The following is a 128,084-nucleotide window of genomic DNA, read 5'->3' on the forward strand; positions in this document are numbered from 1 at the left end:
CAAAAGATTAAGGAACTTTGACTTTAACGTTCACTGGTGTTGCTAGATTTTAATCCTTTTGCACCTTTACCTGCAATGTAATCTCTACACTGCAGTTAAGATGAATCCAGAAGTTTGGGGCACCTGGGTGGCTCAGCTGGTAAGTGTCAGACTCTTGATTTTGGCTCAGGTCATGATCTCGTGGTTTGTGAGTTTCGAGCCCTGCATTGTGCTCTGCACTTACAGTGCAGAGCCCGTTTGGGATTCTGTCTTTCCCTCTTGCTCTGCTCCCCACCCACCCCTCTTTCTCTCAAAAATAAATAAATATGCTTAAAAACAAAAAAAAGGATGAATCAACAAGTTTGCTAATTTATAAAATAGTGAGTGTTTAGTAGTCTCCTACTACTTTGAATCCCAATCTCAGTAGTTAATCTCGGGCAATTTAAGTATTTAATAGATGAGTACTTTTTCCCCACGCCTCTTCATTTCCCTGGGAATCTGTGTCATGCTTATATGTCCCATTGAAGTGGGAATTGGTGGATGCTGGAATCATTACCAGGTTGAATAAAATCAGCTGTGACTTAAGAGATTCAAGCCAAAGTAGATCTTCTCTATTTTCAGGTAACCACCTCTACTTCTTACTTTATTGAGAGCAAACCTAGCCATGAAATGCCTTAGATATAGTGGAGCACACTAATAGCTTTCTTCTCAGAACTGACAAAAAGGAACAGTTTACTCTAGTAAGTTGTGATATCTAGAAACAGAAAACTCTTAGCCATGATCTGGCCAACACAACCAGAGCTAAGGGTAAAGTCCCACCAAAGGCACTATTTATGCCAGAGCTGGGATGTAGGAATTTGGATGGTATTAAAAACCTACTCTTTCATCCCATACCAGCAACCATGCTATACACAGTTGGTTCAGGAACTAACTTCTGATAACTATTGAAATGGTCAGACCAGAACATAATCTTAGGCCTTCCAGGGATCTTTTAAAAGAACTGAGCCACACCAAACTAACCTAAAAACAGCAATAAATATAAATGTACATAGATTTTTTAAAAAAACAAACTTATTTGGTACAAATGTTTTAGCAGTTCTACCATGCTTCTGATTTCATTTGGGCAGAGAATGTCCCTGCATTGTTTTGCAGAATATTAAACTCATATTTTGAGTATATGGATTTTTCTCCAATGAACTTCCCTTTCTCCCCTTATAGGCCTCTTCCCATGCCAGAGCCGTTTTCGGCCCAACTCAGGTGAAATTTTAGCTCTGGAGGGGCACATGTTATTCCACCCAGGGTGGACTTGGTGTTGTAGCCCCAGCAATGGCCATTCTTAATTTGGGGCAAGTCCAAAGAACCAGACTGTTTCCTAAAGTGTTGGAGGGTCATAAGGAGTCAAGTCCAGGTGACCAGTGTAACTCAGACCCCCAAGAACCCACAAGATCAGCCCTCAAGCAGTTCTGGATCATGCATCTTACACTGGCTCCCCTGAGTGGCAAACCAAATTCAACAATCAAATTCATCTCCCACTGTCACCTTCTCCTATACCTCTTGTCCTTGGGCCCAGTGTTCCTTCCTGAGTTTGGGTCAGTACTTACCTGGCTTCTGAGTGATTGAAAACTTCATGATTAACAGGACAATGCTGAATGTGTGCAGACAAGCCATCTCCAAGAGTAATATCATGCTGGTGCAATTTTGGAGGAGTGGGTTTTATCATGGAAGGAGTCAAGATGGAGGAGCCTGTTCACAGTTTTATACCAAAGATCACGTGGCACTTGTTGAAATCCTCCTAAACTAGTGCTTTACAGAAACTGGAGCAGATGGAAAGCATCACCATGAACACACTGAAGAAATCCCATGCCTGTGATTAACCTTACCTGTGCCTCACCCTTGCCTCTCACCTCACCTGTACCTCTCACCTCAGATCGGAAAGCTCTTTCACACATGGTACTCATTTGATCCCACAACAATTAAGGAACATCACGCTGGGATAACTGCCAAGTTATCCCATTACAGCAGAGAAAACACTACCTCTAGAAGGTTCCCACTTCGGCCATAAAGAAAGCCCTTCTCAGATTAGTCCTATTGTGCATCACCCGCCCCCCCCCCCCCATTGCCCATCTAGGCTTTTCTGTATGTATCTTTTTATACATAACTTATTCTTCCAATTCTTAAATACTTTGATTCATCATAATGTGCTACCCTCTTGCCTTCCTTACAAGCAGCCTTCCTGGTGCCACAGACATTAGTGAAACCTTCACCACAGAAATTTACTCATTCTCTCCCAAGGTCTCCATTGTCTAACCCAACCCAGTGCTGTCCAATAGAACATAACAAGGAAGCCACATACACAATTTAAAATTTTTCTGCTGGCGAAGATGTGGAGAAATGGGAACCTTCTTGCACTGTTGGTGGGAATGCAAACTGGTACAGCTACTCTGGAAAATGGTGTGGAGGTTCCTTAAAAAATTAAAAATAGAACTACCCTATGACCCAGCAATATCACTACAAGGAATTTATCCAAGGATACAGGAGTGCTGATTTATAGGGGCACATGTATCCCAATGTGTATAGCAGCGCTTTCAACAATAGCCAAACTATGGAAAGAGCCTAAATGTCCATCAACTGATAAATGGATAAAGAAGATGTAGCTTATATACACAATGGAATACTACTTGGCAACGAGAAAGAATGAAATCCTGCCATTTGCAGCAACGTGGATGGAACTGGAGGGTATTATGCTAAGTGAAATAAGTCAGTCAGAGAAAGAAGATATCATATGTTTTCACTCATATGTGGATCTTGAGAAACTTAACAGAAGACCATGGGGGAAGGGAAGGGGAAAAAATAGTTACAAAAGAGAGGGAGGGAGGCAAACCACAAGAGACTCTTAAATACAGAGAACACACTGAGGGTGGATGGGGGGGTAGGGGAGAGGAGAAAATGGGTGATAGGCATTGAGGAGGGCACTTGTTGGGATGAGCACTGGGTGTTGTATGTAAGTGATGAATCACGGGAATCTACCCCTAAAATCAAGAGCACAATGTATACACTGTATGTTAGCTAACTTGATTATAAATTATATTTTAAAAAATAAAAAAAATAAAATATTTCTAGTAACTGCATTTTTAAATGTGGTAAAATGTACATACCTTTCACATTTTAACCATATTTAAGTGTACAATTCAGAGGCATTAAGTATATTCACAATGCTGTGCAAATGTCACCACTCTCCATTTCCAGAACATTGTCATTATCCCAAACAGAAATTGCATACCCATTAAGCAATAATTCCTCAATACCTCCAGCCCCAGGTAACCTCTATTGTACTTTCTGCCTCTATGAATTTGCCTATTCTAAGTACCTCATATAAGAGGAATCAAACAATGTTTGTGCTTTTGTGACTGGCTTATTTCATCTATTTCACTGCCCAGGTTCATCTGTGTTGTAACACGTATTGAAATTTCATTCCTGGGGTGTCTTGGTGGCTCAGTCAATTAAATGTCTGATTCCCACACAGGTCATGATCTCACAGTTTGTGAGTTCCAGCTCTGCATTGATCTCTCTGCTGTCAGCACAGAGCCTGCTTTGAATCCTCTGTCTCCCTCTCTCTCTGCTCCTCCTCTGCTGGTGCTCGCACTCTCTCTCTCTCTCTCTCTCTCAAAAATAAATAAATATTTTTAAAATATTAAAAAGAAAAAGATTGTTAAATTTTTTTTCATTCCTTTTTAAGGCTGAATAATATTCATACATATATTGTTTTGTTTATGGATTCATCTGTTGGTAGATATTTAGGTTTGACCAACTTTTAACTGTTATCAATAATGCTGTTATGAACAGTGGTGTACAAGTATCTGTTTGAATCCCTGTTTTCAATCCTTTGGGTATATACCAAAATTAGTGAAACTAACTCTAAACGTATACTTTACTTAGACCAATATATCCAAAATAGGACCATTTCAACATGTAATCAGTAGAGAAAAATGAGATCTTTTATAATCTTCTTTTCTATGGGGTCAAAATCCAGTTCAGATGATAAATTTTCACCAAAATTCATCTGTATTTAGATTTCCCAAAATTTATAGTTGAAAAAGTAGATTTACATATCCATGTTGTTCCTGATATAGTTTAGGACATGCAAATTAATTAAAATTAAACAGAATTTAAAATTCAGTTCCTCAGTCACATTTCATTACCCTTCCATACTGAACAGGGCAGATCCAAACAATAGGGTAGAAACACTTCTCTCTGCCCCCTGCATCTGCTCCATCCAACCTTCTCAGCCTGCCTCCCACTCTTCCTCAGCATGTATTCTAGGTGGACAGATTCTGAGCTTTAATTTAAAAATTTTTAATGGTTATTTATTTTTGAGAGAGAGAGAGAGAGAGAGAATGACAGACAGAGCGTGAGTGAGGGAGGGGCAGAGAGAGAGGGAGACACAGAATCCGAAGCAGGTTCCAGGCTCTGAGCTGTCAGCACAGAGCCTGACACAGGGCTTGAACTCATGAACCATGAGATCATGACCTGAGCTGAAGTCAGAGGCTCAACTGACTGAGCCACCCAGGCACCCCCTGAGCATTAACTCAAGAAATATTTATTGAGCACTGACAATGTGCTAAGCATTGTGCTAACCACAGGACATGGTAAGAAATAAAACCATGTCTGCACAGAGCCCAAAACAGGTGGGGCCAGCAGATAAAAAACAAATCATTTCCCAAATAAATATATGTTATAAATTGTTATAAGCCCTATGAGGAAAAAATGGTTCCATGACAGTACAGGCAGATATCAAAGAGATAATCACACAAATAACAATATATTACAAATTTTGATAAGTGCACTGGCCAAAAAGATCTGATGAGAGTTATAACAGTGGGCTTTATTTAGAAGGGGAACTTCTCAGAGGAAGCAACTTGAAGCTGAGATGGAAGAACAGATGAGCTAGGGAAAGAGGTATAGACAGGGGACAGGGTAGTGAGGTGACCAGGCAGAGGGGACAGCATGTGTAAAAGGCCAGGGTAAGAAAAAGTCTCATCTCTGAGAAACAAGGAGATGAAGAGTATGGTACAAGTACAGACAGTGGTGTCCCAGGAGGATGGGCAGGTAAGCAGGACCCAGTTCATGCAGGGCTTCACATCATGGTAAGGATTTGGGATTTAGTACCAAGTGCAATGGGAACACTATTAGAGTGCTTAATGATATTGGGTTGGCTTTTTTTTTTTTTTTTTTTTTTTTTTTTTTTTTTTTTTAAGGCCATTCTGGCTGCTTGGTGAAGAAAGTCCTGACTCTTCAACTTGGAGCCTAAAGGGGCCTCCTTTCCTTCTGCATTTTGACCTACACTGCTTGGTAAAAACTCATCCATAATTCTTGCCTTGTATTTTAGCTATTGTCACTTTATGTGCTGCCTTCCTTTACTGTTATTCATACACTGGACTCAATAATACGCTTAAGCCAACTGTGATCCTTTCCAGCAGGCAGGAAGAGCTTCTCACTCATCTTTGTGTACCCACAGCATGCAGCATGGAGCAGATATACTCAGCCAATCTTTTAAATCAGATTGAGTTAAAAGTCTGATCATAGTTTGCTACTTTCTACCAACAAAAAGCATTCTGTGACCTAATTAGCTCTGTCTTTGATCCAACTTTTCTGTACTCTGCTTGTCACAAAGACTGAAGTCCCTGAACAAGACCTGGGCAGCCTTCCAGCATCCCCACTGGCAATACTTAATTACAAAAAGGAGTTTTGTTTCAGGTCAAGCTAGGGTTGCAAAAAGCATCGGCCCATATGTGACCCCGGTATTTCAGAACTTCAAGGAACTCTCCTTCCAGAACCCTTCAAAGTTCATAGAAAACTATGCACTTAACAGAGTTCTCAAGAAACACAAACCCATCTCCAAGAGGTGTTTGCACTTTGCTAGATGCACCATCTTTAGCTAAGGACTCTCAAAGCGTTGGATTCCTTTCCACTTTACACTTATTGTGGATTGAAACTTCATAACCTGGGGGAAGGAAATGTGGACAGGGACCAAACTCTAATTTACAAACTTGTGATCTTGGCCGGATTAATCTCTGAGCCTGTTCTGACATCTGAAAAGAGTGATAATACCTATTCCTACAGACTGGTTAGCAGAATTAAAAAGAGAAGTGAAAATATCTAGCCAGCAGTTTGCGATCAAACTGCTTTCTGTGCCTTTAAGTGTTTCTGGGGTGAGGGTGGGGGGCAGTGAGGGAGTGACCTTTGCCGACAATAGAAAAGCCGCTAGGTTTCCTCTTTTCCTTCCCGGTGAATAAGACGTTATGGAAGATAAATCAGACGGCGGCGGAGGGAGCGCATTTATGAAATAATCCAAGGGAAATATTTTCAATATCTCAATTTATGAGGATACAACAATTAAATACAATTTTAACCTCGACAGAAGCAGCCTTTTGTTATACCTCTCTCACGGCAGAGGACACACGTTAACGAAGTCTATACAGCACAAGGCTAATTCACAGATTATTAAAAAATGACCAAAAGATGAGTAACGATTTAAAGCTTCTCTCTAGAGGCTTTTCCCAGCACCAGCCTTGGGCTGAGCTGCCCAGACACATTTTTTTTTTTTTTTTGCTGCCTCATCTCCCCCTTTTATCCCGCCCACGTAGTTGCCCCCAGTCGCGCGTCTCCGGACTGAGAACGTAATACGCGCCCATCTGGAAGCTCTGGGCTGGATGTGAGGGGCGTGGGGACCCCTGGAGTCAAAGCCACTTTCCATTCTTCTCCCAAGGCCCGGGCCACCCTCCGATCTCTCCGATCTCGGCAGTCCGGACCGCACGACTCTCCGCTCCTTCGCTCAGCGCCTCCCCCACCCTAAGTCCCCGGCCGGGTCAGTGCTGGGACGAGGCCGGTCAATGCCCGGGAATAACCCAGCCCGGGCGCGAGCTCGGGGCGGGGCAGGGGCGAGAGCGCGCCTGGCGAGGCCCCGCCCTATCGCCAGATGCGGCGCCGTTGGTGCGCGGTGATTGGCGGGTGCGGCCGCGGGATGAATGGGGTGACCGCGGTGGGGGAGCGGGGCGGGGACGCGGAGAGCGCCGGGCGGGGGAGAGCGGTCGAGGGGCGCGAGCCGAAGGCGGCACCGCCCTTGCGCCGCGGGCGGCTAACGGTCCCCAAAGCGTGCGAGTGGAGGAGGGGACCCGCGGGGCGGGTTCTGGTCCCCGGGCTGGGCCTGCGAGTGGGGGCTCGGGAGCGATGGGGGCCCCAGAGGAGCTGCGGTTCTGACTAGGAGTGTGGGGGTGGGGAAAGGAGAAGCCGCGCCTGCCGCTCAGGCCACGGGCAAAGGGCGTCACCGCCCCTGAGAATCCCTCCCGGGTGCTCGAAGCACCTTGTGCAAAAGAGGGCCTCGCTCACCGGAGTAAGAGCTATGATTGGAATCCATGTCTGGACATCCCTGTCTGGACACGCAGCTTTTTTCCATTCCTACACCGGTACCCTTTTTTGACTTCATATTTTACATTCGGTCACTCAACAAGTATCTATTGTGTGCATACTTTATGCTTGGCACACCCCAGTAGGCAAGGTAGACTTGTTTCGCACATCCTGAAGTTTAAAGGCTAATTAGTAAGGTAGTGATAAAAATAACCAGAACAATTACGGATTGTGCAAAGTGCTAAGAACTAAGTATTGACTAGTGGCCAAGAAAGCCTAAATGAAAAGAGGTGACTCCTTTCACCCGGGGTAATAGGAAAGACCTATCTGAAAAGGCGACTTCTAAGTCGAGCAGTTTTAAGGAGAGAGCGTAGCCTTCCCAAAGGCCTTGCTGCTTCACTCCCTTTTTCTCATCTGCAACATCTGAATTTTCATGGCACTTTTTCTGCACTTCTTAAGATACATCACTTTTCACCAAGTATTGTGGTTTCGTTATCTCAATTCCTGGCACATACCAGGTCCCCAAAGAATATTCAGTAAATATATACTCAGCATCCACTGATTCCAGATATGCTGTGAGGTGAGGTGCCCAAAGTAATTTAAAAAGTGGACTGAGCATTCATAACTGCTTCCTGAATATTAATTTTGTATTTTTATACCTGTCCTGTACATCCACCGTGGCACCCTTTATCCTTGGCCTTTGGGATTTTTCTTGATTACTTAACCACAAATTTACCAGGCTTTCACACTTTCAGAGCTTAATTGGCTCATCCAATAAACTAATTAGGCCTATCTATTAGTGAATGAAAGTACAGTGGATCATTCTTCTTATAGAATGTGTTTGTTTTTCTGTTTGTGTTTTATTAGTAACCTGCAATGCCTTAACTCAAAGTAATAAATGAAAATTTAAAGCACTTGACTAGCCCCCTGCATTCAGAAGTGTTTACTGAGGTTGGGCTGGGAATGTAGGTCCCTTCACCGTAAGCCCTCTTCTTTGGCGCAGTCAGTACCTTGATTTGTTTCCAAAGTGGCCTGCCTTGATCTCTACCTCCTTCTACTGCAATTTGGCAACCTATTGCCATATGTGTAAATGTTTTTCTGAGATAGGAGAAAAACCATATTGGGAAAGGCAAATTTGTTGTAACTAAAATATTGACATAGTTATCAAAATACTAGGCATTCCTTGACTATTCTGACGTAGATAAACTTTACTGCAATTATTCTGTCTCTGATTCTGTTTTAAAAAGTAAAACTATTGATTTTCTTTGCATCAGTTATCTATTGCTTTGTAACAAATTATCCCAAAACAGTGGCTTAAAACAACATTCTTTTCTCTCAAAGTTTCTGTAGGTGAAGAATTTGGACATTGCTTACTCAGCTGGGTTTTATGTTTCAGGGTTTCTCACAGACTGCAGTCAAGATCTCCACTGGGCCTGTAGTCATCTTAAGGCTTTGATGAGGAGGCACTTCCAAGTTCACTCATGTGGTCATTGGCAGGATTCAGTTCCTTGTGTGCTGTCATACTGAGGACCTCTGTTCCTAGCCAGAAGCCATACTTAGTTTCTTGTCCTGTGAGCATCTCCAATGTGGCACCTTGCTTCACCAAAGTATGCAATCCAGGAGCACTGGGTGGCTCAGTCAGTCAAGTGTCTACCTTCGTCTCAGGTCACCATCTCATGGTTGGTGGGTTTGAGCCCAAGATGGGGCTCTGTGCTGACAGATCAGAGCCTGGAGTTTGCTTCAGATTCTGTCTCTCCCTCTCTCTCTGCCCCTTTCCCGCTCATGCTCACGTGTTCTCTCTCTCAAAAATAAATAAACATTTTTTTTTAAGTATGTAATCCAAAAAACTAGATAGAGAATGCCAGTAAGATAGCAGTCAATTCTTTTCTAACCTAATCGTGAAAGGCCATTCCATCATTTTTGCCATGTTCTTTCTGTCTCTTAGGAGTAAGTAAGTCACTAGGTCCAGTCCATGGGCATGAAGATCAGGTGCCAAAGATCTTTGGGAGTACTTTCAGAAGTTGCTAATCATATTATCAGAGCACATTAAACTGATGATAGAAACTTGGGACTCCAAAAAGTCTTTCCTGTGTAATGTGAAACAGCTTACCATGTCTCATTTGCTGTTTTTATTATCAAGAATGCAAATGGTCTTTTGAGAATCTAATTTAGTAAACATTTATTGAATGCCTGCTAAATATCTGGCATAGCACAAAACTAGAGGAACAAAGACGACACATGACACATTTTCTCACCTTGAGCTGGGGAAGAGAAGTATAAGCAAATAATCATAATGTTAATATTATAAGTCATCAAAAGAAAAAAAAGGCCTGCATAGAGTGCACTGATTATGGGGAGAATCGGAAAGAAACATTTTGTTCCAGGTCACATTCAAGGAAGTAGAAAGAATAGGAGAGGTGGAGAAATGAAAATGGTAAAAAATGAAAAGATTACATACACTTTAAGAACTATGTAGAAGTTGAGGCACCTGGGTGGCTCAGTTAGGTGAGGGTCTGGCTCTTGGTTTTGGTTCAGGCCATCTCGTGGTTTCATGAGGTCGAGCCCTGCATCAGGCTCTGTGCTGGCAGCTCAGAGCCTGCTTGGGATTCTCTCTCTCCCTCTCTCTCTGCCCCTCCTTCATTCACCCTGTCTCTGTCTCTCTCAAAATAAATAAATAAACTTTAAAAAAAAAGTTTAAGACTATGTAGAAGTTAATCTTACTGATCAGCAAAATGCAGAAGTAATGACATACTATTGTACCTTTTATTTCTAGACCTTAAATAGCTTAAAATTGCCTCAATGTTATGCATAGAGGGTATCTGACAGCTTTTTCAGTTTTATGCCTGAGTTTTATTCTATTGAGACACATCTGATAGATGCATATAGGGTATCTGACAGCTTTTTAAGTTTTATGCCTAAGTTTTATTCTATTGAGATACATCTGATAGAGTGCAGTGTGTCATTTAATCACTCGGATTAGAAGACAATCCTGCATGCTATTTAGCTGAAAGAGAATTGACTTAGTGAACCTAACATTAGGACATTCACATAAATTTGAAAAACAAAAATGTGCTTCACAATCAGATGCCAAGCAATAGTTTGCAAAAATAACTGAAGTGCAACACACACTTGTAGAATTTCATAACTTCACACACTTGCCACATTCACTCTTGGCAAACCGTGAATTTAAGATTGCAAAAAGAAATTGTACTACCAGTTTTGTGACATGTAAGAGCATGTCTAATATTGCAGATGCACACAAGCCAGGTCTTTTATAGCGCATATAACTAAAATATAACATGACCTAATTATGGAGAACTTGTTTCATAAATGATAGAAAAAGGCAAAGCATATGACTAATTATTGGAGAACTTGTTTCATAAATGATAGAAAAGAGCAAAGCATATTCCATTCTATATCACCAGCACCAAAATCATATAGTGCACTTTCAGAACACACTGCTTTACCAGAACACTCTGCTTTACTAGACATACTCCTTAACAACAGACACCATATGGCTATTCTTTGCCAGCTGCACATAGTTTTTGGCTAGAAGTTTGGTTATTGTCTGGTTTTGGCTACTCCCTAAAAATCTTTAGCTCTTTAATATGTTATAGAATTTTAAAAAATCAATTATGAAAGTTATCTGTTGATAGCCAGCAAAGTAAAAGACATATTGAGAATCTGTCCTGGTTTAAAATCTTTAACACAGTTAAGCCTTTGAAAAAGTTGAGAACTGAAACTTAAATTCAATCTTAATAATAAAAATAAATCTATAGTATGTCAGATAGTGATAAGTGCTTAAGGAGACAAATTAAGCAGAGTGAAAGAGTTCCAGAAAATGGGAGGCAGGGAGGGAGATGTTGCAAATTTAGAGAGTTTAAGGAGAATTCTCTAAAATGACATTTATAGAGATCAGAATGAAGCAAGAATATAAGCCTTGGAGATTTCTGGGTGACATTATTCTAGGCATGGCAGAAGAGTATGTGTAAAGGCCCTGAGGCAAGTCTAGTGCCAAGGAGGCTTTTGTGGGTGAAGACAAAGTAGCATTAGGTCAGAGAAATGGCCTGGTGCTAAGTCATGAAGGACCCGATAAGCCATTGTAAGGGTTTTGATTTGTACTCTTACTGAGAGGAAAGGTTGATTGATGGTAAGCAGACAAGTAACATGATTTGGCTTTGGTTTAAGAGGATCCCTCAGGCTGCCGGGTTGAAAATAGACTGTAGGAGGCAAAACCACAAGTAGAGGTCCAGGCTATTGCAAAATTCTGGGCATCAGTGTATAGTGACTCAAACCAGTGGTTGTGGTAAACATGGTGAAAAGTAGTAAGATTCTGGATATATTTTGAAAACCGAGTAGACAGAATTTTGCCAATGTGTGGACGTAGGATGTGAGAGAAAGAGAGGAGCTAAACAGAATGCTAAGGTGTTTGGCTTGAGAAAACGAATGAATGGAATTGTCATTTATAAAGGAAGGATAGACCATGGATTTGAGGAAAAAATCAAGGGTTCATTTTTTGTTATTTTCAGTTTGAGATGCCTTTTAGACACCAAAGAGGAGAAGTCATTAATAGGCAGTTATGTATGTAGGTCTAGAATTCAGGGAAAAATACATTTGGGAGAAACACATTTGGGAGTCAGCAGAGTATAGATAAAATCCAAAGCCATGAAAGAGGTGATAATAACACCTAGGAAGTAAATGTATATAGAGAGGACTGAGGATACAGACCCCTTTTGTTATCCACTCACTCCCGGATAGAGTACTAAAGAGTATAAAAAGAAGGGGAGAAGAAAGCTAGAGAATCCAGAAATAGTTCAAACTGTTCATTGACTCAACAGATATTTATGGACATACACTGTTTGCCAGAGGTTCTACTAGCCATTGGGAAAACAATATGGTAGACCAGACCTGGACAGTGCCTTCAAGTAGTTCACATCTGTCAAGATGAACATGCAAGGACAGGAATAGAGATAAACCCCAGTACAGTGAAGACGAGTAGCAGGAAAGTAACAATGGAAGTCTAGAAATTACTCCTTGTTCTGGGGAGGAAAGGAAACTGCCTTTAGTCTCTATCTGCTTCCCACAAAGACAAGCCAGGCCAATGGGAACCCAAGATAACAGAAAATACAAATTAGAAGATAAGAAAAAAAGTAAGATCATAAAGAATAGGGAGAAAGAAACAGTAGGAGCCATCAGAGACTTCATAGTGATGTCCTTAACATAAACTAGCTTATACTTGGCCTATATTTTAGTCAACTGTCAAACATCCACAGGCAAACATTACTCAAAAGTCAGATATTATGTTATACAAATATCCCCTAAATGATATAGTATTTCATCCTTACATGAAACACGTCTCATTCATCAGAATTGCATTCTAATGAAACTTTCAATTGTATTTCTTAATTCAACTACAGATGCTATAGTAACGGAACGTATTTTCCAGGATGTTAAATACTTTCTTTCTCAAGAGCAATATTGAAGTGACTTTCCCAGATGCTTGGAAGTGTGTGGTTGCAGGAGGTTTCAAACTGTTGATGAAAACTAAGAGCAGAAACTCTGCTACCAGAATTTAAAAATAAAGAAAAGCAGGAGGAGGAAGATTAAAAGGAATAAAATAATTCAGTAATCACTTCTTGGGGAGCTATCATATGGACATTGTAAAGGAAAAGGCAAGAGCTACGGTTTTCTTGTTTGTTTTTTTACTGCACCCTACGTGGGCTTACTTTGGATATGTTGGTTATAAGGACTGGGATGGCTCCAGCAGTGTCTAGAACCTGGATGGCCAAGAATCTGATTCTGACTCTAACTAAAACACCTTTCTTGAATGCTGGCATTGAATCCTAGGCATTCTTTTGATTTATTTTGAAAAAAAAAAAAAACCCACAGTTAAGTTGGGGATTCATTTCAGTTCTACTGCTTTCCTTGAAGCTTCATCCATGAATGTGATGGTGCTGCAATCTACAGTAATTCGTACTGTGGTCATGGTAGTTTACACTGTAGGGTGTAAGATGAGGTGTGGTTGTGGGGGGGGGGGTGGAAACTCTCCTGAAATCATATATGTATCCAGAACCCTAAGTCTCTGGCTGGAGGAAGAAAGAGAACATGACTTCACTCATTTAGGATTAAGAGGAATCAATAGTCGTGGGGCATGACTATGGGGGGGGGGGGTTGGAATTCTAGAACAGAAAATGGAAGCACCAGGGGGATGATGGTGAGGATGAGAGGGAGTAAGAATTCACTCATTCACTCACTCAAAACATATTTATTAAGCTTATATACCAGGGACTGTACTAAGATCAGCAGATAAACAATGAGCAAAATTCAACATGTTTCCCCTTCTAATGGAATTTACAACCTAAAGCAGTGATCTTTAAAGTGGGGGTACAAGCATCCCATGGATTGAGCAAGATGGTAGTCAGAAAGCAACATGCATAAAATAGTATCACTTTATATTTACCTTTACCTTAAAATAAGAAAAAAAGTTTAATATTTCATGTATGACTTGACAGTTACATGAGTCCATAATTTAAAAATAAACACAAATATTTTGGTAGTATAGGCTTAAAATACTTTATTGATAAGTGAGCACAATAAAAGCAACTGTAGTGTAAAACTTGAGATTTTTGGAATACTAAGTTAAATTTGAAACTTTTAAAACCTGGAAAGACAGGACTTGGATAGGGTAATAGAGAGCTGAACAAGTTCTGGCCTTGGGCTGATAGCAGAAGTGACGAACAGGGGTGCCTGCGTGGCTCAGTCAGTTGAGCATCAGACTTTGGTTCAGGTCATGATCTCATGGTTGGTGAGTGTGAGCCCCAAGACAGGCTCTGCTCTTTACTGACAGCTCAGAGCCTGCAGCCTACTTTGGATTCTGTGTCTCCCTCTCTCTCTGCCTCTTCCCCATCTAGTGCTCTCTTTTTCAAATAAATAAACATTTACTGACAGCTCAGAGCCTGGAGCCTGCTTCGGATTCTGTGTCTCCATCTCTCTCTCTGCCCCTCCCCTGCTCATGCTCTGTCTCTCCTGTCAAAAATAAGTAAACATTAAAAAAAAAAATAAATATTTAAAAACAAAAAGAAAAAGAGTGAAGAACAGAGGAGATTCCTTCACTAAACTCTTTGAGGCTTTTCACAGGTCCTTTATCAGAAATCTCTTAATCTGTGTATCTTGGTTTCCACTGTAGCATTTACCACTGCACAGTAGTTGTTTCCTGACTGTATCACTTTACAGGCACCAGGGGTCCTTGAAGTTTTTTATTCCTAAAAGCTAGGGTTGTATCTAACAAACTGAAACCATTCAGTGTTTATGGAGTTGAATGACAATTGACTATCAAAAATCTCAATTATTTGTGTATGTTTAAATTACCTAATTTGTATACAGTTTGTACACCTGTATTCTTAGTGCAATGGCCCAGTGCCTGGAACAACACAGCTGGCACAAGATAAACATTACATTGTAATTATGTAAAAGAATAAATTTGCCTACATTAACTGGTTGACTATGTTGAGACAATGGGCATGGATTAATAAGAGGGCACAAAGAGAGAGACATAATTTCTGGGGCTTGATATGGGGAAAGTATGGGATATTAGGATGATGAAGGCCCAAAGTTATCCAATATCAATGAAAAACAGCAAGGATCTTCTATTCGTGCCTTGACCACAACACACTGTCTTAAAAGTATTTACATTTGTCTAGCTGAAAAAGGCGTTGCTTACTTCACCTTTCCTCCTTTTAAACGCCTTTGGAATAATCTCTGGAGCAGACATAAAGTTGGCAGTGACCTCTAAGAAAAAGTATGAATCCTTAATAAAAATCACATTAAGTCTATCATAAGGGAGTGAAGCTGTAACATCAATTTTGAGTGCTTTTCGCTGTTGCCTTATCTTGTTCAACAGCAGACTTTCACTCCAGTGGTCTCCCGTATGCATTTAACCCTTTCAGCTAAAACCGAGGAGAACTGATCCCTTTCCACAATTGTAAAGGAGATGGCTCCGAGAGTGGGCTTCTGCGGTCCAAAACGCGGCAACTCAACCTTGCCCTGCCTGGCTTGGAGAGATTCAGAGTTCAGGGCATCAGGAACTTCACGGCAGCTATTGCGCAGGCTCTGCGTTCCGCGCAGCCTTGTTAGGAAGAAAAGGGATAAAACTGCCAGGACACATGTGAACCCGAGGGCACCAACCCCGGCCTTGGCTCCCCACTGCAACGGGTTCTGGAATTTACAATCACGAAAGTTCTATTGTCTCGCTATTGGCTCCAGGGCCGCATGACATCATAGCGCTTGATTCATCCCTCGGGCCCCGATTGGCTGGCCGCGCCATTGTGACGTCACGGTCAGCCCACGTTCTGATTGTAGATACCCGGCGCCTTCCTCTTCCCATCGCCGCGGTTCCTCGCTACCGGTGCCTCCCTCCCACATCTTCCTTCGCTCCGCTGGTCGCGGGCGCTCCTGGCCGCCGCGCCGCCTCTCAAAGCTACCGCTGCCCTCTCGGACTACGAGGTAAGCCGTCAGCTCCTGGAAACTTCGCCTGGGGCCGCCGCTCGGCCATGACACCGGCGCGAGAGCGCGGCCGGGACGCGACGGCTGCGAACCGCCGTTAGGACCAGACCCAGTGCCGAGTTACAGCCCCCCGCGCGGCCCGCGCTCCGCCCGCGTGGCGGAGAAGCCTGTCGGGCCCCAGCCCGGCTCCCCGGGCACGGACGGCGGGCGCGGGAGCTCCGGGCGGGCGCGAGGCGGCTCGCCGGCCGCCAGGGAGAAGCTGGGCGTCTCGGGAGTTCCCACCGCGCCGCAGTCTCACCTGTTCGGCGGAGGAAGCAGCAGGCCGGCGAGTTTGCACGCTGACAGGCGCCGCGGGGCCGCACGCTGTGCCCTGAGCGCAGGGATGGGTCTGTAAGCTCGGGTCCGCCCGCCCTGTCGGGACGAACTCGCGGATGGGAGGTCTAGGGAAGCGCCGTCTGGGAGAGCGAGTGCTTTTTTCGGGCAGAACAAAACCTGACTGAGTTCAGAGAGCCTCTGCGGGGTTGCGGGGCGGGTCGGCACCGAGAGCCGGGGCGCGCCCGCCCTCGCCCCACGCGGAGCTCTGGGAGGGCGGTGAGGGGATCCTCCGGCCTTTCCTTTTTTCCCTTCCTCTCCCCGCCTCTGCCTCCAGGAGGAAAGCCCGCTAGCCCGGGGCCACTCGGGTTTTATTAAAACCAGAGAACTGCAGCCCAGCGGTACTCCGGGAGGGATAAGGCCGACGGGGAAGCGGGGGGCGGGGACTCGAGGGCGACCTGGGCGGCCCTTTGGGGAATCCGGGCGCGGGAGCGGCGGACTGGAAGGGAGGCGCGCGGCGCGGGAGCGGCTCCGGGCCGGGGAAGCCTTAGGGTCGCGGCTGTTGGGGGTTGTAAGGAAAAGTGCCCTTGTACAGTCTCCACGCCAATAAGACCTGCCCCTCTCTGCCGCGTCTGCCCGCCTGCGTCCGGGTGGGGGAGGTCGTGCCTGGAGCAAGAGTTCTTTTAAACTGTCTCTTGCAACCGTTCCGTGCTCTTGCACTTTAAGGGTGTTGGTTTCCTCTTCTCACAACTGTAGTTAAGCTCATTTCCCGGCTTCTTGATTGCAGATTTGGAGAGCGTATTAGGCCAATTTTGGAGTGGGGGTAGGGGTCCTGTATGAAAGAATTCAGTGCTTGACTTATTAGCTGGGCTGGGAAACCAGGAGGTTCGGGCGAGGAGGTGTTGCGGCCAGCGAGCAGCCTTAATTCTTTAAGAACGGACCCTTGGCAGGAAGTGCTTTTTAGAGGTGTACGGAGGAGCTAATGTTGCTTGTTAGGTTTTGTAACGTGTTCCCCTAACCACTTAGGTAGATAACCTGTTGGTTTGCACTTGTTTTGCTTGCATGTCTCAGCCAACAACATTTGGTGCAGAATCTGCAGATACCGACGTAGCGAGTTTTGCATTCGATGGCTGTGGACAAACACTTTAACTTTACATCTTCGGTTAGGACACAAGTGAATCACTTTTTTAGTCAGCTCAGATGCTGCCTGGGATTCTCCCAGAAAGCCCCGCACTTGAAAGAGAAATGTAACTCATGTCCCTTTTAGGTTCTTACCCCCAAAGTTGTAACTTCTCATTGCCAGGAGTTTTTCCTGTATTGTTCTCTCTTTTTGCATTTTCTTTTCCATTTCTAACTGAAGACAAAAAGGAAAATGTTATTGATGGCTACAGATGGCTAATTTTACAGAATATAGAATTTTGCTGAAAAGTGAAAGTGGAAAGCGTATTAAAACTCGTCAGATTTTTCAAGAAAAGTACCTCATAACTTCAAACGCTGACCTCATTCCCTTGACTCAGTTTCCTTGTGTATACGTGGGTGTTTTCTGATGCAGAATTTTTTAAAAATTTTTTTAACGTTTATTCATTTTTTGATAGAGACAGAGCGTGAGTGGGGGAGGGGTGGAGAGAGAGGGAGACAGAATCTGAAGCAGGCTCCAGGCTCTGAACTGACAGCACAGAGCCAGACATGGGGCTCAAACTCACGGACAGTGAGATAGATCATGACCTGAGCTGAAGTCCGAAGCCCAACCGACTGAGCCACCCAGGTGCCCCTCTGATGCAGAATTTTTATGGATTTCAGGAGATGGATACAAATGAAAGCCTGTCTTGGGGTCCACCAAATAGTGGTTTAATAAATGCTTCCTTATTCTTGGGGAAGAGGAACTGAGATTTATAGGATGTGGCCAAGAATAAAGCTCAAGAATTTTAAATAAATGGGAAAATATTCAAAACTTCAGATTTTTTACACTTATTCCTGTATGCCTATGAAGTCACTTTTGAAAATGAGCTAAGTTATTCCCTTGGATCAGCAGAGCCTCTTTTTTTTTTTTTTTTTTTTTTTTTAATTCCCTGGTTAGAGACCTTAGTTTTGGGGATTGCAAGGATCTTTTTTTCACTACCTTTTCTTTTACTCTCAGCATAGTTATTGATTGTCCTCTTGCTTCTAGAGGTGAGTCTCAGTCCTTGGGCGTCTTATTTCCAACATGAATTATACAAATCAAGGCAAAACTGTTAACTTCGTTTCGGATAACTTTGGTGCTCAAGTAGATAATAGAGTGTGAGTGACAGTTTTAGTTTTTTATTTGGCCACATTCTTCCTCTCCCCTAAGAGATGTTGTTTTTTAATTTCTCATCTGAGCTACTAACTCTTCTGTTACTGATGGGATGATCTTTCCATTAGTTATCCATAAATATGTCTTTTTTGTGTGTGCGTTCAGTTTCAGGTATTGCTGATGTGAGCACCTTTCAATTAATAGTTGTTTGCCATATATAATTCTTATAACATCCTTATCCCCTGCCTCCTTTTTTTAATGAATTGAGACCTGGGGTCCCTGGGTTGCTCAGTCAGTTAAGAGCCCTACTTTTGATCTCAGCTCAGGTCATGGGTTCCAGCTCCGCATTGGACTCCGCTCAGGGTATGAAGCCTACTTTAAAAAAACAACAAAAAAAAATTGAGACCTGAGTCCTAGAGATGTCAAGTGACTTTTCCAAATTCACAAAGCTCTGTCTCCAGTATCGTACTGCTTCTTCTTCTATCCTTGTACTGCCAGGATTTGTTCAGTCAGCTGTGTGCCATTTGTGAAATCCTGTTACTCTGTAACTTAAAAACCTAAGGTAGTTAACCCAAGATTAACAGTTTGTCATCTTTCTGATCTACCTGAAATCTGTTCCCATCCTTTTTTTCCTTACTTAATGCACTTTTTACAAATCCATTGGCTTGTCAGTTAATTGAATGTGTAGTGTGTGTGTGTGTGTGTGTGTGTGTGTGTGTGTGTGTTGGGAGAGGTTTATATACGAAGTTTAATGACATCGTTCTGACTCCAAAGGTCTTCCTGCATTAGTTTACACTTTAATCCTTTCATACCCATACTGAATCTATACCTTGGACTGAAGAGGGTTCAGAAGCAGATTTCTGGGAGACTTGTGTAACTGTGTCTGGGTAAGCTTTCTGTGGCAGGGCAATCCACATGAGACATATCAGTGCCTACCACTGCAAGATTGGTTAGGATGCTTTCAGTACAGGAAACTGGAAACCCAACTTGGATGGGCTTAAATGACCACCTGAAAGGTCCTGAGGGCAAAACTTTCTATCAGTTTCTCTGTGGTCCTTTTAGGTGTCACGTCCACAGGCTGATTTTGCAAGATGACTGCCACCAACAGTTTGGACCCCCGTTAACATATTCTCATATGGGAACTTCACTTCCCACCACCTTCCAAAGAGGGCCCTTGGAGTTGAGGTGATTAACTTCAGCCTGGTCACTTGAACTAGTAACTAGAACAATGGAAATCTGATAACCTGGGGGCCCCATCTCAGAACTGAAGAAGTCGGTTTAAATCCCACCTCACCTGTTTGGCCGCTGCCATACCTTCAGTAAGGGCCAGTGTGGACATGGCGGAAGTCAGCCACTATGGGGACCGTAAAGGCCTCCAAGGATGCCAGTTCTAAAGAGATGAATAGATTAAAGTAAGTAGAACTGAATCAACATTTGAATGTAGCCTTACATTTCATAGAGGAATCTTACTGATTTGGAGAGAGAAGACAGGCATTCTAGGAAAGGAGGAGTTTGGAGAACAATGTGGAATCATTGGGCAAAAAGCAAGTAGCCCAGCCCAGCTGGCTGAAGTTGACAGTGCAGAAGCGGTAGAAAAAGTTAGAAAGGCAAGTTGTTGATGATAATAATAATGGCTATCTTTTATTGAGCTCTTATGTGTCAAACCCTGCAGTGGACACTTTATATGGATTTATCGCAATTACTACTTTTTATTAAAAAATTTTTTTTAATGTTTATTCATTTTTATTTAAACAACTTTTTTTAATGTTTATTTTTGAGAGAGAGAGACAGAGACAGAGTGTGAGCAGGGGAGGGACAGAGAGAGGGAGACACAGAATTCAAAGCAGGCTCCAGGCTCCAGGCTGTCAGCACAGAGCCTAATGCAGGGCTCCAACCCACGAACCATGAGATCATGACCTGAGCCAAAGTTGTACGTTTAACTGACTGAGCCACCCAGGCGCCCCTGTCTCAGTTACTATTAATTGGTACTGTGAGCATTCCCCATTTACAGGTAAAGAAATGGAGGCTCAGAGAAGTTTAGATACTTGGCCAAGGTCACAAAACATTCCAGCCCAGATCATCTTGATCCCCTAGCCTGCTCTCTCTCCTGAGGTAACAGTAACACTGAAGCTTTTGAACTGAGTGTTATGAATGCTGTACTCCAGGAATATGACTCTTATCAGAATGTGTAAGATGGATCGGCCTGGACAGAGGCTAAGAATGTAAAGAGGGGTTGGGAAGCTGTTAGAGGTAGCCTAGGAGAACAATAAAGCCCCACCGGGAACTACAGCCATGAGCACAGACTGGAGAGCACTAATCAATTGTACAAGATTATTTCTAGGTTAAGATCTATGAGACCTGGAGACCAGTTGGATTTGAGGGCCAACAAGACAAAGAACACTTGTAAGACTGGGTGGTAGAAGAAACATGGTGTTACAAAGAGAGAAGGAGGAAGCTTTGCAATCAGGTGTAATATCCAAACGGCCCAGACACGTATCTGGACAGGTTGCTTCTTCCCCCAGTCTTTGCAGCCACTTTTTTTTATTGCCCGTCTACAAGTATGTGTTTCCATGTTTCATCCGTTTTCAGACAGTTTTTCGTATTTTAACATATCTTGGTAGAGATGCAGCTTATAATCAGTGGCATCGTAAAATCACTGCAGGTACTTCTCCACATTTTATCCGACCGCCTCCCAACTTTTAATCAAGTGTCATTGGTGAGAAAAGGAAAATCCTGTATTGGTAAATCTTGTGCAGCCGATTGCTTGGCAGAGCCAGGAAGAAGAACCATGACTTCTGGGCTCCATCCATCAGCTGAGTTTCCTCAGTTTATATGACAGATATTAAAATCAGTGTTGCCTCATGATACAGGATTGTAGTAAAACATATGCATATTTCTTTATTACAACTGAAATAATTGGAGAAGATGGGAAGGCATAGTTTAAGTAGGGTGCCTCATCCTTGTATAGAACCTGGCTGCCATGATTCCTTGTCCTAATTTGCCACCAACCGTGAGCAGATCAACTCTGGGTATTGGTTTCTTTCTTTAAAAGATTAAACTGAGGTGCTTTCCAAGTCCCTTTCAGAACTAAAATTTTTTATTTTCACTTTTGCCAAGAGCAAACCCTTTGTTTCTGTTTGACTAGGAATAGAGAGGGAAAGTTGAAATCATTTAGGTCTTAGGCAACATCAGGATCAGTGATGGAAGTTAGCTGTTAACCATAACTACTGGACATGTTCTGGCCTAGCAAAGTGAATTATATTTAGGAAGATAACCTGACCTAATTTTGAGTTTGTGTAATAGAACCCCTCCTTCCCCTGACACACATCCCCAAGCCCTATTTGAACTCATAAATGTTATCATTTCCAAACTGTTTGGTTCCCACTGGGTTCCTGCTGGCATATTTTCTCAATGGGAACTTTTTTTTTTTTTTTTTTTTTTTTTGGTCTCATGTGTATTTCCTTTTAGAATTGTATGGTCCCTGGATATAAATTATTTGTACTTGATGAATGTTCAGAAAGACTAAATTCCCACCCTTCCTTCTCCCTAGCCCCTGCCAGTTGTATTTGAAGTAAAGTGGTATGTAACCTTTCTTAAATTAGACTTTTGTACCTTTTGTTTGATGTCTTTGCTGACAGGGATTTAGGAAATCTTTTATTTTTTAAAAAATATTTTTAGTCCTGGTACAGTCATGTTTTCTCTAGTTAGGAAAATAACCATTTTCTTGAAACGCCTGTGATTTCTAACTATAATCCTAATACTTGGTTAGAACCCTCCTGCTAGCACATTCTGGTTAAAGTTTCCATCTCTGTAAAGTTCTCCCTTTGCCCTTTCCTATCCCCATTGTCAGAGTTTCACCCAGTCAGAACAAATCTTTATAAGCCCATACTAAAAAGACCTAATTAAAGCCACGCTGGAGAATTGGCCATTCAGGTCTCTACTGAATCTGTTAATGCTAAACCCCAGAGTATCTATTCTCCTCTTGTCTTGGAATAGCAAATACTACCACAGAGTAATCGTTAGGAATTTCTCTTTCCCCAAAGAACAGTTCTCATGATACCAAATTCAATAATATTCATTTACTTCTCTGGGAGTTTGGCAGTGTGGTGTGCATCCTTAGGGGATAGTGTTCAGGGTACCTCTGCTTCGGCCTTTGGCAGAAGAAATAAATTACTGATATTTACAGAAGTTGTTGACACCTCCATCTGCTATATTTGTGAGCTGATATGCACCTCTGAAAATTTGAATTTTACTCCTTTCAGAACTTGTAGATATTTACTGTGGATCTGAGGTGCGTTTATAAGAGAAACTATCATTTTTTTTTAAGTAAGCAAAGCTGTAGGAAGCAGATTGAAGAAGGTGCCTTGTAGGTTAGCAGCCACACATCTGGATGGGGTTCCAACTCTGCCACTTAGGATTGGGTAGGCTATGGTAGGTAAGTCATTTCCTCTCTTTGAGACTCGTATGTAGAACTTGGAGGTGATAATACAGGTGCCTACTTTGGAAGGGTGTTCAAACCATCAATGTTAAACATGAAAGTTAAGTAGGGGACTGAATTTAATGATTATGGTAAAAAGATCTCTCTATTGTACAGAAGGTCCATTGAAGCATTGTTTATAATAACAAAAGATTGAAAGATACAATAAATGCCTTTCAGAAGAATAAATTACAGCTGGCCAATGGAATATACTTTGCAACTTGTAAAAAGAATGAACCTCTTCTGTATATACTGAATGTAGCTGCTCAGTAGCATATATTCAACACTTTTCTTCTTTTTTTTTAAATTTATTTATTGTTTAATTTACATCCAAGTTAGCATATGGTGCAACAGTGATTTCAGGAGTAGATTCCTTAATGCCACTTGCCCCATTTAGACCATTCCCCCTCACACAACCCCTCCAGCAACCCTCTATTCTTTCTCTCCCTGTTTTTATATTATATTTGCTTCCCTTCCCTTGTGTTCATGTTTTCTATCTTAAAGTCCTCATACGAGTGAAGTCATATGATATTTGTCTTTATCTAATTTCACTTAGCATAATACTCTCCAATTCCATCCACTTAGTTGCAAATGGCAAGATTTCATTCTTTTTGATTGCCAAGTAATACTCCGTTGTACATATATACCACATCTTTATTCACTCATCTGTCAATGGACATTTGGGCTCTTTCCATACTTTGGCTATTGTCGATAGTGCTGCTATAAACATTGGGGTGCATGTGCCCCTTCGAAACAGCATACCTGTGTCCTTTGGATAAATACCTAGTAGTGCAATTGCTGGGTCATAGGGAAATTCTATTTTTAATTTTTTGAAGAACCTCCATATGTTTTCCAGAGTGGCTGCACCAGTTTGCATTCCCACCAGTAGTGCAAAAGAGATCTCTTTCTCTGCATCCTCACCAACACCTGTTGTTGCCTGAGTTGTTAAGGGTAGCCATTCTGACACTTGTTGGCAGGTGTGAGGTGGTATCTCATTGTGGTTTTGATTTGTATTTCCCTGATGATGAGTGATGTTGAGCATTTTTTCATGTGTCTGTTCGCTATCTGGATGTCTTCTTTGGAGAAGTGTACTGGACACTTTTCTAAGGTGCTCTACATACATTGATTTATTTTGGCTTCACAAAACCCCACAAGGTAGGTACTCCAGTTTTACAGATGAGAAAATTAAGGCACAGAAAGGTTAAGTGACTTGTTCAAGGCTCCACAGCCAGTAGCTGGCAGAGCCAGGATTTGAACCCAGGCAGTCCAGCTGCAGTCACCTTAGCTACCCTGCTACGCTGTATGCTTATTAGACCCTAAGTAGTCATCTTTGCATTTGCAGTTCTACCCATAGAACTAGAAGAAACAAAGTTGAGCTTCTTCATCATTACGTTCTGAGAGGTTAACAGCATAACCAATATAGGACTTTTGACAGTAACTAAAGTTTTTAGAAAGAAAGCTAAAAGAATAATACTTATGATTAGTCCTGAAAAGAGTAACCTTTTGTTTATTCTGAGTCTTTTTTTCAAAATTCTGCACTGAAGCATTCTCTTCTTGGGTGTAATCAGAAGCATAGATCACAGAAGAGCTCTATAATTATTTGGTGTAAAAAAAAAAAAAATCAGTGATCAAAAGCCCAGTTGCCAGTAGGCTGAACCAGTGTGACTGGCCAAGGACATCCAGCATCAGTTTCCTTACCTGGCCTTCGTTCCACCTGGGTTTGATTTACAAGGTGTATAAGACCTGAGAGGTGTGAGCTGGGAGGGGAGGGCACCCAAATCCTCTAGAGGGCCTCTGTCTCCAGATTGTCTGATTTCCCTTGGACAGAGGTGTAAGTCATGTGTATTTTGAAAACATCTACTAGGTCATTCTGACACAGGCCCCGATAATGGCCACCTGTTCAGGCTCAAGATAGATACGTTTATCACCATCCTTAGTTCTCTTGGGATTATTAGACTCTTTTAGAACTTCATTTTCTTTCTGGGTTTGGGTCAGTAGATCTGACAACATTATGATGATTATGAGTACCACGGTTCCTCAAATAAGAGAATCACAAAATTCCCAGAGTGGCCTACATAGTAACATGAAATGTGACCAGGTGATAACTGTTGACTTTGGAGACACTCTTTAGAAGAGATGAATAAATGATTACTAGATTGTGTTTGCTTTTTAAAGTGCCACATTGTAGCAAGCTGGTTTTTTTTAAACATTTTAACTCTGCTTCTCCCCATTCACCTCCTTACCCAATAACCTTTGTAAAATGTTGGTGTTTAGATTCAGTTTAAACAAAGAAATGTGTTCTCATGTCACATGCCTTATGCATGTTACACAGGTTTGAATTTAAATCTTTCAAGACCTTTTCTCTTGGGGGTTGCATAACTTATCTTTGTTAATTATGTTTTTCCACCCTCTTTTAATTTCAGCTGAGGCTGTGATGCTGCCTTTGTGTATTTGTACAAATTAGCTTGAAGAACATGATAATTTATTTTGAATATTCAAGTAATCACATCACTTAAGAGACTGCAATCAGATAAGAATTATAAGTAGTTGCTCGTGGCAGAAAATGTTGCTTAAAGGCCCCCTCGTCTCCCAGTTATTTGCAATTGGCAGTCTCAGACGTTTAGGAATATGAAGCATTTCTCAGCCTCTTTAAGCTTAGTCTTTAAAGCAACCATTAGAGGCATGCAGAAGGTCTTGATGGCCATGATCTGCTTTGGCCATTGATTTTCTTGAATCATGCTTGTAGAGGAGATGGTGGTTGCTCTGTGAAGCAGGTTGGAGCTTCTCCAGATGAACCCCTTAAATACTGCACTCACTTCCTCTTCAGAGCAGCTCCTTTTTGTTGACTTGGCAAGGAGTGGTAGGTCTGGAATAGGCGCAGTGACCCCAAAGGAAGACGGCTGTGACTGCAGCGTGCCGTGAGATAGGTGCTTCTCACTGAGCATTGATAGAGATAGAGCCTCATGCTTCAGTTCATCATCTTTGAGAAACGGGACTGGCATATGTTAAAGGACTTCCCCAAATTCAAGATTTAGGTGAGTAGTTGCAAAGTATCTTTGGAAGACCGATCTCGGTGGGTGTTCTCCTTGTCCATAGACTTGAGTATCCACCCACTGTCCATTTTATTTCTAATCGCCGTCTGGGCTGCAGACTGAACCTCTCATCAGCTAGTTTTCACCTAGATGTCCTACTAACTGCTCTGTCCTGTTGGCCAGCATGGTGAAGAGCACTACCATCTACCAGTTTGCCCAAGCCTTCAAGCTGGCAGCAGTGTTTGAGTCCTATCTCATCAGCCATGTCCTTGCTTCTACTCCAGCTGTCAGTCACCAAGTATTGTCCATTCAGGCTCCTCTCTGTCCCTCTCCACGGCCCCTTTCCCTCCTAGGGCCCAACCTTTGCAGCGCGTGAGTTTTTGGATAACTGAACAACTACAGTTTCTCCCTGGCTCCTTCTGGTCTTCCCTGTGGTCCGGTTCCTACTCTGTTGCCACAGTGGTCTCCTGCCACGTTAATAGGATCATTTCACTTCATCCTAAAGATTTCATTTTCCCCCTCTTCTGGGCCATCCTTCATCCAACTTCATTTCCTGCCACTTTCCTCCCTGCACTTCTCACTCTGTACACACCACAGACTTCATTTCTCCAAATGTGCCTGGTCTAGGGGTGTCTGGGTGGCTCATTTGGTTAAGCGTCTGACTCTTGTTTTCAACTCAGGTCATGATCTCACAGTTCGTGGGTTCAAGCCCCACATTGGGCTCTGTGCTGGCAGTGTGGAGCCTGGCTCAGGATTCTCTTTCTCTTCCTCTCTCTCTCCCAAAATAAATAAACTTCAAAAAAATTTAAATAAAAGAAAAAATAGAACAAATGTCCCATTTCTACTCCACATAGGCTGTATTTGGATGCCTCCTCATCGATTGCTCCCCACCAAAAAAATGAACACAAGAGCAAAGTAAATTTAATGGCAAAAAAAAAGCCCTGTTTTTCATGAATTCTTCAAATCCTCACAGCATAGGGCTTTTGATCCTTTTGATGGAATCAAATGTTCTTGGTTCTGATACCAACCTTCATGTGCCTCAGTTTCCTCATTCTTAAAGTGAGAATAACTAGTGCTTTGCTTTTCTTTTTGCTCAGTGTCTGGCATGTTTATCTCTGTGTCCTCGGTACCTATATGCCATCAGCTATGTGGTAGCTGTCTAGAAATTATTTGCACGAATGAGTCTCTAAAGATGTAGCTTTCAAGGATCAGTTAAGTACAGTACAGCACAGTAATCTGTGCTAATGGCTGTGTGAAGATGAGTGTACCTGGGTAGCCTGAGAATACATAATTCATGAATGAGGATCCCACCTGGGCAGGAGACTCTGAAGGATGGGCTTCCCTGCCTGTAATGTTTCCATCCTCCCACTCTAAGCTGTGGGAGTAAAGCAGCAATAACCTCAGACCATACAAATTGCTAAATATCCACTCACCCAGGAGCAAAGGTGACACATGCTATTATTTTAAAGAGCTTTGCTTATTTGCATATTAACCTTGTTAAGCATTCAAGCAGAGCATGACAGTGATATACCACGCCAGTGGCACTGCGCCCAAGGAAGGAATAGTAAATTCTGGTGTCTTAGGCACCTGGCTATTCCATGAGAAAATAATGATGGAGACTGACATACTTTTCTAACCTTGTTTTGGTGGGCCACAACATCGATCTGAGGTTGAAGTAGACCATATAAGTTGGACAGAGCCTATCTGTGTTAGTAGCCCCATGGCCATTAGTTCATTGATCATTCACAGTCCCCATTGAGGATTTTTGTGTGCTACCCTCTGCTAAGGACCGTAAATCCTGTCGTAACACATGACCATACACCCACTGGCAAAGAGATTGTAGTTCAGAAGAGGTGAAGTATGTACTTGAGTCAACATAATTACTGGTATTGCAGATATGCCCTTTTTTTTTTTTTTTTTTTGCAGTAAGGTTTGGCTGTAAGTGATGAAGCTTCCAAAATAATAGTGGAGTCAACAGTGGGATCTTAAAATAAAATGGAAATTCATTATCTCCCATAAAAGGTTGCTGAGGCAGTCCAGGGCTGGTTTAACCTTCCATAGACTCACTTCTAGCTCACTGTGCATCAGGCCTAGGTTGTGATCCCTGTCTTCCAACTAGCAGGATGAAGGAAGAGACCAAAGGGACACAGGGGTCATCCAGGCCTTCTTTTATTTTATTATTATTTTTTAATATAACTTATTGTCAAGTTGGCTAACATACAGTGTGCCCTTGGTTTCGAGGGTAGATTCCCATGATTCATCGCTAACATACAACATCCAGTGCTCATCCCAACAAGTGCCCTCCTCAATGCCCATCACCCATCCCCCCCCCCCCCGCCCCCTCCAATCAACCCTTAGTTTGTTCTCTGTATTTAAGAGTCTCTTATGGTTTGCCTCCCTCCCTCTCTGTATTTTTTCCCCTTCCCTTCCCCCATGGTCTTCTGTTAAGTTTCTCAAGATCCACATATGCGTGAAAACATATGATGTCTGTCTTTCTCTGCCTGACTTATTTCACTTAGCATAATACCCTCCAGTTTCATCCATGTTGCTGCAAATGGCCAGATTTCATTCTTTCTCATTGCCAAGTAGTATTCCATTGTATATATGAACCACATCTTCTTTATCCATTCGTCAGTTGATGGACAATTAGGCTCTTTCCATAATTTGGCTGTTGTTGAAAGTGCTGCTATAAACATTGGGGTACATGTGCCCCTTGAATCAACACTCCTGTATCCCTTGGATAAATTCCTAGTAGTGCTGTTGCTGGATCATACGGTAATTCTCTTTTTAATTTTTTGAGGAACCTCCACACTGTTTTCCAGAGCGGCTGCAGCAGTTTGCATTCCCACCAACAGTGCAAGAGGTTTCCCATTTCTCCACATCCTTGCGAGCATCTGTTGTTTCTTGAGTTGTTAATTTTAGCAACTCTAACCAGTGTGAGGTGGTATCTCGGTGTGGTTTTGATTTGTATTGTGCCTTCTTTTAGAGAAGTTCCAAGAAACTGCCCCTGGATAATTTTGCTTGTTTCCTTGGCCAGAACTTCAGCATGTGGCCACGTGAAGCTGGCAAAGTCTCATTTGATCCTGGCCATAGGCAGCCAGAAGTCTGCTACTCTATATACAGAAATTAGGCAATAACGCTCAGTCTGTACCACAGGTGGTGGATGAGATTGACAGTCCTGCCCATGTGAAATTTAGATTCAGGAGAAGATACTGACAGATGAACAGATACGAGTACTGCAGTGATGGGGACTATGTGACTTCATGTGAATGAGAACAAACAGGAAGGACACCTAATTAATACGGGATCAGGAAAGCTTGCCTGGAGAAGCAGGAATCTGTCTGATGGAAAGAGGAAATAGGCCAAATATTCTAGCAAAGGCTCTGAAGAGAGAGGGGCAGGTGGCTAGGGAAGGGAGGAACATGTGAGGAACTGAAAAAATCAGTAAGGAAAACCAGGGGAGGAAGCAGAGGCCTGATCACATGAGCCCTGGGAACCACACTGAGGAGTTTGGACATTTTTCTGAAAACTTTTAACCGGTAGTGAGGAGGTGAGTAACCTAGAAAGATGTCTTTTGGGGGTGGGGAGCAGAATAAGCCTTGAGGCAGAGATGATCCATCAGGAGGGAGGGCATTACCAGAACAGTGGCTTTGGGGATAGAGAGAAGTGGATGGATACAACTCCTATCAGTTTCATGGAGTTTAAGAACTGGGAAAGAATTTAGAAATAACCATGGTCTGCTTTTTCACTTGAGAGATGATGAAAGCAAGGTTAAGCATTTAAATAGCTTCCTCAGGGTCACCCAGCTGGCTGTGGAGCAGCACCTGGAAGCTTTCTCTGCCTGAACGCGTTCCCTTAGGTCACTGCTTGATATGCCAGTTTGGCAGAACAGGGCATTGTGGGCATTCAGAGAAGGCAGAGTTAAAGAGAAGCTAAGCCACTCTGGAGCTGGGCCTTAAGAGATGAGAATAATGTGCACAGGAGAATGGACAGGGGCCTCTGGATAGAGCAGATTACCTGAGCCTGGGTGTGGAGCTCAACTGTGTTTGGTGCTCCTGGGTTCTGCAGTGTGAGTACAGCTCTAGAAAACTTCAAGGAAGTAGTAGAAGATAATGCTGCAGAAGTATTTTGAAATCATGGAAGCCTTTAATATAAGACTAAGTGGATTAGACTTAATTCCTTAAGCAACAGGGAGCCAGTTAACACTTAGTATCAGAGGACTTAATGTCATCTTGACAGCAGCGTCTGCATTTTGTTTAACTTTTGCTTGTCTGGGTGCTTTTGCGGGTGGTTGCGGTCAGCGGAACCGCGGCCCCCCGAAGATGGCTGCGTCCTAAGTCCCAGCACCTGTGAATATGTTAGGTTACAGGCAAAGGACAATTAAGGTTGCAGATGGAATTAAGATTGTTGATCAGCTGACTGAAATGGGGAAACCAGCCCGGATTATCCAGGTGAGCTCAGTGTAATCACAGGTGTCTTAAAATGTTGAAGAAGGAGGCAGGAGAGAACCAGACCAGTGGCAGCGCAGGGAGACTTGGCCCAGTGTTGCTTGCTTTGAAGGTGGATGTAAGGACTGGGAACCAAGAAATGCAGGTAGGAAGAGGACTCTCCTATGGAGGCTTCCGAAGAGTGCAGCCCTCCTGCCACCTCTGATTTTAGTCTGTTGAGACTCATTTGGGACTTCTGATCTCCTGAAATGTAAGAGGAAAATTGTGTTGTTTGGTTTTTTTTTTAATTTTTTTTTAACATTTATTTATTTTTGAGACAGAGAGAGAGAGACAGACAGAGAAAGACAGAGCATGAGTCAGGGAGGGGCAGAGAGAGAGGCAGACACAGAATCGGAAGCAGGCTCCCGGCTCCGAGCCATCAGCCCAGAGCCTGACACGGGGCTCGAACTCACGGAGTGCGAGATCATGACCTGAGCTGAAGTCGGACGCTTAACCGACTGAGCCACCCAGGTGCCCCAAAATTGTGTTGTTTGAAGCTGCTTACTTTGTGGCAGTGTGTTACAGTAGCCATAGAAAACTAAAACAGTGGTCGGTATTTGTTTACCTAGTGAATGAGAGCTGTGCTTTAAGAAAGATCAGTGGGACAGATTGACTTGTAACAGGGATTGGCAAGGAGGAGGTTCTGGGGGCCGAGTAGAAAACTGTTCTGGTAGAGAGGTGATGGGGTGAGACTGGAGGGGGAAGGGGTGGGGATGTGGGTGGGTGAAACTGCAGAACCTTTACAGGACTCAGACCCGAAGCCCTGGTGGCCCGGTATCCAGGGCAGGCGAGGAATGGAGCATACTTTGGGGGCTGGACTCTGGGGAAGGTTCTGGGGCTAGTAACAGAAATAGGGGAATCGGAAGAGAAGGTTATACAAGTATAATGAATTCAGTTTCTGGCTTACTGACTCTGAAGTTCAGGAGTACCACACATGTGTAGGTGGAGAGAGATCAGAGGCAAACTGGCCCTTGATGTCTGGGATTGGGATGCAGGAATGGGCGTCATTGGTTGTGCTTTTTATCTGTACTGTTTCTTGAAATTTCTCCAGTATAGAGACTTGGCAACCCTTTTTTAAAAATCCAGTTACATTATATTCCTTAAAATTAAGGAGTTTTTCCTAGTATTCTACCAAATTATTTTTGCTGCCATTCGAATTCCTTATACCCTGAAATTTTTTAATAAATACAATTAAGGTAATACTAAGTAAATGACCAATACATTTAAATAAGCCAAATAAAAATAAGTATCAATTTGCTGTTGAACTATATGTACACTTAGTTTAGATGTGGTTACATCTGGAAAGTTATGGTTTCCAAATTTCTTGTTTCTTCATAAAGTGCTTGGTTGTAATGATTGAAATTACAGCCTATTTCTGAGAAATGGGAGAGAAACCATCTCATGGCAACTATGTAGAATGTGTTGAGATTACAAAATTTTTTTCTGTGTATCACATTGCCTTCTGACCTGTCTGTCGTTGCTGTTTTATCTGTTTCATCAGTGTCCTTCCACTTGGTGGCATTTGCACCATGTAATCGAAGCTTAAAAGAGAGAAGAAAGATATTTCAATGAAGACTGTGCTGAATACAACTTAAGTTTTTTTAAGCCTATAATAGGAGGTATGACTAATAATGACTTCCATAAGCCACACGTGAAATCACTTTGATTTCAATGAGATACTTCTACTTCATTCTCCAGAAAAGGAAGTAAGATTGAAACAAGAGATCTCATTCATTGACCAACTAAACTTTCTGTTCTTTCTGCCCTTTGACTCGATTAAAATTTATGCATGCTAAATCGTGGGTTGTCATTTACATTAATCAGTATCTCTGTAAGACAGAGCTCCCGAAACATCCGGAGAGCAGGCACCAAGTGCACCACAGTTTGCAGCCCTGTTGAGAAGGAGGTGAGGGAGGAGGAAATGTTGATCCTGTGCTGCGTGCTTTAACAGTTCAGCTATACTCTCCACTGTAAACAAGGTTGTGTGGCTTTTCTCCCCCTTGAATTGAATTCTTGTTTCCCCTAATGAAACAGTCTGCTTGGCTTATAGGCCTTTTTCTGTAACATTTTCCAAACTAAGAAAGCAACTAGAGATAACATTTTGTAGAGAGAAACCTACAAATGACTGCTCTGTGGCTATGACCTGAAGGTGAATGCTCTGAGCTCTAGTTGAAAAGCATGATGGAGTCTTCATAACAGATGGGAGTATGTAATGTACTCCCAAGTAAGTGTTAAGCTTCACACAAGATTTGTTCTCTCATTGTCACTGCTCTTTTCAAATAAATATGCTTCAAACAGTGGAAGTCATGCTTGGAGAGGTGAAGTGTCACTCTCAGATTCTTATTTTAGAGGAGAAGGGAGTGCCATGTAATTTTCCCCTTCTTTCAGTCATATTCATTCTCTGTCTCTCTGTGCTGACCTGCTTTTTCTTCTTTCGGCTGGGACTCTGCTTTGCTTCTGGTAATTATATTCCTGTACAATACCAGGGCCGTGCCTACACCTGACACCCCATTTAGAGGAAGAAAGGAGGTGAGCCCACAGGCCAGCCAGTGATGCCGCCAGTAGATCGTGGTCATGCCACAGCCCGTGGGGGGAAGCTTTCTGTCTGAGGAGGCGGCATTTTGAAGTTTTGAAAAACCTCCTACTTGCTGGCTTGAACTGAATTGCTAAATGAGTCAAAGAAACCTGGGACCTGGTGAAAATTGGACAACTGAGGTGACAGCAGACAAAAGGAAAGTGTTTTTGTAAAAGGTGTTTTGCTGTGGCAAATCGAAGTCAGGAAAATGAATTTTTGACTTTCTAAGCTAGCATTTTCTCTTTTTATAAAAATGTATAAAGACATCAGCTTTTTATATAGTGGTTGATGAGTGAACATACTCTGTTTGCAGAACTGTCTGATGTGATTTAGCCACAGCAAATTTGGATCTCTCGCAATTTATGACTTAAAATTTTAGTTTTTGGTAAGAGTTTCCACAAGGAGTATCCTCATCTGAAAGGGAAGTTAGTATCACGCTTTGACTAAAGGAACTTTCAGAGTTTTTATGTCCACATAGTAACGTGAAAATCAGCTCATCCTGTTTGTGTTGGGTGTCTCAGCATACCATATTATGTATAATGTGATGAGCTGGTGGAGAACCAGTAAGAATTTAATTATCTCATGGAGTACTTTAAAATCTGTTTATTATAAGGTTTATTCATTATTGTTAGCCTCCTTTCACAATGACTACATTTTAAAAAAATTTTTTTTAATGTTTATTCATTGAGAGACAAAGCATGAGCAGAGGAGAGGCAGAGAGAGGGAGACACAGAACGGGCTCCAGGCTCTGAGTTGTCAGCACAGAGCCCAATGTGGGGCTCGAACCCACGAACCATGAGATCATGACCTGAGCTGAAGTCAGACACTCATCCGACTGTATAATGACTTCTTAAACTTTGTACTCCTAAGTTAAATTTAACCCCTACTAAAGTATAAAGACAAAATCTTTTTGAAGTGTATTTGGGATATTTGCCGCTAAATTTATATCTTTTTAGAAATAAAACCTTATAGAGAAGGAAAGATTCTGTATGCAATTCTTAATACATTAGCTCTCAAACTTTTGGTCTTAGGACCTACACTTTTAAATTTTTTTTTTCAACGTTTATTTATTTTTGAGGCAGAGAGAGACAGAGCATGAACAGGGGAGGGGCAGAGAGAGAGGAAGACATAGAATCTGAAACAGGCTGCAGGCTCTGAGCGGTCAGCACAGAGCCCGACGCGGGGCTCGAACTCACGGGCCGTGAGATCATGAACTGAGCCGAAGTCGGACACTCAACCGACCAAGCCACCCAGGTGCCCCAGGACCTACACTTTTAAAAAGTATTGAGAAGTCAGAGCTGTTGTTTATGTGGGTTATATTTTACTATTTACTCTATCCGAAATTATTCTTAGATTGTTTTTAAGTAACGATTTGAATAATACATCTAAAAATAATGAGCCCATTACATGAGAACCTAAAAAAACTATATTTTCATGAAAAATATATTTTCCAAAACAAGAAAATTAGTGCAAACAGGCGTTGTTTTGACATTTTTGCCAACATATTACATATCTGGCTTAAGGAAAGAGAGCTGGGTTCTTTTATCTGCTTCTACATTCAGTGTTTTGAGCTATCATACATCATGCAGTCTCTGAGACACTTTACAATGATGAGAGAGATGAGATTAAGCAAGTAATCTCTTGGTAATGTAACACAAATAGTTTTGGTCCTGTGGAACCCAAAAAAAGGGCCCAAGGACCCTTAGTGGTATCTGTGCTATACTTTGAGAACCTCTGTTCTAATCAGATCCTATTTATTTTATTTTAAATTTTTTAGCGCACAAGTGGGAGAGAGAGTGGGGGGCCGGGAGAGAGAGAGAAAGAGAGAAAATCTTAAGCAGGCTCTATGCTCTGCGTGGAGCCCAACACAGGGCTCATCCCACGGCCCTGGGATCATGACCTGAGCCAAAATCAAGAGTCGAATGCTCAACCGAGCCACCCAGGCACCCCTGTTTTATTTTTAAATAAGCACTACTTTTCTACTTTGCTATGAAAACATTTTTTTTCCCTTATTTCAGCACCGATTACCTCCTGTTTCTCTCTGCCTGAGTAAATTTCTTGATTTATGCCACAGGATCTCTAAATGTCATCTTCATATTTGAACATCATTAGGTAGACTCGTTTTGGTCATTTTATCAAATAAATGTGTGGGGTACCCTATTTAGGATAATATTTAAAAGTAAATCCATGTCCTCTAACAGTATTGGTCACTGTGTGGATGCTCATGAAACACTGTATTAGTTTTTTTAAATCCAAAGTAGAAAGGGGTAAATTCCAGGATTATAGTCTTGGGGCACCTGGGTGAGCATGCGACTTTGGCTCAGGTCTTGATCTCGTGGTTTGTGAGCTCCATCTCCACGTCAGGCTCGTCAGGCTCGCTGCTGTCAGCACGGAGCCTGGAGCCTGTTTCAGATCCTCTGTCCCCTCCCCCCGCCCCACCCCTCCCCTGCTTGCATTCTGTCTCTCAAAAATAAATAATGCTTAAAAAAGAAAAAGAGATTAAGGTCTCAATAGCATAAATAGAGCTTTGTAGATGTTCATTTTATTTTTTTATTTATCCTGTTTGCTATTTATGCATTATAGTATTTGGGCTTTCAGGTTGGCTGTCTTTTGGAATAGTTTTTAAAATAGGTGGTTTCTTTTTTTGTTCATGCCTATTTGATACTACTTTTTGTTGCTCTTGTTGTTAACTGTTGATTTTGGACAGTGCTTTTGCTTTAATAAAAAATTGCTGCATCATGTCCCACTTCTCCATCTTGTTCTGTTTACCCATTTAACCTTAATAATTTCATGTGTTAAAGGTTTCTCTAGCCTTTTTTGTGTAATGTCTGATCATGTAGAGCTCTAGTTTGGGGACTAGTAAACCCTACATGTGCCTCTCCTTTATTTTACTCTAGCGGATTCTTTCAAAGTGTTTATCTTCTCCAGTTCTATGTTGTCTACATCGGGTGCATATTGAGCTGCACTATTTCTATATACCAAGATTTTCTAAGGGATATATTTTGCACTGACCAATGTAATAGTCACTAATAGCCACAGGTAGTTATTGAGCACTTGAAATATCGCTAGGGCAACTGAGGAACTGAGTTTTTCCCTTAATTAATTTACATTCAGCCGCATGGGGCTCCTGTCCCTCTTATTGGGCAGTGCAGCTCCAGGGATGTCTGGATGTTTCTTTTTAATGACTCATGCCTGGCTCATTCCTGACCTCAGTTTCTTACAGGCTCATCTATTCATTTTTACAACCCTTTTTGTGTATCTTACCAATTTTAGAGCAGTTAAGTTTCACTATCTGTAGACTGCCTTATCACTGGAGAGGGAACTAGAGGGAGTATTGGAGCTGAAGAAATGGAGGCTGTTGATATTGGCTGCTTTTTATGAGGTGTTGAGATGCTTCTAGATGAGATTTAAGGGGAAAACAAAGTTAAGGGAAGGATTTTTAGGCTGGGAAGGCTTGAACAGATCTGTCAGCAGAAAAAGGGAATTTAAAGGTAAAAGGAAATGAAAGTTGGGGCACCTGGATGGCTTATTCGGTTAAACGTCCAACTGTTGATTTCGGCTCAAATCATGATCTCGGTTCATGGAATCAAGCCCTGCATCACGCTCTTGTGCTGACAGCACAGAGCCTGCTTGGTATTCTGTCTCCCTGTCTCTCTGCCCCTCACCCACTCTCACTCTTTCTCTTTCAAAATAAATAAACATGAAAAAAAATGAGAGTTGAATAAATTCTTGAAAGAGGCAGGAAAGGATCCAGATTGCAAGTAGGAGGAAGGAGAGCCACTCTTGATGAATTTGAAGGTAAAGAATGATTTTTTTTTTAAGTATTTGAATGTTTTTGAAATTCACATAATATTAACCATTTTAAAGTGGACAATTCAGTGGTGGTTAGTTGAACCACAATGTTGTGCTCCGTCACTTTTTTTTCTAATTTTTTTTTTTAATGTTTATTTTTGAAGGAGAGAGACAGAGTGGGGGCAGGGGAGGGACAGATAGAGAGGGAGACACAGAATGCAAGGCAGGCTGCAGGCTCTGAGCTGTCAGCACAGAGCCTGATGCAGGGCTCAAATTCATGATCTGCGAGATCATGACTTGAGCCAAAGTCAGAAGCTTAACTGACTGAGCCACCCAGGCGCTCCTATGCTCCATCACTTCTGATTTCAGAACATTGTTATCCACCCCCAAAGGAGACCCTGTGCCCCATAGTGGTCACTCTGTTCTCCCCGCCCTGCAGCCTCTGAGCAACTGCTTATCTTTTTATCTTTCTGGATTTGCCTGTTCTGCATATTTAAGTAGAATCCTACAGTATGTAACCTTTGTGGGTGGCTCAATCAGTTAAGCATCCGACTCTTGGCGGGGGGCAAAATCTTAACGATTGTGACATCGAGCCCCATGTTGGGCACTGCACTTGGCATGGAGCCTGCTTGGGATTCTCTCCCTCCATCTCCCTCTGCCCCTTCTCTGCTTGTGTGCTCTCAGTCATGCATGCTCTCTCTCAAAACAAAACAAAACAAAAACAAAAAACCCTTAAAAAAAAATGTGACTTTTTGTATCTGGCCTCTTTGATTTAGCATAATGTTTTTGAGGTTCATCCAGGTAGCAGCATGTAAAAAGTGACATGACTTAAAGAGAAGGAGTTTTGGGGTGCCTGGGTGGCTCAATCGGTTGAGCATCCGACTTCGGCTTAGGTCATGATCTTGCGGTTTGTGAGTTCCAGCCCCACGTCAGGCTTTGTGCTGACAGCTCAGAGCCTGGAGCCTGCTTTGGATTCTGTGTCTCCGTCTCTCTCTGCCCATCCCCTGTTTGTGCTCTGTCTCTCAAAAATAAGCAAATAAATGTAAAAAAAAATTTTTTTTTTACAAGAAGTGTTTAACGTTAAAAAAAAAAAAAAGGAGTTTTAAGGAGGTCATCTTGGCATCCCTGAGTCTCAGCAAAACCATCAGTTCATCCAGTTGGAGTTGATTAAGGCTCCACAGAGATAGATGAGGATCAAGAGCATTTATGGAGTGGCTGACCATGAGGTCCAGTCTGAGCAGAGAAATGCATTCCCAGGGGCCAGAGCAGGGGAGGTGGGGAGCCGAGGTCTGAATCTCCTGATGCTAATAACCAGGAGCAAAATTACTGCCATGGGGGAAATGGGAAGGAGTGGATAGGAAGGAACTTGCTTTAAGAGGGAACGGAATGTCCTGTTTCAAAATAGGGTAAATTTAGGGTCACAAGTTAGAGAATAGATGTGGAAATAGGAGCCCATGTAAAGTGGGGGTTAATGTCGTGTGTTCATCACTCAGGGGCCCCCCAGAACTGCTCACTGCGGCGAGTAGGTGGGCAGACCCAAGTTTCTAAGGAGGCAAGTCAGGTGGAAGGCCTCCCGGGTGGTGACGCAGAGCCTGCTGCTGTCAGGTCTGCTCACTCAGCTGGAAGCAGGGTGGTAGGAAGCGGACCTAGAGTTTCTTTGTGCTTCCTCTGATGAAGTCGAGTCAGCCGTTCTGGTTGGTGCTGAGATTAGTGATGGAGGCCAGTAGTGTTGACAGCAAGTCTACATTCCTGTCTACAGAAGAAAGTTTTAAGGACTTATGGCTTTACAGGACCTTCCCCCATTTTGTCCTGAGTCTGCTTTCCAGCCTCACGACCCAGCACACCACCCATTCCGCAGATAGACCATGGGTACCCCCTGTGTCTCAAGCACTGAGCTGTTGGGATCTGGTGTACCAGACCAGGCACAGCCCTCAAGCCTTAGATACTAATTAAATATTCATTTGCATTTGGGGTGGAGAGTAAACTGAAGGACCTAACCTAGCCTGGGGCTTTGAGGGAGGAGTCAGGGAAGATTTCTCTGGGGTAACTGATCTTTAACAGGAGGGTTGCAGACTAAATAAAGGGAAGTAAGAAGTGGTGCAGGCAGACAACGGCATTTCCATGCGCAGTATCTGCCAGAGTAAAGGCTGCAGTGGAGAAGAGAGAAGGACGCAGGTGTGGTTGGGGTGCAGAGTGAAGGAGGGGAGGGCAGAAGCTGAGCTGGAAGCCGGAGTGAGCCAGTGCATGAAGAGGGCACTCATAAGCTAAGTGAGCGATTGTACGTTACATCCAAGATCAAGGGACATAGTTGCATCCAAGATGGGGCAGGAGTAGCCTGATCAACTTTGCTGGTTTAAAAAGAATACTCTGGTGCATTGTGGAGATGGATGGGCAGGGACTGGGTGCCTGGAATCCCACTGGGGTCCATGTGAAAGACAATGGTGCCCTGGTCTGGAATTGTTGCACAGATGGGAAGCAGATGTGATAAAGATAGCAGGAGATGGTACCAGCAGGGGAGGAGATGACTCAAGTGCTCTGCTACCCTGCCCCTTCTTCCTACTGTATCTTTTCATATCTCCATACCCCTTTTGGTGCTGTGCCTTCAGCTTGAAGTACCCATCAACACTTGGCCTCCTGGGCCTTCCACCTTGTAAAACCCTTCATAACCTGGTCACATACCACCTGTGTGTAGGCTTCCCCTGTGTCCTGTTCAGAAGCAGTCTACTTCACAAATATTTGGGGGGCTGTCACATGTTTCAAAGTGCTTTAACTCGTTGCTGACTTGATCTTCTAGTGAAGGCGGAGTGTTGTCACCTGCATGTCAATTATTCAAGCTGCTTGATCAAGTTGAGGTAAAATCTGAAACATTCCTCAGGCCCGCCCAGTATTGTAGTTCTTCCCACAGTATGGCAGCCTGTTTATCCCTCCACCCCTTGGTATTTAGAATACCCTTCCCTCATTCCTTGTCCTCCCCACACCTACTAATCCTGTGTCAGGTCAAGCCATTGCTCTGGGCTCTCTTCATGTCCCAACACCAGATCTCTCTCTCTCTTCTTACCACAGCCCTCACCTCTTTGGCTCTCCTCTTACTGGTTGCTTTTGTGGTGTTGACTTTCCATGTATATGTAATCCCAGTTACGGTAGATAATTACAGACTCTTTCAAAGTTTTCTCCATCCAAAAGAGTACCTGTAAACAGTTGGCATGTGCAACTATTTACACATGACTTCTAGTCCTAGTAAATTCCCACAAGTGATAGATAAGATATGGGCACTTCAAAAAATCAGCATTTGGATATAAATGTCATACATTTGGCTTGTGACACGGTAATGGGTAGCCTAGAATTTGTGTTTCAGATGAATCATTAATGCCCAAATGATTCTACTTGCTGTTTCTTTCCATAAATTATTTTGTGCTGGGATAGAACATCTAAACATGTGAGAAGTTGGTCAGTAGTAAATTGAGTGGGAAACAAATGGAATTTTGGAAGAGAAGTTGGAAACTGACCTTCCTGAAAGAACTTAACTATGGGATAGGATTTTCACATTAGAAAGTAGACCTGGAGGGTGGGGCAAAATGGGGAGACTTTACCACAGTGCTCTCCTGCCTTTATTCAGGCTGTGTGGAATAGGGTTATCCGTGTCTGACAAAATCCTTGTCTTCAAGTGGATCTGTGCTCCCAGCCATTGAAGAGAGGCAGGATGTTACTTATGCAACATCCCCATGGGCCTGTTCTTTCATATGTGAAACCAACGCAAATACTTTTATTTTCTTTGTAGATAAATTTTGATTATTATTATTAAGAGGGAGAGTGAGCATGAACAGGGGCAGAGCAGAGAGACAGACAGACAGACAGAGAGAATCCCAAGCAGGCTCTAGGCTCCTACCTGTCAGCACACAGCCCAACAGGGGACTCAAACTCACGAATTGTGAGATTAGGACCTGAGTGGAAGTCAGACACTCACCCGACTGAGCCACCTAGGTTCCTCCCCCACTCATGCTCTGCCTCTCTCTCTCTCTCAAAAATAAACAAACATTAAAAAAAAAAAAAAATAAAGAGCTCAAGTTGTAGAAGCAGGCAGCCAGGGTTTGAATCCCATAAACCAGGCACAGGCTCAGTGGTAGTGTGCAGTAACTTCTAGTGTGTAAGCCTCCATTTTCTTTTCTGTAAAGTGAGGAAATAACCCTTTACAGGGTTACTGAGAAAATTAAATAGTGCATGTGAAATGTGTGATATGATGCTTAGCAGTACTAAGTGTTCAGTGTTAGTTACAATTATGATTATCATTGTTGTGTTTTCTATTTTTAATGATGTTACCATCCCCAAGCCAGGGACTCTCTAAAGGAAGAATATTATGGTTTCATAATGAAATCCTCTTAACTCATTAGTGAGGCATTACAATCTAGAATGATGGGAGATTTGTTTGATGCTGGAACAAATTAGGCCAGAGTTAATGCCATTTCATCCTATTAGACCTTGGATAGCTTATCCTAGGGCCTGCCTGACATTTTGCTGATCAAGTTTTCCTTTCATTGTGACTTAATTCTTGGATAGTGTGCCTCTTGTTGTCATGAGGATTTTTGTGACCCAAGTAGCAGGTGGTTCATTTCTAAATTGAAGCCGTTGGGTCTTAACGCCACTTATTTATTCTGGATGTGGTGACTGAGCTAAAAAGTGTGGGCAAGAAAGAGGACTCTTTGGGGTTTTTCATTTGCGTCCTGTGAAATGTGTACGAAATTCTCTGTGAGCAAGTCAAAATATTTTTCTAATTGCCTAATCAGTTCCTCCCTCATGGATTGAGAAAAATCAGACTGTTTCATGATACTTTATTGACAACACTAGTAATGACATAAACTGAATTTGGCTGTTTCTGCTACCGATTAGCAAAAAATGACCTATCTTCTGCAAAATGTTATGTACACAGTTAAAAAACCCAACTGGTAGTCTTCTTACTTTGAGTTATTAAATACATGAAACATTTGGGTGGGTTTTTTTGCTTCTTTTTAACATTTGCTTATTTTAAAGCTACCTTAATGACCCTCTCTTACTAGAATCAAATTTACTGTTGTTTATAGGGCTCCTTTGTGGTTGGGTTATAGATAAAATTTTTAAAAAGAATAGTCCATGTGCCTAGACAAAATAGAAACTCAACAAATGCTTTATGCTTTTTTTTTTTATTTTTTTTTTGAAATTTACATCCAAATTAGTTAGCATATAGTGCAACAATGATTTCAGGAGTAGATTCCTTAGTGCCCCTTACCCCATTTAGCCCATCCCCCTTCCCACAACCCCTCCAGTAACCCTCAGTTTGTTCTCCATTTTTATGTCTCTTCTGTTTTGTCCCCCTCCATGTTTTTGTATTTTTGTTTACCTTCCCTTATGTTCATCTGTTTTGTCTCTTAAAGTCCTCATATGAGTGAAGTCATATGATTTTTGTCTTTCTCTAATTTCACTTAGCATAATACCCTCTAGTTCCATCCATGTAGTTACAAATGGCAAGATTTCATTCTTTTTGATTGCCGAGTAATACTCCATTGTGTGTGTGTGTGTGTGTGTGTGTGTGTGTGTGTGTGTGTGTGTATACCACATCTTCTTTATCCATTCATCCATCGATGGACATTTGGGCTGTGTCCATACTTTGGCTATTGTGGATAGTGCTGCTATAAACATGGGGGTGCATGTGTCCCTTCGAAACAGCACACCTGTATCCCTTGGATAAATACCTAGTAGTGCAATTGCTGGGTCGTAAGGTACTTCTATTTTTAGTTTCTTGAGGAACCTCCATACTGTTTTCCAGAGTGGCTACACCAGCTTGCATTCCCATAACTATGCTTTTTAAAATCCATGCTTGCTGTAGCTACAGTTTAGCATGCAGAAATGTTCATTGCAGTGTTATTTTAAAAGAGTAAAACTTAGGGGTGCCTGGGTGGCTCAGTGGGTTAAACATCTGACTCTTGATTTCAGCTCAGATTGTGATCTCATGGTTTGGGAGTTTAAGCCCTGAGTCCCACGTTGGGCTCTAGGTTTACAGCATAGAGCCTGCTTGGGATACTCTTGTCTCTCTCTCTCTCTCTCTCCCCCTCCCCTGGTGGGGGGAGCACAGGCACATTCTCTCTTTGTTTCTCGCTCTCTCTTGCTCTCTCACAAAAATGAACAAACTTAAAAAAAAAAAAAGGTGGGGACCACCTGGGTGGTTCAGTTCATTAAGCAGCCAAATCTTGACTTTAGCTCAGGTCATGATCTCATGGATGATGAGTTTGAGCCCCATGTCGGGCTCTGGGCTCGCAATGCAGAACCTGCTTGGAATTCTCTCTCTCTGCCCCTCTCCCCACTTGTGTGCACTCTCTCTCTCTCAAAATAAATAAACGTTAGAAAAAAAGAATAGTAAAAATTGAAAACAGATTAAATGACTAATAATAGAGGAATAATTAAAGCATTTATAGAAGTCTTGTTCCAGAACTCAAATTAGGTTCCTGAGGAAAATGATTGCTACAGTGTTGAAATGCAAGATTATAAGTATGGGCTTTTTTATTTTCTACTTATTTAAAAAAAATTTTTTTAATGTTTATTTTGAGAGAGAGTGTGCTAGCAGGGGAGGGGCAGAGAGAGAGAGAGAGGGAGAGAGAGAGAGAGAGAGAGAGAGAGAGAGAGAGAGAGAGAAAGAATCCTAAGGAGGCTCCCTGGCAACACAGAGCCTGACACAGGGCTGGAACCCACTAACTGTGAGATCATGACCTGAGCCGAAATCAAGAGGCAGATGCTTAACCGACTGAACCACCCAGACACCCCAGAATGGGCTTTCTTAAAGTACAGAAAAAAGTAGAAGAAATAGATTCGTACTTTAAATATTTATATGTACATTATAGAATATTAGCATAGCTCCTTGCTAAATGTTTTACATGAATCATCTCATCTGAAAGTATGATTTTTATTGCTAGTTGAAGGGAATATCCCAGATGAGGAGACTGAGGCTTTCAGAAGTTAACTTGTCCACCATCACTCTAATAAATGGTAGAAGGGAAATATGGATTCTGCTACATTCTTCGTTGCTTTTACTTTTTTTTTTTAATTTTTAATGTTTATTTTTGAGAGAGAGGGAGAGACAGTGTGTGAGCAGGGGAAGGCAGAAAGTGAGGGAGACACAGAATCTGAAGCAGGCTCCAGGCTCTGAGCTGTCAGCACAGATCCTGATGCGGGGCTTGAACTCACGAACTGCGAGATCATGACCTGAGCTGAAGTCAGATGCTTAACTAACTGGGCCACCCAGGTGCCCCTGTTTTTACTTTAAAATGATACAAAACAAACAAACAAATAAACAAAAACCCTTTGCTTTTCCAAATTTCCTGCAGTAAATATCTCTTTTTTATTTTTATTGTAACATTGGAGGGGCAGTAGGTGTGGTAGTTAAGAGAGCAGGCCCTGGCGTTGGCCTGGATAAGTGGCTCAGCTGCTCTCTGCCTCAGTGTACTTATCTGTGCAAAGGGGATGTGTGAAAGAGTGATAGAAGAATTAAGTGAAATCATCCTTGGAAATTTATAGCAGAAAAACTACTGACTCATTGTAGGGACTGAGTATTAGTTGCTATTACAATCATTATGATCCTCAAAGAAATGGATTTGAAAATAAGAAAAAAATCACTTGAAATAGTGGGCTGGTTAGGTTCTCAGTGGTTATTAGCTTCGCATGGAGAGATGTTAATGTGATAGGAGAGTGGCTTGAGAAGCCAACTTGTAGCAGTGATTAGCAGACCATTTAGTAAAGGGAAATAGCAGCTTGCTAAAGAATTCAGCCTTGAGAAGTGTGTTGTAATTCATGTAGTAACATAGCAGGCTTAATGCCGTTTTTTTGGACAAGGGTGCATGAATCCCTAAATAAAGGTGTGGCGTAGGTCCCAGCATAAGCTTGAACTTCTTGTACTTAACATCATGAACTCAGTGCACAGCTCACCTTCTAAATGTCTTCCCTGGAAGGGAACATGTCAGTGTAGTGAATTTTCAGTAATTTGCACCCCAGTAATTCAACAGGCACATCTGAAACTGTATCATCGATCTGTGATTAATTAGACTAGTAGGAGAGCAGTACATTTCTAGATGGCCAGAACTTTCCCTGCTCCTTTCTTCCAGCCTGCTTGCCCCAGTGCTCCCTGACTCCTTTGAGTAGCAGCACCCCATCCAGGGTGCAGAGTGGGAAGCCAGAGCTTGGACTCCTTCTTCTCCCTCACCTGGCCCGCCCCTGGACATCTCTTCCCTCTGGCACCTGCATTCCCTCCCCGACATGGCCTTAGAGAGTCTTCTGTCCATGGCAGTAGTCTTCTAAGTGATGTGACCTTCATCTCCCCTTCTTTACAGCCTCCTGCACACCCCCACTCCTGCTCTCCCTCCCCAGCTTAAAACACTAGAGGCATTACCTGCTCTCCAGCATTTTTCACCCCTCTCCCCTCTATCCCATCCTCCACTGGCAAGCCTTAACCCAAGCATTACTCTGTGAAGCCTCACCTGACCCACTTGTCCCTACATAAAATTGTTCTTTTTTTACTCTCCCATTTCCCCCTGTACGTCCTTTGTCAAGGCACCTCTGTCACTTTATTACAGTTATTTATCACTTCTCTCTCCCTTGCTAGACTCTGACCTCTCTGGAGGCAGAGTTATTGTCTTGTGGATTTCTCTGTCGTGATGCATTCAGTGTATGTTTGATGGATGTTCGCTGCTGATAATAAAAGAGCTGCGATGAATTGAGGGACTGTGCATTGTGCCAGGTGTTTTATATAATCTCATTTAATTCTCCCAACAACCCCATGAGGTATAAGCATTATTTTGCACATGTTTATAGATCAGGAAACTGAGGTCTATACAAGGTAGCAGCTTTCCAAGCCTTTTATGTTACAGTGTTGTATCAGAGCACAGGATTATAATTCAGTTTATAAATATTACAGATTATATTTTCTTACAGAAATATTGAGACTCTGTAGTCGTACAGGTGCCATTTCACTATCAGTTAGGTGATGTAGGGCCAATCTGAAGATCTATCAACCGCTTACAGCTAGGGTTCTTAATTTGGTGACAGGGGGTCCCCTAGGATTTAGAAGACTCTAAATGGTAGTTTTATCATTTGGAGAGAGAGAGGAGGTCTCTTTTGCTTTAGTCAAATTTTTACAATTGGTGTGGGATCCCCAAAAGGTTAATAACTACTGATACAGCATTATTTCTATAGAAAATAGAATTTTCCAAAGACCAGAAGATTAGTTTATAAGTTAACATCTGGAACATAGCCTTTTCTTTCACCAAGATTATGTGTTTTGATAACTTAGATGAATGAAAATGACTCACCTCAGATATCAGGTGTTTTGTTGTTGTTGTTTTTTTAAGTATTTGTTTTTGGGGAACCTGGGTGGCTCAGTCAGTTAAGTGTCCCGACTCTTGATTTCAGCTCAGGTCATGATCTCGTGGTGGAATCGAGCCCTGTTTCAGGCTCTGTGCTGGGTGTGGCATTTGCTTAATATTCTCTCTCTCCCTCCTCTCCCTTTGCCTCTCCCCTGCTCTCACTGTCTCTCTCTCTAAAAAAAAAAAAAAAAAAAAAAAAAAAAAAAAAGCCCTAATGAGAATTACTGTTTTACAGTGTCTAAAGAAAACTAAGCTACCTAGGTGCCTTGTTAGATCTTAAATGGCAAGTTGCCTCTCTGGTGTGGACTGAATGTGTGTATCCCTCCCCACCAAATTCATACGTGGAAGTTTTAACACCACCCCCCAGCCTGTCACCCCATCCCTACCCCCAGTGATTTGGTATTTGGAGGTGAGGCCTTTGGGAGGTAATTAGGGTTAGGGGAGGTCATGAGGATGCCCATGATAGGATTAGTACCCTTCTAAGAAGAGACCAGAGTGCTGTGTCCCCCACTTTGTGAGGAGACTGTTGGAAGGTGCCTGGCTGTCTGCAAGCCAGGAGGGGAGCACTCAACAGGAACTTTATCTGCTGGCACCTTATTTTGGATGTCTCAGCCTCCAGAACTGTGAGAAATAAATGGCCGTTATTGAAACCACCCGTCTGTGGGATTTTATTATAGCAGCCTGAGCTAGAACCCTCTCCCTTCCCTTCTCCTAGATGGTGCCCTGTATTGTTCTTGTCTGTGAAAAAAAATCACTGGAAAAAACCGTAGTACATTTGTAAACATGTCACTGCTTCTGTAGTCACATTAATTTTCTTCAAGTAACTGTTTTCCTTTGATTCTTCATAGAAAATGTGATAGCTTTTCCAGATCAAAGCAGGATATTAAGTATCATTTTATATGTATCGCCCCCTCCCACCACCACCACTAACTAAATGTTCTTGCCTTTCAGAGATGGGGGGGGCTGTTGAACTGTTTTGCTGATTTGTGCTAAATTTGTGTTTTGAAGTGAACTGACAAACATGGATTCCAAAGCTAGATTTCTGAGCTTATGGGAAAGGACCATGTTCTCTTGTCTCTACCACCTACCGTAATCCCGTAAACATATCTAGTGTTCAGTAAAGGCACGTTGTTAGACAATGATATATGCCATTCTGCAACCTAAATTCTTTGCCTAAAATTTTCACCTGATCGACATCTCCCAGAAAGAATTTTTGATAAGTTCTGTGCACAAAATAGGTGTTTGTTTTTTCCTCCTTAACTATGTTCTTAATTTTCATTTGGGGACTTGTTAGTGTCTCTCTCTTGGTGTTCTGGCTGTAGGTGAGCACCTAATTGACTCCATGTTAATTTGATCACTGGCTTCCCTTTTTTTCATTTTGTTACAGCAAAAAATGGCTTTTATGACAGCTCAGAGTTGAATATTGGTACTTGGGGAGAATTGAAATGAAGGGGAAGTCTTGTTATTAGCCAGTCAGAATATTCAGTTACATTAATATGACTTGCTAAAATGCTTGCATTTCCACTAAAATGTAATCACCTTAGAGCCCAATTCTCAGCACTTCATCTTTAATGGTTGTCAAGGGGGGGTTTAAACACAGTGGTGCACCTGTTGAAAGTAACACTTGGTGAAAAGAAGCAAAGCATTGCTAGGAAGAGATGGAGATTTGTCAGAGAATTTCCAGAGAGCTACAGAAGAGGCCATCTCAGCCTTTTCTGGAAAGCTGTCCTCCGGAGAGCCTCTGTGGATCACACGTGTGACCACTGCGTGCAGCTCATCCCACCGAACCGCGAAAGCATGTCACAAAAGGACTCCTTCATGTTATAAAAGTGCTTCTTTACCACTTTGCTTCTCAGTGCATTGACACGAAAATGACCCAAAAGGTAGACGAAAGCACAGTTTTGATCTTTCATAGTGCAGTAAACCTTTTATTAATATCTTTCATTATCATAAAACATCTAGAATCTGACAGCTCACAGCGATTGCTATCTAAAGTTTTCTGCATTCCGTTTATGAGGATGGAAAGTTGCAAGGAAACGACAGGTTGCAGGAACTTATTTAAACTATAGAGGCATAGTGTATTTACAGGTTTATCCCAGTTCTCCATGCCTGCTCATCTGCAGTCCAATAAAACGGGATTCGGCATTCATCATTCAGACTCTGAAACACTCAGATCACAAAATGCCTCAGAATTGTGAGAGATTAAATTTTATTTAGGAAGATTTTATTAGTTTTTGGTTGTTGTTTAAGCTCTACACCCACTGTGGGGCTTGAACTCATGACCCTGAGATCAAGGGTCACATGCTCTACTCACTGAGCCAGTTGAGTACCCCTAGGTAGATTTTATTTGATATATTTAGTCATTTTCTTATGCTATGAATACTGGCCCATGTAAGCTGTATGATCCCTCGAAGTGAATCAGAACATGAGGCTGATCCAAAAAGTATTCCCGGGGCACCTGGGTGGCTCAGTCAGTTGAATGTCCTGATTTGGGCCCAGGTCATGATCTTGGGGTTCGTGAGTTTGAGCCCCGCATCGGCCTCCCTGCTGTCAGCCTGTCAGCACAGAACCTACTTCGGATCCTCTCTCCACCACCCCCCACCCCTCCCCCATTTGCACTCTCTCAAAAAATAAGTAAAATATTTTTTAAAAAAAGTATTCCCCATTGCCTGGGTAGTCTGGATATAAATAAGCATTTACTGAGAAGTTCTGTTAGACTGTGAAAATAAAACTTAAGGTAAAATACCAGTATTTAGGTCAAGGGTTAATCTTTCATAAATGGAATCCTATTTCACACAGTTCTTTCCCAGCACAAACCTTCCTTTACTATTACAGATGTCAGAAGGTCAGAGCCGTGTGTCATTGGATTGGGGAGGGGTTGTAGGGAATGGTGTTTTGAGTTTGTTTTTTTTTAATCACAAAGCTTAGTCTTATTTATTGGTTTGTTTTCCTCACTTTTGTGGATCTTTCTTTTTTTAATTAAACTTTTTATTTTGAGATTATTCTAGATCCCCAAGCAGTTGTAAGAAATAATGAAAGATCCCAAGTACCCTTTTCCCAGTTTCCCTGCGGAACTGTAGTCTCGTGTCACAAGCAGGATACTGACATTGTCACAGTCAATATACAGACTTCTAGGCACATCTGCTTGTCTCCTGCCTTTGCACCATCTCTAACCCCAGGCAGCCGCTCATCTCTTCTTCACCTCTGTAAGTTTGTCATTTCAAAATTATCATGTACATGGATTGGCATTTTTCACTCAGCATAATTCTCTGGAACTTCATCTAGGTTGTTAATGTGTATCAGTAGAGTGCTCTTTTTTTTTACTGCTGAGTAATGTTCATGGTATGATTTTTCCAGTTTGGGGCTATTATGAATAAAGCTGTGACCAGGTATAAGTTTTTGTGTGAACATAGGTTTTCATTTCTCTAAATGCCTGGTAATGTAGAAAAAATGGGCTTGAGATATAGAAAGGTTTGTGGTTTTTATTTTCGTAGGGGACATTTCAAAATATATTTTGCAGGTCATGAGCTGACAAAATTATAGTTTTAAAATATACTTAAAACAAAATCAACTGCAGGGTGATCTGCAAAGAGCCCAAGATGTGAATATAGTAATCAACTCTTCTCAGTGTGCCTGGGACTTTCCAGGGTCTTTTTTCCCCACTTACTTTGTATCTCAGGAAACCCTGGAATTCCAATAACCAGGACAGTAGGCCACCCCTAGTTATAAAACCTACAGAGAGGCAACTGGGTGGCCCCATCAGTTGGACATCTGACTTCGGCTCAGGTCATGATCTCACGGTTTGTGAGTTCGAGCCCAGCGTCAGGCTTTGTGCTGACAGCTTGGAGCCTGGAGCCTGCTTCATATTCTGTGTCTCCCTCTCTCTCTGTCCCTCCCCTGCTCACGTTCTCTCTCTCCCTCCCTCAGTCTCCCCCCCACCCCCGCTCTCAAAAATAAGTAAAGGTTTAAAAAAAATTTTTTTTAAACCTGCAGATAAGTAAATGACTGTTGTTTGACCAAGTTACCTAAACTCTGAACTTTTAGTTTCCTCATCTAAAAAATAAGGATAATTCCTTACTGAGTCTTTGAAAAGCTGGGTATGCAGTTAATCAAAAAAAGTTAGCTTCCTTGTCTGTTAAGCCTCAGGCTAGTAACAAAAGTATTATGTTGTTTTCATAACCCAATTCTATACTTTAGATAACAAACCTTTTCATTTTCTTAGTGCCAACTCAATCAGGATGAGGGGAACATTTATTCTTAAGGGCTGTCCTGACAGTTGGTGCCTTGATCATGTGTCAATAAGCAACAGGAAAGCTAGCAAGGGAGAAAGGAGAGTAGATGTGGAAGAACCTCCCCTCCCAACCCCACTGACCTGTTAGTTTCTAAGCGTTGCTTGCATCTGTTGCTGAGTAACAAATTATTGTGAAGTTTAACAGCTGAAGCCAGCAATGCTTTGTCTCCCTCAGTCTGTGGGGTTCAGGAATCCCACAGAGGCTTAGCCTAGTGGTTCTGGCTCAGGGTGTTTCAAGCAGCTAAAGGTGTGCTGCCCCCGTCTGAAGCCCCCTGGGGCCAGAGGTCTGCTGCCAGACTCACTCAGGTGGTCATCGGCAGAGGGCCTCAGTTCTTGCTATGCTGGCCTCCCCCATAGGACTGCTCACAGCATGTAGCTGGCTGTTTCCAGGGCTAGTGATCTGAAAAAGAGACAGAGAAACACAGGGACTGACAATTATGGAAGTCACGGTGATTTTAAAAGCCTAATCCAAGAAGGGTCATGCCATCCCTTTTGCTGTTTTCTGTTGGTCGTGCACAGAACCCTTGTTCACTGTGGGAGTGGATTGTTTGGGAGTGGACATCTTAAAGGCCACCCTTTCACAGATACCACATTCACTGTAAGGAACCTTGACCATCTAAATTTGTTTTTTTTTTTTAACATTCATTTATTGTTTTATTGTTGAGAGACAGAGAGACAGAGTACGAGCAGGGGAGGGGCAGAGAAAGACACAAAATCCAAAGCAGGCTCCAGGCTCTGAGCTGTCAGCACAGAGCATGACGTGGGGATTGAACCCACAAACCGTAAGATCATGGCCTGAGCCGAAGTCGGATACTTTACCAACTCAGGCACCCAGGAACCTTGACCATCTAATCCAGATAATGAAACCAGTAAGAAATGGCTCTGTTTCGGGGCACCTGGGTGGCTCAGTTGGTTAAGTGTCTGACTTCAGCTCAGGTCATGATCTTGCAGTTTGTGAGTTCAAGCCCCGCATCAGGCTCTGTGCTGACAGCTCAGAGCCTGGAGCCTGCTTTGGATTCTGTGTCTCCCTCTCTCTCTCTCTGCCCCTCCACTATTCATGCTCTGTCTCTCTCTCTCAAAAATAAACAAACACTTAAAAAAAAGAAAAAAAATGGCTCAGTTTAGGACTGATGGTAACAGGGTCCAAGCCAGAGCCTACATACCAGCCAATGTCTACATTCTAACGGTTGCCCACTTTATCTCCTTCCAAGGAATACACCCAATTGGCTGTGGCCAAGTAAGTATGTACCATGATTTCTGGCGGTGGCACCCATTCCGTAGCATCCCACATTGCCTAGTCCAATCCAGTTAAACAAGTAGTTACTCAATTCCTTCTGTGTGCCAAGAACACCTGCTGGGGATTGTAGGGAGTGAGAGAGAAGTTTGCTGCCCTCATGGAGCTTTGCATACTTGGCCACCACTGATGCCTGGCTCAGGAGGTGGTGATAGGCATTAGGGCTCTCTCTTACTGACAGACATTCCAGAATGGGGAAAGAGAATTTAGAGTGATTTAATGCATGCTGGTTATATGTGATGTGTACTGTGTAACACAGTGTTTGAAAGATAAGAGAACTGATTTCTAACTTGATGGAGTTTTATTTCAGCTTGAGAGATGAGTTGAAATGATTTTTTGTTGTTGTGTTTTTCTGGTGGGTGGAGTTAGAGCAAACTGGGAATTGTAACAAAATTTGTTAGAATGAAAAATAGTCTGTCCTTGAGACCACAGTCCTTGTCTAGACTCTGTCGGTGTAATGCAATATATGGATACTGTCTGGGTGACAGAAGTTGAAGAACTACAGGGGATTTACTAGCGTTCGCAAGCCCAATTGATATAAATATATATATATATATATATATATATATATATATATATATATATATATATATATATATATATATATATAGCAGTGGTTCCCAAAGAAGGCTGTTCATCTTAATTACCTCAGTAACTTTTCAAAAAGACAAATTTCTCAGTCTCTAGACTATTGAATCAGAATTTCTAAGAGTGGGTGCCAGAAATTTCTAGGGGTGGGACCACAGCGTTGTATTTTTTAAAGCTCCTAGGTGATTCTCAGATGCACACGAATTTGAGAACACTGGTAAGAAACTCTAAAAGGCAAGAAGGCATTCATTCACTCATTCATTCATGGTTTCAACCAGTAATCAGCCATCTGTCGGGCATCGATCCAGGAGACTCTTTGGAGATAACAAATGGGAACATCAGAAGGTTGTCCTTGAAGAGCTTAACGCTTAATTAGGATTGTGAACAAATGAACAGATAATTACAGTATAACTGATAATCACATCATTTAAAATATAAGCCTATAATTTTATCACTGATTGAGATATAGTGGAAGTGGTGATGGGCACATGAAAAGGAGGCAAGGAGGATTTTGCTGCTCTCTTTTCCATCATCTTCCCATCTAGGGAAGATGTCTGGGGCCTCTGTTACTAAGCATCATAGGTGAGGTTTTTTAACTTGATGTTGTTTAAAAGAAAGTTAATCGGGGTGCCTGGGTGGCTCAGTCAGTTAAGTGTCCCACTCACGAGTTTGAGCCCCACTTTTGGCTCTGCGCTGACAGCGCAGAGCCTACTTGGGATTCTCTCTCTGACACTCCCCTGCACTTGTTCTTGTGAATGTGTGTTCTCTCTCTCTCTCTGTCTCTCAAAAATAAATAAATTTTTGAAAAAAACAAAAGTTAATTATCTCATGGATATGAACTCAGACAATCTTTATACATAGTCACCATCCTTTTAATAAGCATATAAAAATGCTTCTGTGAAAGTTTACATGGGCTGTGTTAAGAGCAATAGATCATAGGGTGGGAAAACTGGCTTCACATTTTGTCTCCACCCAAGCCCTGTGACCTTTGTCAACTCAGCTACCTCCCCAGTTGTAATAAATGAATTACATAGGGCATCTTCCATATGCTAGTTGCTGGGAATACAAAAAAAGGCGTCTCAGATACAGACGGCCTTTCACTCTGTACTAAAGATGGTATGAACTCCGATCTTCTCTTCCACTCACAGAGGAGTCTATGACCACATCCCCTTTACATTCCGGAGAGATTTACCTAGAGTCTCTTAAAAATCTCCATATTCATTAGTGTCATTATGGCATGTGATCCGTTCAAAATATAGAATATCAGAACTGTGAGCGGTGGATATGAGCATGTTTCGTTGCCCATGACCTTTGTGGGGAACTCCGATTATAACTTAGCAAAACTTTCATAAATATTGAGTGTGAAGTTGGCCAATGCCAAAGGCTTTTGTAATGATGATAATAACACATATATATGCAACATGTATTATGTGCCATGCGCTCACTATTCCAAGTATTTGACATGTATTGATTTATTTAATCGTATGAGGAATGTACTGTAATTATATTTATTTTACAAAGGCATGCGTGAAAGGGTGAGTCCCTTGCCCAAGCTCACATGGCTAGTAAATGGTGGAGCAGGGATTTGAACCCAGGTTGTGTGACTCCAGAGCATGTGCTCCTAACCACTGCTTCCCCAAAGTGATTGACTCACGCCATCTAGTACTATACGTTTCAGGAAGATAGGGTCACGTCTGTATTGGTCACTGTTGCTTCAGTGTGCTGTGTGGCACATGGTAGGCATTTGTTAACTCAGATGACTGGTAGAGTGAAGAGCAGTCCTGTGAGAATTTTTGGGAGTGCAGAAATAAAATCAGTCACAGGGTTGACCCAATCCCTGCACTTGATCTTTTTTGCCTTGGTCTCTCACTTGCAGCCTTATGGGGATTAATTATTTATTGTTAGCAAGACCATGAGAGCAGAATTCTGAGCCATCTGCAGCCATCTGGCCTTCATCCACCTGTAAGGAGTATTCTCTGTGTACATTAGCACGGTCTTTTTCCCCAATGACCGTGTGCTTCACCAAAGTAGAAGTCATCACCAGTTCTTAATTTTGGTGTTAAGTGAGAATGAAGTTGTCATCTTTAAAGTAATAGAATTCTACAAGAGTAATTTTTTTTTTCAGTGAACCCCTCTCCAAACACTTGTTGGGTAAGTGGGTTGGTTTGTGGGGCCCTTTCCTCCCCCTCCTGAGAACTGGGGGGGAAGAACTTTGAACTTGGTGACATAGTCTTTTCTTTAGCTATGGATAAGAATTCCCCTAGAGAAAAGTTGGAAGGTTATGTTACTCTCCCTCTTCCCACTGCTGAAAAATGTATCTACATCTGAATTCTCAGATTGAGTATATTTTTGTATTGCCTTCCAAAATTAGAAAAAACCATCTCTCCCTCTCTCTGAAGAAATTTCTTCTGCTGTTTAAGGGTGTGTGTGTTAATCATTGTGGTATTTTGTTATTGTTTGTTTCACACCTTATGAGGAGAACATCTCTGTCAGAGCTCCACATCCCTAGCATGGAAGAGCTCTTCTCTGGGGAACACCTTCTACAACTAGGACTTAGTCCGTGTTTTAGGAAGCTGTTATTGTGGGTTAGTGTGCGCCACTGCTTGATGCTGTCTTCCCTCTGTTTTATTTTGTAATAAAAGGTTTATCTCCTCATTTAGGTATCCCCAATAGATAATCATTGCACACATAGAACAAACTGGCATACTTGCCCTTTGAGGGATGTGGGCTTTACCTGAGGAAGTGCAGAGTATGTTCCATAATACCTGGAAACATAAGTATCCAAGTTGAAGTTTGCTGTTTGCTAAATGAGTTGTCAAGACAGCAAAGCTGTAAGAGGTCAAAGGGAGAGCCTTTGTAACACCTGATCTGGGCCTTAGAGAGGGTTTGGAAGTGAAGACCAGGGAGAGCAGAGAGGAAAGATCCATAGGTGATTGATTCACTGGAGGGCAAAGCCACCAGAGTGACTCCGCTCCTTTGGAAGACTGTCCTTCTCCCACAGTGGCGAAAATAGTACCTCTTAAGTAACTGGTGACAACCAAGGATGGGGAGATGGGCACTTCCCTTTTAACCTGTCTGATCCTTAGTACCCATGTACTAAGGAAACCTGATTATTGCAATATTTAAAATCCACCCCTCCCCAAATTAAACATACCAGAATGAAGCTGTTCAGCTTTCTTTAGCCATGTGGCTAACCTGAAGCAGTCCTTTGTAGTGCATATTAGCGCCCGAATTTGGCAGTTATTTATCTGAAGCTCCAAATAGGACTGTGTTTTCTGTACATGTATGGTAAGACACATGCTTGTGTCAGAGTGTTAACAAGAGTTTCCTATTTTATATTTTAATGTTAACATTTCTGAGCAAGGTATGGCTCATGTTCCTCCTCTCATTCTGGACCTGATTTTCTCCAACCTAGAGAAACCTTTTTACGTTCCGGAAACAGTGTTGTGACTACCAAATTAAAGCACTATTTGATTTTTCGTGTTATTGGCAGCCAACCTGAAGAATGTTCCCATGCCTGCTTAATGCAAGTTGACTGTTAAAGAGATGAATGGGTAGGAGAAGAAAAAACAGAGGGAAATTTCATCCTGAACCCTTACAGCTCATCAGCTCCAGTGACTCATTTTTAGATGAACTGTGACAATTCAAAAAATAAATACAACAGGATATGATGGAAGTTATGCTAAACAGTAGTTAAACGTCTGCAGTAAACACATTTTTAAGCCAAAAACAATGTGACTCGAAGGATACCACAGGAAAAGGAGTTTTCACAGCAAGCTGCCTGCTACCATTGCCTTAGCAGCAAGAAAAGCCAAGACTTGACTCTGAAGATCTTTCCTGCTGTGAGTTTAGGAAATTAACTTTCTTTACTATCATCATTTTTTTTAAAAATCTTGTCTTTTAAAACCAATTTGCCCTAAGATCTTAGTACTTTACAGTTGCTGATCAGCCTTCCCACTTCCTCCTGCTCCAGAGGTAAACAGCCAACATGATTCATGTTTGCATTCTCTCTCTTTTTTTTTTTTTTTAACATTGATTTATTTTTCAGAGACAGAGCACGAGCAGGGGAGAGGCAGAGAGAGGGAGACACAGAATCTGAAGCAGGCTCCAGGCTCCAAGCTGTTAGCACAGAGCCCAGTGCAGGGCTTGAACTCACAAGCTGTGAGACCATGACCTGAGCCGAAGTCAGCTGCCTAACCAACCAAGCCACCCAGGCACCCCAGCGTTTGCATTCTTATCAAAACCAAAAGCTCATCTTGAGAACTGTGATGGAAGCAACTTTCTACACTGTCTCTCATTTACCCCAGCACCCTTTTGTTGTCACACACACCTCCATTCTGTCACATTTTGTTGCCCCTCTTGGGACCCAAATAGAAAGAGAGGGGCACACTGATTTGCTTAAAAGCTTATTTTGATGTCTTTCCCCCCCCCCCCCCCAAACAGGCCTCTAGCAAATTCTTTGATAATAGATCAAAGAGAACACTAATGCTTATTTAAACTCATGCAGGTGATTCACCTGGGCATAACCCCCTCATGGAGGGAGCTGACAGATGGATTTTCCACATAAGCAGGGCTCTCTTTGGAGGATGCTATTTTTGCCCTTTTTTTTGTTCTGCTTTCGTCAGTACATCCAGGTTTCTGCATTTTGTGCAGTGGTAGTTCCGATGTTTTCTCTTACATTCAGGCCTGAGGCTCACCTCAGTCCTAAAACTCTTAGTATATGTGGTGGGAACTTGCACCAGGACACAGAGTTAATACTTGATTCAGATGCAGGTATGCTAAACTCTCTCACACCCTCTTATAATCTAGTAATTTATGGAAAGTGACCAGCCTTGATTAATCAGTTTCCTTAGTGAGATCCTTACAGTGAGGCACAGTTATAATACAGTTGCATTGTTACCAAAGACATTCCAGAATTTGATAGTAGGAAGTGGCTTTCAACTCAGGGTGTCTTTTGGAAAATGTGCATAAAAGAGGAATAATTTAAAATCTATTCTAATTTACCTGCCTCTGTTTCCTACCCTTATCCCATTTTTATTGTCCTTATTTTCTGTGTGTGGCCTATGAACTGGTGAACACTTTGAATACTGTTAAGATTGGAATTTATTTTTAACAGATCCTGTTCCTCCCTATCGTGACCTGTAATTCTGGGAAGGCTTGTAGTTTGAGTGGGCATCAGAGACTTAGGGTTACAGAGGATGGGGAAGCGATGCTTGGCTTGATTTCAGCATGATCTGGTTCCTGAGAGGTGCTGACCATGCCCTTTTCCTGTCTGTGTGGGGAACCAGCCAGACCAAAGAATGGCTTATTCTTTTGCTTCATTTAGGACCCAAGCTCCTCTTCCATGGGCCCAGTGCCTGGGCTTGGCCCCTGGTAGTACAATTGTACGGAACAGCTGTGTTCCCACTTGGCCCAGCTTGCCCAAGCTGCTGGTAGGATAATTCAGGTTATTGAGAAGTGATGTCTCTGGCCCGTGGGTGGCTTGGATGACAGGGGACAAGCCGCAGACCTGGCAGTACGTTTGAATGTCTTGTGCAAAGTGGGTCATGCCATTCCCAGGATTCCAGATCACTAGCAAAGTGTTGGGTTTTGCAGGGCCCTTTGCCCCTCCTGTTCCTTTAGAAAAGTGCAAGACTGTCGAGGTGGGCCCACAGGCCACTCAGCAAGTGCCCAATTCACCCAGCAGGGTGCACCAGCCCAGCCTGGCAGTGAAGAATTCATTTGCTGAGACCTTTTGTACTGTTCCCGTGGCACGGCAGATAGGCTCAGCAAGGGAGATGAGGAGAAAAAGGGCATGGTGCTGGCAGGCAGGCTGCAGCCAGGAGGATGAGGGGACGGTGGCAGCGAGAGCAATTAAGGTTTGGCATCTTCTGTTCTCCGCCTTTGGGGCACATGCTCTCTGCAAGTTGTCCCATGTGGTTGCTTTCTGTGGACCAGCACTGAGTGAGCTCCGGGTGCCAGGCGTGGAGTGGGGGACAGAAGGCCTCCTTCACTGCTGACATCCACTACCCCTGGCCTAGCCTGGGGCCTCTGAGCATGCCAGGCACCCGCTGGCCTTGGAGCCATTGCATTCTCCTGTCACTCTAACCGGAATGCCCTGTGCTTTGATGCTGTGTCCACCCGGGTGCCTGCCTGCTCTCTTGTCACTTTCTCTAACTACGTTTTCCAAAGTAGTTCGTGCTCCATGGTCCCACCCCCTTTCCCCTGCTATATGATGTTCTTGCTGATAGTCACTCTACATAACAGATTATCTGTACATGTGTATGTGTGTGTGTGTGTGTGTGTGTGTGTGTGTGTATTTCTCCCTCAGCCTGGAATTCTGTCTTGTTCCCTGCTCCATCCCTCAGGGCCTTCAGGCCCAGCATGTAGTAGGCGCTTGGTAAGTGGACGGTGTGGGTGAGAAAGTGACTATATGGTGCCGGGGGATGCTGGATGCGTGGTTGGCTGGACAGAACCGGAGCGTACGCTAAGTCAACAATGAAAGTAAACCTTGGGTGACTGTCTCTTGGTAACCTATGAAAATAACAAACAACCATGTCTATGGTATGTGTCCGGCTGTGGGTGTGGTGGGGGAGAGTTTGGGGGAAACATTTAACGCGTCAAGAATCCAGCCCAGAATTGGGCCTGTGGTTCACAGTCAGGACTCTGCTGACTGAGGACCTGTGTGCCAGGCGCCTCCTCTGCCCTTCCTTTCTCCCCCTTCACTGTAGACGTTTCAGGAGTAATGCACCACTCTCTTGTTACTCTCCATGTGTGTCCTTTCAGAGAGGTTTGGCTGGCTGCTTCGTATGTTCCTAAATTTGACTGGGAGAAGTTCTGCCAACCTAAGACAAGAATTCCCAAGCTAAGAAGAAATGCAGTCTAAGAACAGATGTGCTGTTTGTGAGAAAATCACCTCTTGTGTGTGCTTTTGTAAGGATGTTTCATCTTAGAAAGACAGAAGAGTGCTCCTGTGCCTGCCAGCTTCTGAGGGGTTTCTGTACAGCATGGGTTTAGCCTGGGATTACTCAGGACAGATGGCTTGTGACAGAATTCTTTAATATCTCCAAATACTAAATTTCACAGTTTCTTCTGGTAACCTGCTGCTGGCTTCCATATTCTTGGACTGAAACTTTACCTTATGTTTAGTCAGGCTGCTTTTCTGTTGCTGTGACAGTAGCCTGGATTGTCACATTGAACTATGTGCTAGGCATTGGTCTTAGGACGATAGGTCATTCTACCATTTTCTCCAAGACCGCTGATGTCCCCACCCTACCCCCCACCCCCTGCCAACCCCTTCCCACGGATCTGTTTCCAATCGTTTTTAACATTTTTTCCTTCTTCCTTCTTATGTTGTTCTTGTATCCTTATGTTAAAAAGGGTGGGGTGTGCCTGGGTGGCTCAGTGTCCGACTTTGGCTCAGGTCATGATCTCGCAGTCCATGAGTTCAAGCCCCACATCAGGCTCTGTGCTGAGAGCTTGGAGCCTGGATCCTGCTTCAGATTCTGTGTCTCCTTCTCTCTCTGCCCCTCTCCCACTCATGCTCTGTCTGTCTCTCTCTCTCTCTCTCTCTCTCAAAAAATAAACATTAAAAAAGAAAAAGTGGTTACAGCCCCTCTGAAAGTCCTCTTGGTTAAAATTTAGAATGATTCCCTTAATGCTTTTGTCAGGTAGTTTCCTAATGTTAGATCCCAGAATACTGTTACTTGAGTGTTATCTTCATGGCTTGCTATTAAGTATGCAACTTGTTTTAGTATGCATTATTCTAACATCTACTCATTTGCTAGATGAGTTTTGGTCTTGGTTTATAGCATCTGGCTTCTTCCTGAACCACGAATGTCTAGTTTGTTCTGGGTGTCTAGGTATGCTCCTTTGTGTCTGTTCCTATCCCTCGTACATAGTAAGTGCTTGATAATTTGTGTATCTGATTAGTACGTTCATTTTAGCCTTGTCTTCCCTGTTCAGACAATGCCTCACACTGACCAGCTCCTCTCTCATGTGATGTTATCAACATACCCACCTTCCATTGCTGTCCCCATAGGGGGTGTTAGGACTTGAAGGGGACATTGTGGGTGGGTTTCATGATGACTGGGGGCTCACTGATAGTATTGAGTACACAGGGGTCAGGGATGGAAGGCCAGCAGTGCCCCTCCTGAGAAGTGCCAATGGCCACAGATCGTTGGCAGTATTCATTATGGAGTTGAACCTATTGCAGACATACAGTAGGAGACATTTATTGAGGGCTCACTGCATGCCTGGCACTGCTCTCAAGGTCTTACGTATATTAAGTCATTTGATTTTCTTAACCTTTGAGGCAATTACTTTACATTTCCCCCCATTTTATAGATAGAAGGTTAAATAACTTGTCCAAAGTCACATTGCTAATAGGTGGAAAAATGGGTTTCAAACCCAAACTGTGTGATGAAGAGCCCAGCACTGGGCCACCTAATCACCTGCTAACCTGTTATGCCTCTATACCTGCTCTCAGCCCCTTTGTGTTTAATACCTGAGTTTTATATGTGTAATGAGCTCCATTATAAGCTATATACCCATTAAGTAATAGCCGGATCTAGATTTCAAACTGTTGTGGAAGAGGTGGGTTTGTCCCCAGTGGGCAGCTTATCCATCAGTAATTCATCCAGTAGTCATGGTGTTCACCACCTCGTTCCTCCTTGTGCTTGTTTGCTCTGATCGGAGGCAAAGGGGACGGTCCACGATCCATCACAGTTGAAGCTAACTGTATTAGAGTGATTTTGATTACACAAAAACATGATGTTTGTCTTCTAAAACTTACGTATTTTAGATGATTTCCAATAGATGATGAAAAATAATTGGATATGGTTAATTTATTTTTTAACTGCAGGACTTTTAATAGATAAAGCAATTATTTGTTTTTGAAAGAGAGAGAGAGAGAGAGAGCACAAGTGGGGGAGGGGCAGAGAGAGAGGGAGACCCAGAATCCCAAGCAGGCTCCAGGCTCTGAGCTGTCAGCACAGAGCCCATGTGGAGCTCGAACTCATGAACTGTGAGATCATGACCTGAGCTGAAGTTGGATACTTGGCTGAAGGAGCCACCCAGCCACCCCTCTCAAGATTTTTTAGAATTATCTATCCCCCTAAGAGGTTCTGTCTGGGAGAGGAAGATGACTCAGGACCAGAATGGTCTTAGGAATATAGTATGTTAAAAAGCTGTCTAATTTCTGAGTTTCAGAAGGGACCTAGTACTGTGATTGTGTACTTATTAAGGGACCTAATTGTTGACACTCTGACATGTGGGAGTTGGTGGCTTCATGGTTTCCAGCCATGGGTTGAGAGAGTCAGTATGTTCCCTGCTCACCCTTACCCCCACCCTGGGGGACAGGACAAATGGCAGAACAGAACCTGGTAACTACTACTTTCTAAGTGTTCTTGCTGGTTCCACCTGTCTCTTTCTCACTCCCGGCTGGATTCTCTGTCTCACTGCCGGCTGGACTGACTCAGTTGTAACTACTAGAGTCCATGGATAAATCGTCAAAGAATATGTATACTTCAGTGCCATAAGCCAAAGAAGAGAAGTATCATTAAGTTATTGACAGCTTACTTAGTTAATAAAACCAATTTTGCCTTTGCCCTTTGCAGGTAAAATATTTGTGGTTATTTCTGTAAGAGTACTGACCAGGAAAATTGAAAATGTATGCCTTCTAACTTTAATATAGAAAATCTAGTCAATATACATGTGAAAAGATGCTTAGCTATACTATAAATGGAAATCTTAAATGGAGGGGTTGGAGGGAGCTATAAAGTCTTCGAAGATGAAGGTAGACGTGTAACTACTGGGAGGAGACAGTATCTCTAAGATGTTTCAAGTGAAGGCAAGCAGGTAGTATGTACTCCCCTTGATATAACATTGTTTTCCGTTTAATTTTTTTTACTGTGACCTCCACAGCAAGAGTATATTTTATATTACAACAGAGTACATAGTACTTATACATCATCATACTAATGTAATACAGTAACACTGAAGACAGGAAAATGTTCATTCTCACTAGGGGCAAAGCAGTCTTGGTTATTATTTCTATTATTACTAATAAAATTATTAATGCCAAGGTGACCTGTCATCTATTAATGTATTGAAATCCACAATTGTAAAAACACCCATTTGGCATCACTCCTTTTGTGCTCAGAAGAGAAAAATCTCTAGAGGTATGTCCAAGAAAAGTTACCATTAGGGTCCTTTGAAAAGTGGGGCTTTGGGATTGTGGTTGGAGCAAAGCGATGAAATTTTTTTTACCATCTCTTTTCATTTTTAATATTTGAATTTTTTATCATGGACATGAAGTATTTTTAAATAATAATTGAGGCAAATAGCAAATCTCTGTACTGTGGCCTTCCTTTCCTAACATGGCTCTTCCCGTCTTGGCTACAGTCTTTCCTCAAGCTTTGGTTCTTGCCCAGATGGGATCGTCTCCCGTCTGCCACCTTTTTCAGCCCGGTTCCACTCTTCTCCCCACTGAGATTCGAGCTTCACGGAAAGCATTTTTATGGAACTGCGAAAAGAAGTTCAGAAAACTGGCACTTCATTTATAACGTGAATTCACGAGATTCTGTCTTTACTTTTGATTTCCAAATTAGACCTAGCACACAAGTTACTTTGGGAATTCAAAAAAAAAAAAAAGTTTGAACATAACCTTGTCCATAGCACATCTTTGAAAAGAATTTGTTCTTGCTCTTTTATGAAAAAAAAAAAAACACTGTATAAAAAGCATTTTGAGTAGAGATTAATCAATGTCTGTTTTTCTTAATAGGTTTTAAAATGGAAAATTTTGATGCATCACTTAGTACCTATTTCAAGGCATTGCTAGGCCCCCGAGGTAAGGTGGTTTTTGGTTTTGCTCCCCTCCCTTTAGAGACACTTATAAATATTGCATGAAGAGATTCTAGAAAACATTAGCGTCTTCTGTGATAAGACCAGTGCTTTGTCCTGGATAACAAGGGGCTTGGAGAAGTCCTGTGACACTCTTGAAGCAGTGCAGTGTCCCCTGTGACACAGCTGCTGTGACCCTCTGGTGACGTTAGCTGGAGATCATATTGTGCTGGAAAGCTTGTAGCCTGAGAATGCTGCACATTTCACCATTATTGGTGCTGGGTTTTCCTCAGTTCTTCTGAGTATCCAGCTGAAACTGGTTTCCAAAATGCACTGCTGTGGTGGTTTAAAACTCTTCCCCTTTTATAATTTTCAGGGCTTATTGTCCTTTCACGTTGTGTCACATCAGTGGGTAAATACATACACCTGATCTCACTTTTTATGCTTAATCGTTTTGTTTCCTTTTAGGAAGTAAATCGGCTCCATGTTGCTTTTTTTGAATGTCATCTGTCATGTCTCTTGATGTGTCTATAAAGAAGGAACTTTATAGGTTCACGGAAAGAGTCATTAAAAAACTGCAAGAAGCTTTTTGAAACAAATGAAAAGGTTGTCAGTTTCATTTACGATTTTTAAACTACAAAAGAAAGCAAAAGAAACTGCATTTCTTAGTATGGTAGAGATAAAACATGAGGGTGTGGAGAAACAGTCTAATTGATAAGACCTCTTTGGAGGGTAGTTGTGTCTTCCATTGAAATCAAAAAGCACATGCCTTTTGACTCTGCTATTTGACTTCTAAGACTTGATCCTATAGCTAATCTTGATCATTAATGCAAAGATGTGAATAAGGATACTCCTTTATAGCATTGCTTGTAAAGATTGGAAATAATCTACATGCCCATCAGTAGGGGAACTGATTCAGTAAGTTAGCGTACAGCCAAATGAGCAAAACCAAATTAAATCATTTTTTTATGTGTTCTTGGGTTGAGATAATGCCTTATTTCAGCTTCATAGAACAAAAAAAGTCCAACTTTAAATGGCTGAAACAGTAACAAAAATGATCCGTTTACATTATCAAGATTGAGCAACTCCTGAGTTATTTCAGGGACACTTGTTCTTGTCATTTTCTACTTCACATTCTCAGTATGTCAGCAGTTCTGCACTTGGAAAAATCCCTCCACCTTTCATGGTTACTGGATGACCACAGCAGCTCCAGGCAGCACCTACGGAGGAGGAGGGAAAAATCTGTTCATTTGCATGCCTTTAAGAAGGAAACTCTTCACCAGGGCCTTTCACCCAGCTGTCATCTCCTCAAAGCTCAGTGGCCACAACTGCTTCACATGCCGTTGTCTGAACAAGTCACCAGAGAGTGGGCGAGGGCTGCCGTGGTTGGCTAGATCCCTAAAGATTTACTGCCTGGGGACACCGTTGGGGCAGCCAGCCGCTCTGGCAGCACTTGGCAGTATGGATGGAGGCTGGATACTTGCAGATACGGCCTTACAAGATTTTAAAAGCAAGGTGTAAAAAAATAAAATAAGATGTAAGATAGAACATCAAATAAAAGGAAATGAGAGGGTTTTGTGTGTACATTTATTGTGTTTGTGATATGTATGTACACACAAGCATATGTAACTGTCTAATGTTAGTTGCTGTGTGGGAACTTGCTTTCTCACAGTTGACAACCAGGGCCTAGAGCTGAGAACAAAAGGTGTTACGAATCTCCTCCTTAAGTTCACTGTGGCCAGCCACCTCCCTGAAGGACTTCTAAGAACTACCAGTTCAGCAGATCTGTGGTAACCCCCTCTACCACCTTAGCATAAGTAGCGGGGAGAGGGTGGAGGGCATCTCCTCTTAAGCCAAGAGAGGAGCACTACAGAGAAACCCAGGGAGAATTTAGAATGTCTCTAAGAAAGGAGACTGACAATCCATTCCCCAAATGGATGGGTGCTCTTCCTGCAAGATCAAGAGAAAAAGCATTGGAGAATGTAGCAAGATGGTCCATTCAGGAGGTCCAAGAAGGAACAGAGACTTTCCCCACTAGATGCTGCTTCTCTGAAGCTGCAGAAGGCGAAAACTGCATGCGCCTCTGAGCTCCAGAGTGGGTGGCCTTAGAGGGTAGATCAGATTGAGGAGCAATAGGTTTTGGGGGCTCATCAAAGTAGCATGCAGACGGGAACATGCTGCGGAAGTGGCTTCCTGGGAGTCAGCCACAGGCAGAAGTTGACTCTTGCAGGGGACAGGTTAACGCCTAGGGGGTCTGGCTGCCAGAGAGTTTCTCCCCATCCAAGGAGAGGGCTGTCAGATTGCTGCTGGCAACTCTGTGGAACTAATCTTCCTCCTTTCTGCCTAGGAAAAGGGTGGGGGAAGGGAGATCTGTCCTGCACCTGTAGCGCCCCCTCCCCTGCCCCGAATCAGTGTAGGTCTTTCCTCTCAAGCTTCTGCTGCTCACATGGTTCCTTAAATAGTCACTTCACTGTCATTACTGCCTTGTCTTTTTTTTTTCTTTAAAATTATTGTCCCCTCTGCTGTTGACCATTGCACTCATAGCAGATGCTGCCTTTCTAATCAGTAATTGTTGCTAAGCTAGATAAATAGCATGTTTTCTCTGAGTCTGCACATGCTGGGCAGACTGGCAGACACTTAAGATGAGGACTTTGGAGTTCAAAGACTGCCATTTCTGGAGTTTCATTACCCTGTCTGTGCATCATTCAGCAGATCTGGTCCATAAATACAGTTAGTAGAAACTTTAGCTTTGTCCTTGCTTTCTTTAAGATGCTTTGGAAAGGATTTTTTTTAATGTTTTTATTTTATGTAGAAGCCATGCATGATATACATGTTATTATTCAGAACATGTAACAAAGAGCTTCACCTTATATGACAAATATTGAAAACTCCTGCTTCCTCTTCCAACTGCTTTGCTGGCATTAGGAGCTTGAGTATTAGATGACTGTTACAAAATTATGGGGAAAGATTTTTAATGTTTGAAAAAAGTTGTGGTTTTTTATCTGCCTTATTAATCACTGTGTGTTTTCCTTTTATTATTTTCCAGATACCAGAGTAAAAGGATGGTTTCTTCTGGACAATTATATACCTACTTTTATCTGCTCTGTCATATACTTACTAATTGTATGGCTGGGACCAAAATACATGAAGAATAGGCAGCCATTCTCTTGCCGGAGAATTTTAGTGGTGTATAACCTTGGCCTTACATTGCTGTCTCTCTATATGTTCTGTGAGGTAGGTCTCTTCCTTAAATGCGTTCCAGTCGCCGTCCTGAATTGTGTTCCTAAATGAAGAAGGGCAGTGTGTCGGGGGTGGGATGGGTGCACCTGGAGGTCAAATACATGACTCCATTTTGAGTATGTTTTAAAATTGATTTTTCAAAATGCAAGAGTTGTTTGTACAAATATGCCTTTTAGAACATCTAAAATAGCCTTTGCTATCGATTCTTTGGTTATGTTTCATATTCAGAATTAAATATTTTCAGAAATACTTTTACGCAAGCAGAGCAAAGAATGGCAGATGAACAAAATGTGAAAAAAACAGACCTGTGAACGTTTTATTGTTGAGCATTTAATAAATGCAGGGTTCTCGTTTGGAGGTGGGGAGGAAGGAAGTGGGTGGCAGTTGTGTTCAGTGTGCTTTATGGTAAGTCAGCCTCTTGCCTGGTCTGATAACTGTAAATAGCTTTGAGATTTGACAAGTTATTTTTTTAGAAGCTAAGAAGAGAGGATAGTGAGATCTGCGTTTAGGATTTGAATGGTCTAAGTTGGGGCCAAGTTATTTTTTCTGTGTAACTGGGATGTTGAAAGCCATATTTGATAATCTCAAAGGCTAGCATTGTAGCTGAAGTAAAAAGGAAAGAAACTGGAATCAAAACTTAGGTCCTCCCTCTTTCCCGCAGTTATGTAACACAGCCTTCAAAGCCAAGCGGGGGAGGGAAGCTGCCCTCCAAGCGTAAGCACGGCCTCTGTACATTTTTAGGCGAGGGGACTTCACCTTTCAGGCTTGCAACACAAATGCCTCACCACACAAAAGTGTCGCTGAATCTCTGGGTGGGGAATTAAGCCATACATAAACATTTGCAAGCACTCTCATTTAGCTTTTTAACCTTTTATGGTGGCTTTAATTCTCCATGGGATAGTAAAGAAGAAATAGGGGAGGTGAGGGAGGGGAGAAACCAGGATGAATCTTGAAATTAGTGTTTAGAGGAAAGCATGAACCCCCCCCCCCCCCATCAGCCGCAGGCCTCTCCATCTCTGTCTGCATGTGGCCGTGTGCAAGAGTGTGTCTGGGTTCATACGCCGGTGTGAAACACTGTCTGATTGCGAGAGGTATTGATTGGACCTGGGCCAGGTCTGTGTCCTGTTCTCCCAGGTAGGTTTCAGAAGGCAGCGAAAGAGTTTACGATTAGAACGGTAGATGCTACTATCATTACTTTTATGCTTGGTACTCTGTGAAATGCTTACAACCTCCCTTTTTGCTTTTTTCTGTCTTGTTCTAGAATGAAGGCAGTTTAATTAGCCTCCAAGGTGGATATTGCAGGACTGGAGGCAGGGACAGTGCACAGGAGTGTCTCCCGGGCCCAGCACTGTGCACATCTCTGTGTTTAAGGAACAAAAGTGCAGCAGGTTGTCAGGTTTTTCAGAGTGAACTGTTTACTTTCCTACAATTGATAGATGATACAGCCATTTCCTTAAGAAAGCTTTTATAGAGTTTATTATTATGCATAACAATATTCTAGACAAAAAAATATTTAAGATTATTAAATCTTCTAGTGGTTAAGGATCTGCCTTTTCTGTTTCCCAAACCCTGGAGACAGAGCTATAACCTCATCATTTCACCTCTCTCAAACAGATAATTCTTGGGTAAAGAGGGGAAGCAAAGTGTTGTATAAATTGCTGCTGTGTGCAGGTGACTGAACTTGGAAGGGTCGAGAAGCACCGTAGTAGGAAATACAGATTTTCCCTGACAGTTTGGTGAGGACTAGAGAAGACGTTGAGCAGTCTCAGCACTGGATAAAGAGGCTTAAGAAATATACAGTCGGAAAACAATTTTAACTCCTGATTTAGAGTGAGTACATTAAGCAATAATAATAATAATTCCTTGGGGTGCCTGGGTGGCTCAGTTGGTTAAGTGTCCAACTTCAGCTTTGATCATGATCTCACAGCTCATGAGTTCGAGCCCCGTATCAGGCTATGTGCTGACAGCTCAGAGCCTGGAGCCTGCTTCGGATTCTGTGTCTCCCTCTCTGTTTCCCTCCCCGCTCATGTTCTGTCTCTTTCTCTCAAAAATTAATAAATGTTAAAAAAGATTTTAAAAAGTGTTTCAAAAAAACAATTCCTTAAATCAAGTTTCTAAAAATAAACCCAAATCAGATCTGCCTGAGTTTAAAACAAGCCCTGGTACTTCCCAAGTTAGGTAGTATTTACGTTTGATGTTTGTGTGACTTTTTTTCTGTATTTACATAAACCCATCAATAATATCACTGTAACATAACCTTTGTCAATTTTTTCATTTCATTTTAGCTACTGTTTTTCTTTAACTTAGCATTTATATTCCACTGAATATTAAAACATAGGAGGGTAGTCATGGGGTTTTATGACCAAACAGAGTGAGGAGGGGACAGATCCCAGTTGGGCCCCTCATCCCACAGAAAAGTCCCAAGAGCTGGAGCCATTTGTCTGCGGTCACACGGTTGGCAGGGTTGGCAGGGTCATGATTATTAGTCGTTATTTACCCTTCTGCTTATCTGTATACTTGGGTCCATAAGGAATTTAAAAAATAAATACATAGTCATTGATATTTGTGTGTATTTAATCCTGTGGCATGAATTCACAGCTGCCTTGGCAAGTTCTAGGCTAACACAAATAAAATTAACTGTCACTCACAGGAGACAAAGAGAAATCTTGAAAGAAGGAAGGTAACAAGGAAGTAAAAGGGGGAGAGTCATTATAGCTTTAAAATTACCAGAAGAAGGAAAATAACAATGACTTTTAAAACTGTGAAACGGAGTTTAAAATGTAGAAAAAATTTAGACTTGTTTATAGTTAATGCATTTGATAGCAAGAAAATTGAAAGGAGAGACATGGCATTACTTCTTATTACCTCATGAGCTTGGTGTTTTATTTCTAAGAAAATGTTTCTGGATCCCCGATTTGAACAGTGGTATGTTTTAGATTGAAAGTCTAGGGCTTTATGGCAAGCCTTTTAACTTTTACGTATTAAATTAGGTGTTACCTAAAATCACAGTGACGAGGCTCAGAAATAAAATTTCAGTTAATAGAAAACAGCTTGGTTTGTGTCACTCACCATTGTAAATCTCTATCCTTAGTAGCAAATATAAAAATCTTATGTGCCTCTGAGAGGCAGGGCATATTTCATGTTTTATCGAAGCCCCACTGTTTCTCCAAACTATCTGTATGTCCCCGAGGTCCAGATTGAGAACCCCCAACCAGACAATGCCAGATGTGGCTTTTCCTCATCATGTGGTGTATGTCCAAGTTGGACTTGTTTCCACTGTCCCCTCTGGCAGGCTTTCTGAGCCACTTCTGACTCCTTTGTTAATGTGCCAAACATGGGAGTCCCACTCGGGCAGCTGCTGTATGCCAACCATTTTGGTATATCTGCTCTCCACCTGCCTCTGGCCTCTTGTCCCCCTAAGCTGAGACAACCTCATTGCTTGGTTTGTTACAGTCCAAAAGGGAGCATCCCTGTTGATCAGCCTGGGTCTCGTGCACTCATCCTGGGACTCAGCAGTAGCTGCAGAGGAAGCAGGGTCAGTACTGCATGGTAGGCTTTGAACTTTAAGAACTTCTGGCCCCTTTCCTCAGGAGGAGACACTGATCTCTCAGCCTGCGCCTTCTGCTTAGCTCTACTCAAACCCCCCAATACCAGTGTCTTTCATTTTTCCCATCTACCCCCAAGAAACTTCCTTTCAGACCTAACCAAGCCCACCTCTATTTGACAGTCTCCATCTCATTCTTGAAAACTACTCAAGGATCAGTTCCCCTGTGAAGGCAGGAGGACACTGAGTCAGAAGACTCAAGCTCTAAAAGGCAGTGATTCTTTAGCCTCTCTTGTCTTCCTGCTATTCCCAACAAACATGACACATGGCTTTCCATTAAACCGCTCTGTGGGTGTGGCCTCTGCCTCCTGTCCCTCACACAGATGCACTTACAGGATGGCTGTAATCTCCGTGTCTCTTCCCTTTGTTAGTAGGGCTCCATCAAATGTATCCTGAGCATTGGGATAGAACAGTTGCAAATGCTAAAAGAAAAAAGAAAAGGCCTCAACCACCATTTTACTTTATTAACAACAAAAATCACAGATTACAAACAAGATTATTTTTTGAGTACTTATGTATCTGTATTCCCTTGCAGTTAGAACTGTCTCAAGCATTCAGAACATTTAACGTGTAATTTTAATACAACGATTGAGGGGCACCTGGGTGGCTCAGTCATTTGCCTCTTACTTCAGCTCAGATCAAGATCTCACAATTCGTGGGTTCGAGCCCCACATCGGGCTCTGTGCTGACAACAAGCCTGGAGCCTGCTTCAGATTCTGTGTCTCCCTTTCTCTCTGCCCCTCCCCTGCTCTCACTTTCTCTCTCTCTCTCTCTCTCTCTCTCTCTCTCTCAAAGATATACATACATAAATAAGCAAGCAAGCAATGATTGATAGCTGACTGAATAGATGGATCTGGATTGGCATAGATCTAAAACGTATTCTTTTTTACCCTCTGAATTTTTTATTTTAAATTGTAATTTCAGGGGTGCCTGGGTGGCTCAGTTGGTTAAGTGTCCAACTTCGGCTCAGGTCATGATCTCACGGTCCATGAGTTTGAGCCCCGGTCAGGCTCTGTGCTGACAGCTCAGAGCTTGGAGCCCGTTTCAGATTCTGTGTCTCCCTCTCTCTCTGCCCCTCCCCCGTTCATGCTCTGTCTCTGTCTCAGAAATAAATAAACGTTAAAAAATAAATAAATAAATAAATAAATAAATAAATAAATAAATTGTAATTTCAGAACTACTTCAGAATATGAAAAATAAAATCACATAAACAATATCTACCTCATAAATATTGATCTTTTATTATCAGTTTGAATTGTTTACTTAAAAAAGAAAATATTACAAAAATGCATCTGAAGTACAGTCCCTTCCCAAATATAACTTCCTTCCAAAGTTCCTATGTTTCTTCTCTGGATGTATTTTTATACTTTTCAATACATATGTATGTATACTTGATAGCACGTAATATATTGTGAAGAATTTTTTTAACTTATGTAAATGGTTTACTGTGTCTACTCTTTCAAATAGCCTCCTTTTAGTCATTGTATTTTGAGATGAATCCATGTTGAAACTTACAGATTTAGGTAATTAATTTTAACTTCTTTATTATTTCAGTGTTACAATTTATCATACCATTTTGTGCAGTTCTCTTTGCATGGACATACAGGTTTCCAGTTGACAGTGTTATATTGAGTACTCTTGGTCTCCTTGTGCAAATGTCACTTGTTTTTGTTTGTTTTACCAGATATATACATAGGACTTTAATGACTGAATCTGATAGTCTCTTGTCTTTTAGTGGGGAAATTTAACCTATTTTCATTTAGTGTAGTGATTATTTTGGAATAATTTCTTTGACCTATTTTGTGTGTGTACATTTCTTTTTTCATTTACTGATTTAAAAATCATTCCTTCTAATTGTATATTTTAGTGTTACCCATAAGTTTTGAATATGCCTTTATGATTTCATAAAGTCTAAAGTGAATTATTCTTTCTATCCTCCTGAGTAACACAGGACCTTAGAAGTTTCTGCTCTGATGCCATCTTCCATGTCTTGGTTGTCGTGTTGAGTCCCAGCATGTTCCAAGGTCCTGAACAGTCATGATCTTTACACTCTGGGGTTGCTCTTCTCTGTGCTATTGACCTGTGAAATTCATTCTTGCCTTTGAGTCTCAGTTTTCTTCTTCTGGAGTAGTTCTTTCCTGTGAAGACTAAACTCTTAGTCTCCGTTTGAGCATCATTTTATTTGTCTCTAAGCTTGAATAGTATTTTAGTGGGGCATAGAATTCTAGATTATTTTTCTTCAGCACTTTGAAGATTTATTCCAGGGAGGTCAGCTGCAGTCTTGTTTTTGTTCATTTGTAGGTAATCTTTTTTGTTCCAGGTACTTGTTAAGTTGCATGAAAAACTAAAAACAGTTGCCTGGGTAGCCCTCTGCTTTCATGTAACTCATTCAGGACTTGTGAGCCTTCAGTCCAAAAGTTTACATATTCCATGAGTTGAGGAAAGTACTTTGCCATCGTTTGCTAGATTCTGGCCTCTCCTCCTCTCTCCGCTGTTAGACACATGCTAGATAGTCCCAGACTCCACACATGCTGTCTTTTGAATATTTGTGCCTCTTTATCTCTGTCCTCTGCATTCTTCTGATTCACCCACATTTTCATTTGTGTCTCCTGTCTCATCCATCTATTGAGTTTTTAAGTTCAAATGGCTGTATATCATTCATTTCTGAAAGTTTGCCACTTGTCTTTTGTTTCACTCCATAACGTAGGAGTATCGCGGGTCTTTTTTTCTCTGTGATCGAGATATGACAGTTCTCTCCAAACTTAACCATTTGTTTTCAGCCACATCTGTGAGGTCATACCTCTGGGAATAATTATTAAATCTTCATGAAATCTCTTCTTTGAAAACAAAAAGAGTTTGGTGTTCTGGATAAGCATCCCAAACTAGTTGTGCTGGGTGGGGTTATCTCAGGTAATGTGTCTTCCCCAAGTCAAAGATTTTAAAAGGACTTCAATGTAGGCAAACTTCCTCCTTTCTGAATAATGCGTTGGGGAGGGGCCTCACCTTACAGTTAGGCATCAGAGGTGATGCACTTGTTTTGGAGGGTTCTGTGCAGCTTTTCTGTGTATGAGTTTGTAGTGGGGGAGTGGGTTCTGTTTTTGTTCAGTTTGCTGCATTGCCAGAACCAGACGTCCGTACTTTTTTTTCCTTTGCATCTTCTTTTGAAGACTTCTGATGCTTCTGATGCTTCCTTATTGGAAAGATGAAAGAAGTTTGCGAGATGGGTGTTCTGCTTGTGCCTTCTGACCTCTCTGTAATTGTGGGGTTGACACTGTTGAAGCAGCTAGGCAAGCACCTGACAGCCTGTTCCTCCCAGGGCTCTGGCTTTGAAGGTCCTGATAGAACCACAGAGCAGTTGCTTTGGAAACACTGTATTCTAAACTGTCTTGTTTTTCTTTCCCTTCAGGCTTTCCTAAAATAGAAATATTATTGTGGGGAAATAGGATTTGGAAAAACACTGAAACGACCTGGTAGTTGATCATTGAATTTTATTTAAAAAAAAAAAAAAAAAAAAAGATTTTGTTTACTAAAGTACTTTGAAAACAATATTTACTATTCTGCTTTTCTCATTTAACAGAGGTATAGAGAAGTTCAATCATCTGGTGAGATTAATACTTCTCAGAAAGGCCTAATGATTGCCATAAAATAGTTCTCACTCTCGGTTCCCCTGCAACAGAAGCTCTTTGCTCAGAAGGAAACTTATCTCAATGAGTGGAAACACCCCACGCAGTTATGCGCCCTCAGTTGATCTGGCACTGCCCTGAGAATGCCTTATAATGGGCAAATGGAGAAAAGGATGCAGCCTTCCCTTCACTTCCCACACCCAGCAGAAAGGGGAGGATTACCTGCCAGTTGAGAGCAAGCTTTGGAGTTGGTCCAAAGCCAGGCCTGACACCTCTAAACTGACCCCACAAGCCTTTGGTGTAACTTGGCCTGGTGGCCTGGTGGCATGAGAAAACACATTATTTTACAAATCCTCAACCAAAGCAGACTTAATCTGCAAAGCAAGAGTTGGTAGATGGAGAGATGCAGATCTCTCTTTAAATTATTCAAAGGATGCCCTGGCTGGGGCTTCTGTAACAGGAGGGGCAACACCACTTCAGGCCTACTCATGGGCTTTCATGCTCTGGAAGCAGAAGGAGCAAACATCTGGCTAGAATCTTGGCAAAGATTTATATAGGTGCCTGCCTTACGCCAGGTAGTGGGCTAGCTCATTGACTGTTCATCACACTGCCACTGCCCTCTCTGTGGACGGAGACTTCCCAGGTAGGCCTGGGATTCAGGCCTGTGCCTTAAACCATTGTGCATCACTGTCTCAGGATGCTGAGTTTTAGCTTGAGGTCTTGCTCTCCCTAGCCACTAACATCCCCATGAAATATAAAATGAGCATTTCTGGCTGTATATGTGAAAGCAACTTAGTAGAAGCCACTCCTCAGGAGGCCTGAAAAGTGAGAGAAAAGGACTACCAGCTTAAGAGGGCAGGGTGTAGGGTTCAGGGAAAAATGCCAGACATACCTATTTTGGGTTTGGATGAGGACAAGCTGTTTCTTTGTGCTTTGTTCTGAAGACTTTTCTAGTGTATAGAGCCTGTCCTTATGACTTAAGAGTATTTCATTCAGCAGTAACCCAAGGGTGTTTCTGGTAATAAGGAAAAAAAACAAAACACTTTTGAAAGTTATGAGTGTGAATTATCTTAAGTGGGCATCCTTATAGTCCGGACATGAAAGATTTTAAATTCAAGGCCACGTGCTTTGATCTGACCCTATTTCATAATAGCACAGCCAAGAGCGACTAGCCAAACCCTGGAAGAAATAGGTACTTTGAATTTTGGAGTAGCTGGTGGTTAATTTCAAACCAAACCACTGCTGAAGTAAAGATGCAGGTAACAAGTCTGCTTTTCCAGAGAATTCTTCATGGGTAGAGCACCCCATCGTGCTCTTATTAAGGATTGAACTCCCGTTTGAGATTGCAAGTGAACTGAGAGCCAGAATTCTGGGTGCCTGGTGGTATCACCAAAAAGGTGTGTGACCTTGGGGCACCCATATCACTTCTCATCTTTGTTTCCCTATTGAAAACATGAACTTATACACAAATCTAAAAAACACACACTTGGACATTCACATGGAAACCATAAAAACTATGAACATGTCAACCACACACATGGTGTTGCTTAGAAATGCCCTTTGGGTCCTATAGATGCAATTGAATTCCAGTAAGGACAGTCTCTAGTCTCATTGTCTTCTATTGGATGGATGTCTGCTTGGGGGTAATGACCACACAGCTTACCAAACCCCTATCACTAAAAGCAGCCAGCCCTTTTGGAAAAGGGTTATCTTGTGGCTCTGACATCTTGGAATATTGGGGTGAATGGCTGATCATGGCCACCCAAGAAGACATTCTTCTGCTTATTCTTTAAATGTTAAATGACCTTGTTTCTTGAGATGCTTTGGTGGCATTCCAGAAAGTGCTCTGGAAGTGGTTATCACGCTAGAGGTTATGCCTCATTTGTGGCTAACTGTGGTGTTAGATGAGAAAAGTCACCTCTCTCAATATTAGAAATTATTAACTCCACGAAGTGAATCATCCAGACCTAGCTGTGCTATTCACCTAACTTTTCTTCTTTAAATGAAAAGATGCATGAAACCACCTTTGGTTATTGAATTTGTCTCCTAAGAAGAAAAAGCTTCTAGCTCAGCTTTAATTATAGCTCTTTCCATGCTCCTGGCTTAATTAAATTTGCCTTACTCCAAGGAAGGGGAAAGCACATATGGTTTGTAGTAGTACTATTTGTATTTTGATTACTTGGGAAAAGCCAGGTAAATAACGCACACTGTTGCTCTTGGAGTAGCTGTACTGTGCAGGTAGTGGCAAGCTGTGCGTTGTGGCCCCTTTTTCATTGAGGTATAGTCCTGCCCTCTTTTGAGCTGATTCCCAGAAGCCCAAGACAGAGAGACCTACCCTTACTTTCAGTGCCTCACCTTTGTCCAGCCTCCTGGGCCCTCTCGCTTTGCAGTGTCTGCAGCAATGTGTCAGATTTCTGGGGAACTGACCAAAGCAGCTCTCTGGAAAGAAGCCAGGCCTGAGCCCTGAAGGGAAGTGGTAGCTAAGGTGACCTTGACTAGAGCATTGTCTCCTCTGATATGTTCCTAGTGGAGCTGGAGGGAATAGCCTTGAAAACCCCATGTTGTTTCCCTCTGATGGGGGATGGAGGGAACAGAACCTTCTGGCACTGGCCCATTTTATGGAGAATTGCTGAGAGTCTTATGGAGAAACTTTAAGTCAGGTGCTTGGTCCTCGTGTGTTAAATTATTCTATCCCTTCGAAAGCAGAGGATACTTGAGAATTCAACTTTCCATATCCCCCCACTATGACATTTGATGGGGACTGGTTTTTCCATCTTGTGAACAGAAGAATTCAGACGAATATTGTCAAATTCAAATTTCACTAAAATACTTTGTTTCAATTTCTCCATTTGCAAATGACATCTTTTGGGGTTTGGGTTTTTTTTTGTTTTGGTGGGGGTTTTTTGGCTATGAATAACACATTAGGCCTCAATTTGAGGGGCAAAAAGCCATGGCTTGACCTCTTTATCATTAGTTTAGCAAATATTTATTCAGCACCTCTAGTGTACAAGTCCCTGGGCTGGGTTCTGTGGGTGCAGGAGCCATAGTCCCCACCTCTGTGAGCTTACCAAAGGGAGCAAAACAGACCCTTTAACAAAGGGCTGAAAGGAGGAGCATATGAGCACATACCACAAGCTCACAAGGGTGAGCTTAGAGGAAGAAGGATAGACTTCAGGCTGGAGTGCTCAAGCAAACGATCACGAAGAGAATTTTAACCAAGCTTTGAAGGTAGATAGGATTTTTAGAGCTAGAGATGGGGGTACCTGGGTGCAGACAGCACTCAGGTTGAAAAGAATAAGTTCATGGTCACTGCTAACTTCATTGTGTTTGTCCCATGTGCCAGCTTGGGTAGGATAAGCATTTGTACACTCCATGCATCTCATTTATTTCTCAGGGCAGCCTGAAGAGGTGGGACTGCTATTTTTGTCCTGTTTGGGGAATGAAGAAACAGGTGTATAGAGATCGACATACTTTGTCTAAGGTCACCTAGCTAAAATGTGGGATGCTAGGATTTAACCTCCTCCTGGCTAGTGCCCAAACCTGTGCTCTGTGCCCTTGGCCATATCGAGGTGGGTGAGGAGTGGCATGCTTGGAGAAGGAAAGGGGGCCCGTCTGACTTTAGGTCAGGGAGCAGGGGAAGTCAGCTTGGGGGAGTGTGTGGAAGAATGTGAATGCTTTGCCTAGGGTTTGGGATTGGGTTCTGAAGGCACTGAGAGTCTGAAGGGTTTTAAACCCAGAATTCAGTGGTTTGGGAGACCCTGGGGCCCCAGTGGAAGTGCTGAGTGGCAGTGGTGAGCAAGGGAGAGATGCCTGGTTGGCAGGGAGTCTCTACTAGGAGATCAGGATGGCGGGCCCCGGGGCAGTTTGAAATGGCACTGGACGGATGAGAGCTTCTGGTTGGTGTACCTGCTTCACGTTTCAGTGCTGGGGAAGTTCATCCACCCAAGACCTGAAGTTCTTGAGCTTCTAGAGATGGTGGGTATTTTAGATAAGGATACTTTCCCCCATTTAAAGGAAAAGGGACAAATGGAATTTAAAGGTAATTAAGGAGCAAGGCAATCCAACCTGGCTGCCTTGTGAAAGACATTTTGAAAGAAAGGCATGTGTCCCTTCTGCTGGAGTTAACAGACCCTTCCTCAGTCATAGTGGCTGCAGGATTACAGGGAAAGATTAGTCCTCTTCTTCCTCAGAGAGCTCCCTTGCTTTTCCCCTCTACCACCAAGGCAGGCATTCATGGATGCAGCCATCTTTCATTTTGTACGCGCGCGCGCGCGCACGCACACACACACACACACACACACACACACACACCCCATTCTGTTCTCAAGTTGGCAAAAGCAAGCCAACCCAGGGTATCTCAAGACACTATAAACCAAAATAGTAGCTGGAAAACAGTGATGGTAGGTCCTAGAATTTTAAATGAATAAGATGCTAAAATTTCAAAAATATGTCCTAGATACATGAGGACACTGTTAATAAATTTCAGTAAGGCTATCGTTGTAAATGTATCTTTTAAATGGCATAAATTTATCTTCATGAAGAACTTTGCTGTATTGTCCTTACTTTTTATCATTTTCAGGAGTCCTGTGAAAATCTCATCGAGAACCATTAGTTCCTTTCTGTATCGTCCAGCCACAGAAGAGAATTCATTGGTTCTTTCAGGGGGTCAAAGGAAAGGCAGCAGCTCTTCTGAGGGCACACATGCCAACACCACTGACTCCCAACCCCTCTTGGGGTTCAGGCTTTGTGTCTTGATTCTTGGAACTTGAAATAAGGTCTGCATGTGGTGTGCTTCACTGGCTGTGACTTAAGAGGACAATAGACCTTATAAATTACCTTGTGGATGTTGGTTTTTCAAAGATAGTGCAGTGTAGGGGCACCTAGGTGGCTCATTCGGTAGGCATCCGACTTCGGCTTAGGTCATGATCTCTCATTCTGTGAGTTCGAGCCCCACATTGGGCTCTGTGCTGACAGCTCAGAGCCTGGAGCCTGCTTCAGATTCTATGTCCCCCTCTCTCTCTGCCCCTCCCCCAGTCACACTTGGTCTCTCTCTCTCAAAAATAAATAAACATTAAAAAATTTATTTAAAAGATAGTGCAGTGTAGTTTGTGTGTGGTTTATTTTTTTTAAGTCTTAACATAGAAATTGTAGAAAGTTAGAACAGAACCTTTAGAGATAATTTAGTCCAACCTCATCTTTTTACTTGAAAGTACCCAGGGCCTGAGGAACTCAGCGGGCTCGTCTCAGGTCCTGGGCCTTGGTGGATAGGATAGCAGCCTAGCTAGCCCAGCACTCCCAACTTTTCACTTCCTAATGCAGACTCTTCATCACATAATGATGCCTCCCTCGTGTGTGCTCCCCACCCCTGTGCTGGTCTTTGGCCACGAAGACCATGTTAATGCCTGATGCTTTTTTATGTATAGACGATGACAAAGTCAGAAAGCAAACCACAGAAAGGAAGTTAATAGGAAAAAAAGCAGTTTCTAAGCTGGGTGTCCAGTGAGAGTGCAGTGGCCACACCCACTACCGACATTTCTGAGGTCAGACTGGGTGGAAATTTAACCATTTGTCTTCAGGCCCTTGTCATCCTTCGTGGCTCACCCACCGTGAAACCCGTGGTTTCCACTCCTAGTTGCATGTTGAAAGAGCCTGAGAGCTTTGTAAAAGGCCCCTCAAGATTCTGGTTTAATGATCCGGGGTGAGGCCAGGCATTAGTTTTTAGAAACTCCCCAGGTGATCCTGTTATGCAACTAGAATGGGAACCACAGCTTTGAGCCGGTGGTTCTCAAACTTTAGCTACATCAAAGTCACCTGTAAAACAGCCTGTTACCACACCGCTGGGCTTTGCACCCAGAAATTTCTGATTCAGTAGGTCTAGGGTGCGGCTTGTGGTTTTGTTTTTCTAACAAATTTCTGGCAGATACCGATGCTTCTAGGTTAGGGACCACACTTGATAAACCACAGTATTAGATTCTCCAAAGGTCTGTGATCATGACTCTGAAGCCCTGTCTTGATGATCTGCCCCCAGAGTTTTGATTTTGAAGGTCCAGGGTAGGCTCAAGAATTTCTATGTCTTGTAAGTTCCCATGGGATGTGAATGCAGCTGGACTGGGGAACACACTTTGAGACCCTAGGCCAGTTTTTTATGCTGGATACCAGATCAGGCACGAGGCAGGCCACCACATTTGTACCCATCTAGTGCCAGTTGGCCACCAGAGAGAAAGTCACCAGGAAAACTCAAGGTCACCATAGGCTTTGGGAGGAAGCAGTGAGCTACAGTTTACCTGGACAAGGAGTAGCACCCGTAGGTGCTTGTTTAGCACATAGTGTGGGGGCACCTGGGTGGTTCAGTTGGTTGAGCGTCCAACTTCGGCTCAGGTCATGATCTCACAGTTCCTGAGTTCAAGTTCCACTTTGGGATCTGTGATGACAGCTCAGAACCTGGAGCCTGCTTGGGATTCTGTGTCTCCCTCTCTCTGCTCCTCCCCTGCTCACACTCTGTCTTTCTCTCTCTCAAAAATAAACAAACTTAAAAAAAAAAAAATACTGTGGACATGCACAGGTGTTCAAATTAAATCTCTTCTCTGGACATTACAGTGGATCCTTAAGTCTCATCTAGACCAGGTGTCCTCACTGTGTACAGATGAGGAAACTGAGGCCCTCATATTGAACTGGTGATACCTGGAGCTTGCAGCTCAATTCTGGGGTCCTTTCTGTGACACTGTGGAGGTCTGCTTCATGGACCCAGGGGATGATACAGCAACAGGAAATAATGAAGGCGAGGCTTACTGAATGATCCTAGGTTTTACAGCACCGGTTCTGGGAGTGTGGTCTCTAGACCAGCACCATCCATACTGCCCGGGAACCTAGGAATTCTTGGACCCCACCCCAGGCCTACTGGATCAAAAACATTCCCCAGTGATCCTGTTTTAACACACCCTTTCAGGGATTCTGATGCCCCAAAGTCAAGTTTGAGAAGCCCCTGGTTTAGGGAAGGGCTGAGGCTGCCTGGTGGGCATGACCCAGAGAGCCTGCCACCAAAGCTGGTCGAGGCCTTGTGACAGCCTGGGGAATTGAAAATTGTGGAGAGAGCCAGCTTGGTAAGGCAGCACCCTGGAGTGACTCCCAGTTCACCCCTTGTGAAATTGAGACTTAGGTCATCTAAACTTCCCTTTGTCCACACTCCCTGTCATCCTGATTTTTGCTCAGGAGCAAAGAGCAGACTTGCCTCAGCCAGCCCAAGGTCAGTTGTCGCAAATTCAGAAACTAATTGAAGTTTAATTGAATAGGGCTTTATATGTTCTGATATTGTTGGTGATTGGCTTTTTCTGTTTTTTTTTGTTTGTTTGTTTTAGTTAGTGACAGGAGTATGGGAAGGCAGGTACAACTTCTTCTGTCAGGGCACACGCAGCGCAGGAGAAGCAGATATGAAGGTATGGTCTCTCTTTTTTTTAATAGTTTTTCTTTTTAACAAATTGTCCAAAAAACAAAAAGTTCATGACTTCACTGCCCAAGGTAATTCCTACTGACATTTTTAAAAGAATTTTTTTTAACATACACATGGTATGAAAATTAGAACAACATGAAAGATTTAAGATAAAAACTACAGTTTCATTTAGTAAAATTGAGTCCTATTAATTTTAGTTTCCAGGTGGGGGGGAAACGCATGCATTTCTCAGCATTTGTATAAACAGGATCTTATGAATAATGCCTTAAATGCTATAATCATTCCTCAGAGTGCCCTGGGAGAGTGGTCTGTTTGTACATTGTGACTTCCACTCTGAGTGTTTTACATAAAAGCTGCTGCTATATGTTCAGCGTGGCGGTCCTTCCGCTCCTTAAAACTATTTGATGGGGCACTTGGTGGCTCAGTTGGTTAAATGTCCGACTCTTCAGCTCGGGTCATCATCTCAACATGTCGGTTTTTTTGTTCATCTTGGAGGATGTCAGTGGTTCTTTTAAAATTTTTCCCTGTTGTCATTTCAAAGCTCCTCGCCCCCTGCCCCCGCCCCCAGTATTCTTTAGTTAGCGATGCTCTCCAAATGACCAGAGCTCCTAGCTGCTGAACGACTTGAGCCAGTGGGGCTTTGAGTGAACCTGGGATTCTGAGATGTTAGTAAAACATGTCAGGGGTGATATTCCAGAGAAACATTGATGACCTCTTTCTCTTAGATTATCCGTGTCCTCTGGTGGTACTATTTTTCCAAGCTCATCGAATTCATGGACACCTTCTTCTTCATCTTGCGGAAGAATAACCACCAGATCACGGTCCTGCATGTCTACCACCATGCCTCCATGCTGAACATCTGGTGGTTTGTGATGAACTGGGTCCCCTGTGGCCACTGTAAGTCTTACATTGAGGCGGGGTCTGGGAACAGGTGCGAGCAGAGGGCTGAATTAAAACCAAGGCTTTTAGAGAAGGTGCTGCCTCTGTAGATTTCTAGGTCAAGCATTTGAACTTTGTGTCTGAGTTGCTTTCATGATAGTGTGGCTGTGCACTCATTGAGCTGATAGAACCTTTTTCTAGCTAATAAACCATCCTCTGCTAACTTGGCAAAGTGAGGGAAAGACCAGATTTCCAGCCTGGGGCATATTAATAAATAGGGACAGTGTCCTCTGTCATAGAGGGCAGCTGTTCCAGGTAATTTCTAGTCCTTGTTTCTCTACAGTGTGGAAGGTGTTTGACTGATACAGGCAGGCCAAGAAGACAGAAGCACACCCTTGAGGGAGTACCAGGCAGTAAGACTACTGGTGAAGCACAGATTTAGCTGAGGGGCACCTAAGAAGTCTTGCATATATGCTAATACAATGACCGTCCCAAAGCATCTTCAGGGGCAAGCACCAGCATTTGAAGTAAATGCTCAAAGAAGGATGGGTGTTGTTTTTAGAAAGCTTATGGTCTGAAGTCTCATAATTTTCAGAGATTAAATTGTCACCATTAGATTTAGCTTGGGAGTTCTAACACATGTTCTGATCAAAATTTCTGCCCTCCGGCACTGAGGAATTTGAGAACCTTTGGGTCTATTCATGTGTTTTTTCCTAGGATAGCACTGACCTTGATTAATTCGGCCCACCAAGGTTCACGCAGTCATAGAATTTTAAGACTAGAAAGGGAACTTGCCAAACTCAGCTCCCTTTGGGTTTGGGAGAAATGGAGATCGTAGAAGGTTTGGTAGAGCTCAGGTTCCAGGGCCCCCTCTCGTGTTTGTTTTTTTTTTCTTTTCCCCCACCGTCACATCTTATGGCTCGGGATTAATGACTTAACTTTCTAATAGAAACAGTGTCTCATTGCATTTGAAGAGTGGGTTACATTTTCAAAGAACTGGCAGGATGGTGGATTTTAACAAGCCCCGCTGGGCCCATGAGGAACAACCACAGGAACTGCAGGTGACTGGTCCAAGGTCACACAGCCAGTTACTGTACTAGCCAGGAGTAGAAATGCACTCCCTGATCCCAGTCTTGTGGACCGCGGCTCATGGGAAAGCTGGAGAGCTCTGTTGTGTTTCCTGCTGTGGAGGAGGAGGACAGTTTAAAAAAAGAATTGGTGATTCTACTGGAATTTAAAAATCATGCGATAAAAGAGTCTTTTGTCTCTAAGGAACTAGACTCTGGATTGTATTACTGAAAAAAAATGTATGTATATATAAACACACATATATGTGTGTGTAGGCCTTCCAAGGCCTCTTCAAACCTAAGCACGTGTATCAGGACAACCAGCTGTGAACATACTGCTCGTCGGCTCCCTTCCCCAGGCCTTCAGCACAGCAGTCTGAGGCACTTGGGCATGTAAAGAAAAGCAGCTAGGTGATAGGAGTCTGGCGACAAAACCATTTGGTGCCAGAATGGGGTGGCGGCTTCCTGACTCTTGTATTCAGTGCCTCCCTGGCAGCTCCAGCTGGCTCTGGCCTTAAAGCATCCCAGTAGCTGCCTGCCCAAGTGCCAACTGAATTCTGAGTACAGGTCCGTGAAGTGCTTATTGCTGCAGTATCTGCCAGCCCCTATTCGAAAGCATCTTTTTTGGGGATTTGAAAAGAATTTTGGATTTTTTTTTAACTTGTTATGTGTAAAAGACTGGTGCATTCTCCTTCCCAAATCCCCTCTGTTCTTTCAGCTTATTTTGGTGCCACACTTAACAGCTTCATCCACGTCCTCATGTACTCGTACTACGGTCTGTCATCTGTCCCTTCCATGCGCCCATACCTCTGGTGGAAGAAGTACATCACTCAGGGCCAGCTGGTACGTAACTCTCCCTCCCAGGACTCTCCTCCCAGGACTCGGTGGCTCCTCCCACCTCTTCCTGGCTGTATTGTTATTTAATAGCCTCTAGGGGGCGCCTGCGTGGCTCATTCGGTTAAGCGTCCAACTTTGGCTCAGGTCATGATCTTGCAGTTTGTGGGTTCCAGCCCCACATCAGGCTCTGTGCTGACAGCTCAGAGCCTGGAGCCTGCTTCGGTTTCTGTGTCTCCCTCTCTCTCTGCTCCTCCCCTGCTCATGCTCTGTCTGTCAAAAATAAATAAACGTTAAAAAAAAAATTAAAAATAGGGGCGCCTGGGTGGCTCAGTCGGTTAAGCATCAGATTTCGGCTCAGTTCATGAACTCGCGGTTTGTGAGTTGGAGCCCTGCGTCTGCCTCTGTGCTGACAGCTCAGAGCCTGGAGCCTGCTTCCCATTTGTGTCTCCCTCCCTCCCTCTCTCTCTCTCTTCCTCCCCTGCTTGCGCGCGCGCGCTCTCTCTCTCTCTCTCTCTCTCTCTCTGTCTCTCTCTCTCTCAAAAGTAAATAAAGATTAAAAATTTTAAAAACTAAAAGTAATAGCATCGAACATGTGCCTCGCGCCCTTTCTTATTTGATCCAGTTAAACTACTTGCAGAGAGGAAAATTTTCTTAATTTTAATTGGTGAGGAAATTGTGCCTGTGGGCACACAGCTAATTGGGTTGTAGAATGAGAACTAGAATCTAATTTCCTGACTTCAAGTTAGGCCCTTTGTCCTTAGTTTGTGCACAAAGTGTGTGTGTGTGTGTGTGTGTGTGTGTGTGTGTGTGTGTGTTTTTCCAATAGTTTTAGAAGGAGCTGGAGGGCGAGGTTGCAGGAGTCCCAGCTACTTGTAGCTGTTAGGCAGTGAGGATGTCTGTTAAGGCAGGTGCCAGGTGACCTCTCAGCCCCCGTGTAGCAAAGCACCTGTTGGTGAGAATGGCACCTGCTGTGCTTCAGATGACAGCCTCCTTCCTGAGATTCACCACACCAGGGCAACTGTTGCATTGGTGGTTTTGTCTCACCATCCATTGTTAAGCTTCCCCGAGCTGTCAGCATATTACAGACGCATACTTCTCTCCCCTTGTGAATTCTTTCGTGAACTAATTATTAATACTACTACTAATCTTAAACACTGACATTTGTTGAGTCTATGTAAGGAAGCAGTTTTACGTGGACTATTCCAATAGTCTCATTTCATGTTGTTATCCCCATCTTGTGGATGAGGACGCTGAGGCAATCGGCCAATGCTAGCTGATTGAGGGTTTAGACATTAAACCCTTAGCCCTAGCCCTGCCCTATCAACACATTTTTCTAAAGAAACCAAGCTGATTCCAATCTTTCCAAGTCAATTATGATTTTCCAATATTTAAAAATAATCTGGCAAAAAAAAAATCTGAGAAGATGGTCTGAACTACTTATGTGTTTGACATTTCATTATCACCTCTTTGCCAGCTGCTCTGCAGTCCTTGTTAATTTTTTCAGTCACCTGTGAGAAGAGATAAGTGTTCTTTAACCTTCTTGTTACACTTGAGAAGTGATGCAGAAATTGATTTATACCACCCAGCCCTGGCTACGCAGAAGCAGCATTTAAAGAACAGACTGGGAAAGTTCGTTCCCCATTTAAACTCTGCCCTTTGAAGTAGAAGATTGCACTCAATTTGCTTAGATTTAAGCACCACTCCTAGTTATTTCTTAGCCGGGAATACTTAACCTTAAAAAAGAGAAGAAGGGAAAAAAAACCAAAAAACAGTTCTACATAAAAACCCTGGGAGCTGGGATATGTGGTGGACAGAAACCTGCCCCCTGTTGTTATTCCTCTAGAAGACAACACCCTTCAGGAGCCACATCTCATTTTCACTCCTTTTCCCTGTTTCTCCAAGCAATTCCACATGCTTTTCAAGATTTATTCATCAGAAATTATCCATGGACTTAGCACTAAATCCCGATAGAAGTTCAGACCAGCCTTCTTCAAACCCAAATGGTACATGGATAAGGAATCAGAAGAGTGTCCAGTGGGATTGCATATCCCACAGAGATAACACTGTTATCTTTAAACATACACCCCCCACACCCTTCCTTTCTCCCTTAAAAAGGTAAAGCAAACAAAAAAATATCATCTCTATGAGGCACCTGGGTGGCTCAGTCAATTAAGCATCCAGCTCTGGATTTCTGTTCACGTCATGATCTCATAGTTCGTGGGTTCGAGCTCTGCTTTGGGCTCTGTGCTGACAGTGTGGAGCCTGCTTGGGATTCTCTCTCCCTCTCTCTCTCTCTCTTTCTGCCCCTCCCCCACTTGCTCTCTCTCAAAAATAATAAGTAAACATTGTTTTTAAATACCTTGCATCTCTCTATACAGGGTCCCTAAAGTTTGTATGTGGATGGGGGATTAAGTTTTCATTTCTTTACCCAGCTTCATTGAGATATAATAAGCTTGTAGCATTGTATGAAGTATATGGTATAATGATTGGATATATGTATGTATTGTGAGATGATTAGGACAATTAAGTTCAATTAACCTCTAGAGTCACTATACATAGCTCCAGTTTTTTTCTTGCTGTGAGCACTTCTAAGATCTACTCTCTTTTAACAGCTTGCGTATGTACAATATGGTATTTTTAACTATTCTCTGCATTTTTTTTTAATTTTACTTTAGAGAGAGAGCATGCTTATTATACATGTGCATGTGAGTGCAAGCAGGGGAGGGGCAGAGATTGAAGAAGAGAATCCCAAGCAGGCTCCATGCTGTCTGTGCAGAGTCCGACATGAGGCTTGAACCCATGAACCATGAGACCTTGACCTGAGCTGAAATCAAGAGTCCAACGCTTAACTGACTAAGCCACCCAGGCATCCCTATGTTCTGAATTAGAGAAAAGGTGATTGAAGTAGCCTGGAAGGGGAGAAGAATATATATAAGACAAAGGCACAGGGTCCCTGGGTGGCTCAGTGAGTTAAGCTTCTGACTCTTGGTATTGGCTCAGGTAATGGTCTCACAGTTCATGGGTTCGAGCCCTACATCGGGCTCTGCACTGACAGCCTGAAGCCTGCTTGGGATTCTCTCTCTTCCTCTCTGTCTGCCCCTCCCCCGCCCCCCAATAAATAAATAAATAAATAAATAAATAAATAAATATTTTTTTTAAGACAAAGGCAAATATATAGTGTAGGATAAATTTATGTATAAATGTATGCATAGTGTTTATGAAGTGACTGACTTCTGCACCAGAAAGGCCTGTAAGTATTCATTCACAGACTGAGGAGTGCTGGATGGAGAGCCAGTCTGGGGTGGCACTGTGTCCATGGGCCATGGCTGATCAGCTGTATCCCTCTCTCCCACCAGCTTCAGTTTGTGCTGACAATCATCCAGACCAGCTGCGGGGTCATCTGGCCGTGTTCGTTCCCTCTTGGGTGGCTGTACTTCCAGATCGGATACATGATCTCTCTGATTGCTTTCTTCACAAACTTCTACATTCAGGTAAATCTCACTCTTCTGTGGCCTTTGCTAAAAAGCCCCTCATCTGTTCATTTCAGGGGGCCATCACAACACGTGGGACCCTTGCTGTCACAGTGACAGGGCAGCCCCTGCCTACAGGAGGGGGACTCCTGCCAACATAGGAGATGCTGAAATCTGTCCCAAACCTCCAGAGGGCTCCATCTTTGGAAAGAGGGCTCGGGATTCACGTGGGAAAGCAGAGCTGTTGAATAAGCTCCGTGTTGGATTGCTCAGGGCCCCCTGCAGACACGTGATGGGTGATTTCAGTCAGTCTCACAGCCCCAGTGCTCAGAACTTTGTGATGAAATTAAATGTCCAAAGAAATTTCCCTCATAGCTCTCAGCTGTAGATAGAAATCTGCCTCTTTGTCCCAGTTTTCTCACACGTCCACTGCTTGGGTTTGGGGGCTCAGTTCATTCCCAAGTGCACGATGTGAGGTAAGTTTTACTCACAGAAGGGTCCATTTAGGGTAGATTGTCTCCCGTGGATCACTTGGTGGCTCCCTGCCACCCCTGGATGACGTGTGTTCCTGCTCCCGTGCAGTGCCTGGTTCTGGGCAGGCACCAGAGGTCGGGAGCAAGGGCAGAGGCCATGGATGTGGAGGCAGTAAAGCCCAGTCCGTCGACCAGCCACCTGGGGGCTCAGCCCCTTCCCTGTGCCCAGAGGCACCTTTCTTCACACACCCCTGCACATGGTGTGTTTGAGTGAGCTCGTGAGCAGACCTTGAAGATAAGAGATGTGAGTGACGGGAGAGCTACTACTACAGAGAGGGAGAAGCTGGTGTGGCCTTGTAACCTTGATAACCTGCCATCCAGATCCAGACAGGGCGAAGCCAAATAGAGCGCAAATTGAATTTTCTACTTAATTTTTAGAATAGCACTTATATCGCAGCCTATACCTCCCTGAACTTACCTCATGCTACGCCTCAAAAAAGAAAAAGTGATTAAAACCGGTGGCAAAAAATGTACCCAGGGTCGCCTGACTGCAGACCTCGTGGTATTGGATGCTAGCAGGAAACTAGGTTGGAGTTAGGGAAGCAGGGCACCCCCATCCACCAGCAGAGTACCCATTCACACGGCCTGTCTGCCCTTCTTCATTTCAGACTTACAACAAGAAGGGGGCCTCGCGGAGGAAAGAGCACCTGAAAGACCACCAGAATGGGTCCGTGGCTGCTGTGAACGGACACACCAACAGCTTTTCTTCCCTGGAAAACCACGTGAAGCCAAGGAAGCAGCGCAAGGATTGAAGTGGAAGAGTTGAAGACCTCCAAAACCCATCGTCTGATTGTAAGCACAGTATGAGTTGTGCCCGATGCTCGTTAACAGCTGCTGTAACTAGTCCGGCCTACAATAGTGTGACTCATGTAGGACCTCTTTCATCAGTTCAAAACCCCTAGAATACCTATACAGATTATACACGTAGGCATAAGATTTTTAACATTTCTGGGCTCTCACCGACCCTGCGCTAGACTGTGGAGGGCGTATTATTGTAGTATACGACACTGCTGTTGCCTTATTAGTTATAACATGATAGGTGCTGAATTGTGATTCACAATTTAAAAACACTGTAATCCAAACTTTTTTTTTTTTTACTGTAGATCATGCATGTGACTGTAAATTTGTACAATGTTGTTACAGTAGAAAAACACACATGCCTTAAAATTTAAAAAGCAGGGCCCAAAGCTTATTAATTTAAATTAGGATATGTCTCAAGTTTTTATTCATTTTTAATAGCTCTGTTTAGAAAAATCAAAGACCATGATTTATTGAACTAGCGTGTGACACATAATGTCAAGTGACTTGTATATGTGAAATCAGAAATGGCACCTTCAGTTTTATAATATTGGCTTTAAATCAGGCAGGCTCAATTCTAGTGGAACAGTCAGTTTAACTTTTTAACAGATCTTATTTTTTTATTTTGAGTGCCACTATTAATAATGTAAAAAGGGAGGGGGGGCTCTAAAGCAGTTTTGATGAAACCTAAGTATATATTCTTTGTCTTCAAGATTTTAGGAAGTATGTAGGGCGAGTGGGACATTTAAAATATCTGAAGTGCTAAGTGTTTTTATACGGGAAACAACGCCCATTTTGCTTTCCACTCGTCAGAGGGAGGATGTACACTTTTCAAAAGAGATGATTGAATATTTACCATTTGACGGAATCCCATAGATGAATAATGGGGAACTAGTTGGCCAGGGTCCAAATTTGGATTGATTCCTGTGCTGCTGTCTGTTTTGACACAAACTTCTTTTAAAATGTGCCTAGCTTATTAAAATGAATAAACGGGGGAAAAGGGACCTTAAAAAATTTTAAGGTAAAATTAAACAGATAGCTATAGCCTAAGAGAACTGGGAAATTGGATAGAGATAATTTGTTTAATGTAAATCTAATGGTATCTGTCATTTTTTTTTTTCTGCTTAGAATCTAAAGATTTGTGTAGAACTGCTTATTTAAAAATAAGACTGCTTATCATAAAATCATGTCTATCACACTTGAGGCAGTGGTCAAACAAATAAGGACTATTGTGTGTGTCATTTTAAAGTGTTGAAATTTAGTCTCTGAATATCTTCTCCATTCGGGGAAAAAACAGTCATTGAACCACTCGTGACGCATCTGAGAAGGTCATCGACAATGTATAAACTAATTGTTGGTTTGATATTTATGTAAATATCAGTTTATCATGCTTTAATTTTGCACATTCATATTATAGGGAGCCGATTGGTTCTCTTCTTAGTCTTGTGGGTTTTCTGTTTGGAAGGAGTCACAGCATCTGTTTACATTTACCTTATCAAATCTAGAATGTGTATATTTGTAAATGTGTGTCTTCCTAGGTACTAGTTTGCGAATGTCTTTACATATTTCAATACAGAAACTATAACATTCAATAGTGTGCTGTCAAAGTGTGCTTTAGCTCACCTGGGTATATCCACACTGTTAAATAATGTCTGAACATTAATCATTAAAACATTTTTGATTACCTGTGCTCGCGTTTTACATTGTTTGTATGCTACCAATTCGGACACATTGGAGGAAAATCCACTTTCTTCACCTTGTAGGAACTCACCCAGGTAGATGTAAATAATTCAGTGGGAAAGGTTATCCTGTTGCTCAGCTCACATGAGGACAGATCCCCATGTAGTGAGGCATGGTGGTCAGTCCCCACTAATGGTTTCCTCTCGGCCTTTTTCTGATGTCCCAACCAAAGGTCCCAGCTTTCTAAGCACACCCTTTCCCCCTCCCCCCTCCCCTCCATGCCCCCCTTCCCCCTTTCCTCCCATCCTCCATTCCACCCTTCTCCCCACTTTCACCTCTTCCCCTACCAAAATTTTCCTCTTCCCCCTTCCTCCCATCCTCTCTCCCTCCCCACACCTTTAGGCGATTAGTTACTTTCCTAGGTCTAGACCAGAGGTCTGCACATTTTTTCTGTAAAGAGCCAGAGAATACAAATTTTAGGTTTCGCAGTCCATACAGTCTCTGCCACGACTTTCTATGCCGTTGTGTAGAGCAAAAGCAGCCATAGACAATACGTGTATGGATGGGCGAGGCTGTGTTCCAATAAAGCTTTACTTGCAAAACACAAGACCTGCAGCCGTAATTTGCTGACCCCTTCTCTAGAGTAATGAGAGCCCACCTTAGTCCCAAAGCCCTATCGCTTTCTTTGCCAAAGACCATTTCGTGTCCCCCAGTCTGACCTACAGATCCAACCATGTACACAGAGCACTGACATGTTCCTTCCATCCCCTTCGTACCACATGGTCCCCAGTGTAGGCTGGAATCTTAGCTTTTTTTTTTTTTTAATTTTTTGTTTTTTAACGTTTATTTATTTTTGAGACAGAGACAGAGCATGAATGGGGGAGGGGCAGAGAGAGAGGGAGACACAGAATCCGAAGCAGGCTCCAGGCTCTGAGCCATCAGCCCAGAGCCCGATGCAGGGCTCGAACTCACGGACCGTGAGATCGTGACCTGAGCTGAAGTCGGACGCTTAACCGACTGAGCCACCCAGGCGCCCCTGGAATCTTAGCTTTTAAATGCCTTCCAGCTTGTCAATATCACCTTAAAAACGTCATATGAGACTGCATTCAGTATTTGGGATATCGTCTGAAAAATACAGAGGGCTATGGGGGTTTGGTGGTGGTGATTAGTCCGATCCATGCCCTTCCCCTCTAAATCCAGAACACTTTGAAAAAAACACAAGACCTAGAAATCAGATGAACGAAGATCAAAATAGTTCATCTCACTGGAAAGACTGGCTGGATGAAGCTAAGATTACAATAGGGCTTACTTATTACCCTGGCCGATAACCCTACTGACGTAAACTTAGCAGGGCTGGCCCTAGCACACCAGTGGTTTGTGGTATTTGTTGGTCTGGTGACGAGGTCATTAAAATATTTTGCATTGACCAGTAATTGACCCACCTTAACTCCAAGCTCCCCTTGCAGCGTCAGATTCTGTCCTGGTGACGTTGCCGTGCTGAGAAAGTATGTTCAGTGTATCTCCCAATCTCGGCCGCCAGAGTCACCCTCCTCCCCTCAGAGACGTAAGTGGGTAAGAGAGCAGAGCGAGGCCGCACCTGTTCCCATCCTTTTCTCTCTATATAGGGAATTGGGAGGGCGCGAGGGGGTGGGGGGAGGGAGGATTCACATTTCCCTTCTTAGCAGCCTTCCCATGTATGTGGAGGGGCAGTGCAGCCTCATGTGAGAAGCACAATGTGGAGGCCTAATTGCCTGGTTGTTGTTCTGCCTGTATGGCCTTTAGGCAAATACAACACAGAGCCCTTGGAACCACATCAAGCACAGAGTAAACTAAGTTGTTAGCTGTTACCTTCAAGACCCTGTTCACTCCACTCATCTCTTAAAACTACCACCTATTGGGGTGCTTGGGTGGCTCCATCGGTTAAGCATCCAACTCTTGATTTCGGCTCAGCTCATGATATCACAGTTGTGAGATCGAGCCCTGTGTCAGGCTTTGCACTGGGCGCGGAGCCTGCTTGGGATTCTCTCTCTCTCTCTCTCTCTCTCTCTCTCTCTCTCTCTCTCTCTGCCTGCCCCCTACTCATGCCTTCTCTCTCTCAAAAAGAAAAAACTCATTTTGTCATTTTTAACATTTTTTTGAGCTTCTTTTTCTGAGGAATAGGTGCCATAAATATGTTGAGTGCCAGCATATTCATGGCACTCACCCAAAGGGAGAAAGTTCCCAGGACTGATTTTTGCCATTGTTTTCATATAATGTCTGGACTCAGCTTGTGGTCTAAGGTTGTGCAGATGGCTCAGGCTCTGCGGTGGAAGTTGTAGGAGTAAGCCAACTGGAACCCAGTACCTGACCATAGAGTGGTGGCAGAGAACCAATCACACGGTTGTCACTGAATGTCCCCTTTCCCAGATCATCCGGACTCATTGGGAGAGTGCTTGGTACAGAGGGCTGAGGGAGGTGTCCTGAGCAAACGGGGATCTGTGACATAATACTTCAGTTCCTAAAGAAGCCTTTGTTGGATCGGGATCAAACATGCACACAGATGATTTCACAGGGTGGTTTGTGGTGAGTGCCACGAGATGGATGTAAACCGACCACTGTAAGAGCCCGGGGAGAGAGAACTTTTCTAACAAGGTGGTTGAGAAGAGCTCTGTGAAGGTGGGGGCTTAATCTGAGCCTTTGCAGACCATCTGGATTTAGGTAGGTGGTGGCTGAGGTTGCCTGAGAGAGACTGCAGGAGCGAATGAGCAGAAGGCTGAGCCAGTGAGGTGACACATGGCACCCAACTATTGATTGTGTGATAGAAACTGCTTATTTTTTAAATAAGGTGAAGTGGGAAGAGGTTGCACTGATGACATGTGCTCAGAGTTCCCAGGGGAAGTAGTAATTATGCCTCGAAAAGATTATCCCTAGCTATGCCTCCTGCCCAGACGCCCTCCTCCTGCTCCCTGTTACTAGCAGTGCTGAGGCAGGGCCTGGCGGTGGTTATGATAAGACTTGGGACTCTCCTGTTAGTTATCAACTGATGGGAGCCTGTCCGTTGAGCAGATGCAAAGGGGGCCTCAACCCTGGTGACAGTTCTTTCCAGCCAAAGAGCTAGCACTTGAAGTCTAAAAACCTTGGGGCACCTGGAGGAAGGATCAAGGTGGGATTCCATGATGGCTTGTAAACAAATTCGGAAGCAACTATGTCAACACGTATTACTACTGGCATTCTGTGTTCAAATGATAAGCATAGATGTGAGTTTCCCTTGACTGATGAATTTGATCATGCTTTAACCGATCTAGCCCTTTTCAGCAATGTCCCCAGTGAAACAGGTACCTGTTTGTAGCAAACCGTCAGTACCAGGTTCCAACAATCTCACACCCTCCTGTACTCCCTTATCGGTTGTCAGTTCTTTGTAAAACTTTGTGACCAGGGGTTGTCAAAGCCCCTCCTGCCTGCTGATGGACCCATCCAGAGCTCATTTTACTGAGTAAAATGTATTAGAAGACCAAGGCCCAAAGTCATGCCATGCCCTTAACAAGAGAGCAGTCAGAATTCAAATATTAAGCTTTCCTAAGGGCTTCAGAAGAGAGAATTGTAGTGGCCCCAACCTAGACCCTAAATTCCACCCTTATTTTAGAACTGAGTGCAATGGGATATAAGTCTTAGGGTACAAAAGGCACTCTTACCTGTTCTAGAAGGGGTCTATGTATCTTTGGAAGTGACACAGTGTACATGTTAGAATAAAGGCTTTGCCATTTACTGTGCGATTGCAAGCATTACCTCGCTCTTCTGAACCTCAGTTTCCCCAACTGTAAAGAGAGATATAGATACCTAGCATAGATAGCTGAACTTAAATACAGAGATGAGGGGTGCCTGGGTGGCTCAGTCAGTTAAGCATCTGACTCTTGATTTCGGCTCATGTCGTGATCTCATGACTTGTGAATTTGAGCCCTGAATCTGGCTGTGCACTGACAGTGTGGAGCCTGCTTGGGATTCTCTGTCTCCCTCTCTCTGCCCTTTCCCCACTCATTCTCTCTGCCTCAAAAATAAATAAATAAACATTAAAAAAAATTTTATTGCAGAGATGAAATATTAAGTGTTTAGCACGGAGCCTTGCAGTAAAAGTCACTTATTATCAGGGATGAAAAGATCACATAGGTAAGTAAACAAGGAAGCATGCTGATCAATTCTGTATCCAATTTTAAATCTGTTCAATACAAATTATTTGCACTAAGCTATCCTTGGTTGAAGCTCAGTTATTAATAGCTCTTGGTGGGGCATCTAGGTGGCTCAGGTCATGATTTCATGGTTTGTGAGTTCGAGCCCCACATGGACGGGGGTCTCTCTCTCTCTCTCTCTCTCTCTCTCTCTCTCTCTCTCTCTCAAAAGTAAATAAGCATTAAAAAAAAAAAAAAAAAAGCTCTTGGTAAGGGAACTCAAGTTTCTTAGGAAAATGGATGAATTGAACATCTTAAATTTAGTTGCCTCACAAAATGATATTAAGTAGGATAATAGTCTAATCTTAAGTGGTCACTCAAAAGTTATCTATTAATAGCACCAACTGGCATGAAATTCTGGTAGGATACATCATGATTTGCTGGGTCTTTCATGAATAAACGAGGGGGTTGTAGGAGCATTCTGGTCCCTTCCCTCTTAAACATTGTGTGATTGCAAAGTAGGACTCCCGACAGCCCGAATTTGCTTATAGCTCCTTGCCTTGTCAGGACATTGACACGTAAGGCAGAACATACTTGCTGTTCATCTCTAAGGTGAGACTTTGAACACACAGAGCATGATACAAGGAATACTATTTGGCTCTGTGGGACCATAGACTGTAAGGCCTTCCCTATGTATCTCAACACTTCTTAAGAAAAGCAGCCTGGATTTAATATAGCAACATTTTGTTTGGGCTCTTTTATTTTATTTTTTTTTGTTTGTTTATTTTTGGGAGAGAGTGCATGAGCAGAAGAGGGGCAGAGAGAGAGAGAATCCCAAGCAAGCTCCATGCTGTCAGCACAGATGCAGGGCTCGATCCTACAAACCACGAGAACATGACCTGAGCTGAAATCAAGAGTCAGACGCTCAAGCAACTGAGCCACCCAGGTGCCCCTTATTTGGGCTCTTTTAGATTAGTCCCCAGTGTTTGGAGAATTTAAGAGCTTTATATTTTTTACAGCGTGTTTTGCTGAAAATAACTCTTGATTTAAATGTGGCTCTTTATGAAATGAAGTCAAGGAATTCAGCAATTTCTCTGGCCCAAGGTCCAAGTGAGCATGGACTGTGTCCCTGGCCCTGTGGTAGGATTTGCAATGAGGTTTCTGTAGAAGCAGAGGCAGGAAAAGATTAGAAGAAAAGTACAAAGTTTGGATAAAAGGATTAAAAGTGAGCCGTCAGTGCAATAAAACCAGAGAAGGAGCACCTTTCTGGAGACAGCAGTTTTTATGATCTGAGCTAAGTAGAAATGGTGTGCTCACAAGCCTTCCAGATCCCTGAAGGCATTCTGATTGGGTCAGGCGTCCGAGAAGGGAGCCAGGTGGGGACAGCGCCATGGTCTGAATGTGTGTCTCCCCCACCTCCGCCCCCACCAAATTCATACGTTGAAGCCTAATGCTCAGTGTTGACGGTACCTGGAAGTAGGGCTTTCGGGGGGTGATTATGTCATGAGGGACAGCCCCTTAGCTTGGGGTTACTGCCTGGTACAAGACTCCCCAGAGAGCTAGCTCCTCTGTTCTGCCATGTAGGTAACGGCGAGAAGATGACCACCTATGAGAAAGTAGACCCTCACCAGACACCGTATCTGCCAGCACCTTGATCTTGGATTCCCAGCCTCCAGAACGGTGAGCAATAAATGTGCACTGTTTATAAGCCACTCGGCCTGTGTGTTCCGTTAACCGCAGCCTGAATGAACCAGGACGCGTGCTTAGTACCAAGTGCCAACGGAGTGAGGCCAGAGGTGCTTTCCGCCCCGAGTCTAGCTGTGAGCGGCCATCCTCCCCATTTTACAGATGCAGCTAAATCCCACAGAGGGTACGTGCCCTGCCGTGACCTGCCGAGGAAAGCGTGGCCTCCAACGCTTTCCAACGAGCTGTTCTGTTCCCATGTTGATGCCTTTAGAGCTCACTGTGCAGGGAGACGCCCCAACAGCAGCCCCTCAGACCAGCTCGTCTCAGGGCATTTACAGCTGCATGGACTGGAATCATGCTGGCTACTTCCTTTCCAACCAGGGAGAGAATTTGCCCACGAGTTTTATATCCGTGCGATTTTATATATTTGAAAAATACCCATTATCAGTTAATGGATTAGAATTTTGGGAGAGTCACTCAAAGAGAACCCCAAATATTAAAAAGTCTGATTTAAAGCTTTGGAATACTTAAAGGGCTTTAACTTATTGCACGATTCCCTTCCTTCTGGGATGCCACTGGGTAAAAGAAACTGCCAAGTCATAAAAGCTAATACCAAATAATATCTGTAAATGTGATAAAAAAATTTTTCAGGAAAAAAAAAGTTCACAAGTCTTTTTTTAAAAAAACTAACGGTAATCTATATTTAGACAACTACATAGCATTTATTTTTTTCAGCATCACAGTAAGACTTGAATTTAAGCTTCTCCCAGACACAGAAGAAAGACGATTCCAAACCGTTTTGGCCACAGGGAGGTTACACAGCATCTCAGCCACATGCCGCTTCCTCCAGCCCCCTGTTTTTGGTTCTTCCTCTGCACATGCCCACTCCGCTCCACGCATCTTGCCAGTTGCTGGGGAAGCAACGGTGAAAAAATCACTCAGTTGAGCTGCCGCAGCGTGACAAGCGGGCTTTGACATCGACAACTTGTCTTTCTAGCCCTGCATGATAGGCAGGGCTATCTTGCTGAAGATTTTTTCAAGTGACAGTTTACGATCCAAATTAAAGTGAAATCCAAGTATGAACAGGGAGTACCAATGTCAGCCAAGGACAAATGGCTCAATGGATGCTATTCATGAATGGCACAACCTGCCTGGCAGCTGGCAAGGTTCTTTAATGAGAAGAAGAAGACAAATCTCCATTTCAGGAAGTCTAAAATGGTTTGTGTGTTGGCCGTGGGGCATCTGTGTGTTACATGATCTCACTCCATTCTGGAAGATGAGGTATGGATTCCAGACAGCCCACTCTATTCTAAGACACTTGAGGGCAGGGACTGTCTTTTATTTGTATCTCCATCCCCAGGGCCCACCTAGTACAGCTCCAAACAGCACATGTTCCACAAATGTTGTGATGAAAGGAAGTACTCAGGAAAGATTAACCAGTGAGATACATCGTTAAGAAAACAAAAAACAAAAACAGGTTTTCCAGCCAACTGGATCTGAATTTAGATCCCATCACCACTTGATAACCATGTATCATGGACTGAATGTTTGCATCCCCACAAATTCATATGTTGAAACCCTGCCCCCCAATGTAATGGTATAAAGAGATGGGCTTTGGGAGGTAATTAGGAGTAGAGAAAGTCACGGGTGGAGCCTTATTAATGGGATTAGTGTCCTTATAAGAGCCATAAGAGAGCTTGTTTCTCTCTGCTCTCTGCCACTTGAGGATACAATGAGAACTTGGCAGTCTGCAACCAAGAAGAGGGTCTCACCAGAACCTGACCTTGCTGGCACTCTGGTTCCAGACTTCCCGCCTCCAGAACTATAAGAAATAAATGTCTGGGGCGCCTGGGTGGCTCAGTCGGTAAAGCGTCTGACTTTGGCTTAGGTTATGATCTCACAGTTTGTGAGTTCAAGCCCTGCGTCGGGCTCTGTGCTGATGGCTCAGAGCCTAGAACCTACTTCAAATTCTGTATCTCCCCCTCTCTCTGCCCCTCCCATGTTCATGCTCTGTCTCTCTCTCTCTCAATAATAAATAAATGGTAAAAAAAATTAAGAAAAAAAAAAAGTAATGTGTTTCTGGGGCACCTGGGTGACTCAGTCGGTTCAGCACCAGATTCTTGATTATGGCTGAGGTCATGATCTCACAATTCGTGAGATCGAACCCCACATCGGGCTCTGTGCTGACAGCTCCCACACTCACACTCTCTCCCTCTCTCTTTCAAAATAAATAAATAAACTTAAAAAAAATAAATGTCTGTGGGGCACCTGGATGGCTTAATCGGTTAAGCATCCAACTTCTGATTTTGGCTTAGGTCATGCATGATCTCATGGTTCTTGAGGTCAAGCCCATGTCAGGCTCTGCATTGAAGGTGTGGAGCCTGCTTTGGATTCTCCCTCACCCTCTCTCTCCTCTTCCTCTGCTCAATCTCAAAATCAATAAATAGACATTTGAGAAGTAAATAAATGTCTGTCTGTAAGCCACTTTGTGTATGGTACTTTGGTATTGAACTAAGACACAATGTGACCTTGTCAAGGGCTGGAGAAAATACATATGGATCACATGGTCTACCAGGGGGACTCAGAAGGAATTATCCCCACATAATAGTTGATGGTTATGCAAGGTGGTGGTGTAGCAGAAATAAAGTCTGCATTCCTTAAAAATCTCATCTGTTTCCGATAGACCTAGGATGCCAGAGCAGCTCATCTGAATTGTAAAACCCCCAAGTCAGTAAACGTGACAGTCATAGTGACCAAGACCCCAGAAACTCTCCCCCAAATCCCTAAATGCTTCCAGCCTGCTGGGACCCAAGGTGGTCACTGTTGGGTGCAGGGCCTGGGAGAGTCTGTAGCGAATCAGCACATTGGAAAGACCTGGTAGAGCAGACCAAAGGTCACTAGCTTCCCTCTGCCTCAGGGCCACCTCTAGACAATTGCTTCACAGAGAATCAAATGCTGAATCTTCCCATGGCCTATCCTCCCTGAGCTGGCCCCAGCCTCCTCAGATCACCCTGTGCCCTCCAATTGCATTCAGCTACCCTCAAGTCTTTGCTGGCTCTCTGGTGGAGCCTTTCCCGTCTTGAGGTTCATATTCTTGCTGCTCTTCCCCAGAGATTTCCATGACTCGTCCCCGCACTTGAATGCCACATCCCCAAAGAGGCCCTTCTCAAACTACCAGATCTAAAATATCACCTTCCCCCCAACACACACACTCCATTCTCTTACTTGGCTTTATTTTCCTTTGTAACATATTCATTAGGTTAAATACTTATTTTGTCTCCCTCCTGGAGGACAAGATCTTCTCTTGCCGGGCACCTAGAGAAAGTCTCACATACCTGAATAAATGAACTTGTGAATGAATGAATTTGAGATGATTAGTGTAGATGTTGCCCACACCCTCCCATGGGTGGGGGCGGGGGGCGGCTTTAACCTTGTCTGGCACAAGAAGGGCACTGTGTTGTTAATAGCCCTGAGGTTATCAATAAGACATCTTAATCATCTCAGGAAAGCAGACCAGATATATTTCAGAATGGAGCACATGACAGTGAACAGTCAAATCCCACCAATGTTAAGAATTAATGAGCTGTCTGCTCTCTTATGAACTTAATGTATAAATTCTGCTGCTCTGTGCCATTTGGATTTAGAATGAAAGACTAAAATAATTGTGAAGGTGAAGGACACCATTGGGAACTGTTTTTAGGATCTGGCAACAAAGGTTGTGTGTGTGTGTGTGTGTGTTTTTAAGTTGAGCCTTATTTGATTTTAAGACCTTTCTTAAGTGCTTCTCGAATTATAGGTTGGGAATTATGATCATCCCAACTTTTCTGATTATTAGAACTCACAAACTCTTAGTGCCTTGATGAGGAGAGAATGGAGTGATGGTAACTTCTTCCAGTGAAGAAATTAAAGAAATCCAGAGGTCACTTTATTGTTAATTTTCTTTGAGATTCTTACCGCTTCCCCAGCCAAGCATAAGTAGGTGGTGGGATGTATTCACAGGAAAAGTGGTCCGTGCCATGGTCTGCCAAAGAGTTTTATAGGCATGACTTCAGATATTGTGTCGAGGATTCTTCATTCACTGCTCTTAGAAATAACTTTTCAGGAGCGCCTAGGTGGCTCATTCGGTTGAGCATCCAACTCTTGATACCAGCTCAGGTCATGATCCCAGGGTCATGGGATCAAGCCCCGAGGGGCTCCACACTGAGCGTGGGCCTGCTTGGGATTCTCTCTCTATATGAAATGAAATGAAATAAAATGAAATGAAATGAAATGAAATGAAATAAATAGAAATAAATAGAAATAAATAGCAATAAATTTAAGACAGAGTCAAGATGCAGAAAACACTCACCAGCAGCTGGCAAGACCAGGGAGGCTCTGATGAGGTGGTTTCAAGCGTGGCGATGAGGACAGCAACAGCAGGGCGGAGAGAAAGCAAAGGAGCTACGAGAAGTGGGGGTCATAAATACCATGACAGTTAAGTTGGAGAAAAAGAATTAAGAGTGCAGGGGAGGGAAACAGCATTTACAGTGGGGGCACTTGAAATCCTGGCCTCACTTTTCCCCGTGCTCCAAAAGACAGATGTAAATCAAGCTGACACCTATCAACTTTCTCTGTTTCCTCTACCCAAACAACTGGGTACAAACATCACTGTATTTTTATAAGACCAAGCGTGCCCATTGCGATGGTGTTTATAACAACAACAACAACAAACATGGTGACAACCTGAAAGTCCAAATGGGTTGAGTAGATTAGGGACCTCATTTATAGGATGATGCAAGAAATTTATGATGTGAGAAAAAAATCGTGGAAGTATTATTAAATGAAAAAACAAGTTATCAATCAGTTTATACCACATTTTCTTCTAATTTGTTAAAATACAGCCATATGTGGGGGCACCTGGGCAGTTCAGTTGGTTAAGCTCCTGACTTTGGCTCAGGTCATGATCTCACAGTTTGTGGGTTCCAGCCCTGCATCGGGCTGTGTGCTGACAGCTCAGAACCTGGAGCCTGTTTCAGATTCTGTGTCTCCCCCTCTCTCTGCTCCTCCCCAACCCGGGCTCTGTCTCTCTCTGTCTCTCATAAATGAATGTTAAAAAAAAATTTAATATAATATGGCCATATGTGGCATGCTTAGGTGGCTCAGTTGGTTAAGCATCTGACTCTTGATTTCAGCTCAGGTCATGATCTCATGCTTCATAAGTTTGAGCCCTGCATTGGGCTCCACACTGACAGGGCAGAGCCTACTTGGGATTCTCTTTCTCCCTCACTGTCTGCCCCTCTTTTCTCTCTCTGTCTCTCAAAATAAACTTTAAAAAAAAATTTTTTTTTAATACAGTCTTATGTGTATGAAAAAAGACAGGAAGGATACATATCAAAATATCAACAGCAATTATATCTGAGTGGGAGGATTACAGGTGATATTTATTGTCTCTGTTTTTCTAACTTTTCAAAGTTTCTGAAGTAAACATTATGTGTATAATGGGGGAGTCATTACATTTTTTGGAAAGAATAAACCAGTCTACCACAGAGTGATTCAATCTATCTGAAATAAATGCCTTTGTAAGAATGAGAGGACCCTCATTTCCCCTTGAAGATACTGTCTTGCTTTCTAGACCATGGTTTTCTACAGAAATGACATTTTTATTTTATTTTTAAGTTTTATTTATGTAACTAATCTCTACAGCCAACGTGGGGCTTGAACACACGGCCCTGAGATCAAGAGTCGCATGCTCTATCAACTGAGCCAGCCAGGCACCCCATTAAATAATTTTCAGGTGGACTGATGGCTCCTTGTGTGTGAGAAAAGACACAAGTCAGAAGTCCACACTCCTCCACTTGGACCTGGGACAAGACAGCCTCTTGGAGTTTCCCCATCTAGAAAATGGGGGCATTGCTGCTTTTCTGTTCACCTCACAAGATTCTTTTTGGGTCCCTAAAATGCATATTACATGGAAAGGAAGGTAGGTCTGTTCTCACAGAAATACAGTCCAGACTCCATTTTCGGCACAGGGTGTCTTTTACTAGAAGGCCAGAGAAGAGGCTGGTTGGGAGGGAGAAATCCCTGCAAGGAGCAAACTGCTGGAAATGAGCTGTGAGTCATTCAGTGAGTCCCTGAGGGAAATGGCAGAGGCGGCAGGAAGCGTCCTCAGACTGGGGCCCACCAAGGTCTGCAGCAGGAATGCAAGTTCAGTCTTTACCCAAACAGTGTGGGCTTCACAGCTCAATATTTTGACTGCTCTGCCATCTGGCAGTAGTGGTTTGCAGCCAGCCTGGTTCTGAATATCTCTTCCACGAGAGATTCTTGGCCATCTAGATAGAGAGAGGTGGGGAGAGTTCGTTTTGAGTTCTACTTGGCCCACACTCAAGGTCACAGCTAAGCAACTAGTCACACTGCCAGTGCCTGACATGAGCACCATCAGATGCCCCTTTTTCATATTTTTGCCATCGTCCCTTGACTCCTGCTACGTGCTTTCCCATTCATTACCTTCAAAACACTTTAGAGTAGTCATTTACAGACTAGTAAGAATTTGAGTCCCTAAATCTCTTCTCCCAGTAGCATTTTAAGCTCATTCCTTGTGGTATGATGAAAGGCTTTCTCCAGTGCTAGGAAAACTGAAGGCAGTAGTGAGTGAGGAAGAAGGGTGAGGTCAGGGAAATTTAAGGGAGGCATTGCTCACGCTCTCCTCCCCTCCCCCCCAACGCAGAAGCACCTACTCTCTCATTCTAAACTCTGGTCTTAAAGCAATGTCAGTGATGCCTGCTTTGGGAAACGCAATACTCAACTGGAACATCATGGAAATAAGTAATTGCAGTGCTGAGGGCTTTCCTTAAAATTGCACAAATGAGAATAAAATCCAACTTTTCACACGGGTCTGTGACCCCATGTGATCTGGCTCCTGCCCACATCTCTGGGGTCCCTCCCCCCGATCCCCCTGTTCCAACATGAGGCTTCCTGAACAAGCCGAGTTCATTTCTGCCTGGAAACGTTGGCCCTTCCTGTTTTCTCTCCTGAAACTCTCCCTCACCTCATTCACGGGGGTCTCAGAAGATAGGGTTAGTTACAAGATAAAATGCAGGATGGCCAGTTAAATTTGAATTTCAGATAAATGACATAATTTTTTTAGTACTTGTATGTGCCAAATATTGCATGGGACATGCTTGTACTGAAAAAGTTGTCATCGCTTCTCGCAAACTCAGATTTAATTGGGTATCCTGTATTTTTATTTGTTAAATCTGGAAACCTGACCTGGGAAGACTGACCAGTCACCTCATCTAAACACCCCTGCCCCAAGCAACTACCTTGCTGCTCTCCTATGTCCTCACCCTGTTTTGTCTTTTCAAGGCACTGACAACCACGTGAAATTACGTTAGCCTCACCCTGCTAGTTGGAGAGAAAGTTCCATCTCCCAGGTATAGAGAGACCATGTATATCTTGTCCGTGGCTCGCTCTCTGCTACCTCTCTGACAGCAAATACCATTTCCTTTGAATGAATGAATGAAAGTATAAATGAGTGAGTTTGACATATATTTGCTTTCCGTGAATCTTTTACTTGAAAGAAAAAGAATACTTCCAGCATGAGTTTTCAGTTCCAGGTTTTCTGCTCTTTGCCGCCTCAGCTCCCACGGCTTCCTTCATTTACCGCTGGAGCCCTTTCTAGTGGCTGTCTTCCTCTGTGAAAATGCCTGTCCGGCTCTCACCCGAACCTTCCTGTGCATACCTTCCCAGTCCCCCAGAGCCGGTCGCATACCTCTTCCCTGACTGCCCTGACATCCGAAAAACACAGAGATCCCCTATTTTTTTTTTAGGTCTGCAAAATGCAAGTGCTGCCCGTTCTTGGGGCACCTGGGTGGCTCAGTTGTTTAAGCATCTGACTCCTGATTTCGGCTCAAGTCATGATCTCACAGTTTGTGAGTTCAAGCCCTACATCGTGCTCTGTGCTGTGGCAGGTGCGGGGACTGCTTGGGATTTCTCTCTCTCCCTCTTTCTCTGCCCCTCCCCCACTCTCTCCCTCCCTCTCTCTCTCAATAAAAAAATAAACATTAAAAAAAAGAGTTTTTCCATTCTCCTTGATGCAAACAAATTTATCAGATTCTTCCCTGGAAGCAGGTATTTGGTGTAGAGAAATGAGAGAAGAGAGAAGTTCCAGGCAGATTGTGTACAGGACCCTTGGCCAGAAAGAAGGGATCCAGAAAAGTGAGATCGGGAGTAACCTTCCAGCACCTTCTGTCTGCACTACCCCTTCCCAGCCCAGGCCACTGTGAGGATTGTCAGCTGCCTGGCACTCTTTCCCTTTCAACCATTAGCCCTTCAAGAGAGAACAGGAGTTTCAAACCTCTTAGCTAATGTTAGCACAGTGCAAGGCCATTCTTGTGAGAGAGGTCAGATTAGCATCTCTTGACTGCTCTAGAAATCAGGGTTTGGAGAGAACAGTGACACAAAGTCATCTCCGGGCCTGGCTCTGGACTCAGATCCCCCTCTGCACAGCCTTGGGGGGCAGTGCCCTAACTGGAACATCAGGTGAATCCCAAGCAATGAAGCATCGCAGCGGCTGAAAAATGAGGCTTGAGTTCCCGTAATCAACCAAAATGCTCATGTCGGGCTTCCTTATTGATTTTGGTTTTCCTTGTGCGCAGCTTTGTATTTCTGTCTCATATTTGGGTCAGAGCAACGGGAGGGACACATGACTTGCTTTAAAATTAGCCTCAAAACTCATTGTATAACAGCTCTCGTTTTCACTAAATAGAATGGTTTCTTGAGGAGACAAGCATAGCATTTGTAATTAAGTCTGTCTGGTTGGATTAACTTGGAGTAAACCCTTTTGATTCAGCAAGACTCAATGTTTCCACCTGTAAAATGGGGTAAATTTTTGTTTGGAAGAAAAGAAATAAATGGTAACAAAATAAAAATAACCATGTCAACCAGACCTCCTTCCTCCAACTACCACCATCACACACACACACACACACACACACACACACACACACACACAGTATATTTGGGTTTGTCAGCAGTTGGAGAACAGTCCCTTCTAGCTTAAATGAGCTCAGAGTATACATTTTAAGTCTTAAGAACACAAACTTTTCTAACTATTTCTCCTGGGACGGTTGAGATAGTCTTAACACACATTCAAAATCAGCAAAAAGAAAGTAACAAAACTCCACCCTGACTGCTGTCCTTCTCCAAGGACAAATAGTTTCCCCAGATTTGTGATTCATCTTGGCAACATCTACAAATAAACCCAAACGACCCAGAGGCTAAATAGATGTAAAAAAAAACTATGAGTTTTTGTTTATGACACAGAAACACTGTTCCCGTGATCTACTGAGTTGGAAGAATAGTCAGTCCATTGTAACTTATATCTCACTTGCGAGTAGCTGGTAAAGAGCCCGGTGTTGGCAGAGGGCGTGCTGAAAGAATCATTCCCCCTTTTAAGCAGAGGGACAAAAACCACGTAGCACAGATGAAACCACCACGCGTGGGGTGTATCTCAGTTGCTGTGGGGTATATGACTCAGCAGGGAGGTTTCTGTGTGTGCTTAAAGGTCTTTGGAATTCGAGAGACCTGGGTTCCAATCCCAGCTTACCAACCATGTGGCCTGGGGCGAGTTACTTGGCCCATTTGAGCCTCACTTTGCTCATCTATATAATCTCTTCTCCCCCTCTCTCTATTTGTCTCCTGTAAAGACACTAGTCATGGTACTTAGGACCCACCTGGATAATCCAGAATGATTTACCTTGAGATCCCTAATTTAACACGTCTGTTAAGACCCTTATTCCATATGAGGTCCCAGTCAACAAGTTCTAAGGATTAGGGTATAGTTGTATCTGTTGGGGGGTCACCATTCAACCCTCCACAGTAATATCTAGTTGGTGACTTAGCAAGTAATACAGTGCTGGCCACAGTCCTGGGCTGGGTGTTCCAGGGCCCATCACTATAAGAGGCCCTCTGTCACATGACTCTAAACAGTGGCTCAGCGCAACCTGTAATCCTGAACATCTGCTGGTGGCTGACACCATTCAGCTCCCAGGCAAACCTCTAACTTTTGCTCTGTTCCCCAAAGAATGGGTGAGCTCGCGCAAACCTGCAGAAGTCTGTACAGTGCACTGCGGCTGACGTCAGAAACAGATGCTGTCATGGAGAGTGGGGAGGACCCGGGCAGCGGGAGCTGCTGGAGGGGAGGAAGGACAGCTTAGCTCTTCAGACCTTCCTCGCCCATGGAGTTTCGTTCCTCTTCATGTTCCAGTTTCTGGGTTCTAGAGGGTCTCCTGAATTAGCACAATATTCACACACAACTCACGTTACTCTTGAATGTGTGTGTATGTAGGTACCCACATAATATGCATGAAACGCGGTGTCAACTCTTTATATTATGTGGATCCAGATTTGTTTTAAGATATTGTTCTAAAGGATTTGTTAAATCATGATGTAAATTAATTTATAGGATGAAATTTTCAATATTCGTAATAGTGTGTGATAATGGCAATGGATAATGTGACCCCCTTACAAAGCTTGATGTTTAAAATTAAGAATGTTATTGATGGGGCGCCTGGGTGGCTCAGTTGGTTGGGCGTCCGACTTTGGCTCAGGTCATGATCTCGTGGTCCGTGAGTTCGAGCCCCGCGTCGGGCTCTGTGCTGACAGCTCAGAGCCTGGAGCCTGCTTCAGATTCTGTGTCTCCCTCTCTCTGACCCTCCCCCACTCATGCTTTGTCTCTCTCTGTCTCAAAAAAAAAATAAAATAAAAGAATGTTTTTGACAATTTCAATCGTTGCTGCCTCTGCAGAGCAACATTTATCCAATTTGAAATGGAAAACAACCTAAGATTCAAGAAAGCTAATCTAGTTTGGTTTTACTATCAATATAACACAAATTATATGAAAATCTTAATCGTAACAACATATTGATTTTGTTGAAATTAAAGCAAAAACATTAACTTATGGATAAATATATAGTTATACATGAATTGTGTGTCTTTATTGCTCATTAATTTTTTTATAATATTTTAATTTATTTTTGAAAGAGAGAGGGAGAGAGAGTGCCAGCAGGGAAGGGGCAGAGAGAGAGTAGGACAGAGGATCCAAAGCAGGCTCTGTGCTGACAGCAGTGAGCCCAATACAGGGCTCGAACTCACAAACCATGAGATCACAACTTGAGCCAAAGTCAGAAGCTTACCAACTGAGCCACCCAGTTGCCCTCTTTAGTGCTCATTTAAATGTGTTATAACAATACCCACAAGTGTGCAATAATCACAAAATCATCATTTTTTAAAATTTTTGCAAACTTTCAGTCAGATAAAACCCACAGATTTCACTTTTTTCCCCAATTTTGTTGCTGTGAAGATATATTTGCCCATGTACACACAGGGTGGAACAAATTCTCTTTGAACATCAGACCTGAGCTGTGTGGGTCTCCGCATGTATTCTTAGCCCAGGTCCTTGCAAATGGTAGCGGCTGGTCTGTGTTTCAGGGTCTTCATGTATAACATGGGAACGTCTGCATTTAATGCAGGTTTTCTTGATTTAGAATCTCTCTGCCCCTTGGCAGGATGACACCTAGGCCATCCAGGAAGAGGGTCAACACTGCTGGTCTTCTGGGGTCATTGAAGGCAGTTCACAGGAAGGCAGGCAGTGGATCATGATTGCTCTGCGGAATGGCATCTCCTGAACCAGGGGCCTTGGGCCATCAGTGTTTGAAACTTAGGAGGGCTTTCAGAGGTCTGCCCTCACTCATAAAATCACGGCTCCCTTATCAGGGGCATCTGGGTGGCTCATTCGGTTAAGTGTCCAACTCCTGATTTCAGCTCCAACTCCGGTCATGATCTCATGGTTCGTGAGATGGAGCCCCACATAGGGCTCAGCGCTGACAGCATGGAGCCTGCTTGGGATTCCCTCTCTTTCTGCCCCTCCCCTGCTTTCTCTCTCTCAAAATAAATAAACTTGGGGCACCTGGGAGGCTCAGTCGGGTAAGAATCTGACTTCAACTTATGTCATGACCTCATGGTTTGTGAGTTCAAGCCCCAGGTCGGGCTCTGTGCTGACAACTCAGAGCCTGGAGCCTGCTTCAGATTCTGTGTCTCCCGCTCTCTCTGCTCCTCCCCCACTCATGCTCCCTCAAAAATAAATAAATGTTTAAAAAAATTTAATAAATAAACTTTTAAAAAAAGCACAGGTTCCTTATTTATCTCTGCATCTCCCTCATCACTTAGGTCCTATATTTTATGAATGAATAGTTCAGACACACAGAAGCAAATAGGTACAGCCTCCTCTAGCTATGCATTCTGCTTCCTTCTCCCTTAGAATATTCCTAAACCACCTCTCGCTCATTACTTCATAATCTATTGCCTTTGTTCCTGACCATAGGTTGTAGGAAAATTCTATTTCTTATGGTAAAGAAGCATTAGGTTATCTCATAGCTAGAGCATCCCAACGTCATGTCTGAAATCAAGCTTCACACGTGTTTCCTGTGATATATAAAACCCAGTGTGGGTCACAGATCTTGACCTTTCAGCCCAAGAGCTCGGCACGTGCTTACCATGCAGGGTGCCATGCTGAGTGGGGCCAGGGCTACAGATCAGGTGCCATCTGCTCTCCCGGCCCCACTCTTGACCAGCCCAGAGGGACACCCTCTTTGAATTCATCCACAAGGGGTGCAACTTTTCTAGTTTGCATCAAATCATCGGTATAGGTTTGAGGTGGCCCGGCCTGCATCAGGAATCTCTCCACGGCCATCCTTTTGTCCTTCTTCTACAAATCAGGGATCTGAGGACTGACAGTTAACCCAGATGAGCGAAACAAGATAATAGATCCCAAGCTGTTTATATTGCAAACGACATGTCACCTGCCCAGGTGAATTGTCTTTTAAAGGCTGTGCTTGCATAACAAATGGACAATAGCCAGAGTGCAACACCTGAACAAATTGTGCTTGAGCTCTTCTGACCTGGAGGCTGCCACAGTCATTAAGAGACCAATATGCAGCCAGCTGGACGCTCCTGGTGGCTCCCAGCCAGCCCACGAGGTCCAGCAAAAGGTCCTGGAGACCGTTCCCTTGGTTCATGTCCTGAAAATCTCTCTAGGCTCTTGGGTTCCACCTACTGGCTCACTGCTTCTCCTCACCTGTTCTCCGTCTATACCAGTGGTTCTCAACTGAGGCAATTTTGTCCCTTCAGGGGGACAGTTGGCAACTCCTGGGAACATTTTTGGTTGTCACAACATGGGGAATGGGTGCTACTGGCATCAGATGAATAGAATCCAAAGATGTTGCTAACCTTCCTACAACATACAGGATAGTCCCCCACATCAAAGAATTATCTGGTCCAAAATGCCAGTAGTGTTGAGGCTGAGAAAACCATGGTGTACACCCTTCACTGGGATACTTTTACTTCAATTTAGTTCTTACCATCTGATTGACCTTTGGATGATGCTTTGGCCACCCCTTGGGCCCAGCCTCACTCACACCTTGAATGTAAATACTGTGTTTCTTTTTGTTCCACATCCCTGAAGCCACTAAACAAAGGCAAGGCTGTCCTCACCTCACCAGGTTCCTAACAATTCTTTCAAACACTGTCCGGGGTTCTGTGATGACTTCAGACAATTCGTGGGGCTCCCTCCACCATCTTCCACCCGTGAAAGTCAAGCTAGACCATGCAGGACCAATTTCATTAAAGCTAACACAGGCTTGCTGTTTAAATGGTGTGAGTTTTAGGTTTTAAGTTCTGTTTTGTGAAGGTATGCTATATAACAGAAAAACAATCCCATGCTAAGCCTCCAATATTTGCTCTGGCTTTTTCACAGAGAATTAATGTGTATCTAACACTTAACTATTTTTGTTCCTACTGTAACTTACCTGCTTTCTTGGATTTTTTTTTCATATCAGCCCTTTCTACTTCTTTTTACCCCATATGTTATGAAGTCTAATTTCAATTTTTCATGTCAACGCCTACACTTCTTTCTTCCTTTCTTTCTTCCTGTCTTTCTTTCTTTTCTTTTTTTAACTTTTTTTGGAAGTGAGAACAGTTTTATTAAAGATACAAAGGGGTGCCTGGGTGACTCAGTCAGTTGAGCATCCAACTTCAGCTCAGGTCGTGATCTCACAGTTCATAAGTTCGAGCCCCACATCAGGCTCGCTGCTGTGAGCATGGAACCCACTTTGGATTCTCTGTCTCCCTCTCTCTCTGCCGCTCCCCCACTTGTGCTTTCTCTAAAAAATAAACATTAAAAAAATCTTTTTAAGTTACAGAGAAAGTACAGATATGGACAGAGCATCAGTGGGACTCAAAGGAAGAGTGAGTCTTCTCAACACCCACACTTCTTTAAACACAAAATTTCATCCATATAGAAGACAAAATAATGCCCCCTCATCCCCCAAGGATGGGGGTTCTCAGAATATGTAGCCATGTTAACTTACATGGCAAAGGGGACTCTGCAGATGTCCCTGAGGAGGTAGTAATCCTGCGTTATCTGGGTGAGTTCAACCTAATCACAAGGTTCCTCAAAAGGGGACAATACTCCTGGCTGGGGTCAGAGAGACAGATGTGACTAGGGAGAATGGTCAGTGAGATGCAATGTTGCTGGTTTTCAAGATGGAGGAAGGGAGCCAGAAGCCAATGAATGTGGGCGGCCTTCAGAAACCAGACAATGAACAGAGGTGAACCCCCTAGGGCCTCCAAGCAGGAGCACAGTCTTGTTGACACTTTGGCTGAGGCTGGAGTAGACCCATATTGGACCTCTGACCTCCAGAACTGATAAAAATTTGTCCTTCTTTTTAAGCCACCAAGTTTGTGGTACTATGTTAAGGCAGCCATTGGAAACTAAATGCAATCTCACATTCTCCATCCCTCATATTCATTAAGGTATTTTCTCCCCATATCTATCCTTGACTTCTAAAAGACTTTTCAAAACTGTTTTCCTTACTTCCCATGTCTCCCATTAACAAACATTATTCAGCCATCCCTTTCCGATGTTTCTGGGAGCTGTGAGGTTGCAAAATATTAGTTTGTTGGGATGCAGCCTAATCTCCTACAGATCTTATTTTGTAAACAAGAACAGAATACCTCTAAAAAAAAAAAAAAAAAAGAACAGGATACCTCTGAAAGGACAAAGGGCTTGTCAAGTTCACACAGGTACCACTCAGCAGACAGGCACCACACCCCATGTCCTGACTCACCAGCTGTTCCTATATTAATTTCCTTCCTCTTAAAAAAGACAGACTAGGGGCACCTGGGTGGCTCACTTGGTTAAACATTCAGCTCTTGATTTCAGCTCAGGTCATGGTCTCAAGGTTCATGGTATCAAGCCCCAAGTTGGACTCTGCACTGACAGCACAGAGCCTATTTGGGATTCTCCCTCTCTCTCTGCCCCTCCCCACACTCACACTCTCTCTCTCTCTCAAAATAAATCAGTAAACTTAAAAGAAAATAGATAGGACTATCCCACTGATCCAAGAAGAACCTATTTGCTTTTTCCACTTTGGGGGGATCTGGTAGTGGACACCTTATAGATCAAGGTTTCCTGGCAAAAGTCTGGTGGAACTTAGTTCAGGGAGATAGTCCAGGAAAATGTTTAAAAAGCCTCTGTGGTCAAATAAGCTTGGGAAAGGCAATATGTTTATCCCACCCCAGCCTTACTATAATCCGAGACTCTCGAGGTGGGGCCCAGCGGTCTGTGTTTTAGCAAGCCCTCCTGGTGATCTTCAGGGACACTAAAGTTTCAAAACCACTGACAAGTTAAACACATCAGCCGCAGTGAGTTCAAACCTAAGACAGGTGAGGCCCTTTGAATGAAATGATTGAGTCTGAATAGTAAGACCCACACCAGCAGCTAGGAAAGCGCAGGCTCTCGGGGAAGAGGCATCTTGCCATGCCTTGCTGATTCAGAGAGACAAGTAAACGTAATAATGACACAATGAGGAACCAACACCAGTTAGTGCAATTAATGGTGGTTCCTATCAGAGCACTAAGGGATCACGGTTGCAATTCTCACAGGAAGCTTTTATTTCAGATTTTCTTCTTCTTCTTTTTTAATTTTTATTTTTGAGGGAGAGAAGAGAGAGCACGCGCATGTGCACACGTGTTTGGGAGGGTTGGGGGGGGGGGGTAGGGATAGGGGCAGAGAGAGAGGGAGACACAGAATCTGAAGCAGGCTCCGGGCTCTGAGCTGTCAGCACAGAGCCCAACGTGGGGCTGCAACATACGAACCGCGAGATCATGACCTGAGCTGAAGTCATGTGCTTAACCAACTGAACCACCCAGGCACCCCTACTTTAGCTTTTCTTAATTAGTCACACTGTTTCCTAATCTCCAACCCGGGTCACAGAACAACCACATCGTAATGGAGATAGGATTTGTATAAAACTCAGCAAATTAAGAATGTGCATATATGCTCACTACAAAAAAAATAATTATGTGAGGTGATGGAGGTGTTAACTAACCTTACTATGGTTAATGAATTTGCGATATAGACACGTATCAAATCATCACCTTCTACACCTTAAGCTTACACAATTATGTCTCAATAAAGGTGGAAAAACAAAGAATGTGTACATGTGTATAAGAGCAGGGGAGGGATGAGGGTGTGATTAGAAGTGATCAGTGTGTCTGGACACGTTATGAGGATGTTTCGGAGTCTAAGGTAAGATCCCTCTCTACCTGAGATCTCTGAACCCACTTTGTCACCCCCAAGGTGACTGCTTTCTTCCTTCTATTAAACAACCAATTACTGATGACTCTCAATTTTCCAAAGCCTCATGTATTGTTGTTTAATCTTCATGAGTATCCCAAGAAGCAGTGGACATTTGTTGAATTCTTGGAAGCAGAAAGGGCCAGACTGTCCTGTCCCCACTCTGCCAGCATGGTGGAACCTTCAGGAGACAGAAGAGTGATTCATAGCAACAGCTGTGTGGTGGGAATTCAGCTCAGGCAGCAATATCCAGTGTCCCATGGGGGTGACATCAACACCGATTTCCTGACCAAACCATTCACCTTGCACGACATTTCCTGCTCCCAGGCCTCCCTCTATTGTGTGAGTTGCCCTGAATTTATCTAGCAAAATCACCTTTTGCCTGAGTAAGCCAGGATTGTTTTCTGTTGCTTGCAACCAAGAGGTCTGACTGCCATAATATTATTACCATCTTTTTCAGACAGACAAACTGAGACTTGGAGGTTAAGTAATTTCTCAAATGTATGGTAACCCCCAAGATGACCCCCAATGATCTCCACCTCTTAGGTGTTCACACCCTGAGTAGTTTCCTCCCACATTTAATCAGGACTGGCCTGTGTAGAGTATGGCATAGGTGATGGTGTGTGATTTCTGAATCTAGATCACAAAGAGCATTACAACTTCTGCCTTGTTCTCTTGGACTGCTTACTCTGGGCAAAGCCAGCCACCATGTTGTGAAGGTGTATTAATCATTTCTTTTATTTTTGTATTTCTATGCTTTTACATCTAGGGCTTTAATGACCCTGGAGGGACTGCCGCTCCCTGGGCAAGCCAATTCCTAGAGATAACAAACAATGTGTCTGTGAGCACACTTTTCACATGCAAGTCAACCAGTCCATGACCCATATCCGCAACCACCTCCTTTCTTGAGCTCCCACACTCTGGGCCACTAGTAAACCCCAAGGCCAGGTACTAGACAACGAGGGAACGGCCGTTATGCCCCAGGACCTGCTGCAATAATTCAAATTAACCAATCCTAATACACCTACTCAACCTGCTTCACCCCTTCTTTCCCATGGAAACCACAGTAAAGGCTCTTGCCCCCACTTCCCCTTATTGCCTCTGCCCCCCAGGCCAATCCCAGTGCCTTCCTGTGGAGGAGATGTGCCTTCCCCTTGTGACCTGACTGTGTAACAAATTATCTTTTCATTGGCATTCATCTCTTGATCTGTTAGCCCTCTCATACCAAAATAATAAGATCTTTATTTAAAACAGAGGATACTTGGGGTGCCTGGGTGGCTCAATCGGTTAAGCATATGACTCTTGGTTTCGGCTCAGGTCATGATCTCACAGTTCATGAGTTCAAGCCTCGTGTCAGGCTCTGTGCTGACAACACAGAACCTGCTTGGGATTCTCTCTCTCCCTCTCTGCCCCTCCCCAGCTTGCTCTCTCTTTCTCTTTCTCTCTCTCTCTGACTCAAAAAAACAAATAAAAATTAAAAAATTAATAAAACAAAGGACACTCAAACAGCCCCATTGGAAAGGGCAGGAAGTGGGGAACTGAGGCCTGCCACTGGGCACACAAGTGAGTCCCTTAAAGCAGATCCACCAGTTCTAGCTAAGCTGTCTGGTGACTGCAACCCCAGCCAATACCTGTTTCCAATCTCATGAGAGGAGAAAATCTAAGCCATCCCCAAAATTTGCAACCCATGGAATCTGAGACAGTATATGTTTAGTGTTTTTTTTTTAAGTCATGAAGTTTTAAAGTAGTTTGTTCGTCAGCAACAACCTAGAAGTGGAGGAACTAATATGTAAAACCAGGTGCCCATAATTCTAAAGCCCAGGAGTTTCCTCACTGCCTCATCAGTGCACCAGCATGAACTGTATTAAGATGTTTTTGGCTTCTGACTCAAATAGGAAGAAAAAAATCTCATATAGCCAGAATTCAAGAGGTAGATGGGTTCCAGGGTTGATTAAGCAACTCAGATATATTACCAACGACCCAGATGATTCTTTCCGTTTCTCTACTCAACCAACTTCACTCAGCCTGTCAGCTTATCTCTCATTTTCAAAAGATGGCCATGGCATTTAAGGCATTGAATGCTGACAACACAATATGTGTTTTCCTGGAAGTCTCTCAAGTGATCTCCCTCACATTGGCCAGAACTGTAATTCACACCCGTACCCAAGCCAATCACTAGTGAGGATAACAGGAAAATGGGAACACAGTGTCTGGCTCACACCATTCAGGGTTTTCCCCTTGGGCTGAGGCATGGGAGCTCTTCTCTTAGCTACCTGAGCCTGGGGGCACCCTTGATCACAATCAGAGTTCTGTCAACAAGGAAGAGGGTGGTGGTGAATGGTTTCGGTACATTGTCTTCTGTATGAGCCCACGAGAATCCAGCTTCACTAGTGAGAAGGGGACTAAGATCCGGAGAAGGTGTGGGGAAAAGTAGAAGCAAGAGGCAAAGACAAGTGGATAGAGGGCAGTTGAAGAGATTGGGCCCTGACACAGAGCAAATAACCTGCATGAAGCTTTTCTCTCGAACTGTGGTTCACTCACTCCATTCTTCCTCCTGGGGATGGGTTATGTAACTGCTGGCACATCTGACTGCTCTCCCACTTCGCCAGTTTGGGTCAGGGAGCGTGACCCAACTGCTCCAAAAGCCTCCCAATCCAGTGGAGCTGGAACAGACTGTGGACACATTGGTCAGCCCATGCCTGCTGATTGGAATTCATCTGCATTTGCCCAGGGGGAGGCCACCAGGCATCTGCATGATCTTCTCCTCCATTAAGACCAGAGAGGGTTATTTGTTTAAATGGTGGTTGGTATGGCCAAAAATATGTGGCCTCCTCTATTTGGATGTGGAGTAATCCAACACAGATCACCAGAGATGTAAGGAGACTAAAAGTCCAACTCTCTTATTTGGTAGTTTTGGAAATCCACGTCCACAGTGAAGTGACTTGGCTAGGGTCACAGAGGCAAAACTGGAACTAAAACTGACAGTCTTTTTTTTTTATATGAAATTTATTGTCAAGTTGGTTTCCACACAACACCCAGTGCTCATCCCAACAGGTGCCCTCCTCAATGCCCATCACCCACTTTCCCCTCCCTTCCAACCCCCACCAACCCTCAGTAAAACTGACGGTCTTAAGCCTCTTGCTCAACATTCTTTCTCATTATACCTGTGGAAAAACATTCCATGCCAAATTCCATGCCAGATCTCTCACCTCATTTTTCTGGCACACAGAATTGCTGGGCAGAATGTTCTAACAATCTTCCGTATCCATTTAAAAATACAAACTCTCCTTGATAGTGAGACATTTATCTTACTGTTGTCTAATTAGACTTTCAAGCTCCACCCTCAAAACATTTTATCTGGTATTTACCAAAGCAGGCCAAAAGTTCAGCTAATAATATTGTCAGCCACTTTTGTTGCTCTCCAATAAATTATATTACAAATTATCAAGAGTAATTCTTTTCCAAGTGACAGCAAAAATTAAGGATTTCAAGTGTCCAGTTCAAGAGTTCGTTGGACTCATCCCTTCAAAGAGAATATAAATAAGCTTCTGAGATGATCTTTCTAAAATAACTCTTCTCTCTACAAGCTGACTTGCAGAAATGACTCTGTGCAGCACAGGTCCGCATGACTGAGTGCAATGCTTGGCTTTGGAAGAATATTATAACTTTTGCCTTCTTAGATGATTTTCGCTCTTGATTTCTCTGTTTGAAGAGGTTAGCAGGGAGCCACATATGCCAGTTGAGTGGATCTTCTTACCATTATTTTCTGTTTTCCTTTACAAGATGTATTACAACTTTGGAAATGTGGTGACATTTGTCTCAAGGGACTAATAAAGACAAAATCTAGTAAGGTGGCTCTAAGGGAATGCATGTGAGGTGTGTGCTGTGTATCTGTGTGTGTCTGTGTGAGTGTGTGTGTGTGTGAGTGTGTGTGTGTGTTTTGGGGGTCAGCCAGGTAGAGGAGATAAATTTTGAATTTATAATTGAACTCCAAGATAAATTCTGAAGTTCAATTATAGCACTTGGAACAACAAAAAAGATGTTTAGCATATATCCATAATAAATGTGGCCTTCATTATGTTTAGTTATTATTTTATATTTAGTTATGTTATCTCCACAAAAATGAATTTTTTGTTTGCAAAACTAGATTTATTTATTTACCATAAATGCAAGACAGAGATGCAATTTTCAATGTAAATGTTGCCCTTAAAATACAGATATTTATCACTGACTGTTTTTTAATTAATTTATTGGATTTTGCACACAGAAGCATTCTAGCTGGTAACCATTGACTTTTAAAAATTAAATATTATCTGTGAAAATTATCAGATTAACAACATTGCAAATTAAATTTTTTTAACTAAAGACAGCATAATAGTTAGAAACCAGCCGTCACATTACATATGTTCTCTGGACTCTACCTTGGAAAGACCACTTGTAAGATAATTATTCTTCTGGAGGTGAGTGGAATATTAGCTAGAATTTCAATAATAAGGTGACTTACAAAGTGACTGTCATAAATAAATTGACATCATGTCATTCCAACAATTGACCCAAGAAACCATTGGACATTTTTCCCCTCTGAAATCTCTTGCCAATCCACTGGAATTCAGTTCTCTGAATCTTCCTACATAGGTGGCTGTGGAACATCACTGCCATTCTAGAGTGAACAGTATTCAAAACCCATTCTTACTATACAAACTTGTAGGTTTCCACATTTCAGGCACAGCTTGGGTCAGCTGGCCCCCACTGCCTCTAACTCTAGATTCTAAATACACAAAAGCTTTTATCAATTCCTCCAACCTTTCCACACCTTTCTCATCTCTTAGTTGCATACAAGTTTCTCACATTGAAAGGCTCTTAGTCCCATTTCTTTTTTTTTTTTTTTTACTTATTTTTATATTTTATTTATTTTTTAATTTATATCCAAGTTAGTTAGCATATAGTGCAATAATGATTTCAGGAGTAGATTCCTTAATGTCTCTTATCCATTTAGCCCATCTCCCCCTCCCACAACCCCTCCAGTAACCCTCTGTTTGTTCTCCATATTTAAGAGTCTTATGTTTTGTCCCCCTCCCTGTTTTTATATTATTTTTGCTTCCCTTCCCTTACGTTCATCTGTTTTCTATCTTAAAGTCCTCATATGAGTGAAGTCAATATTTGTCTTTCTCTGACTAATTTCACTTAGCATAATACCTTCTAGTTCCATTCACATAGTTGCAAATGGCAAGATTTCATTCTTTTTGATTGTCGAGTAATACTCCATTATATATACATACCACATTTTTTTTATCCATTCATCCATAGATGGACATTTAGGATCTCTTCATACTTTAGCTATTGTTGATAGTGCTGCTATAAACATTGGGGTGCATGTGCCCCTTCAAAACAGCATACCTGTACCTTTTGGATAAATACCTAGTAGTGCAATTGCTGGGTTGTAGGGTAGTTTTATTTTTAATTTTTTGAGGAACCTCCACACTGTTTTCCAGAATGGCTGCATCAGTTTGCATTCCCACCAGCAGTGCAAAAGAGATCCTCTTTCTCCGCATCCTCACCAACATCTGTTGTTGCCTGAGTTGTTCATTTTAGCCGTTCAGACAGGTGTGAGGTGGCACCTCATTGTGGTTTTGATTTGTATTTCCCTGATGATGAGTGATGTTGAGCGTTTTTTCACGTTGGCCATCTGGATGTCTTTGGAGAAGTGTCTATTCATGTCTTTTGCTCATTTCTTCACTGGATTATTTGTTTTTTGGGTGTTGAGTTTGATATGTTCTTTATAGATTTTGGATGCTAACCCTTTATCTGATATGTCATTCACAAATATCTTCTCCCATCCCGTTGGTTGCCTTTTAGTTTTGCTGATTGTTTCCTTTGCAGTGCAGAAGCTTCTTATCTTGATGAGGTCCCAATAGTTCATTTTTGCTTTGGTTTCCCTTGCCTCCGGAGACGTGTTGAGTAAGAAGTTGCTGCAGCTGAGGTCAAAGAGGTTTTTGCCTGCTTTCTCCTCGAGGATTTTGATGGCTCCTGTTCGTACATTTAGGTCTTTCATCCATTTTGAGTTTATTTTTGTGTATGGTGTAAGAAAATGGTCCAAGTTCATTTTTCTGCATGTCGCTGTCCAGTGTTCCCAGCACCACTTGCTTAAGAGACTGTCTTTATTCCATTGGATATTCTTTCCTGCTTTGTCAAAGATTAGTTGGCCATCCATTTGTGGGTCCATTTCTAGGTTCTCTATTCTGTTCCATTGATCCGAGTATCTGTTTTTGTGCCAGTACCTTACTGTCTTGATGATTACAGCTTTGTGATATGGCTTTAAGTACATCCACAAAAATAATTTAAAGCATTCCTAGTTCAAATAAATGATTCATAGAAGGTAATCAATGGCAGTCTGTTCAGTAACTATTGTTTACTTCCCTCGCTAACTTTCAGGTTGCCAAATCACTATCAAGAAACTATTCTTGGTCAAACAAACTGTAAGATTTATTTGTCCTCATCCACTTAGGCACACAAGTACGTTAACATGGGCTAGAAACAAACTCTGATTAAAAAATTCACCCACCAAATGTGCAAAGGACAATTGCCATGGGATAGTTTTTGTGTTACTTTAAAAGTAAATAGGAGGGCACCTGGGTGGCTCAGTTGGTTCAGCGTCCAACTTCGGCTCAGGTCATGATCTCAGGTTTTGTGAGTTTGAGCCCCAAATAAGGTTCTGTGCTATCAGTGCAGAGCCTGTCTCCCTCTCTCTGCCTCTCCCCCACTTGCTTGAGCACTCTCCCTCTCTCTCTCAAAAATAAATAAACATAAAAAAATTATAATAACATTAAAAAAGTAAATAGGAAAAGGCAAAGGATTCGATTTGGTGTAATATTGCTTAGAGGCACAGACAGATGCATGGAAACTCACTGGTGAGGCACCAGTCCTGATTTCAGCAAGTAGATGGTCTGGGAAGGTTTTCAGGAGGAGGAGGAGGTGACATCTGAGCTAAATGTAGAAAGACCTGACAGAGTCAGGCAGACATGGAGGTAAAGAGAGAAGGAAAAACAAAGGCTTGGGGGATGTGAGGAGGGAATGTGGCACGTTCAAGAACCTCAAAGTCAATACGGTAGGGGCATAGGGAGATGAGGTGGATGGATGCAGAGAGCCTGGGAGCCAACTCCCAAGGGAGCTGTGTCTGCCTTTCCAGATCAGACTAAATCCTGAGAGAAGTGGGAGCTGCCGAAGGAATTATTTCAAGCCGAACAGACTTGTTTCGGGTTTACTGGAGGAGTGGGGAGGTTGATGTTTGCATGTGAGTGTGACTAAAGACTAAAGACTAAACTTGTCTGGACAAACTTTAAGCTCAGTAAAGGACAACGTGAAGTACTTGAGATCAAAAGAACCAATACAATCTGTCATACACTATTGCAACATTCTCTCATTCCCTAAGCACATGAGGATGAATGTATTCTCGACAAATATTTCCTTCTTTAACATGAGAGCAGGGAGTTTTAGTGGGAGAGAGAGCAAATAAAAGAGACTCCAAGTTTTGATGACTTTTTTTTTTTTAAATGTCTCATGATCTCACTGTTGACGTTTCATCCGAGTACTTCACACTGGCTTCCTCAAATTTTTTGCACCAAAGTCTTAACAACCATCGTGTCAACATGGACCCTAAAAATTATCCACAAGGCACCTTTCTGGGACAAGGTATTCAGGGGAGAGCAATCTCCCCCTTCATCTCCCTTCCCCCCACCCCCCCCCCCCCGCCGTCCATCTGTGCTTCTGCCCAAGTCATTTGTATTTCAGAGCTTCACACTGTGTTCTTTAGAGCACAGATTTTATTTCTACGAGCCATATCAGAGAAACTGAGAAATTACTTTTATGACTTGACTACTTGAAACTTCGCAAAGAATGAATAGTAAGACTTCTTATCACATTCAGGCTTATTTAAAACTTGCTCTAAAGAATTAAAGGACAAGTTATGTTTATTTAAAATGTTAATCATTACATCTCAGAGCCGCCAAATCAGACTCAATATGACTTTAAACACATTGCACTAGGGGCACCTGGGTGGCTCAGTTGGTTAAGCATCCAGCTTCAGCTCAGGTCATGATCTCCTGGTTTGTGAGTTCGAGCCCTGAGCTGGGCTCTGCTCTGACAGCGCAGAACATGCTTGGGATTCTCTCTCTCCCTCTCTCTCTTTTCCCCTCCCCCACTCATGAGGGTGTGTATGCCCTCTCTCTCTCTCTCTCACTCTCTCTCTCTCTCACTCTCTCTCAAAATAACTAAATAAACCTTAAAGATAATAAAAAAATAAGCACATTATAGTCACACACACATACCTTTGGCAGGGTCACAAAATGCATCCCTTTTTCATTACAAGTTCAAATCCACTTACGGTTTTTGCATTTAAAGTCAAACATCTTTGGGGCACCTGGCTGGCTCAGTCGGTGGAGCCAAGCAACTCATGATTTCGGGATCTTGAGTTTGAGCCCCACTTTGGGTGTGGAGCCTACTTTATAAAAAAAAAGGGAAAATAGGGGCACCTGGGTGGCTCAGTCGGTTGAGCAGCCGACTTTGGCTCAGGTCATGATCTCATGATCCGTGAGTTTGAGCCCCGCGTCAGGCTCTGTGCTGACAGCTCAGAGCCTGGAGCCTGTTTCAGATTCTGTGTCTCCCTCTCTCTGCCCCTCCCCCTGTTCATGCTCTGTCTCTCTCTGTCTCAAAAATAAATAAATGTTTGAGAAAAAAAAGGAAAATATAGGGACACCTGGTTAAGCGTCTGACGTCAGCTCGGGTCATAATCTCATGGTTTGTGAGTTCAAATCCCACATTGGGGTCCTTGCTGACAGCTCAGAGCCTGGAGCCTGCTTGGGATTTTGTGTCTCCCTCTCTCTCTCTGACCCTCCCCTGCTTGCACTCTGCCTTGCTCTCTCTCAAAAGTAAATAAACAGTAAAAAAAAAATTTAAGTAACATATAAATTTGTAAAAACAAATAATAAAGTCAAACATCTTTTTTGGCTTGTTTACTGGCCACCATAGTCACATGTTTTAAAAAAGAAATAATACATTCAGTCAAATACGTCCATATTAGGAACTACTCCCCACTCACGTAATGCATGTTCTTTTGTTTGGGGCACAGATTGTCCCCCACATACAGCTATTTGCATCTATTTTTCTCTTAAGAAACTTAATCTCAAAGATGCTCATGGATTTTGATTTGCATCTAATTTTGAAAACTATAATTTTCCCTCTGAGATTTCTTTTTCAAAAATTAGCAAAGGATAATTTAGCAAAAACAAACAGCAGCGTGAAGTTACATTTTGAAAACATTTTGTAGCTTTGTAAGTAAACAGTGACCGCATCTGCCTACTCACTGAAAGACTGTGGGAGTTTCAAACAACCCCCCCCCCAAACACAGACTGTGTGCTTCCCTTATCCCTTCACCCCGACCTCTGTATTCTAATGACCTAAGTCAAGCCTGAAGATCCATGAAGTCATGTTTTCTAGACACCAGAAGGGTTAAACTGGACTTTAAACATTATTAAAAGTGTCTCTCCCGGGTTAGCGCCTACCAGACAAGCCACTGTCCTGGACACTCAAAGGAGATGATTTCAATAGAGGAGGGGCAAGAGGTGGGGACAGAAGATGGAGTGAGGGGTGGGAGGGAGCAGATTGAAAATGATTTTTTTAAAAGACATCCGGTCTCTGTTTGGGTTGCAAGTGCACTTGCTTCCCCAGGAGCAATTGGAGAGGAAACACTAGGAGTTAATCATTCAAGACACAGGATGAAAGTAAGAAGGAATTCTAAAAATAATGCCTTCTCCTTCAAAACTGAAGCCGTCTGCAAGAAGCAGAATTGGAGAGCTTATTAGCGTGACTCCTTTGCCCTCTGCAGCTGAAGCTCCCTGTTAAAATCCTGGCACACTCCTAAAGTGGGAGTTCGCTCTGTAAAGGTCAGAAGATTCGAGGTCACCAAAGAACATGTATTAGGTGAGTTTGGTGGCACAAAACCAAGTCATCATTCTGCATCTGTGTTGAGGCTCCTCCGACCTCTCCATTCTTACTGCCATCTCCAAAGGAAAGGAAGTGGCCAGAGTTGTCACTGACAGCCGTCCTCTTGTTGAACCGCTTTGTCATCTTGTGGTATTAGTTGCTTTGGGAGGAACAAGGAAAGGGAAGGTTGCCTAGGCATTTGACTGTACGTACACACAATTCTATTTTCTGCGCCCTTTATGCAAAAGAGGCTCTCATCACAGGCCCCATCTCCTTCTAAAAAGCTTGCCACCCAGATCCACCTGTCTCTCAACAAAGCCTGCAAAATTTTGTAATCATATCGCTGATCCCATGACCATATTACCTGATGAATCCCTTTCATTCTTTCTTCTCCCCCTTCCTATTTCGACCCTCAAACATTTCGGGGCTCTGTACTAGATACCAAAGGTATGAAGAAGGGATGGTTCAGGGTGGTTCAGTCAGTTAAGCATCTGACTTTGGCTCAGGTCATGATCTCATGGTTTGTGAGTTTGAGCCCCACATCGGACTCTCTGCTGTCAGCACAGAGCCTGCTTTGGATCCTCTGTCCCCCTCTCTCTCTGCCCCTCCTCTGCTCTTTCTCTCTCTCTCAAAATAAATAGATAAACTTAAAAACTAAAACTAAAACTAAAGGTATGAAGAAGACCGGAACATTCCCGCCCCTCAAATTATTCTCAGTTGAGTGGAGGAGGTAGAAACTGAGAACTGAAAAATCCGAAGAGTAAAGAAATCTGTCACAGACTTCCAGCTCGCATGGGAAGCAGAACTTCTATCTTCTGACTCATAATGAAGGCCTCTGTGCTCAATGCCACATACAAAACATGTGCTATTTATAAATTGATGACCGTCATTAATAAATAGGTAAATCGTTTCAGAAAAGGCCGTTTGTGCCAAGAGAGCAGAATTAGAAGTCCTAACTTTTCTTCCCCGCACTCCATAAACAAAGACCTTCACTGGAAGAACGTGCGTGCCCACCAGCAGAAAGGCCGCCAGAAGAGCTCAGGCCTCTCTGACAGGATGGTTTAGAGCATGTGTGGGGAGGTGTCTTCCTCCTCGCAGGGCACACTCCCAGCGCTGTCCCACCAGCCGTGCAGACACAGACCAGGCTCTTATGTCTTCTGCGCCTCAGCTTCCACATGTGTGTGGTAGGGATCATCATTCCTTCTACACGGGTTGTTGTGATATTTAAAATGGGATACTGGCTGGGGCGCCTGGGTGGCCCAGCCGGTTGAGCGTCTGTTTCGACTCAGGTCATGAGCTCGAGGTTCCTGAGCTCAAGCCCCGTGCTGATAGCACAGAGCCTGCTTTGGATCCTCTGGTCTCTCTCTCTCTGCCCCTCCCCTGGGCACGATCTCTGAAAAAATAAATAATAAGATATTTAGAAATCAATAAATAAAATGGAATACTACTGGTGCACAGGAAGTGTGCAAGAAGTGGATAGCATTGTCATTAGCACAGAGGTGTCCGCCTCTCCTCTCATTTAAAGCCTCTTTCCTGAGGAAGATGGGGAGAGAGGGCCTGACAGGCAAGTGTTGCTCTCTGGAGGGACCAGGGCCTTGCCAGGACTGTGGCTTGGGAGGCAGAAACAGAGGTCCAGGTTTCCCAAGAAATTCTTCCATTTGTATACAACACAGTGTCTTCGGCAGCTGGACTTCTGGGGGCAGCAGGCACATAGCAACACCAGGAAATCCAGGTTGTGGGGATGGATGCCTGAGGCCAAGAGAAGAGCTAGAAGGAATGAAAAGTTTACAAGTATATAGATAGACCAGTGACACAAAATCAGAGAATGCACTGGGTATGTTTATTTATTCCCTATAAGCAATTCTCAAATCTTTCTGCTTTCAGATGCTACAAATTCATGCCACTGCCATGAGTCCCAGAGAAAGCAAAGTCTCTGTTGCTTAGTAAATACTCCTCCATCTACTGCCTCTCAACCTAGCCAGCGGTGAGCTGTCAGGCCCCTTCCCCCCTGCCATGGTGCCGTGTCAGGAATCTTGTGCTAAAGCTAGGTGCTAAAGTTCAAACATCACTTCATTTCTGTCAAAGACTATTTCCTCAATGTTTGGTTAGCTAGACCTGTGTAAGAAACTACCTAAAACATAGTGGCTTGAAATAACGAAGACTTTATTTGCTGGTGATCCTGTGAGACAGGAATCAGACACGGTTCAGCTGGGTACACTCAGCTTGCGTTCCTCTGGTGGTTGACTGGGCTGACTATAGTGTCCAAGAAGGCTTCACTCACTTGACTGACACTGGGGTGCTCCTCCTTGTAGCCTCTCTCTATCTACATGCCCAATTTGAACTTCCTCACAATATGGTGGTCTTAGGATAACTAGACTTAGACTTCTTATATGACGTTGGCTTCCAGGGGAAAACATTTCAAGCAACAAAGGGAGGAACTGTGATCCTCTTAGGGCCTAACCTCAGAAGTTACACAGTCTCACTTCCACTCCCCTTGATTGGTCAACACAAGTCACGGCATCGGTCTAGATTCAGAGGGAGGGTAAATAGACCCCACGTCACCACGGGAGAAGGGCAAAGAATTTGCAGCCATCTTGAATTTACTACGATCAGCGCAGCTTTCCCAAGACCTCCAGCCTCAGACCCTGTCACAATCTCTCCTTGCCTCTTGAATTTCTTTCCACAGCATTTTTCACAAGTTACTTATGTGATGAACTGATGAACTGTCTCCCTCACAGGAGCCTTATGAACAGTGAGGGTAGAGAATAAAATGAATCTGTTAGAGTCATCACTGTAGACCCACTGCCTCACACACTGTAGGCTCTTGAAACATGTTTCTTTCAAGAATTGGATAAAACATTATCAGGATAATAGAAAAACACACAGGGAAAGTCAAGACAACATAATGTAGTTTATATGATATGGTTCTTTGGAGACAAAAAGATGAAATAGTGCACTAAGTCTTTGAAATTTTTCTTTTTGGATACCATATCCCTTGCTAACCACCTAGAAATATCATATTTCCTATCCTTTCCCCCATGGAAGAAAACAACTGATAATTTTCAACCCAAGCACCTCTATATGAGAGTTTTCAGGACTATCTATAATTCTTTTAATTAAAAAATTTTTAACTGTGGTAAAACACACAAGCATAAAATTACCATCGTAACCATTTCTTTTTTTCTTTTTTTAATTGTAATGTTTACTTAGTTTTGAGAGACAGAGTGCCAGTGGGAGAGGGGCAGAGAAAGAGGGAGACACAGAAGACCTTTCCTTAATATTCAGAAGTATCTATAATTTTTTTAATGTTTATTCATTTTTGAAAGGCAGAGATGGGGGCAGAGAGAGAGAGAGAGAGGGAGACAGAGGATCCAAAGCAGGCTCTGTGCTAACAGCAGAAAGCCAGATGTGGGACTCAAACTGCAAGATCATGACCTGAGCCAAAGTTGGCTGCTTAACCAACTGAGCCACCCAGGTGCCCCTAGAAGTATCTATAATTTTTAACTAGTTTTTTTGTTTTCTTTTACTTGTAAAATTAAGGACATGTGTTCTAGGAAGATCTGAGAAACTGGCGATGCCTAGAAATGCTAAACTTGGGTATCCATACTGGGAAGTCTTATTCTTGCATACAACCACCAACATAGTGATGTTGCCTTCTTTAATCCATTCAAGAATTGAGCTATATTTGACAGCAAAATGCCTGTCTTGGAGACAACCGCTAACCTACACTTTAGACAATAATTGTGGAGCTTAGTGCAAAATGAAAACACAGGGCACCTTGTTAAAAGATTATTCAGAACTTTAAGATAGCGATAGCAAACAAGTGTGAGGCCTGGACAACTGATAAGATTCAAGACCCATACTATAGTATACACTGCCTTATAATTTCTGCCTGTGTCTGAAACCCTGATGTTTTTTTTAATATTTAATGTTTATTTATTTTTGAGAGAGAGAGAGTGCAAGCAGGGGAGAGGCAGAGAGAGAGAGAGAGAGAGAGACATAGAATCCGAAGCAGGCTCCAGGCTCCAAGCTGTCAGCACAGAGCTCGACATGGGGTTCAAACTTACCAACTGTGAGATCATGACCTGAGCGGAAGTCAATGCTTAACCAACTGAGCCACCCAGGGGACCCAACCGTGATTTTTTAAAACCACCACACTAATCATTAATTCAAAGTTTTCAAAGTACACATAAGCTCACGATCTGAACAAAAGTATTTTCACTTCTCAGTGTGCCTTTCTGGCTCTCTCTAAGGCATTTCTGGTTAAAAAAAAAAAAAAAGAGCTTTACCTTCTTTCCTCTCCACATGGGAGGAACTCACCCAATATGATTAAGATTGCCCCTTGTTCCCAGCTTCAGGACCCAGCCTTGTCACTCTCCAAGCCTGCCCTGGAGCTCTGGTAAGAGGTCTGAAAGTAGGCGGCCTTCTCTTCTTATATCTTCCCCAAACTCATTCTCAGAACTTTGTCTTTTCACTTCTGGTCCTGATGCCTCCCAGAAGCAGACAGAGTCCGGGGACAGCTCTCTCAGTAGCCCTGATCTCCTAGTCCAAGAGCTGATTACGATTGTTTTGAATCAAGTTATGGCAATCTCAGAATCAGTTGATATTGTAACACAGCTGTCTTTTTATATATGGTTTCAGGAGTGTTTAATTCTCGTCAGTGCTCCATAGAAGAGAACTCTTTGTTAGGAATCTTGAATTCTAGTCTAGGCACTAAACTGGGCTCCACTTGACTCTAAAAAGTTGACTGTGGCTGCTTTGTCCACATCCTCAGCCCCATTTTCTCTCAATCCACTCCAGTCAGGCTTTCCACGGCCAGCCCTCTACTCAATGGGTAGACCTCAGTTTTTGCTGAGGTCACCAATGACCTAGGTCTTGCCAAAGCCAGTGGTTGGTTCTCTGTCCTTATCTTACTGGGCTGGCCAGCAGCCATTGGCCAAACAGACCACTCCCTCCTTCAGCAAACTCTTCTCTAGGCTTCAGTGAAACCTCTCTCTTGGAGTACTCTCTCCCTGGTTTCCTTCTGGGAACGTTCCTCAGATGACAATCCCGGTGATGTTTTATAAACATTTGCTTAATCACATCATTATTCATCCAATGGCTTCCAATTATGTGTTGGGTAATGTTCAAGCCTTTAGCATTACCTATCAGTTGACTCTGCCTTCCTTGCCCAACCATTAAGGCAGTAGGAACCCTTCTTTTCCATTCCTCCACTATGCTAC

The 128,084-nt window shown here is 43.1% G+C and overlaps 2 protein-coding genes and 2 long non-coding RNA genes across 4 annotated transcripts; 3 read left to right on the forward strand and 1 right to left on the reverse strand.

Annotated features, from left to right (window-relative positions):
• Window positions 1-13,598: 13,598 nt before the first annotated feature.
• Window positions 13,599-19,808, reverse strand: LOC113598558 (translation initiation factor IF-2-like). The gene is made up of 4 exons (XM_053223394.1): window positions 19,764-19,808; window positions 19,299-19,365; window positions 16,184-16,916; window positions 13,599-15,508 (listed from the first exon to the last, which is right to left on the reverse strand). The coding sequence occupies exons 1-4, from the start codon at window positions 19,806-19,808 to the stop codon at window positions 15,277-15,279; spliced, it is 1,077 nt and encodes a 358-aa protein (XP_053079369.1). The 3' UTR covers window positions 13,599-15,276.
• On the forward strand, window positions 15,731-90,394 carry ELOVL5 (ELOVL fatty acid elongase 5). Its single transcript, XM_027057564.2, has 8 exons — window positions 15,731-15,885; window positions 63,148-63,213; window positions 66,253-66,440; window positions 81,029-81,106; window positions 81,846-82,017; window positions 83,785-83,909; window positions 87,260-87,394; window positions 88,515-90,394. Exons 2-8 carry the CDS (start codon window positions 63,156-63,158, stop codon window positions 88,656-88,658), a joined length of 900 nt encoding a protein of 299 aa, XP_026913365.1. The 5' UTR covers window positions 15,731-15,885; window positions 63,148-63,155; the 3' UTR covers window positions 88,659-90,394.
• Window positions 67,919-78,734, forward strand: LOC128315617 (uncharacterized). The gene is made up of 2 exons (XR_008298559.1): window positions 67,919-68,276; window positions 73,628-78,734. It is a non-coding gene; the product is annotated as an uncharacterized LOC128315617 (long non-coding RNA).
• Window positions 90,395-95,342: 4,948 nt separating the features above from the next.
• LOC113598824 (uncharacterized) lies at window positions 95,343-97,686 on the forward strand. The gene is made up of 2 exons (XR_003419567.2): window positions 95,343-96,206; window positions 96,948-97,686. It is a non-coding gene; the product is annotated as an uncharacterized LOC113598824 (long non-coding RNA).
• The last annotated feature ends 30,398 nt before the right edge of the window (window positions 97,687-128,084 follow it).

Source organism: Acinonyx jubatus, chromosome B2 (assembly GCF_027475565.1).
Source record: "Acinonyx jubatus isolate Ajub_Pintada_27869175 chromosome B2, VMU_Ajub_asm_v1.0, whole genome shotgun sequence".
NCBI classification, from domain to species: domain Eukaryota; kingdom Metazoa; phylum Chordata; class Mammalia; order Carnivora; family Felidae; genus Acinonyx; species Acinonyx jubatus.

What these genes read in the sequence shown, in the direction of transcription:
- ELOVL5 (XM_027057564.2), top strand. Translation starts at nt 63,156, where the DNA reads ATGGAAAATTTTGATGCATCACTTAGTACCTATTTCAAGGCATTGCTA. An exon ending in CTCTCTATATGTTCTGTGAG is followed by an intron (nt 66,441 to 81,028) that starts GTAGGTCTCTTC and finishes TGTTTGTTTTAG; the next exon opens with TTAGTGACAGGAGTATGGGA. An exon ending in CTGGGTCCCCTGTGGCCACT is followed by an intron (nt 82,018 to 83,784) that starts GTAAGTCTTACA and finishes CTGTTCTTTCAG; the next exon opens with CTTATTTTGGTGCCACACTT.
- LOC113598558 (XM_053223394.1), bottom strand. Translation starts at nt 19,808, where the DNA reads ATGTCCACACTGGCCCTTACTGAAGGTATGGCAGCGGCCAAACAG. An exon ending in GTATGGCAGCGGCCAAACAG is followed by an intron (nt 19,366 to 19,763) that starts GTGAGGTGGGAT and finishes GCCCTGCCACAG; the next exon opens with AAAGCTTACCCAGACACAGT. An exon ending in TGAACCCTCTTCAGTCCAAG is followed by an intron (nt 16,917 to 19,298) that starts GTATAGATTCAG and finishes ACACCCTTAAAG; the next exon opens with TGCAAGAGCACGGAACGGTT.